Here is a 103948-nt window from a genome sequence, read left to right as displayed (position 1 = left end):
GTTGATTAAATACTTTCCAATAATCACTACCACCTGCAGCATATCTAATAAAACCTGTTCAATTAATTACATTTAGTTCTCATTGATTAATTTAAGAAGTACAGTATTAGAATAGAGACTGGGGTGTTGTACAGCTGTGAATTACTGATAAGTGATATGGAATAGTCAGTATGAAGATGAGTTTGGAAACCTAAAGTGAATTAATTTTTGAAAGACATGTTTGCTTAAAACTATGCTGATTGAATGTTTAACATTCTGTTTGAAGGACTGACATAATGTATTTACAAATATGGATAATAAGCTGTGTGAAATTTAAAGCATTGCTGATTAATTTACAAAGTAAGTACATCATTAACCTGATACAAGACTAGATCTGAATAAGATAGATTCCTCTAAACTATGAAAGATAATAATATAATTATAATTTCATGATTAAGTATTTTTTGTATAAAGAACAGTAAATTTGAAATTTTAAGGTAATCAGTGATCCATAAAGACATAATTTACTCCTGTTTCCTTTGCCTACTTTGCTTCTTTGTTCAGTGTTACCTTCCTGGATTTTGATATCAGCTTAGGCAGCAAAGACCATCTGGTATGCTTGGCCTGCCTGTCTGGCCGTTTTGCAAGCTTAGGCAACAGGAACCATCTTGACAGCTTGACCTGCCTGGTTTTCTTGGTCAGCTAATGCAGCAAGGATCACATGGACAGCTTGACCTGCACAATTTTCTTGGTCAGTCAAGGCAGCAATGACCATCTGCATAGCTTGACCTGCCTGGTCTACTTGGTCAGCCTAGTCAGCAAGGACCATCTGAATAGCTTGACCTGTCTGGTCATTTTGGTCAGAAAATGCAGCAAGGACAACCTGGTCATTTTGGTCAGCTATTGCAGTATGGACCACCTGGTCATTTTGGCCTGCCTGGTTTTCTTTCTTTGTCAGCCTATGCAATAATGATCATCTGGACAGCTTGCCTGACCTCCTTGGCCAGCCCAGACAGCAAGGACAAAACATTAAGGACCATCTGGTCAGCAGCTTAGTATGCATGGTCTAGTCATAAGGGATTTACTTAGACCTGAAGTTTGTGACTCTGTTGCTGATTTACTCAAAGGCAAAATTTCTGTGCAAAAAGTTTTGCCATTTTTAGACAAAAGTTAGTAGTTTTGTGCAGAAATGTTGAAAGGTTGTAGCCTGACAAAGTATTTCAACGAGAACATGTCTGGTTTATACTTAAATCTACTTGTATTGCTGAGGAAGAACATTTTTGCCCTCTTGTTTAACGTGGGAACAGGTTCCATGCAAGTTATGTGCTTGTAGTTCAGCAAGATAGGAACATTTTAGCCTGTTTATTTCATTTGGAAAACATTTAAGATTTCCTTAGTGAATATCAATACTTTTCTTTTGTGAAAGTTAGATAAAAATTTGTAAGCCATCTTTATTTCAAGCCATCTTGTTTCTTTGTAAACAGGTTATTCTGAATGTTACTGTGTATAGGTCGGCAATTTATGAACACTTAAGCCCAATTTTGTTTCATTGTGAACAATAACTAAGATCCTTCACATTAGGTTAGCAAGTTATTATTTTATTAGGTTGCTTAATTCAGGTTTATTTGAATCTTCATATGTGTTTATATAACATGATTAGTCTTAATTGTTTTGCCTTGAGACATTACATGTTACTTTTTAAGTTGTTTGTGTAAGGGTTAGCTGAATATGAAAACATTTAAGCTCTCTTGATTTGCCTTTTTAACTGGTGCATTTGGACTCTTCTGTTGTTTAGATTAACAACATGGACAAATTTAAAATTTACTTGTTTACATTAAGTTTTACTTGTTTTGCCTTCAGAAAAGGTACTTTGAAAGGTAGTGATATAGAGGTTAGCAGTATAATTGTCCTTGAGAGAATATACTTTTTAAGACTATAAACATGAAGATTAGTGTTATTGCAACATCTTGAGCACCTTTGTTTTGCCTTGAAAATAGGTACATGACTTGTGCTTTTGAAATAACTGGTTATTAAGGTTTGGAGGAATGAGACATTTTCAGGCCACTAAATCAAATGTTTTTCCTAAAACACATACATTACAAGCTGTGGTTGATGTTAAAATGATAGGAATATATAAAATTGAGGTTAACACAATATATGGAGTATATGGTATTGAGGTTAGCACAATATGAATATGTTGTGTTGAGGTTAACATGATAATGGTATTGAGGTATTGAGGTAAGCACAATAGGAAAATATAGTGTTGAGTTTATCATAAAAATGATATTGAGGTAAGCACAATAGGAATATATAGTGTTGAGGTTAGCATAAAAATGGTATTGAGGTAAGCACAATAGGAATATATTCTGTTGAGGTTAGCATAATAAATGTGTTGGAGTAAGCACAAAAGGAATACATGTATATAGTGTTGAGTTTAGCAGTGTGGGAGAATTTAAGCTATCTTGTTAAACCTTGAAAACAGGCACTTTGGAAGCAACTGGTGGTGTGATTACCATTATTGGAACATCTTAAGATTTTTTATTTTGCCTTAAAGAACAGGTATATTAGAAGCTACTTGTGTGATTATCATGATGATGCTGGGTACACCTGTGATTCTCATTACAGCATCAGTAAGGCATAAAATAACATGAGAACCTATAAAAAAACATATAATAATACTTCCAGTCATAATAAATCGGCACTAATTCACATTTTCCCACAGTTTCATGGAAAAAACACATTCCATGAAAAAAAAAATTCAAGCGTCTTTAATCTGTTTGGCTTAATTGATTTTCTGGATAAGTTCAGCTTCATTTTATCTATTTTGCTTATCTGAAATATTAATTTACCCAATTTATTGTTTTGTTTGATAACATAAAACATATGTTACCAAACTAGAACTTGATATATACTTGGAAATAAAGTAGGATAAAGGTTGTCTTTTTACTGGAATGGGAATTAATAGTATAAATTATACCAGAATTTTCTTTTTTCTATGATTTAATTATTTCTGTATAATCACAATATAATATAATATTATCAGAATATAAACATTAGTGAAATTATTTTTGTCCAATAGGATCGCAGTATTTCAAATCAAGCGTAACATATTTACTTTGGTAAATCGACAAGCTGTTAATCAGTCTAGTAAATCGACTATAATTTTAAATACTAAGCTGGTTAAAATTTATTTGTACGTATTTACAAAATTAAGTTGGTAGCTTGGCTGTGCTGCACCTGACCAATTTAATTTTGTACATAGGTTCTAATAAACTTTAACCTATACTCAATGTATAAATACTATATGTGGTTGACTTCACATAATATATCATTTTGAATTACATGTATATGAATTTTTATTAAACACACACATGCACACATACAATGTGTTTGCACACACAAAGATATTTTATAATAATTGGTTAGAATGGTTTTCAGTAAATGTTATTCGGATAGAAAGTACATATTTTTGATAAGACAGTAAGTTTTATAATTATGCTTTTTTATTGTTTGGATTTCTTTTTATTTTTCATTTCAGAAAATAAATTTAATTTCATGAAATTTTAAATCCAAAAAATAAAAGAAGAAGAAAAAATAATAACCAAGAATGTGAATTAAAGCGTTTACATTTATCTTACAATATATGCTTCTAAATTTTCATGTTTACTTATGTTCTAGAATAATATAATTATCCTTTTTATAAATCTGATAAAACTTTGTAGTTTAAATATCTATGAAACACTTGAAGTGGAATTTCTTCCAATTTCTCTACCATATTATTTTGCTTATCAAACTTGATCAGATTTTGATGTCAAAGAAATCTATTCCGAACTCTTAAATATAAGATGATATTCATTAGTGCTGAAAGTTTTCTCACGGAAAACAGAAAATAAGATTAATTCCTCTGGCAGGAGGGAAAAATGGGTTGAAGCTGGCTTGTTTTTCTTAGGCAGGGAAACTGCCAATATCTCTTACTGCACACGGGAATCTTCCTATTGGAAAATTGACGACACAGAAAAACTGTAACAAGGTTAGGATGACTCACATACAGAGGTGAGTCACCAGATCCCGGGACAAACATTTCTCTCCAAGTCAGCAGAAATATTGTTATCCTCTCCTGAGCTACGTTTTCTGAGCATAAGTCATTCTTGCCTTCCTTTCTATATTGCTCTGTGTGGAAAAATAATTGCTTAGTAGGCAAGTGTGAAGGCTTGAATCTGCAATATTGGAAAAAATGAAGAAAAAAAGAATAAATCCAAAGACACTAATGGAGTATTTCTCTGTTATAACTGTTTGCTAACGTTATCTGCCGGAGAGCTTGATTTAGTTTGTGCCGGGAAAAATATAGGTGAAAATTAGCGGGCAAATGACTCATGCAGTGTGGGAAATCTCGTGCAAAATACTTTTCGCCTTTGTTTGCCTCATGGATTTTTATGAACAGTAGATGTTTTTAATGGTTGAACAATGTGAGAACACCTGAGTGTATGAAGAAAGCAGAGTTTTGTAGAACAGGGCTTTAGTAGATATCAGTGCTGGAATACAGGTTCATGTTAGGGGTTTTAAGGGGTCACATTGGGTTGATTAGTAAACATTATTTGGATTCATTTTATATTTGTGTTGATAATACGGTTTATAAACAGGTAAGATATAGCAAAATAAATCCTGGCCATGTTTTACATGCTAATTAACTAATAATATTCTATATATTTATGTAATTATAGGAATTATTATCTTCAGACTCAATATGTTATGGATAAAAGTTCAGTGTATGAATTTACTGTAATAATGAATTCTGAATAAACTGAACATGGAACTTTGTGAAAATATGTATTAAAGCATTCATAAAAATGGATTGATTTAAAACCCAATGCACATCTGAGTGATTACAGGTCTATTTATATGTGTAATTAATGTATGTAAAGAGATATTTTTTTAAGTTGAAAACAATAGGTAAATCATTAAATTCTGTTAAGAATGCACTGATCCTAAAGTACTAATGCACTGATCTTAAAGTACTAATGCACTGATCTTAGAGGTATAATAGAGGCATTAATCAGGTTTCAAAAGTTATCACCAATTGAAAAAATTTTCATGACATGTTTCTTTTCAAATTCACATTTTAAACTTAAAATGCAAATTAAATGAAGAAGGTAAATTATTAATACAGGGATATTAATGAGTTATATTTCATTCTTTAGCCTGTTGGTAACACAAGGCAATCTACCAATGCAACCAGTGAAGACCAATGTCGGCAAACACATGCCATCTTATCATGGTCTGCACTGTTGGCTATTCACTCAGTACTTATTTTGAAATTTTCACCAACAAAATAAAGAATGGTTTTGTCCAGATGAACCCACAGACAAGTCCATTTAGGATATTTAGGATGAAAAGGGTTAATAATTTATCTCATCTATAGATTACAAAAATATACAAATTCTAGAAATTATATTAGATAAAAAACATGGTGGCATTATGTTATGGTATCTGCTTTAAATTCTTCAGGATTAAAAATGAGAATTAAAATTCATAACAATTTAAGTTAGTTAGCAGCAATGCTAATTTAAAAGGCTTAATTTTCTGTCAGTTTTGAAAACTTCCTGATAAAAACAGCAAAAAAGACAGAAAACTTGAAAAAAATGGGTATAATTATAAGAGATATATAAAATATAAATTAACAAGTATTTTGATACTGATTATATAAGATTATCAACATAGATATATTACTTATATTAATTTGATAATTGAATATTTTCAAAGTTTATACATGTACATAATTGCTTTTAGTGCTTTTTTTTAAATTTAAACTTCGGTCATCTTGAAATGCAGACTAGTTAATTTTAATAGCAGTACTTACGTAATAGGAAACAGCATTTCTTTAAATGAATGCGGATTACATGTGCAATATTACCCCAACATTACTTAAACTATCACCGGAAGAAATCTACAAACATTATTTCTTCCTCCCATTCTTGTATTCTCGGAAAAACAATATGTTTTCACAAATGATCATATTGCCTGCACCATTTGAGAGGAAAAACGACAAAAAATTAAAGAGTTTTACATGGCCCTCTATGATTTACATGTCAAAAATGATATCTCAACGGCAGATGCTAGGGAGTAATAAACCCTTGTTAGATTTTCCGAGAAAATTTTAGTTCCGTTTTAATGGTCATAAATACAAATTTCATATTTCTCTAACTGCCTGATAATTTTATGCTTTCGTAAAGAATATTCAGCAGTTTTATGATTGCTTTAGATTTTATTTTTGTTTTGCGAGAAATAAAAGAATTTGAATGAAATATTATTACAGATCTTATAATGAGCTTGTTAATGAGTACATGTTTAGTAATAGAAAGAGCACCGAAACACGAGGTTATCTGATTTGTACGAGGGGGCGTAGCCCCCCGAGTATTAATCAGATTACCGAGTGTTTTGGTGTTCTTTCTCTTTTGTATCATATTCAAACATAAAAAAACGTTCCCTGTTGTTACAATATGAAACCCCGGCAAAAATGAACCAATGAACGAGCATCTAAATATGACATTTCTGTCGATTTCACTTTCACTGCCGTCACAATATGTAAACCCCAGCAAAAATGAGCCAATCAATGGGCATGCTCTGGAGTGCGGGTAACTAATACCCGCACTCCAGTTAACGCACTGTGCATGTATATGTATACTGATTAACCCTGACACATTTTCAACAGAAAGGTCTCCAAACTATGATACAAAGAAAAGATAGAAAATCAAAGAGAAGTTATAGAGAAAGAAAAATCAATGAGAAGTAGAGGAGAAAAAAAACCAACATTGAGTATTTGCTCAATATTTTCTTTTAGGTTTAACACAAAAGTGAATTTCTAAAGCTATTCATAAAGTTCATTTCTACAATCCTTACCTATGCTCAATCTCAAATGCACTTGTCCGTCTTCCAATCTGGTCAAAATCATTAATCATAATTAGGTAACAATTCAAAATGATTGTACTTCCTGAAAAGTGAACAGTGCAGACCATAATCAGATAGCACTGATGTGCAGGTTGATTTTAGTCTGCAGTGGTCACATGGGCAGTAACAGTCAGTTGGCTAATGGTCAAAATAAGAAAAAATAAAGAAAATATAAAAGAATCTGGGGCAATTGGTTTCTTTCATTATGATTTAATAATTGTTAAACAGCTAATATTCTTATATTTTTCATTTAGGTTGATATCTTTATGCTAAAAAATTTAAATTAAATGATAAAACATTTAAATTTCAAACCCTCCAGCTTATCAGATGTAAGAAATGCATATTGATACATACAAGCACCTTGCAAACATTTAGATAGATAATTTTTTAAATATCAAACTTTAATGGCCAGTGAGTGGTAAATTGGTAGCATTCATAACCTTGTTGGAAATTCAAAGTAAAGTTACAAAGAATCAAGTTTTACTTATTGAACCTTTGAGGGTTTTTAAGGTATTATTATTTTTGTCATCAGTTTACATGAGAGATTTAATTATCTACAAGGTATGTATTTGGAATTTGATATCAAAATAAGGTAAAAGCATTTCTTAAGTTGAAACATTATGTTCTTCTTTGTCTTAATTTTGTATTGTGTCTTAATCCATATTAATTTATTTATAAAAAAAAAATGCCAACTATTTTAAACTATTTTAATATAAGAAAGTCAGGGGTATTCCAAATATGTTACAAAATATTCCAAATTTCTGAAAAATATTCTATTTAATTCAATACAATATTTCATTTCTTTAAAAAAGTTATTTCACAGCCTCCTTTTCCGATCCTGTTAATGTGATATAATTATTTTAATACTCTTATTTTTTTAAGATCTGCGTACCGGAAATGCAGCCTCTGATACTTGACTTTTTTAAAGCGAAGATTTTTGTCCATCATGACCTTGAAGCAAATTGTAGACTCTTTATCTTTTTATCATTATGATTTATTTTTGGTTCACTCTACTTTTCAGACCACTTGGATAATTGTATCCCAGGAATCCAACTTAAAAAAAATCACTTCTTTTTGACAGATTGGTTACTTAATAATGAAACAAAATTGGTAATAAACTCCGGAAGAATTCAATTTTCTACTTTTTCTCCCATATCATTTCCAAAGATTTTCTCTTTTTTTCTCTCTCCTTAAGGTTGGATTTACTTAAAACACTTGGAAGTACTTGTAAGTCAGTCTGTGAATCATTTTGTTTTTTTTACAAGCAGATAAAATGTATTCTATAAAATGACTTTAAATGTTTGGTATGTGACAAACTTTTACTTTAGTGACAAAGCTTTGGCTTGTTTTGATTTTAATTCAAAACTTTCCATTGGTAATGTGAAGAATTTTTTTTTTATCAAATTTATTTTGCAATCAAACTGATTGAATCTGGAGGTCGTTGCTTGACCTTGGACAAGAGTTGATAACCTCAAGACCAGTGGAACCTTTAATTGTAATTGCCTGGCGTTGACTTGATACTATTGGCATAAGGATTAGTCTGCCATTATATAATCCACTAGCATTCTAAACTGCTAAAACCATTTTATAACCTCATTGAAATCAGATCATATTGTTAGCTAGATTGAGAGATCAAGTATAGAAGGCTGCCTTTCATCACATAAAGAACTTTGCTGGAAGTACAATACAAGTACTTAGTAAATCACCATATATAAAAGGAAAACTTGAGCAATAAAACCAGCATGTTTAATTTGGCTGTTAAGAGCTTAGCCCAGTTTTTTTGTTCTTTTATTAGTTGCTGTATGTTGTTTTTTTTTTCAAGTAAATTTTCTGAGTATTAATCTTGTACACACACACATTGATGTTGTGATATAAAAGTAAAGACCTCAGACAACAAGGATATTTGTTGATGATCTTTGTGGAACAACATAGACAGTTTACAGAGGGCAATGTTAAGGTTTTGAAGTTCTAACTAACAGATAAGTTAATGTTATGTAGATATAATGTAACACTGTGAGCAAATCACCACATATAGACAACTATTAGCCTTTTATTATCATGTAGAGGATTTAAATATATCCCCATTGAAGGCAAGTTCAAAGGGAAATTTTGGAAATGTTTTCAGACATACCCATAAAATTTCTAAATGGTGTTGGAGGAACAAAGGCTGATTGTAGACTTAAAGAGCATACCAAATTTCAGACAAATTAATTTTTTATATTGCTAATCACTATATACAGTAAACAGGCTTTGATCTCAAAGCACAATGATGTATCAAATTTTGCTTTGTACTTAAAAAAAGTTATTGTTATCCCCATAAATAGCTTGGGATTTATCAGTTTGTTTATAGTTTAATAGATTGTATATTCTCAGTGGTAAAGTTTTATGTGGCTGGAAAATTTGACTAATTTTCTATTTTATTTAATGTTTGCTGCAGAGCAATACAGTACGTAAGCTATTTAATGACAGCGTGTCACAGAAGTATGATTGTGAAATGGAAGATTTAAGCTTATTATAATAGTTAATGTCAATAGGTTTAAATCATGAAACATGCATGATATATCAAATAAACTGTAAATAATGTTTGAGATTTAAGCCAAGTATGTAAATAATACAATCACCAATGTGGGTAAAACAACTTTTTTTCAAGAACTATTTAAGCAATATAGTCTGCTTTAAAGTTCTTGGATTTTTTTCCCCATTCAGATTTTAACTGCTGCTGTATCATAACAAAAGCATACAAAGTTGCTGTAATTTATGAAGATAGATGAGACATTTTTACCACTTTTCAGCGATTGAAATCATAGGTGCATCTGAGATACTTACACAAGATAAAGACAACATGAATGAATATATTCAGTTGTTAAGCCTTTCATCTTGTATTTTCAGACAAAAGATGAGCAATGTGCATCCCTCCAGATCAAACCAGAAACCTTCCATTATGCCATGCAGGATAGTCCAAACCAGGAGAAAACTACATCGTCACCTGACAAGAATACCCATGTGACCACATTGACCAATAGCCTGAATTCCCTGAACAATATGCAACTTCCTGTTTGTTTGACTGGTTCTAGTTCTACACATTCAGCAAGTCCTTCTGGCGGCATAGATAATGAGAATCAACCTGACATAACAGATTGCTGTTCAAATGCTGATCATACTTTGGTGAGTCATCAGACTACAAGTTTTGCGCAGTTGGAATCTGACTCATTGTTGGTGAGTCAACAAGAAGTAGGTCAACACAAAAGTAATGTCTTGGCAAACAAAACACAAGATGAATTCCTGCAAAAGCAGATTGAACTGTTCAATGAAAAGAAACGTCAACTTGCTAAGCTTCAGATGCAGATCCAAGAACAACTGTATAAAGCTTCTGATGTTGAACCAGTGTCCTCGCATCATGACGCGTTTAGTGTTGGACTTGTACAAAGTACGGCAGAGGAGCAATCTGCGAACAGAAATGAGAACAGACAAAAAGACTGTAATACTTTAACTGAGCAAGTTGATAATCAACATTTTAGCAGAAATTTAAATGTACTTAACCAGGATTTTACATATAAAAGCGATACTTTAACTCAGGGAATCAATGTTTCCAGGCAAGTGAATTTAGATTTGAATTCAAATGTTACTGTTTCAGATGACACTTTTGAAAATTTGCACAATGTAAATGTTAAAGAGAACCTGTCAGCCCCATCCTTGCACCCGCCAGATCATTTCTCAGGAACACAAAATGAAATAGAAGTTTTCTGCACGCCAACACAGCAGAGAGTTAGGTTAGAGGAAGAAGAAAACATTACACCATACATTCTTAAACCAAAATCTAATCTTAAAGAAGTAACAGAAACAGGTGAAGGCTGGAACCAACTGGATGTTGGGTCTCAACTTCTTAATTTATCTGATGAAAATGAGAAAATTGGTGTCCCATTATGGACACCACTTGCTATGAAAACTGTTGCTAAGCAACAAGCAGTTGGAGATAATTTTGACATTTTTAGTATTGAAAACACAAAAAGAGATATAAAGTCAGAGACTGATATTATTGCCAAAAGTGAAATTGACATAAGTGTAATAAACAGTGAACATAGTGGAGATAGAGTAAATGGGCTGGTCCCAAATACGTCTATTATTGAAAGCAGTACAAAGTCTGGAGTGTGTGGTGAACAATGTCCAAAAACCCCACCAAACAAGAGATCAGCATTTCGCAGCCTAAGTAGCTCAGGTTTAACTCCTGTTGTTGGCTCATTATCTCTAAGAGGTAATACTGATGTAAAGTTTGAGACGTGTAGAATGCATCAGTCGGATAGTCTACATAATTGTGTTCTACGGGCTGCAAATGAGCGTTATCTAGAAGCATTACTGGATGATGAGGTATCATTGTTTATGTGTCGGCTTTCTCCCGGCAATGGATTAAAGAAAGGAAGAGATTTTTGCCATGATCCTGTTGCTAGGATACTTCTTGGTGGGGATGATATGGTATGTTTTTTTCTTACCTTTTTTTCAAATACATTTTAAAGATGGTTAAATTTCCAGCTTGACAAGTAGAAGTTACTTTATGCATTATTTTCAGCACAAATATTTAGAATGGTCAATTTTTTAATGCTTGATAAATAGCTCCATTAATTAAAAAAAATTCACTAGCAGGATACAAATTCATCAGTTTTTCAGTTTAATACAAAATGTGGTAGATACAAATACAACAAAGTTTGAGGGTTTCTTAATTTGATGCCATCCACTACTTATGGTGGAATATGAATTTGCCTATGTCCATCAGCTGTTCTAAAGTAGACGAATATTGGGACATCCATTTATAATTTGTTTGAATTGGAAAGCAACACTCAATCATTCCATCAGCCAGTATTTTAATATTCGAGAGTCCAAGCAGGGTGCGGCCTTTACAAAGGAATTTAATATATCCTGAAGTCAAGTTATTGTTTATGCCCACACAATGTATAGTCTGATCAACCTCTACTGTCAACTGCAATAGCAAGGCAAATTTGTGTTAATTATAACATTAAGATATAAAAACCTTTTATGATTATTATTATTATTTCAGTTGTACAGCTTTGATGTAATAAACCAAAGCTTAATGAACATGTAAAACATATAGATTGTCATAACAAAAGAAACAGTTATATATTGATATTCCATTATGCAGCATCATGCCGCATGTCTCTTATGTTGTCCATACATAGATCAGTTATTATTGCACTTAACATCAAAAATAAAATTGCTATGTCATGGAACTTTCTTAGAATAATTGTCAGCTGTGAACTTACACACCTGGGTATTTCAATTCAAATTTATTGAAGATCAGCAAAGTTACACCCATTGATTAAGCAAGAAATAGCTTTTCAAGACTTGTGTTATGTGTAATACAACTGCTTCAGGCATTGAACTTCCTTAGAATATTGTCATCCTTTGATCTTATGCTCCTTGGTAATTTGTAACAAAGTCATTAGAGATATGGCCCCTGATTTATCAAAAATTAGCATATTTGGATGTGTTATTTGTATAATTCTTCTGTTTTTATAATTATATGCTGTTTTTATAATTATATCCTCTGGACACTTCTTGTTTTGTTCCATTTCTGTTTGATGCCTAACTGATTGCCTTTTACTGTGGTTCTATATGACTGAACGTGACTCCATTTATGTTGCTTTACTTCCTCAATATTTGTACATTTATTTCATATTTTACAGAGCTGTATTTTTATATGAATTAAATAATTTCATTTACTATTTTAGCATTTCATACCAATTGAAATGGATTCCAGTGATTTGAACAGTGTACATATTGACGGGTCAGCTTTCACCAAATTTGCTACAAGGGCAACATAGATGCCTGACATTGAGACTAGAAGCTGTATGTGACTATGTCATGCTACTTTAAGGTCAAGGGCAGCAAAAAGGTCAAGGACGTCAACCAAAGATCATATTTGCCAATCTGGAGGAGGGATATTTTAGTAGAGAATGATTTCTCTAAGGTTCATTATTTGTGTATGGTAGGAGAGAAATAGTTTTAGCCATATAAATAAATAACCATGTTCATCAAAGTCTTTAAAATATGATCATAAATGTTGATTCATAACTTATTCTTGTCTAAAAGATCTATAATTATATATATATACATAAAGTCATATCATTTATGTTAAAATATGTTTAAATTTATTCTCTGATTCCATTGTAGAGTGAAATACTTCTCTGTAAGTTGTAAGGAAAATTCAGTATTTGTTCTTAGTTTTTCACCAGAGTTTTTTTTTTTGTGTTAACTTTTTTGTGTCTTCTTTTCTATTATATGTGTATAAGTGCAGTTTTTGTCACCTTCTGTAATGTGCAAAGGATTAATATACCTGGAGCTGACTTGAGGTTTGAAGTTTGAAACCAAATTTTAGTTCAGTGACTTTCACATCTTCATTTTATATTAAGTAGTTTTATTGTATTTTATTAAAACCACCTTATGATTTGGTTGTATCAGTTCTATTTTGAGTTAAGTATTAGTTTATAACAATGATTATATTTATTGTTACTGTATATTTTGATGAAAATATACTGGAGAAATTACATCAAGTTTGAAGTAAATTTAATGTTTTTGATATTTTATGCCTCAAAGAGCATAAGTGCCATAACATCAGTTAATTTCTGCGATATATGTGTATGTCCATACTTTGGTATTTTAGAAAGCAAACAAATTATTTTGTCATAGTAAAAAAAAGTTGAACACAGTATATAAAAATATAGAGTGGTTATTTAAAATCTCATTTGTAAAAAATTAATCTGTAAACACAAACAGCAAAAAGGACTTTCTATTGTCATCAATATTTAGCCAAATCTTAACATTATGTTATTTTCCTAAAATATTGCGAGTTTTAAACTTGAGGCTAAGTAAATTAATGGGGGGGGGGGGGTAGTAGACGACAAATCATGTTTTTATGACAAAATTTTATACAACTGCTCAAAAAATAATCTGCTAAAATTAAAAATTAATCTCAGTTAAAATTTGAAAAATATCTTACAGTAAAATATTGTTCAGTCACCTCAAACGATTTTAGTATTTTAAAACATATTACAGTCAAGTATTGGCTTCTCACTTTTAATGATTTTAAAACATATTGCAGTATAATATTTGGTCAGTCACCTTTAATGATTTAAGTATTGATTTACTTACAAAATCTCTAAAATTAACAAAGGACATTACTGAGTTCATAGCCAAGCAAGTTCATTAATCAAACATGGGGGAAAAAGGTTTACATCCTGGGGGAAGGTTTTGTCTGTCTGATATTGCAGAAATTTGGTGGGATATTGTTTATAAATCTCATCTAGGTGCATTAAATATTAAAGTCGGTGTTAAATAGAATTTATTGCATGCTGCAATGTCATGTATTCTCAGATTTTCATTTCAATAATTTATCAAGGATAAAACTTCTTTAAAAAGTTTACATCAACAAATTTTAGCACTTCAAAATTTGGAGCATTTTTGTTTTGTTCTACAAGGCTATTAGATAAAAACATGATTTCTTTTTAGTCATTATTTAGAATAATTTTGAATTTAAAATGTTAAAAATCATTAAGTATTTTTTAAAATAAAAGTTTCTGACTCTTAATTAATATTGTGTTAACATATACGAGAAAATGAAACTTTTTTTATAAAGCTATAATGAAAAAAAATATTAAAACAGTATAAAATTATGTTATTTTCATAATCTTATGGTTGATTTGCGAAAAAGTTGAATTACATCTGTTAATTAACATACATGAATAATTGTATGTAAACAAAATATTATGCTTTTATTTTAAGTCTAATTTTAACTGTTTAGCAATGATAATGTGTATATTAAAGGAATTTTACAAGCATACTTATTAATTCATAAAGGTATTTTAGAAGTATTCTTTTTCAAAATTCAATTAATGATTACAGCAAATAAATAGCTTTATATTATGATAGTAATATATTCATTGAAAATTATGCATGTAGAGAAACATGATCATACCAAAAATATATTATTTTTTTTCTAAAAAAATACATTTTGAAATATTTGAAAATAAGTTTTGTTAATTTACTCTATAAATGATTGGTAACCATCACAAGCTGTACAGTTCTTCTGATTTAGATACAACCAAGAGGAAGCATTCTGTAAAGTTAAAAAAAAATCATAAAATATATTTAAAATATGAAAACTTTTAAAGTTAATTTATATATCAATTTTACAAGAAATTTAGTCACTGCAAAGTGTACAGTTGCAGACCAGATGAGAGAGAAATAAAAAGGCCATGTAAAAATCTTGATTACTGTCTTGACTTTGTGATAGATTTGTCTGACACACTTTGTCTGTAGTGTGCCGATAAACTGTTCAAACAAACAACAAACAATCACTGCAATACATTCATCAAAATTATCTTTTCACCATAAAATTGCTACCATATTGTACAGGAAAACTTTCATTTGTAACATAAACCTTGTGTTTATCATTGTCACAAACTTCTCTTGACATGCAATTTCCCTTGAAAGACAAGTCTACAATTTCAAAGGAAAATCTGTTAAAGACCCACCTTGACTTATTTCTCTCTTTGTGATGTTTGTAGCAAATATGAATAGATTTAATTGGAAATCAAAAGAATAAGCTAACTTTATATTAAAAAAGATCTTTATTGTATACATTTTTATTCCTAAAAAAATACAGAATTATCAAATATTTATTTGCACTGTTTTCAATGTGATTAAATTTGGTTGAAGATGTATGGAAAATTCTATTGAAAAGATTATATAACAATTATTAAGTGACTTGTAATCAGTTACTGTCCAGTTTGATTTAATATTTTCATAAGTACTGCATGAAATTATTATAAACATTTTTAGCTATGAACAATGGGCACTATGTATGCTTGATGTGTAATTTCATATTGTTAGAAATTTTATTTTTCCAAAAACAACAACAACATACAATTGCAATTTTCATGCAATAATGGCCAATATAAAAATTCATTCATGAATGGTAATTAAGTGTATATAAAAATTATGACTATATTTAGTAAGGTAGCTTTAATAAGTAATTAAGGCAAAGTAATTTGTTGGCAATTAAATGATCATTCTTTCAAATAAATGAACAAAGTTTTGGTGAACTGTCTACACACTTTGAAAACCTTCAGTCATGAAAAACCATATGTACACTGACATAAGTAATAAAAGTAATAAATAAAAAGAAAGTGACTGTACAGTTGAAACATATTTCATTGCTTTAATTAAATATTAAAAAAAAACTAATGTAAAAGAGTACAACTTAACAACAGAAGAACATGGTTTAGGCAACTAAGGATATGAATATTAGATTATTTGCCGTTCCTGATAAGCATACATTAATCAGACTTGTGTCTCTAGGCTGGTCTTTAACCAAATATAAAATAATGTTAACATTTTCATGCAGTCTGTGAATTAGGAAAAGGAATTTCAGACTAGAAAAATCTCTAGTTAGTAATTATTTTGGATTACCTAATGGCAGAAAAACAGCACATTAGCAGTAGGTTAATTGGAACATGGGCTTTGAAGAAGTAAAATCAATTGTTGGTATGGATTTTATCAGAGAGAGAGAAAAAAAAGATTTCCTCCGACTTTAAAATAGAATTAATTACAATGCAAATCTGTCCATTTATTTCTGAAAGGCCTGAATTATATGGAAATAATGCAACAAAGGAAATAAGCTATGTCATTAGGAATTTAGGTCTTAGTTTTATATCATTAAGATTGTCTTTATTCTTGTACATTACTTGTATTATCAAGGGACTTTTAATGCTGTTATCTACAGACAGGTGCTTTATATTAATCCTTTGAATACAAGTGGCATAGTCTGACCAGACTCTATACAGCTATCTAACAAGATAGTATATTGTAGTGTGACCAAAATCTATACAGTAGTCTGACCAGACTCTACAGCTGTCTCACAAGACCGTATATTGTAGTCTGACCAAAATCTATACAGTAGTCTGACCAAATCCTATACAGTAGTCTGCCCAGACTCTACTGTAGTCTGGCCAAAATCTATGTAGTATTCTGACCATACTCTATACTGTTGTTTCTGTAATTTAGCTTATTTATAAGGACACTCCTTCAAATAACAATCAGCTGTTTTAAATTTAAAGCTAGTCAAGTCCAACTGTCCATTATACAAATTATGAGTAAGAGAATTTTCTGAAATATTTATTTTAGATTATTGAATTAGTTAAATGAATAAAGCTTTTCTTAAATCATTCTTGTTGTTTTACAAATGTACAGTTACATCTGATAATGTAGTACATTTAACTCCACTTATAATGATAAACAACTTGCTGCGGTCCCCATTCTTGTTTTCAAATTGATTGAATCTCAGATATAATGATATTAGGATATAATTATATAAATTTTGGTGTCTCCTAAATACCGTTTCAAGCAAAGTTTGCAGTACAATGTATTTTGAAAATTACTTGTAATACATGTAATTTACAAAAGAAAAATTCTCAAAGAATTTCTTGATTAATAATTCCTATAATAAGAGTATGACAAAAATAGCTGAAGATAACTATACTGAATGAAGAATGACGCTAGATATAATAGTTATATTACACTAGTTTCTCAAGGGTGTCTTGCTTCTTTTTGTTGTTGTGTTATGTTGATATGAAGCTGCTATTTAGGTTGTTTTTTCTGGCTTATTTTTCATGTGAGTGTAAATTTGTCAATTTTAGTGTCAAAAACATGTATAAAAAATTCACTTTTTTTTGTTTGCTACATTTTGTTGGATTTTTTTTTCTTCAAAAGAAGTGTTAACTTGTTGATATTGAGATTGTTCTCTTGTACAAACTGTGTACATGTAGTTTATTATTTCTATGAAAAGTACCAATATGTTGAAATTATTTTGATGGAAGTTTTGACCAAAAGTTCAAAGGTTTCAAGTTCAAAACTGTAAATATTATATTATATAAAATGTAAGTTGATTGAATACATGTACTAGATTTTTATACAATTTGTAAAACTGCTGCAAAAGTTTGATGTCTTAACAGTAGAATACTGTCTTAAGATTTAAAGTGAAACTCACGAAAAAATGCAATTTTATAAACATATATTTTACATTAATACTGAAAAAAAATGTGTAAAAAGTTAAAAAGTTTGAAATGTTAAAAAAAATCACCAACAAGCATATTGTAAAAGTTAAATATTTTGCAGCATTACAGAATAAGATAATTATATAAAAACAAGAAAATATTTAAAGTTATTCTTATTGGGATGGTATTCTACTGAAGACGTCAGCATTCAGACAGTGTCTCTTTTTGCCAAAGAATGTCTGATGGATGAGAACTGTGATCATTTTCGACATGGGCCTTGTCACAGCAAAACCTTGCTTAAAGTAATGCTAATACTCCTTTTGTGTTTACAGAAATAGAATATGTTTTTCCCCAAAATTTAGCAGTTGCAGGCAGAGTAATTGAAAAAAAGATTATTTTTTGATTTTGGAATATTGGATTAATTTGATTCATTATCACAGGACGACTTTGTTTTAATAAATTTTATTATTTTAAAATTAAAATAATCATTATTAATTTCTTTGGTTGGGCCATGTTAAAGTCACATTAATGTTGTGCTTGTGATGATAGATCATAAGGGGTGAGCAGCTTTAATATGAGGGGAAAACCCTCAATTTATACAGCTGTAAAAAGCAGGATGTTGGGGGGGGGGGGGGGTGGGGGGAAAGAGGCATTAAGCATTGAGAAGTTTTTGTTGTGTCACAGCTCATATCTTCATTTACCTCATTTTTACCTCATAAATGTTGTTGTAAATGATGGGTATAGATATTGTAATATAGTGAGACAAACTGCTGTAACATGTTATACAGATATGTACTTTTTAGCTGTTGAATATGATGTGATATGTACTGGCTATAGCCTCGGTCAATATTATTTTTTCAGTACATATCACATCATATTCAACAGCTAAAAAGTACATATCTGTTTTATTACATAATTTATAAATAGCTTTTATATGGTTTATCAAATCTGCCATTTTTCATCTTGTCTACTTTTTCCATAGTTTGGCCCTTTCTTTTTTAAATAAGCGCATTGACACGCTTATTTGTATTGTTGTTGGTCACTAAAATAGACTTATTAGACTCTTATATACGAGTCACTAAATGTTTATTCTGTTATAACAACAAACTTAACATGACGTCACGTCATAGTCTCGCGTCTTAAGTGGGATTTCCAGAAAATCTATTTTTAGAAGAAAAAACGGTGAATATACTCTGAAAATCTAATTTTAGGAAAAAAACAGTGAATATACTCTGATATTGACCTGTTATTTTTTACAAAAAGTTGCTTGTCAGAAAATCTGGGAAAGGCATTTCACAGCTATTTATAGATTATATAATAAACATTTTTATTCCCCCCTTTTCTTGGTGTTGTGATCTTATTTTTCTAAATGCATGTTATAAATGTAAATATAGTTTGTTCATTGTTTTTTTTTCTATGTAGTTGAAAAAAATCTGACTGAAATAATTGATGATTTGTCATAATAATTTCTTTTTTTGGGGATTTAAATATTAACTGGCATCAAAATACTGTTAGTTTTTTTAGGGTTTTTTTTAATATTTTTTTTTATTTTTCAATGTAAGGATTGCTTATAATGTAGAATGATTTTAAAACTATAAAATGTAAGGACATAAAACTGGGAATACTTGTTTATCATGACAAGCACAGTTATAAGACAAGGGAAATTATCCTAAAAGGAATATTTTTAGGAGTTATTGCCCTTTTTAACTTAAATTGTTTATAAATATTACATTTGGTTATTGATAGGCAATGACCTTAACAGACAAGTATTAATTCTCACATTTATTAGGTATTTTAGAAAGGTATATAGTATATTTGACAGATATTATAAAAGCCTTCATAGATATTTTAATTCATGGACATGAAATATTCATCAAATTAATTATAAAAAGAAACGTTTTTGTGTGAAAGATATATCTGTTTTGGAAGTAAATTGTCAAAGAATAACTCGGCATTTATTAATTTTTATCCTCTGTAAAGAATTTACATGTAATTCTTTATACAAAGTATAATGGTAAAAAGTATATACATGTACATGTAGTTGTATGTTGTAAATCAAGATTGGACATCAATTACATGTACAACTTCTTTGCACTTAGCTGTTTAAAAGTAGATGTTGATGATAATGTTGTTGATGATGATGACCAGAAATAAACTGTATAAAGCCAGTTAAGCCAGAAAAACTTGATATATTTCACTATTTTGACAATGAAATCCCTCAGATTTATAATGGACTGTTGCTAGATTTAAAGCAGAGCAAGATCATTATATGTGCCGTGCCATGACAAAACCAACATAATGGGTTTGCGACAAGCATGGATCCAGACCAGCCTGCCCATCTGCACAGTCTGATCAGGATCCATGCTGTTCGCTTACAAACCCTATTACAAGTAGAGAAACTGATAGCGAACAGCATGGATCCTGATCAGACTGCGCGGATGCGCAGGCTGGTCTGGATCCATGCTGGTCGCAAACCCATTATATTGGTTTTGTCGTGACGCGGCTCATATAATTTGATGAGGTTCAGGGTTAAAATGTGAAGTACTTGTGTAATAAAGTGTGTACAAATAGATATATGAAATATGTATCATATAAAAAATGTAATGTTTTTATTATTATCATATAGTTCAATATTGTGACAGTGACCTTTCAAAGGTAAAACTTGTTAGCTTAGCTCAGGGTATGTTGTCTCTTTCAAAAAAAGAATGTATATACATGTATAGTGTATATAAAAATCATGTATAATTGGTAAAAAATATATATGTGTACAACTGCATGTTTTAAATGTAAACATTTATATACAATTACTGTACAAGGTATACCAGTCTCTATAAGTGAAAATGCTGAGGGTTAAATGCAATACTGTTTTAACCTCACAATATATATTGATATTTGAAGTAGGACAGTCTTGCATCAATTCTTGATATGCTTGTAAAATAAAATGGATCTGTTAATTAAAAAGTTTGCTGTCAAATATTGATGATGATTATATTATAATATTTTCACAGAATTTTCTGAAACATACGTTTTTTCAAGAAGTTATTGGGTGGATTTTTTATATTAATGTTTAGGTTTGTATAGCAGCTCTAAGTGTTTTAGTGCTACTGGTAATAATAATGGCATATGCCAAGTTTTTTTACGTGGCTAATTTATACCATGATGAAGAACCGTCAGACTGCTGATTCATGAAATTTGACTTGCTTTCAGATTATTTAAGATGAAGTGCTTTTGTCTTAACTACGGACATAATGGAAAGTTTTAAATATTCAAGTTATGGCAAGCCTTTCACACAAAATTATCAGAATGGGTGGATGGTGCACAATACTCAATAATAGCTGAAATATTATGTCCTGTGTTTGTGTAACTAAAGTAAACATCATCAAAATTTGATATAAACTAACTTGATCATTATCACAGAATTTTCACTTTTTAACATGGTCATTTACTTTATTAATATAGTAGTGTGCTTGTACCATGTTCCATCATAAAAATTATAACTCCAATACACTAAGTGTAGAGTTTGTTAAGCTAAAATGGAAAACATCTTGATTTGTGATGAAAAGGTGCTGTTATTACAGCATTTCATGTATTATCAGGGGAGGTCATTCTGTTTTCCATATGGTAAAGGGAGACCACCTTGTATCAAAGGGACGCTCATTCTGTTCTCATTATTGTAAAGGGAAGTCACTCCATTCTCTGTAATATTACAAGATGTTTTCTATATTGTAAAGGGAGACCACTTTTGTTTCTGTATCATCAGGGGAGATTACCCTGTTCTAGACTATAAACTAATAATGTTTCTTCCAAACTAGAACAGAGTATAGAATAAAATTCTGTATTCTTGTTTGAAATGGACTATAGAATGTAAACATGTTTCTTTTTTTTTTTATAAAGTTGACACAGTTTATGGTGATGTAATCGTGTCGTCTGTATGATTGGGCACTTGCGCAGAAGGCAAGTTGTAATTCAGTTTTCTAAGATCTCATCATGAATAATATTCCAGTACACAGTACCCTACATAGAACATAATTAACTCTACACATATGTCATTTCAAAGTTTCATAAAAAGAAAAACTATAACTTGACTTGTTAGTCCATTGAGTTCTGTTCACAAAAGATTGTGGAATATAGATTTTCAGGAATTGAGGTTATAAAATGAAAGGAAAATTAAGAAACCTACAAAAGAATGAAATTTGTAAAACAACTTCAAAGAAGCTTCTTAGTCTCCTGTATGTAGAAAAAAGCAATATGGCATAATAAACATTAAGATAAATATCCGAATTGCTAAGCACAAATCTGTACTGAGGATTTATTAAACATCCAGGAAAAAAACAAGTCCTGACTGCTGGAAGTTTTTTACTCGAGTTCAAAGAACTGATGAGGTTTATTAAACACCCAGATTTGTGCATATCCTGTATTAAATCTGTGCTGAGGGAGTGAAATAAAAATCCAACACACAATTGGTACTGAGGGAGTTTATAACACACCCAACACAGAATTAGTACTGAGGGAGTTTATTAAATATCCAACAAAAAATTAGTACTGAGGGAGATTATTAAATACCGAACACAAAATAAATAGTAAGAGAGTTTGTTAAAAATCAAATACAAAATTAGAATAGTACTGAGGGAGTTTTTTAAACACACAACACAAAGTTAGTACTGAGGGAGTTTGTTAACGATCCAGTATTAAATCTGTGTTGATGGAGTATACAAACATACAGCATTGAATCTGTGCTGGATGGGTGAGGGATTAATTAACCAACTGTGAACAAGCAGTTATGAAAAGTTTTGTTATATCAATGGTAGAGCATTATGTATCTGTGTAGGGTAATGTGTATGATGTAGAAAGTTGTCATGTAGTAGCAACATCATAGTTTGTCATTGTTTACACGTTGTGACCCTTACCATCATAAAAGTGTAGTCAATCCCATATTTACTGACAATTTTACTGTGTTTTTACAGCCCTCTAATTGTTGTTCTGATAAAATGTTTTTCAAAAAAAGTTGTAGATCATTAAAGTCTGTTTCATTCTCATCCTGTATGTTACATAAGGTAGATATTTTATAGTCTGTTTTAAAATTGTTCAGTGACAATTTAGTTATTCTGTTCAAATTGAACCATAATCACCATTTTTAAATGTTTTAGATAAAAAAAATTATAATCAGTTTCAAAATATAATTGAACCACAAGCACTATTTTTAAATGTTTTCAAATAAAAACATTGCTTTTATTGCCTTTCCGAATCTTGTTCCATTTTAGAAAAAGGATTTTCAGTTTTAAAAACTTTCAAAGATAATTTGAAGCCCTTAAATAGTTGCATAAATCAATTTGTTATCATAAGATTTCTAAAATAATAAATAAAACAACATTTAATTCATTGCATTTTGATTCCATGTTGAAAATGTATGATTATCGGTTTATATTCTGGTAATCTCTAAATTGATCAATAATATTTTGTATATTATAGATGATTATATCATATTTATTTCTAAATTATGACATTATACATGATTTTATTTCACAAGTCATTTGATAATCCTTAGGTCAAAGACTTTTAATTCCCCTAAAGGGGGAGAAGGGAGTGTCAAATCCCCCTGAGGGGGGAAGGGTTTTACCATTGACTGATGTACGAATATAGCCATTTCAAATTAAATGCATATTGTAAGTAAGAAGCTGAAAGCTTTATGTAATTTCATTAAACCAATCTTTTCTGACATACCTTCATAACAGCAACCATCTAGTACCATCTTGACTTTTATATAAGTGCATATTGTGTTTTTGGATGATGAAGGGGAAAAATGAAATTTTTATTCCTAAAAACCATCTTTGTTAAGAAATCAAAATGTATATGTTACATTTAAACATCATTATGCATCATGTATAATCTATCTGTTGTTAGGTTGTAACAGAATCCCATTTCATTATTTTATAACAACGTTAAGAGATTTCATAAAATTGATTGTTATATTATTACAATTGATCATTGAGAGCTACACAGTATATATGTGTACATGATCTAAGACCATAAGAAAAATGAGCTGCGTCACAACAAAACCAACATAGTGCGTTTGCGACCAGCATGGATCCAGACCAGCCTACGCATCCGCGCAGTATGATCAGGATCCATGCTGGTCACTATCAGTTTATGTACTTGTTAAAGGGTTGGTAAACGAACAGCATGGACCCTGATCAGACTGCGCAGATGCGCAGGCTGGTCTGGATCCATGCTGGTCGCATACGCACTATGTTGGTTTTGTCGTGACACGGCTCATTAATATGTATGTTTACATATATGTGGCATAATATCATAGTTTATAAAAATATCATCTTTTATCATCGTCATAAATTGAGAGTTCTGTCACAACATTGTTGTTGGTCAAGTCTTAAAAAGAAAAATGAGTAACAACTTTTGTTGTGATTAACTTTTGGGAGTTTATCAAACAATTTGGTGATATACAATTATTATTGTGATTATTCATGGAGTAACCAATTACAACACTGGTGTATTATGGGTGCTTTGATGTTTTAAAAATACAAAATAAAACATTTAGATCATCATCACTATAATAATTCTGGACTGTTTGCAATTCTTACACCATCGGTGATCATTATTATAAATATCACTGATGTAAGGTTTTTATATTGGACGGAAGCAGGTTTTTTTTAACTGCTTGAACAGTTGGATGTTTTATCACAAATATTAAATATGTATTATCATTAGATTTCATTATTTAAAATGAGTGACCATTGGCCATTCAAACGAGTCATGTCAAATTTTATTCATGTGATTTTTTTTTCCTTATAGGAGTTAAATTTTTGTTTCCAGCGTAATTTCCAATTGTTATAGTTTAAGAAATTAGAGGGAATTTGTGTCAGAGAAAATTTATAAATTGTTAAACATGGATTTTTATTTTCTTCTTGCAACCAACAGTTTCATTTTTAAACAGAAAAAACAAACCCACCTGTATCTCAAGAAATGTTTTATTTTCAGACAATTTAAGTTTCTTCTTTTCTTTAATTGATGTAAAAGCGCAATAGACATTTTGGGGACTAGGAAATAAATTTTTTAATCTGAAGTAAATTTGTAGTCAAGTATTTTACCAAAATTTCATAATATTTCAAATTTAATTTTCCTCAGTGTTTCATCCTTTTAAATAAATTCAAATTAAACTTGATCTTTATTTGAAAATAATGCAAATATGATAGGTTTTAAAGATATCTCAATCAAATGTATTGATAAGAATTTTTTGTGTTCAAGTTAATGAAAATATATTCAAAAGCTGGCAAATATACTTTCTTTTTCTTCAGAAAAAGAACTTTAATAGTATATGAAAGTGTTTTTGACATCAAAATATTTTTTGTAGTCACAAAACTATGTTATTTATAGAATTTGAAATGATGATTTTATGTTTGTTTTAACATAATTGAAATAATTCCTATATTTAGCATCTAATAAATACCATTTGCATTTATATTTTGTTGTTGTTGATTTTCATGTTGAACAAACAAGTTTCAATATGTATTTAAACAAATTTACCAGCTTCTATATTCACACATACATGACCAGACTCTACAATGTTTGATTCGTAATTTCAGTATTTTGATTTTCGTTAAGCTATTAACATTCATGAAAGGGCTTGGTTCAAACCCAAATCCTGCTGGTGGCAACGGATTCCAGCCATGTGACCAGCAAGATCAGTCACTATATTTGTGCTGTCTCATCGTCATCTGCACTGTTCAGGCAGTACAGATTTTGCAATTCTCCCTAAAAAAGATGAATGGTTTTGCCAAGAATGAGGACCAACAAATCTTGCATATATTTAGAGTGTTGCATATATGAAGAGTGGAAAGTGTTAATTATATGAAGTCATAATGTGCAAGTCTAAAGCCAGTCGAAAAAACCTTTTAAAGTGCATCTTTGTATGTTATAATGTCCTTATATGTACCGCCGGTGCTAATATTTCAATTCTATGACAGTTCATGTTGCAAAACTAAATTTAGAAAATTAATTTCCTTCTAAGAAGACTAATATTGATAAGTCACATGCTGTGTTTCAGACAAAACCTGCAGTGAATTCATATGGCATAAACCACAAAATCATTAGTTTACAAAGACAGACAAAGAATTCATTTTTGGTTTTTCAATTGACATTGAGCTTCGTATTGGATTGTCGGCTTCGTATCGAATAGCCAAAGTATCACCCAAAACAAATTTAAGGAAAAAAACCCCAACAAATTATATCCTGCATATGAAATGGTACAGATTTAATTTGACAATCAGATCAAAGGGATTACTCATTCTCTAGGAGAGTTTACGATGACTCACAATGATCGTAACTCCGATCTATCAATTTCCTCACGATGTAAATATTTGCAATATTCTAAAAACAGAAGCATTGTTGATAATTCTGTCCGCTCAAACTCGAAAAAAGGTCAAGAAATTTGTTTTTTTGCGCAGACGTTGCGCAGATAAAAATATCAACACAGAGCTCTGACCTTTCCAAGAATATTCCATGTTCATAGGTCTATGATGAGTCTCTCTGTTATATGTAAAAATTGCCTCTACAATTATTTCTTCAGCTGACTGCTTTATTCTGTAAAATGTTACATTATTTTTATACCCCCAAAAACGAAGTTTGGGGGGGTATATAGGAGTCACCCGGTGGTCGGTTGGTCGGTCGGTCGGTCGGTCCAGACGTCCGTTCCATTTTCCTTGTCCGGACCATAACTTGAAGACTAATGGTTGGAATTCAATATAACTACATACAATGGTCAAACACATTGAGAGGAAGTGCAGTGCACAAGAACCATAACTCTATCTTGACTAATTACAGAGTTATTGCCCTTTGTTACTTTTCCTTGTCCGGGGCATAACTTGAAAACTACTGGTTGGAATTCAAAACAACTTCATACAATTGTCAAACACAATTAGGGGAAGTGCAGTGCACAAGAACCATAACTCTATCTAAAGTAATTACAGAGTTATTGCCCTTTGTTACTTTTCCATTGCTTTCTTTTGTCCGGACCATAACTTGAAGACTAATGGTTGGAATTCAATATAACTACATACAATGGTCAAGCACATTGAGAGGAAGTGCAGTGCACAAGAACCATAACTCTATCTTGACTAATTACAGAGTTATTGCCCTTTGTTACTTTTCCTTGTCCGGGGCATAACTTGAACACTACTGGTTGGAATTAAAAACAACTTTATACAATTGTCAAACACAGTAAGGGGAATTGCAGTGCACAAGAACCATAACTCTATCTAAAGTAATTACAGAGTTATTGCCCTTTGTTACTTTTCCATTGCTTTCTTTTGTCCGGACCATAACTTGAAGACTAATGGTTGGAATTCAATATAACTACATACAATGGTCAAGCACATTGAGAGGAAGTGCAGTGCACAAGAACCATAACTCTGTCTTGACTAATTACAGTGTTATTGCCCTTTGTTACTTTTCCTTGTCCAGGGCATAACTTGAAAATTACTGGTTGGAATTCAAATCAACTTCATACAATTGTCAAACACAGTAAGGGGAAGTGCAGTGCATAAGAACCATAACTCTATCTAAAGTGATTACAGAGTTATTGCCCTTTGTTACTTTTCCATTGCTTTCTTTTGTCCGGAGTATAACTTGAAGACTAATTGTTGGAATTCATTATAACTTCATACAAATGGTCAAGCACATTGAGAGGAAGTGCAGTGCACAAGAACCATAACTCCATCTTGACTAATTACAGAGTTACTGCCCTTTGTTACTTTTCCATTGCTTTTTTTTGTCCGGAGCATAACTTGAAGACTAATGGTTGGAATTCAATATAACTTCATACAATGGTCAAGCACATTGAGAGGAAGTGCAGTGCACAAGAACCATAACTCCATCTTGAAAAATTACAGAGTTATTGCCCTTTGTTACTTTTCCTTGTCCAGAGCATAACTTGAAAACTACTGTTTGGAATTCAATACAACTTCATACAGTTGTCAAGGACATTAAAAGGAAGTGCAGTGCATAAGAGCCATAACTCCATTTTGACAAAATACAGAGTTACTGCCCTTTGATACTTTTCCTTGTCTGGAGCATAACTTAAAACATACTGGTTGAAATTCAAAACAACTTAATACAATGGTCAAGCACAAAAAGAGGGAGGAAGTGCAGTGCACAAGAACTATAACTCCATCTTCAGTATTTATAGAGTTATTGCCCTTTGTTCCTTTTCTTTGTATTTCTGGACTTATTAATTCAATAAAACTTCTTCAATGGTCAACCACATTGAAAGGAAATGCAATATACAAGAACCACAACTATCTTTAATTGCCCACAACCATAACTCTATATTTCAATTCTTTTACAAGGTATTCTGTTACTAGTAACATCCTCATTTCCAAAGCAGTCTTGTGGGGGTATTAATCACATTTAGTGATAGTTCTAGTTTTTTTCATTTCGTGAGTGACACATCTAATCTTGTATTCTAGCTTATGATCCATTGTTGGTTCTCACTTTTAATTATTTAAGTCTTTAATTGTCAGTGCTATTTATGGAATGATCAATCCCTTCATTCTTAGAGACTTATGATCCATTGTCAGTGATCAACTACTGTGCCTTGTGATCTAGTCATTCCTGACATGATCTATTGTCAGTTCTGATCCATCATCAGTTCTGACTGGATCCATTGTCAGTAATGACATGATCACTTGTCAGTTCAGATTTTTGTTCCATTGTCAGTTCTGTCTTTTGATTCATTGTCAGTTTTGTCTTGTGATCCATTGTCAGTTTTGACTTGTGATCCATTTATCAGTTTTGACTTGTTATTCATTGTCAGTACTGACTTGTGATCCATTGTCAGTACTGACTTGTGATCCATTGTCAGTACTGACTTGTGATCCATTGTCAGTACTGACTTGTGATCCATTGTCAGTACTGACTTGTGATCCATTGTCAGTACTTACTTGCAATCACTTCACTTATGGACAACAATGTCAGTGATCAAGAAATTGGTCTTAACAATTAGTTTTTAAGGGCAATGGTGTTGTCAAGCATGTGATACACTGCCTGTTGATAAACTGTCTGCAACTTTATACCAATAATTATCAGTGAGTAATCAAGCATTTATCAGGAAACATTCAGCGAAAATACAAAAAAATCAAACATAAACAATTGTATGTCGCATATTGAATGCAGTGTCTACAGTAACTTTTTCCATAAGAAAGGACTAAAGCCATGGTCAAATCATTAAACAAATGAACCAGACGTCAACAAGATCCAAAAATGACAATATCTTAAATTATCTTTACATGCAATGTTACACAGGGGAGATCACTTCAAAAAGGAGTACAACAGAACTTCGTAATTCACTCTACCAATATTTTTTTTTTTGGAAGCAATATTTTGTATTTCACATGCCTAGCAAATGAAGAATGTTGTCAGGTGGCCTTTGAACAATAGTAAATTTTCTATGAGGAAATAAAATGTGAATTTTTTAGAGATGGGATTTCAAACAACTCCATATTTAAAGACGGTTTGTATCTCACAAGCAAACAAATAGTTTGGTATATTCTATTTTACAGAAAAAGCCTATATAAATCTTCAATATGTATACATGCAGGAATGATGCTGGATTCTCAGCTTAAACTTGTCTCTATTGATATTTTAATATGGACTTGCCAATAGCTTTTAGTTTGGGAAAGTCATTCAATAGTTTAATAGATTTCAGTATTAAGGTAGACCATGGGTAATGGGCACCATAAGGAACTGTAAAATTGACAACATAGGACAATTATATGTCTTCATGGTCACCTGTATGCAAAATTTAAATAAAATTTACCGTGTGGTTTATGAGTTATGGATATATTTCTGAACTAAGACTTTGCCATTAGAAGGGCTTATTTTCAGAAATGAGGAAACTGTAAATAATCTGTAATATCATCATTATAAAAAATGTTTTTCTATTGCTCATTGTTAAGAAACAAATAATAACATTCAGGTAACACATTACACAAGCAAAATGTTTGTTTCTAAACAAAATGTTCTTAATATGTATAAAAATGTTACCCTACCCCACCCACTTTTAACACTAATTTTACCATTTCCCTATCTAAAATGCCTTATTCAAAATATCACTAAAATTTATCGAAATGATGGTCTATTTTCAAAGTTTGCCTAAAATTTTTCAAAGGTATATTAGTTGATCATGCGAAATTTAAAATACTTTTACCGTGTAGTTTTCATTTTATCGAACTTTGAAAATATCTGGTATCATATTTAGCTATAAATTGTGGCATTATTTAGCAAAAAAAACCACCTAAAATAATTATATAATTTAAATCTAACTTTTTTTCTTCCATAAGGGATCAGAGAGATACATAAATAATGTTAAAAAGAAAAAAGGAAAGAAAAAAAGTTGCCCCTTCTGGGGTTTGAACCCACGCCCCTCAATTTCAATGTAGTTTACAAGCGATTCTAGCCTATTTAAATACTCTTCAAAGTGAAGGTAATGCATTACCCATGGTCTACCTTAAAATACAAGGACAAATATAAGAGTTTGGTTCTATAATTGTGTATTTGGTTGGGTTTTTTTTAACACCAACTTTATTATGGTCATGTTGACATTAAATTTTCTGCTTTCTTTTTGTGGATTTCAGGATACATCAGGCACTTAAATAGAACCACCAACCTTTCATAAGCTTGCTGGAGTGAGGTATATTATAAATAAGTTCTCAAGGTTATATTTTTGTTGTTATTTTTACAATGAAGGATTTATAATTATTTCTTGGAAAAATACATATGTGCATAACAGTATATAACAAGAAAAGCATTGATGCAAAGCATCAAAGGGCGTCCAAGCAAGAAATGCAGCAAGTGAAGATGAACTAGTACACATATGATGACAAGATATTCTTATAAACTACCAGAAATGTATATCACTTATGAATGAGCGGACGAAAGACATTGTTCATTATGAGCTAGAGATTAGAATATTACTTGTTATTTCTTTATGATCGTGGTTATTAATAGCAACGGATATACATGTATGCAATCATTTATAATCCATATGTGTAACGCATGATCAACACGTACGTACCACACCTTTGTAGTTGTCCCTTATTATGTTATCGCTATTAGCGAAGACCCCCTCTTAAGGTATCTGTTCACACTTTAATTAGTAAAAATGTGACACTGGTTATATTACCATGTTGATCATGTTGAGCATAATTGTTTATTATACAATAATTGTAATATCTATTAATTTTAATATAAAAAAATACAAATTTTATGAATATTGTTTTCTTTTCTTTTTTGTGTTTTATGTGCTATTTTAATACTGAGTTTTTACTACTCTTTTTTATTAAAATTGTAAAATAAATTTTAAGAATTCAATTGTCATATTGACCGACTATAAAATATAAGTCAAAGCTTAACTGGAAAACGTCAGTAAATTATGGTTTATCTTTCAATATATAATATTGTTTATTCTTAAACCATGTACATGTACATTTGTATTTTTCTTTATCATTTTTTAAATTATCAATCAATTGAATAATTCATAAAATCTAATTTGTAACTTTGAATAATTCCTCGGCATCTTTACTAAACACGGATAACAAATTAAATAAAATGTTTCAAAGTTGATAATGTCATTTTAATACCATAAAAATGTACCTTTTTCTCAATTATTGTACATATCACGGATTTATATTACATATCTGTGTATATATTTATTGTTTTTATCTCATATAGATAAAATGAAACATGCTATTGTTGTTGTTTTTTTCTAATTGTAACGATATCAAACATCTACTGAGACCGGACAATAAACGTGTGGTACTATTCGCCGGTCACTAGTAAATCCCGGTCAAGATAGACCGGGAGAGACCGATAGGAGTGATAAATAGATATATCTATAAATAGATTTTTGGAATATTTAGGTAATCAACTGATCATTCTATGATACATGTACAACAATAACATACCATGATAACCCACTGTGTACTACAAAATGATAAATAAAAAACACCGAAGAGCGCGATTTATTAACGGAAAAGGTTATTTCATTTGAAAATGTTTGCATTGCGAAATTCTCCAGTTCGCTATTCATTGTAACATATCGCGACATTTCATTCTTAATTAATAATCAAGCACCCTCATACCGATCGGAATGATCGGCTTTTATTATGACCGACTAAAAGGCTCGAGAAGCGCGACATTTCATTCTTAATTAATAATCAAGCACCCTCATACCGATCGGAATGATCGGCTTTTATTATGACCGACTAAAAGGCTCGAGAAGTTGCTGTCGCCCTTTCACAAAATCTGATTTCATTCCATAAGGGCGCTGCGCTTCGGCGCGGACGCCAATAATATAATTATAATAGATGAAGAAAACAAAAACATAAACTAAATGATTTATTCTATAGACATATTTTCATACAAATAAATACACTACAAGCATCTAATCATGTACACAATAGTTTTTCTTCTACTGCAGTATCTACAGTCATGTTTTACAAACCTTAACAGATAAAACATTACAATTATAATGTATAATTTGTTAAAATCTATACAGAAAAAGGAATTCATATAATACATATACTTATTTTTTCTGACCTTTTGATTCAATAAAGCAATGTGATCATATACACCTGTATATACAACATTTCTATTTGAAAACTATCATGTGGCTTTCATACATGTATGATCAGTTTTTGTTTAAACATATTTATATAAGTTAAACTGAGACTAAAGCTAACAGGTTATCTGGACCATACTCAAGACTGGTTACAAGAACTAACAAGTACATTTGAAGAAACATGGCTGTCACCCTCATAGGACTCAATTCTACAACCACTTAGTAACCTTACTATGAACAATTTGTACTTAAAAACAAATAAAACACCCCTACTATAATGCTAATCACCACACAAATTAAAAAAATAAAAATAATTTTACAAATCTGTTATAAATTTGTACTATAACTTCCTTGAACTATATAACTAGTATATTCTCATACAATTTACTGATTTGTCATCTTCGTTGTCAGAATAAAAACAAAAGTGACTGTAAAATTAAAAATCATTATCTTCTAATACTGCACAATTGTAACATAAATTATCATTGTATAATCGTGACTTTTATATAATCTATGTATCACATAAAACAGCTTTTTTACATGTTATATAACCATTATGTATTTCTTTGTATGACACAGGCATAAAAAGCTCAAAACAAATTTATTTTCATTCATTACAATGTGTTAAGTTATGTGATGATAGAGTCTAACACAAGTCATATTATATGATATAACATAAAATGTTATTAAATTTGTCCAAGAAAATATCAAACAAGCTTGCCAGAGACCTGCTTAAAATAATTTCTTGAGCTTGGGTTAATAAAATCTTATACATACATGTATGCTGTGAATTTATGGAGTAACTTTCATTAAAATAAAAAAAATTGTGCCATATATTTTTTTTGGGGGCCATGTGATATGATCATGTATAAACGGTTGTATGAAATGTAACCCTTGTCTAGCAGCTCGTATAATCTCACAAATCATTCTTACTGGCTCAAATAACTTGTCAAAATTATTTATAATTAATACAACAACAATGGGTATAATTTCATACCATGCACTTATTCACTACCAGCTATGATTCTACATCAATAACAAATTTCTTTGTAAGGAAATGAAAAAAAAAAGTTCTTACATATAAATGCACTGTTTAAAAAGGTCAGGACGTTAGCCATTTTTTTTGTTGGTAATTTTCATTGTTTCTCTATTGACTGTATATGATCAATGCTCAACTATAAATAATCAAAGAGGTTTCATACTTCATACAGAGGTTTAAACTTCTTTCACAAGACTATAAAACATGTGTAGTCTTGTTTATTTATATAACATTTGTATGTACATAAATTTTCACTGTTTTACAGTACACTTTCCCACGTGTCTATTCACAGAATCTATGCAAAGTAAATGTTCCTATACAACTTCAGTATATTACAACAGTTACTACAGTCACGTAGCTGCCCAAGTCTGCATGACATTTTCCTTGTCATCAACACTAACTTTGGGAACGGACGTTTTCTTCGCAATCAGGAGTCGACTCTGCTCAGCTTTCACTGTAACAAAAAACATATATACATGTTAGTACAGTGTATATAAAAACACCAAAGTTAAATATTGCACAGATAAGCTCATCACTACCTCTTAACAACATTTCCATCATTACTCATCACCTATGAGATTGCCCATGGATTCTATATAAGTTAAATGGCCATGGATTCTATATAAGTTAAATGGCCATGGATTCTATATAAGTTAAATGGCCATGGATTCTATATAGGTTAAATGGCCATGGATTCTATATAAGTTAAATGGCCATGGATTCTATATAAGTTAAATGGCCATGGATTCTATATAAGTTAAATGACCATGGATTCTATATAAGTTAAATGGCCATGGATTCTATATAAGTTAAATGGCCATGGATTCTATATAGGTTAAATGGCCATGGATTCTATATAAGTTAAATGGCCATGGATTCTATATAGGTTAAATGGCCATGGATTCTATATAAGTTAAATGGCCATGGATTCTATATAAGTTAAATGGCCATGGATTCTATATAAGTTAAATGGCCATAGATTCTATATAAGTTAAATGCCCATGGATTCTATATAAGTTAAATGCCCATGGATTCTATACTAGTTAAATGGCCTTGGATTCTATATAAGTTAAATGGCCATGGATTCTATATAAGTTAAATGCCCATGGATTCTATATAAGTTTAATGCCCATGGATTCTATGTAAGTTTAATGCCCATGGATTCTATACTAGTTAAATGGCCTTGGATTCTATACAAGTTAAATGTCCATAGATTGTATATCAATTAAATGTGCATGAATTCTATATAAGTTAAATGCTCATCAATTCTATATAAGTTAAATGCCCATGGATTCTATATAAGTTTAATGTCCATGGATTCTATGCAAGTTAGATTCTATGGTGTGTTTTTTCTGGTAGTTACTACTTACTTCTCAAAATAAATACGTTGTTCAATTAGCAACGACAGAATTTTCTTCATCTAATAGGGGCTTGAATCCCCATGATCACAAAGGCTTAGAAGATTAAGAGTCTGGATCATAATTAAAAATATCTGAATATGTATGTCTATATGTTTATTATACAATAGGCAGCTCAACTTGATAACAAAATGAACAGAATGTTCAGAATTCATAGCACAGCAAATCCATATCAAAACTTCAGCAGGTCATGGGTTAATTTGATATTTTTTTTTTTAATTTGTATAATCATTCCAAAACTTTGCATAACAATTGTATCAAACAAAATCTGTTTGATATTTGCCATGTAAAAATTATGTGAAAGTCACAGGAGTCACAGCATTTAAATCCACCACATGTAAGGGCCAATGACTCACATAAGAGTATGTTACATAAATATTTCATTTCAAATTTTAGTAAAATAAGATGTATATGTGAAACAGCACTGCCATGGGAAAATACAGCCTATGTTTTATGAAAATTACACAATAATTATATATACCTTTAGACATTGCTGTCCCTGTATCTTGAAACATGTCATCACCTTGTCTTAATTTCCTTCAAAACAAGCATAACAAAACATCAGTATTTAGTTCTTGCAACATGAAAATTTCAAGAAAAAGTCTATTCTAAAAAATTAAAACACTAAAATCTAATAGAAATAAGAAAGTAACAATGCAGGTTAGGGTCTTATAGAAAAAGTGCAAAATAGTCCTTGAAAATAGAAAACATAATTTGTTCTGTATAAAACCTAGCTCAATCCTGAGTGACAGTTGTGACCCTTTCTTTTCAGGGATATTAAGTTTAAACATTGAAAATACAGAGTTAATAAATATAATTTTCAATTACAACTGTACATTTCAATACATAATAGACCACTTACACATTTAGAGGTTTTGTGACGTAACTGACTGGGTTCTTGTTACGTCTGCTACGTTTCTCTGGTGACTCACATCCGTCATTATGTCCATCTAACTCAGCTTGTGACCTCTTTCTGACCTCAGTGTTTGAATCTTCTTTGACAAGGTGCTTGTTCCCAACCATAGTCAGACGTTTTTTTAACAGTGCTATTGCGCTGGGCTATCAGTCGAAAAATACAATGTAGATGTTGAGCAACAAAATATTTGCTTTACATTTGAAAATTCAATATATTTAACTATAATTGTATTATAAAATGTACAGATACTGGAATTAAACTGCATTATGAATGAAATGCAAAGTGACAAGGCTCTTTCCATTTAACAGAAAGTTCAACACAAAACGTGTATTAAACACTATCTTTCCAGCAATGCAGCATTCATGAAACATTTAAATTAATACAAAATGTTTAGAAATGATATTTTGAACTCACTTAGCTCTAAAGACAGTATGCCTACATATTTCTTTCATAAATGTTTGTTATTTATTTTTTTTAACAATGGACAGAAGATATTTAGCTTTATACACTTTATTCTTTACAAATAATTTGAATACTGAAATACAGTAATATAATAAAACATTAATTTTAACTGTCAGTAACAAATGATGTTTATGTATAAATGTGAAATATACTGGGAGAGGGTTTGAAGAAAAGAAGAAAAGAAAAAAAATGAAAATAACGGTTTAAGGGATTTGGGCTGTTGTTTAAAGAAAATGGGAAATTTACAACTATTTCCTATTGATTACTTTTCATTCATTGAATGCCATTTGAGGAATTCAACATGAACAGCACCAATCATTTTCATTATATACACATTTATAAGAGTAGAACAACAGTTTATACCTGGCTTTTTGATTTGTCTTCTTTAAGAACAGGTGTTTGTTCTGGTAAACGTTCAACTTTAGCTTTCTTTGTACTCCTCCCCGACGTTTTGGAACTCTTTTTCACTGTTTCTGGTAATGCTGCTGGTGTTACACTGAAAACGGAATGATTACATAAATACAAATTATATCACAGATGAAAAGATGCCAGATGGATGTTCATTTTGTTATGGTTGGGTTTTCAATTATTAATTATTGACTTTTTCAACTTTTTTTTTGCCTTGCACTTTTTTGGGAAGATTACACATATATTGTGTACTATAAATTTAAATGAGGTCTATAAAGGTTTGATTATATATAATATTTTGCTTTGCATACTTACTAGAAATTAGTATCAAGTCAATTTTAATCTAAGTCTTTTAAAGTTGTGATTGTTAAATCAGCTCATCAAAACTTCCTATAATTTTCACAATAAAACTGCATTTGAGTAATGTAAACTTGCTATATGAACAAAAACCTATCATATCTATATAAGATTTAACATATCAATTTAATTACCTTGACTTCTCAATTTCTTCATTGTCTAACTTATCTGCCTGAAAATAATAAAAATAGTACAGATTTTATAATACTGCATGTTTGTAACGTCATTTTTCATTGGATAATTGTGCCGTTTATATAGTTTTATATACACGGCTGCTGTCGATTCATGAAGAAATCTTACTTTTTATCCTTAAAAATGATGCTTGCTGTATTATAAATTCATTATAAAGATAGTTGACAGGTTACATGGCCGTATATAAATGGCTGTTTGCAATATATATTGTTATATTTACAAATAGCCGTTTAGGGCCATATAACCTGTCAACGATCTTTATAAATAATAATACACACAAGTGTATACACTCTAACACATGAGCACACACCTACCTTGATTGCTGGTAAGTATAACATCTGACAACTGAGTCAGGGAAATTATTCTTTGTCTTGGTGGTCTAGAACATAATAAAATCTAAAAGCAGAATTTCGAATCCATACACTTTGTATTTCATCTTATATGCAAGCAACTTTTTGCTATATATATACATGTTTGAAAGAAAATCTTAATCTGTAAAGAAAACTTCATATGTCACATAATGTGAAGAAAAAAATGTGTAAAACTGTATTCTTAAAAATCTGATATATCATTCAAATCAACAGCTTTGTAAGTTGCAGAGATGTAATCATGTTAAATACCAATACTTACTATGTTCATCCTTGATTTTCCAGTCTTTTCTGGCTCGGCAGCTTTCCTTTTCTTTGTAGACTTCTTTGTAGATTTTGTTGATTTTTTTTCTTCAGGTTTTTTAATTACAAGAGGAGATTCAGGAATGATTTCAACATCATTTAAACAGTTTGAGATCGACTTTTCTATTTTATCCCCAGTGCCAACTTCCTTATTTTCACAATCCTCATCATCTGTGATTTTTAAAGCCTTGCCTCTTCTCTTGTTGATGAAATCAAGATGTCTTCCAATTTTCTCCTCTATATTATCTTCTTTAATTCTCTTATTCTCTGATTTTTTATTTTTAGATTTACTTTCACTGTTTTTCTTAGGGCTATTGTCATCATCATCATCATCATTATCATGACATATAGACTTGACATGTCTGCGAGACCTACGATGTTCAATTTTTTCTACTTTCTCAGAGTCTGATTCAGTTTCCACAATCTTAGCCTCTAGTTCATCACATGAAGCTTTCCTAAAATGTTCACTATTTTCTTTATTACTACTTTCATCACTTTTATCTGAATCTAAAACAACAATAATACTAGCATCTTCACTTTTTTCCAAGCCAGCCAGTTTTTCACCTTTTCCTTCCAGTTCATTGTCCAATTCATCATTTTTTATTTCAAATGTTTTTCTACTTCTCATAGATCTTGACCGGGATTTTCTCTGTAGGACAGGACTTTCATCAACATCAGAATCATCATCATTAATTGGTTTCCTAATCTGTGACTTGGACCTTCCAGATCTACGAGGACCAGCACTGGAATTACATAATTCTAAATCTGTATGTTCAGCATTTTCACTTTTAGATCTATTAGCATCTAACCCACTATCCTCAATTTTATGTCTGGCTCTTGAACGTGATCTGCCCCTTCTAACTTCTTTAAGATGCAATTCTTCTCCATTTTCAGACTCAGGCTGTTTTGATTTAGATCTACCACTTCTGTTTTCTATCTTTTCTCTACTCTTGGTTACAATTTCTGCTTGTTCATTTTCGATTTCAACAATTTCTTCTTTATCATGATTTTCCCCTTTTGTTTCATCCTTCAAAACTCTTCCTCTGGATCTAGACCGACAACGCTTACTTAATGACTGTTTTTCTTCTTCCTCAAAATCCTCATTGCTATCTTCTGGTTTTGAAGTTGACTTTGACCTGTTTGTCTTTTCGGTTATTTCCTCTTTTTCATTTTTACGGCTTCTTGATTTTGATCTACCTCTGGATTTCACTTCTTCGATTTCATCATTTTCAGCCTTGTCTGCAGCTCTTTTACGAGATTGTGAACGACCACGCCTCACAGTTGTTTGCTCATCATCAGTCTTCCTACTGCGAGATTTTGACCGTCCACGAGATTTCCCTCCTGGTACCCAATCATCATCATCATCCTCATTTTTACGGGATTTTGAACGGGATCTGGATTGAGACTTAGCTCGTTTAGATGATGGATTCTCATCCGGACTACAGCCTTTGAGAGGAGCATAATAAACCTGTCCATCTGATAAAGGTTCTGGCACATTCTTCTTATCTTTGAAACTGTTAAAGCTCACCGGAGCAGCTGCAACACTTTCATTCATTGACAGATCATAAACATTTTTTGTTTTAGCAGCGAGTTTATCTAGAGGCATGGTAGGGGTTCTGTCTCCAAAGTTAAACATATCTCTATCAGATCCAGTCTTCCTCTCCTCCTTTTCTGGTGTTACTGCTTTCTTTTTCTTAGACCTGGCTTTGCTGATCTTTTCTGGGACAGGTTTCCTAGATCCATCTGCTTCTTTGCGACCAACACTAAATGTAAACACTCCTGGTTTCTTTGTTCTTACTTCAACTGCTGCAGTTTCAACTGACTCATGCTGTGACTTTGTGTCTTTTTCAGTTGCTGAACTTGTAGCACTTTTACTATTCGCTGAATCAGTGTGGTCATCTGAGTCTGTTATAGACTCCATTGGATTTATTGGGCTATTTTTCTCTGACCCTCTTAAAGTTTGAAGCAGCTTAGTGCTGTCAATTACAGAGGTGAATTCCATCTCTGAATTGAAATAAGTTGTAGGTTCATCAGAAAATATAGGTTCCGGGAGAGGCGAACTTTCTGCTGGTCTTTTTTCAAGGCTTTCTCTAAATCTTGCCAGAAAAGCTAAACTGTCAACCTTCTTTTCAGGGCTAGCACTTTCTACATTGATGTGAACAGGACTTCGAAGGAGAGTTTTTGTTGGCTTGAAAGGGTTTTCTACAGTGTCATAACCCATTCCCTCTTCATTCAAAGGCTTCTGTGGACTTCTCTGGATATTTGCACTCTTTGGAACAAATGGATTTTCTGTAGCATAGGTTTCTCTACGTTTCATCTTTGATGAGGTTGTATCAAATTTTGGTTTTACACTCTTATTGTCTTTCATACTATTTTTAACAGAATTAGTTTTAACTACATTTTTCTTTCCCTTTGTACCTGTTTCAGGAAAAGCTTGAGGCTTTACAAATGTTTCTTTCCTCTTGTTTTCCTTTTCTTTTGTTTTAACTTTTGGATCAGAAGACTGTTTCTGTAAAACAAACGTTTCTCTCCTTTTCTCAGCAGTAATTGGTGACCCAGATACCAAATCTGCCGCAAAGTTTCCACCAAATCCAAATGCACTTATATCACCATCAATGTTATTGTCTTTTCCATCAAGTGTTTTATCATTTTCCATTCTTTTTACTTTACCATCAGTTACAAGTGATGCTTCAGATTCATTCCCTTTCTCTTTCATTTTTGAACCCTTTTTGTCTTTTATTTTACCACTCTCTTTCTCTTTTATTGACTTTTCATCATTTTGCCTATTACTTTTTGATCTGGATTTTTCCTTCTCTTTATCAGAATAATCCTTTTCTTTCACTGGTGCCTCTTTACCTTTTAGTTCCTTCTGAATTGTTTCAGATTTGGAGGTGTCTGAACTGATTTCCTGAGCAGGAGTAGTATTTATAGAGACTGGTTTAGGCTCTGAATACATGAGAACTCTCTGGGGAAGTTTAGACAAAGGCTGAGCAGGGGCTGCTTCAATGGGACTAATCTCTGCAATTGTTTCATCCACTGAAATTAACAGAAAAAAGCATGGATGAATTATATTTTTTATCAATATTCATTTTAAATACTTTCTAGAGTATCAATTAATTGCTATTTAATAACAGGAATTCTAAAACAATATATATACAATATTTCTCCTTTAAACATGTAGTTAAGTAACCAATTTATATTAAGCAGGTATAATTCATTCCCCAAGTACATTTATACAGTAATTTCTTTAATTAAGTGCATTTGGTAACAGGTTATGGCATGTGAGACGCAGTATCTCTTGTTTTTACCCTTTAAATAAATTACATAACAAATAGTTATTTGTAAGAAAAAAAATCTAAATATATTTCTACAGTGATTTACACAAAGTACTTGTAAACTTATGTACTTTTTTTCCTCGTACAAATTTCATCAAAGTTTTGATATCTGATTACTATAGGGTATTGTTTGTTATTACTTAAACTAAGTTTCTCTTTGACCTACTCTCATATAAGTTGAACCCTAAAAATATATGAAAAGCTTACATAAAAGAGAGAATCACTTTGACCTGAATCTCCTTACAGGTCAATGTATTTTCATATGTTTAAATCATTAAAATGACATCCACATTCAGTAGTATGTATTTGTTCATACAAAGGCTCTATTTTATATTATAAAGATGTAATTGTTTGTATGCTGATATCTGGGATCACTGACATATGATGAACCAATGCAGTGGCATAATTTGATAAGAAATCTGTACATGGCTTTTTTACCCTAAATTATGAAAAGGGCTGGGTCTTTTTAATTTGTAACAAGAGCTGTCGGTAGGACAGCAACGCTCGACTATTGTAAGTGCTTGATAGTAAAAAAAAATGCTTGATACAATTACCTCCTCCTGTTAACAGGTTGGGGTAATGATGGTGAACAAGTGTGCAAAGTTTCAAAGCCATATGTCAATGGACTTTGAAAATATTTGAACTATTACAAAAACTTTAACATAAATTCTAAGTCGAAAAAGGGGCATAATTCTGTCAAAATGCTTGATACAGTTACCTCCTCCTGTTTACAGGTCGGGGTCATGATGGTGAACAAGTGTGCAAAGTTTCAAAGCCATATGTCAATGGACTTTGAAAATATTTGAAGTATTACAAAAACTATAACGTAAATTCTAAGTTGAAAAAGGGGCATAATTCTGTCAAAATTCTTGATACAGTTACCTCCTCCTGTCTACAGGTTGGGGTCATGATGGTGAACAAGTGTGCAAAGTTTCAAAGCCATATGTCAATGGACTTTGAAAATTTTTGAACTATTACAAAAACTTTAACGTAAATTCTAAGTTGAAAAAGGGGCATAATTCTGTCAAAATTCTTGATACAGTTACCTCCTCCTGTCTACAGGTTGGGGTCATGATGGTGAACAAGTGTGCAAACGTTCAAAGCCATATGTCAATGGACTTTGAAAATATTTGAACTATTACAAAAACTTTAACGTAAATTCTAAGTCGAAAAAGGGGCATAATTCTGTCAAAATGCTTGATACAGTTACCTCCTCCTGTCTACAGGTAGGGGTCATGATGGTGAACAAGTGTGCCAAGTTTCAAAGCCATATGTCAATGGACTTTGAAAATATTTGAACTATTACAAAAACTTTAACATAAGTGGTTACGCCGACGCGGACACCAACGCCGACGCTCGGGTGACAACAATAGCTCTACTTATTCTTATCGAATAGTCGAGCTAAAAAGTAAAGCGCAACATTTCTTTAAAAATTGAGAAATTTCCGAATAATTATCCATATGATTGTAAAAGTAGAAATGGGATATTGACATAATTTGTGAAAGTCAATTGAGTTTATCAATATTCATAATCCAACAGTTAATGCCACATGCATAATGCAACATAAAATCGATTTTTCTGTTTGAGAAATCTTAAAACAAATAATTTAAAACTTAGAAATACCTGACACAAGAGGATGAGCATTGTAGAATTCCTCATCTATCATAGATTGCTCTGCTATTAAACTCATATCAGACTCATGGCTATAACTGTTGAATACCCTACCACCAGGTGGCGCTGTAAATTCATCAGCCTTGGATAAGTATTTCGCCATTAAGTCATCTTTATTTCCAATCTCCTTTAATGAAGTCCTAGAATTAGTAGAAAATCTATCTCATTGAAGTATTATGCAAACAAAATACTTTTTAAGTTTTTAGGCATCTTTACTCTGCTTTTTTGCAGAACACAGTATTTGCAATTGCTTACCTAAATAATTGACTTTTTTGCACAAAAAACTGTAACCAAATATAGGCATTTTCCCCAGGTCACGGAACAGTTAAAATTCCCAATTTTAACCCTTACCCTGTTGGGTCTTTCCCACCAGTATAGAACCAGACTAGCCGGCACATCTATGCAGTCTAACCAGGCTCTTTAATGATGACTGACACTTAATTCTTTTTATCTTGATATTCCAAAAATTGATAATGAACAGTTATAAAAACAAGAGGGCCATGATGGCCCTGGGGTCGCTCACCTGAACATAGGCCCCCAGGGCCGGGCCAGTTTAAACCAAAGGGCTTTTATTTGAACAAACTTGGAAGACACCCATTAAAAGATATTTCATGATGTTAAGTTTTTACTATACACAAATAATGAATAACAATGACTTTTGCCCCCTCCCCCCTCTCCCTGGCAGGGCCAATTTTGACCCAAGGGCTTTTATATGAACAAACTTGGTAAACATCCATTAGAACATGTTTCATGCTAAATATCTTAGCTCTAGCTCTTTTGGTTCTTTAATAGAAGATTTTTAACTTTTTACTCTATGTATATAGGGAAAATCAATAACCCCTGGGACAGGGCCAATTTTGACCCCAGGGCTTTTATTTGAACAAATTTGGTAGACACCCATTAGAATATGTTTCATGCTAAATATCTTAGCTCTAGCTCTTTGGGTTCTTTAAGAGAAGATTTTTTTGAGTTTTTACTATATGCACATAGGGAAAATCAATGACCCCCTGGGGCTGGGCCAATTTTGACCCCAGGGCTTTTATTTGAACAAACTTGGTAGACATCCATTAGAACATGTTTTACGCCAAATATCTAAGCTCTAGCTCTTTGGGTTTTTTAGAAGAAGACTTTTTTAAGTTTTTACTATATGCATTTAGGGAAAATCAATGACCCCTGGGCGGGGCCAATTTTGACCCAGGGTTTTTTATTTGAACAATCTTGGTAGACACTCATTAGAAGATGTTTCATGCTTAATATCTTAGGTCTAGCTCTTTGGGTTCTTTAAAGAAGATTTTTTTAAGTTTTTACTATATGCAATATAGGGAAAATCAATGACCCCCTGGGGCGGGGCCAATTTTGACCCCAGGGCTTTTATTTGAACAATCTTGGTAGACACCGATTAGAAGATGTTTCATGCTAAATATCTTAGTTCTAGCTCTTTGGGTTCTTTAAAAGAAATTTTTTTTTAAGTTTTTAGTATATGCATATAGGGAAAAATCAATGACCCCCTGGGGCGGGGCCAATTTTGACCCCAGGGCTTTTATTTGAACAAAACTTGGTAGACATCCATTAGAACATGTTTCATGCCAAATATCTAAGCTCTAGCTCTTTCGGTTCTTTAGAAGAAGATTTTTTAAGTTTTAACTATATGCATATAGGGAAAATCAATGACCCCCTGGGACGGGGCCAATTTTGACCCCAGGGCTTTTATTTGAATAATCTTGGTAGACACTCATTAGAAGATGTTTCATGCTTAATATCTTAGCTCTAGCTCTTTGGGTTCTTTAAAAGAAGATTTTTTTAAGTTTTTACTATATGCATATAGGGAAAATCAATGACCCCCTGGGGCGGGGCCAATTTTGACCCCAGGGATTTTATTTGAACAATCTTGGTAGACACTCACTAGAAGATGTTTCATGCCAAATATCTAAGCTCTAGCTCTTTGGGTTTTCTAGAAGAAGATGTTTAAAGTTTTTTCTTTTGGTTGCCATGGCAACCAGAGTTCTGCATGGAATGGAATTCTTTGAACAACTTTGTTAAGGCTTCACACAAGAAACATCCCTGTGAAGTTTCATTATGATCTGCCTGATGGTTTCAGAGGAGATGTCGTTTGAAAAGTGTGAACGGACAACGTACGACGGACGACGTACGACGGACGAAGAGTGATCCTAATAGCTCACCCTGAGCATATGCTCAGGTGAGCTAAAAAATTGGAAGTTAAGAAATTCATCAGATGGAGAATATTCAGGCTGTCCAGCACCTTCTGACAAAAAATTAGGGCAAATTTTAGGGCAATTTTTAAAAAAAATTAGGGCTAAAATTAGGAATTTTATGGTAAATAAAAGAAATTTTAGGGCTAAAATTTGGAATTTCATAACTAAATTATGACCTCAAAACACCATGATATGGGCTCAACTTTGCATATTTGACTCAAAAGTAACTCACAAATAATGCTCTAGTTCAGTTATAGCAAAGGTCTTACCAGTGTTCCATAGTCACCAGTGAATAAATGGATTCACTGGTCAACTGCCTTTAAAAAGAGCTGAAAAACTACATTAAAACATAACTAGAATGAAAACATTTTCAAAGTTATAAGTATCCCTGAACAACCAATATTCAATTACCTAAGCTATGATTAGCTAATAATAAATGGAAGGGGAAATTATGCTTTAAATTTATTTTAGCTATAAATGCATTTATTATCAACATTTATCATTTGAAGGTTGGTACATTTTAATCAAGTCTTGATCTTTCTTAAAAAAATAATAAAAACATTATGACCCACTCAAATCATTCCCAGGAATATTAAAACTTAAATTCAAACAGCAGGGTATACACCTATGAAGAATTTGTTCAAGATAAATCAGGCTACTAAAAATTGTAGAAATTTCACAACAGTGTCAGTTTTTTCAATGATTTTCAACAGTTTTTTTCCAGATTTTAAAAAACTTACATTATATGTTATAACATATGTTCAGTACATGTTAATGTATACGAAGGTGTCACTTCTTAGTACCCTAATTGGGTAGCAAAATGGTTAAAGCATCCAATCATTACTGCCAGTTTACCTTACCCACTTTATAATTAGCAAAGGAAACTTGTCTAGATCTGCCAGCTAGTATCACTTACAAAAGATCTGTTCTACAGTCATCACTTGAAAATAACTTGATTACAAATTAACATTTTATTAATAAGGACCCCTTCATAAAGTTTAATGAAATTTAGTGGTTCATCATGTAAATAGTTTCTTTAAATACACTTAAGACTGAGGTAAATGGTAAAAAATCTATAGCCAATAAAAATGTAACTTCCTTGGAAATTTTTTTATCACAATTTTAAACAGGTGATTATTTTGATATAGTCAAAGTCGGACAATTTTCATTTTTCCATTTAAAACAAACAGTTTCTTATTATTTTTCTGATAATATCTGGAAATTAATCAAGTATGGCATTTCTGCAGGAGTTGAAGTAAATACAACATGTGACTTTATGCAATTTAGTCAGACATGACATCAGCTCCACTGACTGTGTTCGAATATTGATTGAAACATGGTTGTTTCGCGATATGTTTATCACAAAAGATAAAAAAATAGGAATTTAAGTGAAAAAATAGGGCTTTTTTAGGAATTCCCTTTGAATTTTTCATTTTTTTAGGAATTTTAGCCAAACTGAAAAAAATTAGGATTTTTTAGGAATTTTAGGGACGCTAGACAGCCTGAATATTATAAAGTTGTCTATGCAAAATCTTAAAATTGTGAAGACCAGCTCCATGTCTTACTGACTGTTTACATGTGAATTATGAAAATGCCATGTATATATACATTTTTTTAATTATCATCATCTGAAAAAAGCTAAATTATTCCAATATTTATATGCTTACCATGATAAAATCTTCAAACTTAAATGACGAGGTTATGACAAACATTGTTACCATCCTACGGGCAGGTTACCTTAGGATGGATATTACAATGCAACATGACAGATCTCATGGATAAATGAACCGCAGAAACTCCTCAGACTTGATACCGCTGTTAACAGTTATCCCCCTGAGGCAGATATTTTATTTTGAACTGGCAGTCAGTGTATAAATCTTTGTTGTTAATTGTTAAAGTTGTTAATTTTCAAACATATCACAAAACCAGTATATTTATTAAGGTAGAACATTTTTTTGGTTGGGTTTAACATTGCACAAACATTGTAAAGGTCTTATGGAGACTAGATTAAATGGTGGCGAAAGACCTCAGATGCCCCTCGTGCAGTCTTTAAGACACAGGTAGATACCCGAGTACAACCACTGACATTCCATCACCTAGCTACACAGCTTCCACACATGAAAGAATCCAAAATCTCTGGCAGAATTTTTCTCTTAAATTTGAATATTTTTACCTTGAAGTTGACTTATTCATTGAAGAATTGTTGCCAAGAGAAGATGATCTAAAACTGTGGTCTTTTTTCCCCTAGAACCCAAAAAACTGGAAAATTTATCATCCCTTTCTTGGTTATATATTTTCCCTTGAATTAAATCATGGACTTTGGGTTTAAACCCTCATTTTGGGAAGATTACGCATGTTTTTCATTTTCTCTGTAAAATAAAAAATTTTGGGTTAAAAACAAGAATGAACAATTTTCCCGAAAAAAAAAAAAAAACCCCTTTCAGCTTATTTTATAAGTAATAACAAACAAAAGTTTGGGGCGTAGAATTTGCCCTGGCCCTTTTTCTTTAAAAATAGAAAACAAGGGTAGTGCTTATTAAAGTTAAAAAACAAAGAATAATTCGGGGGGTTTAGAGCTCCCCAGTCCTCGACAATAAATCTTAACCCTTTTGGCCCAACCACTTGTGAAATTTCTAAATCCACAGAATGATAGAACTTACATATTAAAATCCAATATTTAATGTCAATGAAATTGGTAACTAAAGAGACTTCAGCGAACAGGTTTTATAGTACTACTAGACTTGTAGCCTTAGCAAATAGGGTTGACCCATAACTTTACTGTCACACACGTCAAAATAAAAGCGACATATAAAGTTATGGAAGCCAGAACAATGAAATTGGTAGGATCTCAATTTCACCAAGTGATCATGCAAAAATGAAGTTTGAATCAAATCCATGAATCGCTTATTTAATGATTCCTGGATAGTGCATAAAACACAACAGATTAGGATACAGATGCCTTTACATTCCACTATTGTATCAATCTACATAAGGACACAGGAGGGACAAACAGACAAAAATCACAATTGTTCCCCACAAGAAGCTAGGATATAAAACAGGGATTTTTTTGCTATTTCATAGCCCGATTATTCCGGACTCCATCACTTCCCAAAAATGGTAAAATAGTTATAATTTTTTCCCCAACCCACGGGAAAAAAACCCCAAAGAAATTTTACGAAATAAAAATATTAAATAAAAAATTCTAAAATTTTTAAAAAAAAGAAAACCTACAATGTTTTTTAGGGGTTTTAAATTATTAAAAGTTTGCCACCCTATAAAAACGGGTGATTTTTTGGCATTCTTTTAAAATAAATCATCCCTTTTTTTAAACAAAAAAAAAACCAAAAAATTCCCTTTTTCCAGGGGTATGGGTCTTTTTCCCCAAAATTTCCCCCTTGAAAAAAAACCCTTTTAAAAATCAACACTGACAAGAAAAATTTTGGTTGTTTTACCCTTCCCAAAACATTTAAGCATTTTTCAAAAATTTTAGATAAACCCGGGAGCCCTTTAAAATCTCCCCAGATTAAAGTTTTTAAAAATTTTTAATTTAAGGGGCCAAGCTTCAGCTGGGCAAAAATTTTTGGAGAAAATCATTTCTTAAAAATTAAATGAGTGTGACATGATGTTAACTTTGGAAGGAGATTAATATTTTTGATTTGTAACTGATCTGGGGGCCCCAAAATAAATTTGGGGGAAATTAATTTTAAACCCTTTTAAATTTCCCAAATAAATCCCTAAAATGCAAAAAAAACCATTGTTGGGACTGTAAAAAAAATGGAAATTCGACCCTTATTTTTTTTAAAAAAAATTTGCACACCCCAATTTATATGGTAAGTTTTACCTGTATTCGTTGCTGAACTTCAACTTGTATCTGTTCATCTTTGATCCCTACAAGACGCTTAAGTCTATTTAACTCTACAATATATTCCTGATTGCTAGAACGAAGGGTTTGTGCTTCCGTGTTAAGACGCCTGATCTCTTGTCGAGCTTTGGCTAAATTTTGGGCAAGGGCACGGTTGTTTGCTCGCAATGTTTGTTTCTGCACCGACATGTTAAGAACTGTAAACAATAAACAAATAATAATACGTATAACTCACTAATGTATAATTAAAGTTATGTCAAATATATAAATTATGAACATATGTTTATAAAAGGTAAATAATATAAACAATAAGATTTAGAATTTATAATATCACTGCAGCAAAAAATGTTATATAGCATTCAAATTATAACATTATTATAAATATCTAGAACTGTCATTGATTCAGTGCAAAGCATATCGGCAATATATTGATACTTGATGACAAATTATGCCAATATACTGAGTCACTGATATAGTGATAATTACCTAAAATTACTTGTCTATAATTCACTTTCATACCTGTTTAAATGGTTTTATTAAAAAACCTGTTCAGTTTTCATACAATTATGGCGTGACTTGTTCATAAATGCCCCGGACTAGTTTTTGTCAACACTGCTATAAAATATTTCCACACACCTGCTTCTGTATATGTTTACAGTAAATTTTCATATTTTTACTTTCTTCTTATCTAATTAGTCAGTTATCAACTTTTTTTTCAAATGTGAAACAGAAAAATATGGAAGACACATCAATATTATCTCTAAAAGTATTATTAACAGCTCTATAAATACCAATATGTAAGTCATACATGTAGCAAACAAGCGTTTTATGGGTTTTTTCCAGAATATTTAGCCCCTGTCTTCCTACAGCAGTGTTTTTTTTTAATTTTGGGCCATCCTTAAAATAATATTCGTTTGCAGTAACGCGACCGACTCACAAAATTTGCCCCTACTCAAATTTTTTTTTTCATGGTCTGGACAATTTTTTTTTTTTTAATCAGAAAATTATGCCTTGTTCTTTTTTTTCGTTCTTTTAAAGGTTAATAGAAGAAATAAAATGTAGGTCTTATTAAATTAGAATTCAGTTTTCTATTTATTAATTGTTACCAGATTATCAAAGCATATATTGTCCAGCATATTGAAATTCCATGTTTATTTGGGAGTACAGTTAAATAAAAAGAAAAGAAAAAAAAGAAATCGACCTACCTACCCACCTTGAAAAAACTTGGTTGGGTTACTGCAAACAAACATTTTTTTAAGGATGGCCTTGGCCTAATCCTTTTACTAGAATGCATACCCTAAACACTATAATATGTGGTCACACAACTTACAGGGGTTTTTTTTAGGAAAAGGGGAGACGATGGACGTTGCTAGGGAGCAGAAAAAACATACGAAAAAGGTCAATTTGGTGGAAATTATGACGTTAACAGAAAATTCATGTTACTCATACAAGATACTAAACTATATAGTAGCTAGAGTCAGTAACAACTATATCTTTTTCCCCTTAAAAACTTTATCATCATGCAAAATATTATTATTTGCAGTACAACATCTTAATATGTATGGTGGTGAATTATTTTTACACTTCATTTTTTGCATGAAATAAATACATATATAGGTATAAATTACTATAATAGTGTATCTATGACATACTTTTGCTCCATACAAGTCATTTTCATAATTAGAAATACAAAAGATCTTACTTTACTAAAAAAAATAACCATAAAAACGATGATATTTTGATAGTATTTGATTTCCAGAAATAGTACTGTTTAATATGGTAAAAAAAAACATCATTTAAGCCATATAAATATCTAATCTGATCTAGTTTATAGAAGGGAAAATAGAATTTTTTGGGGAAAAAACTTGGCTATTTACTGAGGGGAACATGCTGACTAGTACCGGTGTCAATTTGTTAGTAAACATAAACCTCTGCCTTACAAGATCAGATTTCTCAAAAACCTAAATGTCTGGCAAAATAATATTTACTCCTGATTTCTCTCATAGGTTCTCTCTCTGTTTTGGGGGATGTTCCAGGGAACAGTACCTGTACTTGCAGGAGGGTGCCTGATTTCATTAATTGAAGACCCTGTCTCAATTAAGACATTTTACAAATTGTACCAAAACTGACGTAAAACACAGTCACTGCAAACTAACTGACAAATAAAATAAGCAGCTTAATTTGGGTACAATTAAAATGAAACAACATACAACTAAAGTTTTTTGGTGTTGTAACTGATTTTAGTTTGCCCTTCGAGATATTCATGTCTGGCTTCTTCTTGACTCTTTTAATGCCTAGTTTCTTTCCTTTCCCTACCCCAGTCACCTCCACATCTGTTGCAGCCTCAACATGTTTACCTACAGGAGTTGTCATGCCAACACTAGGTAAGCTGTCTCCACCACCACTTGTATCCTGCAATAAAATCATAATTATATTAATCAGATAAACAAAATTATGTTATAATAGCCATATACAAACTTAAATTTAAATTATTAACATTTTTTTAAATGAATAATGTTAGGTTTATATAAGATATAAAATAACATTTTTTGTTGTGAATCATTATTTTGATTTGAGGGCATGAAGAATTTGACTAGTTACAGAAAGATAGAATATAGGACAATTCTTCTAGAATGTTCCCTATGGGAAATGTTAATTTCATGAGCATGCAGTATTAACAGAAGGCTTGTATTGCTGGGCAAAAGTTCAAGCCAGCATATGTGAGTCACGTACAACTAGCCTAGATACACAGTTTTACAGCATTAATTTTATAAAATAAATAGCAATAATGAATATCATAGACTTAAATTGACTTGACATTACTTTAATGACATATGTAGGTCAATTACCAGCGGTAGTTAGATTATAACATAATATTTTTAATAATATTGTAATTAACACAAAATTTACATCAGCTAACGAAAACTACAGTTACTTTCTTGATTAAACAGGCTATCAATTGGGCTTAGACATAAAATATCATATTTCTAGAAAAATAATATTTATGTTTCTTTGTCACTCATTTTGTTTATTCAGCGTTGATATATGATAAAAATCAAAATCATAATATTTTGGTTATCTTTTATTTTCTTAGAATTATTTCCCTTTTTTCCATTTTCTAGAAACAAAATATTTGAAGTTCATAAAAATTATATTGTAATGTAAAATTCTAAATAGAAATGTGTCCAACAACTTCATTTTGCTCTTGATTATTGCGCCAATACCTTTATGATTAAATATTCTGTTTCTGGCATTTATATTTTGACAATTCTTTGACACCGAACATTATACTTTGAATGAAGTGTATGCGGACAGGTGTTGGCGCAATGAGTATAAAAGAAGTTATTTAACATATTTTGTTTTACAGTTTGCCTATGTGTCACAGGGTGAGAAAAATGTGCAGCCTGACCGGGACTCGAACCCGGGACCCCGGAATACCGTTCCGCGGCTCTACCGACTGAGCTATCGGCCGCTTACACATCTTTCCCCTTAATAGTGAACAGTTCTGAACTGTGACATACTCCCCTGCTTTATTGAAATTTGTCCCTCGAATTTCACAGAGTTACAGAGCAATGTAAATTAAAACTCTGAGCATATTCAGTCACGGCCCCACGTTGGGCGCCAAATGTCACAGGGTGAGAAAAGTGTGCAGCCTTGACCGGGACTCGAATCCGGGACCCTCGGATTACCGTTCCGCGGCTCTACCGACTGAGCTATCCGGCCGCTTACACATCTTCTCCCCTAATTAATGAACAGTTCTGAACCGTGGCATACTTCACCACAATATTGAAATTCGTCCTCGAATTTCACAGAGCTACAGAGCAATGCTAATTGAACTCTGAGCTAGAGGCAGTCACGGCCCCACGTTGGGCGCCAAATGTCACAGGGTGAGAAAAATGTGAAACCTGACCGGGACTCGAACCCGGAATACCGTTCCGCGGCTCTACCGACTGAGCTATCCGGCCGCTTACACATCTTCTCCCCTTAATAGTGAACAGTTCTGAACCGTGACATACTCCCCTGCTTTATTGAAATTCGTCCTCGAATTTCACAGAGTTACAGAGCAATGTAAATTAAACTCTGAGCATATTCAGTCACGGCCCCACGTTGGGCGCCAATTGTCGCAGTCCAAAAGATAAGGGGGTTTCTGATGGACGCTGTGGGTTAAAGTACTTGGGACCTGGACAGAGGGTCTGTAAATACACAAATTATGCGCTTTCAAATAATTTTATTAGCATTAGAAAATCGCGGCTCTCGCCATCAAAATCTTACAAAATAGTGCAAAATACAAAATATCAATGAAAATGATGAATGACAAAATGGAAAGAATGAATCAGAGCATCAAAACAATCTACCAGTTTACCTGTAAATACACAAATTATGCGCTTACAAATAATTTTATTAGCATTCGAAAATCGCGGCTCTTGCCATCAAAATCTTACAAAATAGTGCGCATGCGTAGTGTAGTGAATCAATGAAGTAGAAAGTTAGAAAGAGAGGCCCGTAATGGTGGTTAGTATATGATCAATATGGGGATGAATGAAAAGTATGATGAAAATTAAAGCTATAGGACATTTAATAGGACAAACAATAACACATATAAACATGTACCGTACTAAGTATATGAACCTGTAAAATACATTTTAAGGATTTCAAAAATTATGTGTTATAAAAACATGAAAAAAGGGAAATAAATCTCACAAAAGTGACTGTAGCCAAATATTTTCTTTCTGTTTATGTCAAATATTATTCTCAATAAAGAAACAAAGTTTAAAAGAAATATCTTTATTTCTTTTCTAGTAATATGATTTTTTTATGAGTCCATCAAGAATTTTCACCAGCCTGTTAAAGGTTCAGGGCTCTCAGTAGGGTCAGAATTTCACGAGTCAAAGACTCTTTGGCCAAAATTTTCATGAGTCAAATAATTGTTTTCTAGTGTCATTTGACTACATGAATCATTTTTATGTTACAATAATTACTGTATTGGAGGTCATTTTGTGTAGATTCTAAAGTCTAAATTGATAATATTTAACATGGAAAAAATGCCTTGTTATAATGTATATATACCCCCCCCCCCCCCAAAAAAAAAAGAAGAAAAAAAAGACAACAAAAAACAAACAAATAAAAAAAATGAATAGCATCTTTACTGTGAAAGAATAAATTAAGCAGCAGCTTTTCTGATTAAAAGTTTAAAATATAAAGAAATATCTTTACTGGTATGCTATTTTAAATACCAAATACCAAAATGCACTGGAAAATAACAAATGTACAGGCACTCCAAGTAAATCAAAGACGTATTATAAACCTTTAAAAGCAATCAATAATTGACACCTCAAGTATGTAATTCTTATCAGTTGTGTAGAGCTATTTTTAGCGCTGTCAAATTGCATCCAATGATGTCGCGCTTCAGTGCACAGGCTATAAACAATGCTGTGTATTACACACGGTGACATTTTTTTAGTGTGATTTGAACATGTGTAGGATTTGATAGGTAATTAGGTGTGGATTTAAGGTAATTATTATTGCATAGCTGAAAATCCCACGTGGCAAATTGACTCTTGAGCAGATTTTATCACGTGTCAAATTTGTGCATTTCCTGATTTTCACGAGTCAAAACCCGGATCCCCGTGTCAATCGAGAGCCCTGAGGTTAATTAATTTCTGAAAGACATACAGCTTTTGACCGACATACATATTTAGGGGGAAATGATGCCAAAATTCATGAAATTAAAAGGCAATTCCAAAATGCAAACCAGTGTGTGTTCACCTTTAGGTGCCCATGGAGGAATGAAGACGGAAAACTCATAATGTGTTGAAATTATATTATCAAGCAAGGCCAAAACACCATTTTTGGGGAAGGGGCTTCAGCCTTTTTCTTGGGGAAAATTATGCGATATTTTGGCATTATAAAAGTATATGCACAGCGCGTTTTCTGTTTCGATTATTATTGAGTACGAAACTTCATGATGATATATTTCTAACAGTGTATCCAGTGATGTCACTAAATTCATTATGAAGAAATTGTACTTTTTCATATTTTTTTAAATCCTCACATTTGAAACAATTTACAGATGGATAATTTTACCTTTTGTTTCATTGTTTTGCTGACAATTCAAATTAACTTGACAGCATTATTGGAGAGGTCATCAGACCTCTCCATAGTGTTCAGACTGATTGCTGGCGGCATCCATTTTTGCGTATCTGATTGTAGTGAATGAATCTCATTTTAAGCGTAAAATCATTAGGAGCAGTCTACAAAAATTGTTTTGCGCATGCCCCGTTTCAAAATACGGCTTAACTTAAACGAAAAATTAACATCGAAGTGAAAAAAATCGGTACATAGAAAAATCGGAAAATATCATTTACGTTACTTAGCACTACGTGAATGTTTCATTCCGTTTAATCTTTTAAACTTTATAAATCGATTACCGTATTGTTTTCTGAATAACGTTTTACTATTTTATGCTCCGATAAATAGTAACAGTGAACATGATAGCTACAATATCAACAAGCATTATATATACCGCCTCCGTGGTCGAGGGGTTAGAGTCGATGACTTCTAATCCAGTTACCTCTCTGGCGTGGGTTCGATCCCCAGGAGATGCTTTGGTAATTTAGCGCGGAGAAAGGTTGTCTAGTACTGGTGTAACTCTCCAGGAACGATGATGAGGAAACTACCCGCCTATATGACTGAAATACTGTTGGGAAAAGGCGTGAAATGAAACAAACAAACACTATTATATGACCGAATGAACCGTGTATTGAACCGGTATGTCTGAATAACGCAAAGGGAATTTTTTTGGCGCAAATGGCACAAATTTTACCTCAAGTTTTATTTTCTTCTAATATTAATAATAATTGTGCATGGAGGCATGCAGCTTTATATACTGTTTATTCCAACAGTACATAACACTGTATACTGTTTATTTCAATAAAATGATATTAACATTTTTTATGTAAACCCTGGACTTGAAATTGTTTGATTAACATACATTATACCCGTTTTGGAAAATGTAGAGGAAATATTTCATTATATTTAACAAAACAGTGACCGAAAATTTGCTTATTGAACTTTACTAGAAACTTTTATTTTGATACTACTTTTAACATGTATATATACTTTTTCTACAAAGGGAACTGAATTTAAAATAGAAATGTAAATGATATGTATCATTTAATTTACATTAAGTAGTTTTACATTTTTTTTGTAGAAAAAGTTTCCCTTATGCGCCAAGAAAAAAAATCCATTTCTCCGGCATATAATTTTTTTAAAACATTAAAAAAGATGAAGTGTAAAACAAACTTTCATTGCAATATATATAATAAATTCTATTTTGTTTAATAATTGTAATTTATAACCATCCATTGTGTCTTTTATGCCATATAATATCCCCAAATATTTTCGAATTAAACAAATCTACCACAGCAGCAAAAATACCTCTCGCATGCTTCTTTTTAAAGAAGCAAACTTGTCGTATTTACCGCTCGTTTGAAAGCTTCTCACCGATTGGTTATTGCTCTGCATTGTTAATCACGAAATGAGTACCTTTTCGCGAAATGGCATTATTTATCATTTGGGGGCCTGAAATTAATTTTCAAATACCCTTTAGGTTCAGAAAACCTTACATCAACACAAACTATATTCTTTTTTCTTCATATGACTCATAAAAAATATTCATTGACTTATTGATTTAAACTATGTACATAATTTTTGTTTCATCGCGATTATGCTCTATATGAAGAGAGAGGCGATTACTGAAAACCGTACATCAACACAAACAATATTCTTTTTTCTTCATATGACTCATAAATAAAATATTCATTTACTTAAACTATGTACAAAGTTTTTGTTTCATCGCGATTATGCTCTATATGAAGAGTGAGGCGATTACTGAAGATGGTGATGAATATGAAGTTATTATGCTTTGTTGAGTAAATACTGAATTCTTTTTGGTAGAGCATAAAGCTGTCAGGCCTATATTGTAATATAGGGTGTGGTCAGCGAGAGCTTATTAAAAGTATAAACTGTCATCTATTGTTATTATATCTATCAAGATATAACATTACCAGTTATGAGTGATGAAAAGTGGCATACATAAATAACTAAAAAAGAGATATGTGAATTCACATTTAATAAATTTGAAGCATAGAGCAATATATATATGGCCACTGCAAATTTGACGCCATAAGGCGAAAAACAAAACTGTGTCGGACAATTGTTTTTATTTAATATAGCCGGATTAAGAACCATTTTTAAAATTTAATCTCCATCATGATATGATAACATGTATGAATAAGACGGGACACGTTTCTTTCAAAATTGGAAAACGTATTTGTAGTAATGAACATTGATTCAAAACAAAAGAAGAAAATATTTATTAATTATAAGTTTTCATTTATAAAAGACAAAAGCAAAGTTCAGGTTAAAGAATGTATTTAGGTATACGTGTACCATGGATCACTTGAAATACATATCAAATTCACAAAGCACATATAAACAAATTATCAATGTGTGACTTTCATAAGTCATCAAATCAAACTGCTCTGTTATTCAACTTGCAAATACACTTATAATCATTCAAATATAATATTCTCCATAAAGACCTACTAAGAGATTGTCATAACATCTCCTTAGTAGTATAATCTTCAAGACTGGCCGTTACCAGCTTGCAAGATTTAGCCTTTCCTGAGATTCAATGAGTCCACATTGATAGAAATTTAAAATGTAGAAAAACAAAATAATTCTAACAAAAGTTGAATATGAAATTATTAGATAAGAAAAAAATATTTAAAAGGTATTTGTTTTACATATTATTTCCGCAACAAAAGAAACTGGGCAAATAAATGTCTGTGTGGAAATGAGAGAAGCTAACAAAGCAATGGTTCGTGAAAGACACGCCATATCGAAAAAAGAAGAAGAACTCGCAAAACAAAATAATTCAAAATTAAAAAAATCAGTAGAACTAGACTTTTTGTCAATTTACGAAATGCCAACCTGTTGACATTCAGTCGCATTTGTTTAAAATTGTACATCAGTTGGCATATTTAAATAAAAAATGATTGTCAGACATATTTCCAATCATAGTTGTACCGAAACAGACTTATTTTTCTTTTGGATGTCAATTATATGAACATTCGTTTTACATCTCTCTCTCTTTATGTTTACATCTGAAACCATATGTGGTAGAACTACTTATTTTGTTCGATATCGTAACAAAAAAAAATAAGATGTTTTCCCAAAAAATGAATGTTTGTCACTTTGGTTACAATAATTTTTTAACACAGATCATCTATTAAATTTATTTATTACTATTATACATAAATATACAATTCTGAAAAATTACAATAGTATGTTTCATTTTATTTATGTTAGATAAAAACAATAAATATATATAATCAGGCATATCCCGGAACAACCATTTTTCAATCACAACCTAAATTCAAACACATTCTAAAATCTGCAGCGTTGATGTCATGTTATAGAAAATTACATAAAGTCACCCGTTGTATTAACTTCAACTCCTACAGAAATGCTTGAATAAATGTCAGATGTTATCAGAAAAACATTAAGAAACTGTTTGTTTTAAGTTAAAAAATGTAAATTATCCAACTTTTAAAATATCAAAATAGTCAATTGATTAAAATAGTGATAAAAAGTTTTAGAAGAAAGCTAAACTTTTTATAAAAAAATGGCTACTTAGTTTTACCATTTACCTCAAGCCTTACGTGTATTTAAAATAATTATTTATATGATCTACCACTAAATATTCATCAGACTTTACATAGGGTCCTTACTTATAAATCATAATTTGTAATTAAGTCTTTTAAGTGATGACTTTTAGAACAGATTTTTGTAAGTGATACCAGCTGGCAGATCTGGACATGTTTCCATATTTGGTAATATCATAAAATGGTGGATAAAATGGCTGTGATGGTTGGATGCATTTATCATTTTGCACCCCAAAAAGATAACTAAGAAGTGATACCTTTAAATGCCCCTTTTGTGCACAGGTTTATTGATTGGTTCATTTTGCCTGGAGTTTACATATTGTGACGACAGAGAAAGGGATAGCGATGGAAATATCATATTCAGATGCTCGTTTATTGGTTACTTTTTTCTGGGGTTTTGTATTATGACATCAGGGAACGTGATTATATTTTTGACTACGATACAAAAGAGAAAGAACATCAAAACACTCGGCAATCTGATTTCTATTACATATGCTATAATATCTATTGTAAGTTTTTTTAAAATCTTGAAAAAAAAATTGTTAAAAATTGTTGAATAGACGGTTGTGAAATTTTCTACATTTTTTTTTAAAGATAAAGTTCTCTATTTCTCTCGTCATGGATATGTGGGGGTTGAGGGCATCCCCTCCATACCTTGCAAAGATGTTATTTATCATATTATATATACATGTATCAAATATTTGTTGATTAAGTAACAATTATTGTCATTGAGTATTTATCACAACTTCACATTTCCACATTAATATATACACATGTACATACACAACATAATATACAAACAAAATCACAAGGGAAATAAAAGAAGAGAAAAAAGGAAAGGTAGCTCATACATTAGACAGAGAAAACATTACGTAGTTGTTTCTTATACTCAAACTTTTAACAAAAAGCAATGGCTGAATATTAATTAATTATAAATTTACTTTACTTTAAAATGAATTAAATGATTTTTTGAACAATTGTCCAATTCATTATGTTATCTTTTGTATTTGTTGCACATGCATCAATAATTGAAGAGGCTAATTTAAAACTTCTAACTATTCCATCTATATTTGGTAAAATATTTTTTCTCCTACATAAATAAACATATTTCTTTATCTCTATACATAGGATATTGTATTTTGACTGGCTCTTTTTTGTATTATTGTATTTTCTACATTTTTAGTAGCACTGACATATCTTTAGGTTAAAATACTCCTTGGTCATACTGTTTTTGTTTTGTTTTCTAAGCAAGATTAAGTCTTTTTGAAAATGTACTAACCATAAAATTAATAAATGTTGATAGATGCATTAATATTTAGCTAAAATTAATTTAAAGCATCATTTCACCTTTCATTTATTATTGGCTAAAACAGCATAACTGGTTGAATATTGGTTGTTTAGGGATACAATACTGTAATTGAATAAAAAAAGTACATTTTTATTTTATTCACATGGTATTAATATGACACACTCAACTATTAGCTTTTTTTCTTTCTGTAATTATTTGTAAACCGACTTAAAGCTTCTTGTATCTTGTATTCACCGTTCCGTGTTTTAAGTACAAATTCCAGATAATAATTTATTCGCGCTTTAAATATACCGATTAAATTTTCTATTTTTAGAAATGGAGATTTCCCTTTAATACGTCACAAGGGAAACGTAAACACCATGGTTGACAGTGAAAGCAGGTAGCATGAATGGGTAAAACATGTCTTTGCCACGTTTCTTCAGGAGGCATCGCCTAACTTGGAAATTATTGTCATTTATAGCTTTAGTTTTAATTGTTTTATACTTTTTCTTTGGCAACAAATCCGTGAACGATTTTACTCGCGGATCTAATAATGAAGTGGGAGAGGAGGTTCTAAAATTTAGACGAGAACGTTTTGAAAAGTACCAAGCTTCAGAGGCCGGTAGAACAGGACCTGGAGAAAAAGGGCTAGGATTACACCTCAGCGGCAAGGAAAAAGAAAAGGCTGACTCGCTTATGGATAAAGAGGCGTTTAATATCATTGCAAGTGATAAAATATCATTAGAAAGATCTGTCAGAGATGTAAGGGATAGCAGGTATATTGAATATATTCATTATTTAATTTACATTTTTTCATGAGATTGCTGGCTTTGAATCACATGTCCATTTATGCATAGCATTCAGTTCTTACCTGGGGCATATTTGATACCTACACGCTGGCTTCTGTATATGTCAAACCACTCGCGTGGTATAATTGCGGGGTATGACTAATTACCGAATATGAATTCATATTCGCGAAGATGAAGAGAATACCGAATATGAATATTATTTTCATGAAATTTTGGCGTAGAGTCAAAAATTGACACTTAGGATAATAACAATGTACCATGGTGAATATTTGCTATGTGAAAAGTGAAAAAAATAAAGTATTATTTGATTATGATTAAGGTGGGCTGGCGCGATAGCTCGATATCTATCAGTTGGTTGGACCTAAAACAGTCACTCCTGAGATCCAGGGTTCGATATTTGGTAACACCCTTGGGATTTTTCAGAGACACTTTCAGTGTTTCCCACCTACCTAGAGGAGTACTGGTAAGAAATCATCTACGCATGTATCAGTGCTATACACTGGGCATGTAAAAGAACCAAGGGATCTATATATAATACTCTAAGAGCTAGGGACTGGTTCCCGGATTCCCTTGTATCTCATAGTTGTCTCTCAATTCAATGTATGCAATGTATACCTGCTTAGTGTAATTGTAAACAATTTTGAAGCAGTATAATGTAGATGTAGATTAGTGTTGTTTGTAAATTACTGTGACAAAATGAAAGCGATAAACGGAAATCCTTACGCATCTTTATTTAGGAATTATGTGTACAATTTCTATCAATCATAAATAAGAAATTCATTCAAGTTAAGTGTCAGATGAGGACATAATGTTATGTATACAATGGATTAAATACTGCTGCAAATATATATGCGGCCCTGAATATGGAAGAGGATGCCGAATATGTATGTCATTATAATAAATGTATGGCCTATATATAAATTCCAAAGCACTACTATATATTATTTTGATATAGATCTAGCATGATTTATATTCGTTTAACTAATTTTCATTAAGCAAATATAAACCATGACATTTATGACTGTAAGTAAATGTGTCTATTTTTCACTTTTATGAGATATTTTATACATAAATAATAATGTTCATATTTGTTATGCTTTTTAGCTCGACTATTCGATAAGAATAAGTAGAGCTATTGCAGTCACCAGAGCGTCGGCGTCGGCGTAACCACTTATGTTAAAGTTTTTGTAATAGTTCAAATATTTTCAAAGTCCATTGACATATGGCTTTGAAACTTTGCACACTTGTTCACCATCATGACCCCAACCTGTAGACAGGAGGAGGTAACTCTATCAAGCATTTTGACAGAATTATGCCCCTTTTTCGACTTAGAATTTACGTTAAAGTTTTTTTAATAGTTCAAATATTTTCAAAGTCCATAGACATATGGCTTTGAAACTTTGCACACTTGTTCAACATCATGACCCCAACCTGTAAACAGGAGGAGGTAACTCTATCAAGCATTTTGACAGAATTATGCCCCTTTTTCAACTTAGAATTTACGTTAAAGTTTTTGTAATAGTTCAAATATTTTCAAAGTCCATTGACATATGGCTTTGAAACTTTGCACACTTGTTCAACATCATGACTCCAACCTGTAAACAGGAGGAGGTAACTCTATCAAGCATTTTGACAGAATTATGCCCCTTTTTCGTCTTAGAATTTATGTTAAAGATTTTGTAATAGTTCAAATATTTTCAAAGTCCATTGACATATGGCTTTGAAACTTTGCACACTTGTTCACCATCATGACCCCAACCTGTAAACAGGAGGAGGTAACTGTATCAAGCATTTTTTTACTATCAAGCACTAAGAATAGTCGAGCGTTGCTGTCCTACTGACAGCTCTTGTTCATATACGGGTATCTTTCTGTTCACAATTATTTACAAATTACAACCATAATTCAGAAATTCAATTTTTCTTAATCAAAGACATATGATACAAGTAAATGATACATAAAATGGTCTCTGTTGACGAAAAAAAATCCCAAAAGAGAAAAAATATTCATATTCGTGACTCCAGTTCATATTCAGGATTATGAGTTCATATTTGGTATAATATGACAAACAGATAATTGCGTTTATAGGTAAATTGATTGTGTCTAGTGCCTGTGGTTTAGATATATAATTCTGTAGCATACTGGGCACCTGTTGACACTGTGGTAATCCAAATACATGTAAATTTGCATCCATGGCAACACCTGTTCTCAAGAAAAAGGAGAACTGATTATAGTTTTTGGGTAAAATTATATTACAGTGAGATAGTACATGATCTAAGGATCGCTAAATGTGTGGGTTGAAACCCCATTTGTGGCAATGCTGTTTTTTCCCTTGAGCAAGAAACTTTACTCGTTGCTCAGTACTGGTTGGTTCCAGGAATGGATATGAGACTGCGTCTATTATCTATAAGGTCATAGCTTCCTGCATAATCAGACTAAAATAAATATTGTCTAAAAAACTAGATATACCGTATATTTCAAAAAACTGCATTGTAGATTGAAAAAATTAACCATACTGGTTGGAGAGATAAACTTGAAACTAAATCACACTGATATAATTATGGATTCTGCCACTTCTATATTCAGTATGTTCATACATATTTACAAACTGTTTTCCAACCAGTCAGTGTCATTTTTAAATTTATTGAAAAGATAATAAATTGAACTGTGGGAATTCCAGGTCTTTTATGATTTGGCAAGATTTTACTTCTGCTAAAAGTTATTTATAACAGCTTTTCAGGATATATATATAGTATAATTACTATTCACTTATATTTTGAATATTTAAACATTTCTTGAACAATCAATACAATACTTTTTCTTAATACTGTATTTTAAGGTGGATATTTCCGGTTGTTGAAAAATGGGTGATTTTAAAATTCCAGATATTTTGCGTGAGGATTTTATCAATTTACAAAATTTGCCAATATTTTCGCATCGCTAACTTAACCACTTATACAGTATTCTGAAACTTTCTTGTATCAATAATCTGGAGGTGTCCACTATTACTTAAGAAGACCTTGCGGTGTTACAGGAAGTAATAAGTTAGGCTATAATTTCTGTCGGCAATTAATAGATAAATGGTGGTGAATTATGAAATTTGCTAGTGAGTTTATCGTACAACTGCAAATTTTTGCAAGTCATTTTTGTAAAAGGAAAAACATGAAAAACTAATATGCAGCACACATTGGCAGGATGTTGTTACTTTTTGATGTGTTTTTTGACATGTGTTTTCAGTTTTTGCAATTAAAATCTCAAAGACTTCTTCAACTCTGAAATTTAATTTTGCAAATTTTTGTTTATATTTTACAGGTGTTTTAGTCTTCAATACCCAAAAGTTCTTCCAAAAGCCAGTGTAGTGATAATTTTCCACAACGAAGCTTGGTCCCCACTTTTACGTACAGCCCACAGTGTTGTTAACAGATCTCCTCCCGAATACCTGCATGAGGTCATATTGTTGGATGACTTTAGTGATAGAGGTATGTTACCACGGTTATCACACTCCTCGTACTTACATTTATCCCCCATTTATCATGTTACACCAGCATGTTTTCGTTGTAATTGATTTAATAATAATTTAATAAAACAAGTGATTTTATGACACATGTGTGGGTGAATTATCAAAACTAACTACTATTACCTGTTAGACTGATATGCTTTTTTATTTGAAGTGACAGTTGTAGGTGAAATGATGGCAGATTACAGTTTTATTACACACATACCTTTCAACTTCATGAGTAAAATTCAAACAAGTAGGAAAGTTTAAGAAATTTATTTCCTGTTTTTTTTTGGATAGGCAGTCATCATTCCATCTTTATAAAAATGTTATTTGAATTATTTAACATCATTAAGTGGGTGGAGTAGCAGTTTGTACATGTGCTTAGATGTGTAGAAATTTAGCAAGTCAGTTTGAACAGAGTTGCAGTTATAATGTTGAAGTTCAGTTTAATTAATTATACATGTACAATTTAATGATCACGTTTTTTCTGTCCATGTTTCTAATTTCTATAGAACAGTAAGGATGAACACTAATATAGACATAGTTATTTGGTAAGCATTAAAATTGTGGTTTTATTGAGATAAAACAGCTGACACAATTTTGTCAGTATACACTCAGTTTGCTTGTCAAATACATGTATTCATAATTATTTAATTATCTGTGACTGTCCTTTATAATATCATGGTTAATAAAACTACACATTCTCCAGTCACAAAATTTCAGAGTATATATTTTCTCCTATTTTAAAAAAGACCCCCTCCCCCCAAAGAAAGGAAAAAAAAGGCATAAATAAATTCAACCTGTCCTGTCTACACCTGCGAAAAGCAAGAGACTTTATTGTTAGCTTTTTGCAAAGTAAAATATGTAATAATGGTGGCCTATTTTTGCCATTTGTGTTTTCGCCGTGCGACCCTGCCAAGCAAAAAGTCAAGAATTAACAAAATGAAATTGCCGGGCATGGAACGAAACACGCTTATTAGCGGGACGCAGGGCAAAGATTAGTAAATATTTATTAAACACGCTTTAAATAACTGGGGTTGTGGGGCCAAGTATTATAAATATTTATTTAACTTGGCCCTGCGCTCTGCTAATATGCTGTTTTCGCTGGAAGTCAAAATACATCTTAAAGCAGTCACTGGTTTGATCCTGAGGCAAACCAAATTGAAGAGTAACCAGTGGAAAATCTTGAATATGATTTTTCACATAGGTATAGTTTTGTCTACATATTATGAGGATATTTTTTTCCTTCCAGATGATGAAAATATTATTATATGGAATTTTATCCTATTTCCTGAAAATATATTCCATATTTCATGAAAAATAGAAAAAAATCCTCTTAATATTTCATTAGTCAATTAGACTAAACAGTATTTTATTCACAAAATGGGTATATTAAATAATGCTGAATAAATGGATATCATGTTGACATTATAAATCAGAATTTTCAAGGCAACAAACTAATATTATTTTTATTACTTTTAGATGGACTGGGAGAAAAATTAAGTAAGTATGTAGCAAGAACTTGGCCGGATGGAATTGTCCGTATTGTACGAACCAAGGAGAGAAGTGGGTTGATCCGAGCACGACTGGCGGGAGCAAAGGCTGCCACTGGGGATGTCCTCATCTTCCTTGATTCTCATTGTGAAGCAGGGCCAGGCTGGTGAGTTATCCCCCCTTCCTTCTATCATGAATGACTTAGCACATATAGGACTTAACTGGTTCAATGCAAGTTGATTTGATGGTTTTTAAACTTTTAATTATAGATTTTCAATAATGTCTAAAAAAAAAAACTAACAAAAAACAAATACCATGCCAGTTTGTAAAGAGAATTTTATCTAAAGTTGAAATAAATTTGAAATTTTGCGATAAAGTTTATTATTTAAGTGCCATTGTTTATTATGTGTATAGTATTAATTTTTACAAGATGAAATTAATTTTATATGATTAATTTATGTGTCAACTCTACCTCAAAATGATTATTTCTATTGATTTTAGTCTTATCTTTTATCAAATGAGTAGATACCCCAAACACTCAGACAGGACATTATGATAAAGGCCTAATATTTGATTTTATTGGTTTCCAAATGTTTAAATATCTTATCTTTCACAATGTCAACATATGCCACAAAATTTCCACGATATGGCATAATGAGAGTTAAGATATGACATTCTACAAATAAAAGGTCTTTAAAATCAAACAGGTCATGAGTATTTCAGTGCATAAAACATTGGCATGATAGACGTAAATTTAATCAAACCAAACACTAAGCCCACAATCCCACCCTATCCTGATCAAACATGTTTTAAGGTTCTAAATATAAGTTGCATCATTATGTCTAGTAATCTGCGCTGGACATAGTCTCAAATACCAGAATTTTTATTTTTTTTAGATTTGGTCATCATTATACAGTCATAAAGATAATTGAAGAACTACAATTTCTAGTCTGTGTGCCAAATGAGCTTTAGATGGCATTTGTAGCTATTATCTTTAAGCCTCATTGCTGTAGGTTTGGTCCTGTCATAAACTTTGGATTCTTTAATGTAAGGAAGATATCCAGCTCAGGCTAGATGTCAAAGATTGGTGGTTCTTCTTTGGTGACATTGTGTTCATTAAATGATTCATAAAGTAGCACCTGAGGTCGTCCTTCACCATAGTATAGGTGTGACTTAAAAACAAACTAAGAAACAGTGATAACTTTAAAGGGCAGCACAATGGCTCAATGATTAAGCTGACACTTTTTGTCCTTTATACATACATGTAAGTTTATTTCTGCCTTGATCACAAATCAGATTATCCTGCTAAGAACATGGACTTCTTTCATTATAAAAAATCTCCATGTACAAGTTAAGCCTTTAAATCACTGTACGAACAAACAATGTCAAAAGAATGGGAAGATAATAATACTTGCATTGTAGAGTGCATGGGGTATTACTCTGTAATAAATTTACAGCTATTTTTTTTAACAAGGGAGTATTGTACTGAAATGTTTTACAGAATATAATTAATACCTAGTCTTTATTACTTTAGTAAAAAAAAACAAAAACAAACAAAACAATAGAACATTACATGGCTTTAAAACATAAACATAAATTATCATATAATATTTTCTAAATTGCTACATATTCTCTTATAATATGCCCCTACCCTTTTTTAACATTGAAAAAGAATACTTTGTTTCTAAGAAGATAATAGTTTATTTCAAAACAAGGAAATAAGCACACATGTTAACACATAATCCGTTGGAACATTACACAAAAACAGTAAACAACTTTTTACTTTGGCGATTTTTGATTTTTAATTTTGCCTCTCCCCACTTTGGAAAATGTTGGACCCCCAGGCCCCTCCCCCTGGGGGCATTTATCAGAGAATATATGGTATGTAAAATAAATTTCAGTTTAAAATAGAAACTGAGATATAAAGACTGTAGCTCTCAGGGTCCTGTGGTGTAACATACAGGCTTAATGTTTGCTTGTACATGTATAATATTTCTGTGTAATTTTAAGTAAAAAATCTCACTTTGAGAGTATTTACATGTTATATGTTTACCAATTTCTCTCATTTTCATTTTGATTATTGTAACTTGAAAATTTAAGCTTTTATTTAGTTCACATCAAATAGCAGAATCGAATAAAGTTTGTTGTTAAATGAACAGTTAGATTAGATTGCTCTTGAAAAATTATTGATTTTCCCTTAAGGTGTAAAATGTTTTGTTTGTTTTCTTTATTTAACAAACAAATATAGCAACCATACATAACAGTTAATATATTTTTATTATTTATGTATAAAAGTTTTATACTTTCCATGTAAATATGCAAAGTCAATTTTAATAGTCCAAGCTTATATTGCATTTACATGGGTACAAGTTTTTAGGCATTTCAGCTTTTTTGTACTCCTGAAAGCAGCCTTTTTCTATATGAAACCAATTGAAATAATTTAAAATGCAGGGTTTTCGGGTAATCTTACATTTTGAACTGGCACACATGCATTTACAATGGAACAATTCCATGATAGCACTTCATTTCAATCAATAATGAGGCTTACAGTCACTTAGTTACTTAAGGAATTAACCATATTGTTATCTTGCTGGAAGAATGTATTAATTAAATTTCCTGTTAAGCCAAAAGCCAGAACAATCTCTTAAGTAAAATCAGAGCACCATCTGTTTAAGGTTTTTTTCATGTTTTTTCTTCTTCACATAATTGATTTCAAACTGTAAAATGATTAAATAGCTTGAATATATCCAAAGTTTTATTCATATTTTATATTGTATTTTGATATTTCAATATTGTTAAAAATTCTCTGCTGTTTGATTGACGTTTTAGTTGCAAATTTATTTATTTTCTGATTTGTTTTTGTTAGTCATATTTATATATTTTCATTGTGGGTTACTAAGTAAACAGGTTTCTTTCTGTATAAGTTGAGATATTATTGTTGTATGGACAGGCTTGAACCTCTTCTAGCTAGGATCCAGGAAGACCGCACAGCAATACTGTGCCCAGAGATAGATAATATAGATAAATATACACTTGATTATGGTGGCACAGGATCATTCTCAGTTGGTGGGTTTTGGTGGAGTTTACATTTTGCCTGGCGCCCTATCCCACAACATGAGCAGCAGAGGCGTAAATCCTCCACCGATCCAATTAGGTACTTGTTACCATGGTAACTGTGCGAAGACCTCATAGCTAGCTGTTTTATTCTACCTATTTGTTTATTTTGTACTATATTTATCATATAATAGCCCTCTTATATAATATCCCTATTTCTTTTTTGTAGATGAAATTTATAGTATATGACTTGTATGTTATACTTTTTACTGTTAATTTAAAATATCAGAATTTAAACTCTACATCCATAAATGACACTTGATGTATAAATGTTACACACTATTATACTGTGACAGTACTTGATTCAAGATAATATTCAGATTTGTTTGCACTAAAATGATTTATCTCCCCTGTCCATATAAAAATGTAATAGTGCAATAATGATGGTTAAAGTAACAAATTAATGTGAAATGTTGACACTTTCAAAAGATAAATTCATAATGACACGAAACAAAAGTTGCTGTTTTTTCATTTTAAAATGTTCTTTAAGGATTATTACCATCTTGGTGGTTTTATGTCTGTTAATATACCATGCTATATTGTCTTGTTAAGCTGTAATATTACTCTATGTTTTAATACTATGTTACATTACACTGTGTTATCATACTGATATAAAACCTCCTATTACACTTACTCATTATGCAATATACTGTTACACTTTGTTATTGTACTATATTGTATTATTTTATTGTGTTATTGTACTGATATTACATCCTCCTATCACATGAGTTATTATATTATAATGTTACACTTTTTTTATTGTACTATGTTTTTCACTGTGTTATTATACTGTGTTATTATTCTTTGTTATCACACTCTTTTATATTGTACATTACTGATAAATCCTTGTATATTACACTTTCTATTACACCATGCTGTTACATTTTGTTATTATACTATGTTATAATACATTATGTACCGAAACTGTGTTATTATACTTTGTTATGTTGTATTGTGTTATTATACTGATATTACCTCAACATAGGAATTCGGTGACTTTAGAGGTAGGAGCATGATTTATGCTTGTTTTACAATGTTATCAAGACAGAAGTATGGATTGGGTATAAGTTAGTTAAAAGTATGGAAAAGGACAAACAAAATTTATTAGTATGTCAACAACTTGTTATATATAAATGCCAAAGGCTTGATTGATCATAAACACAAAAAGATCAGAAAAAAAGATGGCTTTAAATAAACTTAAAAGTAGATTTCAATGTGAAAATAAAGATTAACTGTAAACTTTAAATGAAAAATTTAAAAGGCCCATCAAACCCTAAAAAAAGATGCTTCCTTCATAATTTTTTATATTTCATATTCAGCGCTTCTTACTTCAGGTTATAATTTTATTACATTCCAAATTCATTATCTAAATAGTTATAAATATATTTTTGCCATTACTAAAAAAAGAAAGGATTATTCTCAATTCTGAGAGTTAACCATAATGTACCTTTAAAAGCAAAGAACATGTAATTTAAAATTTACTGTTGAGTTATATAACTGATGACAATCATGCATTAATGTACTATGTTACTAGGGGGTGCGTCTTTGGCCGAATGGTTAAGGTTCTAATCACTTGCCTGTCATCTTTGTGGGCAAGAATCCTGCATGGGACTTTGGAATCTTTCATGCTTACGGAACTTCACTGGTTATACTCACTGATCGATCAACCAACATTAGCTTATACTATTTTATTGTTTTTAAAATTTAATGATATGGTTGTATTTGAATGCATTTGATAAAATTTTTGTCATTAAACAAGTCAAAGGCTTAGAGCTTAATTGGTGTAGTCTAGATTTTGTTTAAAGATTTGTCAAAAAAAACAAACCGAGAAGCCTATTAGGTTAGTGTTAAATTAAATAAAACAACCTTACGTTTCTACAAGGTGTTAAGCTTTTAGTGGTAAAAAGAAAGAGGCTATGTTATGAAAGGTGGAGGAGTAGATCTGATGAACCTGTTTTGATTTTAAGAACGTTTTTGTGAGTTTTCATATAGACATATAGGCAAAATTAAAACTGTTCAATAGAATTTCTTAAAAATTGGCATGTTGTTAGAAAATGATAACAGAAACATTTTAAGCCAAAAGAAAATTTGGGTCTGTGACCCTTCTTATTTACGAGTTATCTGCCCTTGAATTGGACTTTTTCGTTAAATTCAAGGGCAGATAATTTGCAATGAAAAAAAAACAATACATTTTTTTTTTCTTATTTTCATGAAGCTTAACTTTGTTTTAGTCGATATGCAAAATTTCAAGACGGAATTTAGAGTGGATAATTTTTCTTCCTTTTCTTCTTTAAACCTGTGCATATTTTTCTTAAAAATGGCCTCTTTTAAAGTATCTCTATTTTCATTGAAAAAAATATATTAACAGAATTGATATAAGGAATTGTATGTTATAATGTATCGTATCGTACTCAACAGTAAAAAGGAAAATATAATTCAGAAGTAAAAACAAGAATTCATTTAAGTATGTATAAGTTATTTGCCCTTGAATTGACCTCAAATAAGTAGAAAATTCTGATTCAGGGGCAGATTACTCAAAAACGAGAATGGAGACCCCCAATTTTTTTTCGCTCAAAATGTTTCTGTTATCATATTCTAACAACATGCCAAGTTTAAAGAAATTCTAATGAACAGTTTTAATTTTGCCTATATGTCTATATGAAAACTCGCGAAAACATCCATTAAATACTCTTTTATTTAAAGGAAGTGGGTATCTCATTGGGTATACTGTAGCATACTAGTAGTTGGATATTGGTCTGTTTTGATACACCATAGAACTCTGAGTACTTTCTCAGCATGAATCAGTATGCCTGTAATGTATACTATTGCAATCTTTACTAACAGTTAGATTTCAATTCTGTAACATGTTACATTTAAAGATTTATGTCCTGTTGCATGTTACATTAAAGGATCGAGCCGATTTTAGCTAGAATACAGGATGATCGAACACGTGTTGTGTGCCCGATAGTTGACTTAATCTCAGACACCACGTTAGAATATTCAAGTAACGGTGGCTACCAACCAGGGGGGTTTTCATGGAGTTTACACTTTACCTGGGAGGATATCCCTCACTCGGCACTGGAGTCACGCAGCTATACTGACCCATTAAGGTATAAATGAGCCGTGCCATGACAAAAACAACATAATGGGTTTGCGACCAGCATGAACCCATTCCAGCCTGCGCATCAGCGCAGTCTGATCAGGATCCATGCTGTTCGCTGTCAGTTTCACTACTTGTTATAGGGTTTGTAAGCAAACAGCATGGATCCTGATCAGACTGCGCGGATGTGCAGGCTGGTCTGGATCCATGCTGGTCGCAAATGCATTATGTTGGTTTTGTCATGGCGCGGCTCAAATGTTGGAGCTTATGCCCGAGTATAATACACCTCTTAACTCTTGGAAATTGGTTTTTGTTTTGCTATAGTAGAGAAATAATAGATCATTAGAAGCTTGTTTCAGTTTTTTACAGATGGTCCTGGTTGCCTAATTACACTCAATATCTTGGCTTAAAATATTTTGTTTGCTGCTTTACTAAATTATATACAAGTATAGAAACCCTGAATATAGACACTTTTGGGAATATAGCTGTACACATTCTATAACACTAGAATGTTATATATTTTATGAAGGTGTAAAAAAATGCTGTCCATTTAATGGTTTGAGCTTTATCCCAAGCACTGCTAATTTGATAGAGCTTTACTTTTCATTGCTTCATTGCACCCGTAAGTAAATGGTTACCTGAGAGGGTACTGTTATTTAGCCTGACCATGATTTACTGACATGGTCAAAGAAAATGATTGATGCATTTAAAATGCATTTACTTTTTCAGAATTTAAAAAATTAGCTTTTAAATAAAAATACTAATACTCTCATATTTGGACATTGGATTACTGTTATTATGTTTGGAATTATAGACGTTTCAGTTATCAATTGATGTTTCACAATCATAGACTGATTGTTTCTGCTTGATTTTTTTGTTTGCTGCTTAATCAAAGGAAACATAGATATACCATAGTCACTTGTCATTACTGAATGTTTTTGTCAGGATTGAGTTTTACCATATTTATATTAAATAACAAGGAAATTACCACAAAAGGAAAAGAATATAAACACCAGAAGATATCAAAACCTAACTTAGGTCTATTGTTATCATTGCATCCTTCTCCCTCACCCTCCCTAGGATTAATGAAAGGGGTATGGATTAGCGATAGAAATGAGCTTAGACTTTTATCTTCTAATTCCCTACTGCTTTGCCAATGTAATGGTAATGTTATAGTGCAAAAATTTCTGGGGAATATTATTATTCAACCAACAGAAAAGGGGCTTTTGGCAATGATTTTATGATGACTGTCCCAGTGCATTATGTCAGTGATTTGTAAACCCAAAAGTGAAAGTCCATGTTTTTTTCGTGAGGGTGGGAGGCTGTGGTCAATTGACACCTAGGTGCATTTACACCTAGAAAAAAAAATGTTCCAGGATGAGCAAAAATAGCTTTTGAACTATACTTATTTATAGAACTAACTCATATACTCATATCACCTGTTAATAAATTAATATTAGTATAATAACTAACTGCCACATTTCTGAAAACAGTGTTGAAAATTAGTTACTTTTACTTTTTTTTCCTGAACTAATATAGTGTAGAGCTTGGCTGAGTAAGAGCAGAGTATACTCTTAAAATATGAGGAATATTTATTATTTTGATAAATGATTTCATAGTAAAAATTGCAATACCTGTAGGATATAGAAGGGCTCAGTCTTTTTGAAACCGGGTCTCTTCTTTTGACAAATCATGTTGGTCTCATCACTATCACATTTATTTATAAATTATATGCACATATCCAGCTTTTGCCAATAATAAATGGTTAAAATTATTTCAAATTCTGTGTTACATTTAATTTATCTAATCACCAAAAATGGGATCACACAGGAATGCCAAAAAACAGCAAATTTGATCATGTTGCAGGCCCGATAATGATCGAGCCTGTGATTAGTGTAAGCTACGCCCCATGTGGCCTTGCACTGGCTAGTTAATAATAACGTATAGTTTGAGATATTCATCAGTGTGAAGTTTGTTAGCTTGTTCTTTTAAAGCATTATCATTTATAATGTGTTTATTTTAAAAAAATGTAAGGCCATTCAATTGGTCCGACATTTTTTGCTTCAATGCCTTAAGGTTTGTGTGCTCTGGAAAACAATATCATCAATTAATGTGCAAAAATAAAATTTGATTAACACAACACCATTGTAGTGGTCTTATAATTTATATTGCAATATTATAATAATTGATAAAGCTTGTCTTGACTCTGCGTCAGTAAAATCTGTAGGCAGTTCAGTTCCCTACCAACACATGTACCACAAAATTGATTCAACATCAAGATAACGTGATATAATCTGTGGTTCGTATTACATTTCTAAACAGTTGCCTATTGTTTGATAAGAAATTTGATATTTTTCTGATACTTTAAACGACAGCTGTTGTGGGACTGTTCAATAATGATATCAAATTTATTATGTACTTAGTGGTGTTATATGACATAGATGTCAATAAAGCTCACTCTAATAGATCATATACCAGGGTAACATATTGAGGAACCCATACATTATAAACATTACTGTATATAATAGATTATCACGATAATGGTACTTTGATAATTATATTGCAATAGAGCATTTCACATTATAAATTGTCTTTTAAGCAACTGGAATACTTGATTTGTTAACAGAGTGTTTGCATGGTCTTTGAGTCCTAGTATAACCAGTATTTACAAAGTTGTCAGGCGTGGAACTAGAGACTTTTCAATGAAAACAGCCGTTAACTTCACAAAATGCTCAAAAGGCTAAAAAAATTAAAATAAAAAAAATGTAGATAACACACAGGTCAATGATACTAGATTGTACTACTGTTTCATTCTTACTTTAAAAGAATGTTACAATGTAACAGTTTGTATTTTGAACTACTGTACTAATTATGTACAGCAAATCTAAGATAATTATTACTTATCTTTTTGGACCAAATTTTTAGTGATCACTTATTAAAATGATGGTAATTGACAATCAGAGGGGAATCACCGATGTGAAACATTATATATTGATCCTAAATGACAATAAATCCTTTCTATACATCAAAGTCAATATCTTTATAGGTTTAACAACTCTACAACTTCTTAGCTCATAATGTTGTATAGCTTGTATAGTTCATTTAACTACAATTACAGTTGAATATAGTAATGTTCTCCTGACTATAGCTTTTAGCTTCTGTGGCTTCAACTTTATATTGTTGTTCAGTTACAATTCTTTAAATCCTATGGCTTTGACACTGTAGCTCCTTCAACTACAACTTTACCTTCAGAGGTCTGAACATTAAAATATCTTGTTAGAGGGGCAACTACAACTTTCTAAACTACTGTGCTTTCAATCTTTACACATGCATATAGTTTAATTAGTTTCATACGCCTTTTACTTATTTTATAAACATGTATTATTTCTTAACTCCTGTTTAATTATTTCAGTTACATCAGTTGTCAAGTTTCATAGACAAGTACCAGACATATTCCAACTTTTTTCTATAGATATTTCGGCTTCAACTATAGTTTTTAAACTACAACTCTAACTCCTGTGTTTAACAACTTTTAGCTCATTTGGCTAGAGATCTTGAACTCTCTTAATTGGCTTCAACTCTAAAGCACCTTATAGTGCAACTGTAGCTCCTTAGGAAACAATTCCATATCTGCTTGACTACAACTCTTTTAGCTCCTGTTTAAACTCTACAGCTTTTTGACTACAACTTGTATGTTTTTATCTATTTTAATAAAGCAATTAATATCCGCATCTTACCATTTCTACCGTGTTACATCAGTAAATTTTGAAAAATTATGTACGCTTGAGCAAAGGTAAAAATTATTGTTGATAGTAGTGTGTGAAACATTTGGATAATTTAGATTTAAAAATGAGATTTCTGGCCCGTGGGTTTTTTGATTTGTTACATTTATTGTTATTACAAATGTTTACATTATTTATTATATATACAAAACAAATGTAATGTCTAGTAGGTTATTTTTTTAATTTAAATCTCATTGTTATGAAATCATTAACAAAACAGAATCAGGATAAACTTCAAGGTTTAACACTTAACCAGCTAAATTTGTTATAGATAATGGACTTTCTGTTACAGTTCATTCAAAGTTTAAAGGATTTATAATGAATTTCAATATGAAATACAAATATCGGTCTGCAGGCTGGCCTGTGGATCTATACTGATCGATGCAAAGGTTAACAACTTCCGGTTCAGTTATATTGGGTTTAAGAAAAAGCATTTAGTATATTTGAAGTACGAAAAACAAACCAATACTAGCAATCCACGTTACACTTTGCATGTTTTATGGAAGAATTAATACACTGAACTCATTTTATTTATTACAATCATTCCACTGTGTTATAAAAGGGCTATTCTTGTGCTATTTTGATAGAATGTGTCTTTGGCTAGCTTTTAAAATCATCTTTTTGTATACTTCATTTTAACGACTTTGTAAATTTTAATAAAAATTGGCATGCATCTGGAATCATGCAGCTTTAATGTTGTCTATTGGCTATTAATGATATTATTAGAAATGCTACAATGTATTATAGCTATGAGGTCTTCGTACATTTTTATACAAGTATAATGATCTTATTTTAGTAAATAAATTCTATTTTATGGTGTGATATAACTTGTTTCATATTTTGATTTTATTGATGATTAGTTCAATAAGATTTAATTGAAGTTTGATAAACATTTAAAAAGTAATGCTTTGGTTAGAATGTATCATAAAGCTCTATTAATTTGACCATACAATGTAGTTATTAATTTCAGACACTGATCTTTTGAATTTGCTAATGGAAAGGATTTAAATGTATATTTAATCTAATGTTTTAAACAAATGTATATATGAGTATTAATTACAATATTTTTTTGTGTCAGATCTCCAACAATGGCTGGTGGATTGTTTGCAGCAGACCGTAAATATTTTTTTGAAATTGGTGCTTATGATGACGGTATGGATGTGTGGGGCGGTGAAAATCTCGAAATCTCATTCAGGGTAAGTACATATATGAGGCCGAGATAATGTGGCATCTCAGTGAAAAATGAGGTTAAAAAGCATGAATATCCAGTTTCCATGATGGTCCCTCCAGGTATTTCCCTGTGCCTGAAAAAATACTCAGAGAGGTAGTAACTGTAGTGGTTTGTGTCCACTGTTATAACTGAAGTTGTCCACCAATTTAACTTTAAAGTTGCCATATACGTAACAATGTTTGGCACAACTTTAAAATTCAATAACGAAAATTATTATACTTGTTTATTATATATGAGGGTTTATCCAAAAATTTGTAGACTTTTTAAATATCTCTTGAACTTACACGTGTATTGTAATGAAATTTTATCAGCATACCTTGTAGAATATTATCAACACATTTTGAAAGAAACAGTTAACTGTGTCAATAAATAATGATTTTATAAATAAGCACATACACGGCACCTGACGCACGGTAGAAAAACGCAGTTAGTCATTGTATATTTTTTTAGCTCGACTTTTTTTTTTTTGAAAAAAAAAGTAGAGGTATTGTTATAGTCAGGTCGGCGTTGCCGTTGCCGTTGCCGTCTCCGTTGCCGTTGCCGTTGCCGTCCGAAAACTTGTACCTGGATCATAACTTTTTTATTTCTTGGTGTATTGTCTTCATACTTGGCCACAACAACCCTTGGGACAAGACCTTTCAGTAGACCACACTAACCTTGACCTTCATCCATAAATGACCTTGACCTTCAAGGTTAAAAGTCCAATTTTTGCTTGTTCATGCTGTTATTGGCTGTTACTTTGTTATTTTTTTGAATGGATTGTCTTCAAACTTGAACATAATAATCTTCAAGGATATCCCTTAAAAATAACCAGTCAGACCTTGACATTCACTCATCAATGACCTTGACTTTGAAGGTCAAATTATTGAAATTTTCATTTTTTTGGCTATTATTGGCTGTAACTTTGTTATTTTTGGATGGATTGTCTTCAAACTTGAACATAATAATCTTCAAAGATAACTGTTAAAAAATATACCGAAAGACCTTGACCTTCACTCATTAATGACATTGCCTTTGGAGGTCAAATTATTGAAATTTTCATTGTTTTGGCAGTAACTGACTGTAACTTTGCTATTTTTGAAGGGATAAACTTCATATTATAACAGAACATTCTTAAGGACCAGACCTTGTTGTTTATCAAACCCAAATTTGCTTGGGCTCTTTAATGACCTTGACCTTGAAGGTTATTTTACTGAATTTTCTCAGAGTGTGCATTTATTGGTGTGTGTGTATGTATAGTATATGTATTATATATATATGTATATAAATGTGTGTGTGTATATATATACATATATGCAGGTATATATATATATAAATATATATATATATATATATATATATGCATATATATATACATATATATATATATATATATCAAATATATATATATATATCAAATATATATATATATATATATATATATACATATATATACATGTATATAATTGCGTCATGTTTTTCTATTTTTAGCTCGACTTTTTTTTTTTTGAAAAAAAGTAGAGGTATTGTTATAGTCAGGTCGGCGTTGCCGTTGCCGTCTCCGTTGCCGTTGCCGTTGCCGTCCGAAAACTTGTACCTGGATCATAACTTTTTTATTTCTTGGTGTATTGTCTTCATACTTGGCCACAACAACCCTTGGGACAAGAACTTTCAGTAGACCACACTAACCTTGACCTTCATCCATAAATGACCTTGACCTTCAAGGTTAAAAGTCCAATTTTTGCTTGTTCATGCTGTTATTGTCTGTTACTTTGTTATTTTTGAATGGATTGTCTTCAAACTTGAACATAATAATCTTCAAGGATATCCCTTAAAAATAACCAGTCAGACCTTGACATTCACTCATCAATGACCTTGACTTTGAAGGTCAAATTATTGAAATTTTCATTTTTTTGGCTATTATTGGCTCTAACTTTGTTATTTTTGAATGGATTGTCTTCAAACTTGAACATAATAATCTTCAAAGATAACTGTTAAAAATATACCGAAAGACCTTGACCTTCACTCATTAATGACATTGCCTTTGAAGGTCAAATTATTGAAATTTTCATTGTTTTGGCAGTAACTGACTGTAACTTTGCTATATTTGAAGGGATAAACATCATATTATAACAGAACATTCTTAAGGACCAGACCTTGTTGTTTATCAAACCCAAATTTGCTTGGGCTCTTTAATGACCTTGACCTTGAAGGTTATATTACTGAATTTTCTCAGATTGTGCATTTATCAGTGTGTGTGTATGTATAGTATATGTATTATATATAAATATATATATAAATGTGTGTGTGTATATATATAAATATATGCAGGTATATATATATATATATATATATATATATATATATATATATATATATATATATATATATAAATATATATATATATATGCATGTATATATATATATATACATATATATATCAAATATATATATATATATATATATATATATATATATATATATATATATATATATATATATATCATGTATATAATTGCCTCATGTTTTTCTATTTTTAGAAATTGCGTCATTATTCTATTTTTAGAAATTGCGTCATTGTTGCTATTTTTAGAATTTGCGTCATTTTTTTTTCTGTTTTTAGAAATTGTGTCATTGTTGCTATTTTTAGAAATTGCGTCATTTTTTTCTATTTCTAGAAATTGCGTCATTTTGTTCTATTTTTAGAAATTGCGTCATTGTTTCTATTTTAAGAAATTGCGTCATTGTTGCTATTTTTAGAATTTGCGTCATTTTTTTTTCTGTTTTTAGAAATTGTGTCATTGTTGCTATTTTTAGAAATTGCGTCATTTTTTTCTATTTCTAGAAATTTCGTCATTTTGTTCTATTTTTAGAAATTGCGTCATTGTTTCTATTTTAAGAAATTGCGTCATGTTTTTCTATTTTTAGAAATTGCGTCCTTTTTTTCTATTTTTAGAAATTGCGTCATGTTTTTCTATTTTTAGAAATTGCGTCATTTTTTTCTATTTTTAGAAATTGCGTCATGTTTTTCTATTTTTAGAAATTGCGTCATTTTTTTCTATTTTTAGAAATTGCTTCATTTTTTTTCTATTTTTAGAAATTGCGTCATGTTTTTCTATTTTTAGAAATTGCGTCATTTTTTCTATTTTTAGAAATTGCGTCATGTTTTTCTATTTTTAGAAATTGCGTCATTGTTGCTATTTTTAGAATTTGCGTCATTTTTTCCTACTTTTAGAAATTGCGTCATTTTTTTCTATTTTTTAGAAATTGTGTCATTGTTGCTATTTTTAGAAATTGCGTCATTTTTGTTCTATGTTTAGAAATTGCGTCATTTTTTCTTTTTTTAGAAATTGCGTCATTGTTGCTATTTTTAGTAATTGCGTCATTTTTTTCTATTTTTAGAAATTGCGTCATTGTTTCTATTTTAAGAAATTGCGTCATTTTTTTTTTCTATTTTTAGAAATTGCGTCATTGTTTCTATTTTTAGAAATTGCGTCATTTTTTTCTATTTTTAGAAATTGCGTCATTTTTTCTATTTTTAGAAATTGCGTCATTGTTGCTATTTTTAGAAATTGCGTCATTGTTGCTATTTTTAGAAATTGCGTACTGTTGCTATTTTTAGAAATATGCTTAATGTTTCTATTCATATATATACAAAATATATAAACAAAACTAATGTGACAAGACAGACCAACTAAATTTATAAAAAGGAAACATCAATATATGTTCAAACCTTTCTATGTTTGCGATTAGAAAAAGTAAAAAGTCGAGCGTTGCCCCCGCCCGGCGGTGGCTCTTGTTGCTTAAAAAACTGATAATTAACATAGAAAACCCGCTAAACATTGCAATAACAATTTAGTAGTGGACATAACTTTGAGAAGCAGTAACGACCATTGACTGCGTAACGTTGAAGCACATGTTAAACGATATTATGAAGTTGACGACAATAACTCTTTGTTGCCGACATGTGTTTTATATGAAAATTTAAATATTGTTGTAATACTCAGAAGAAGCTACCAACATGAATTTTTCTGTGTTTATTTGTTATTTATTCTTCTTAGCAGTTTAAGAATTTCAAATCAATCTCAAATGTATTTTACGCAACAAAGAAAGTCCACGAATTTTTGGATAACACTTCATAAATTTGCATGTATATATATAAGAATGTATATCATTATTGGGTCACCATCAGACTGACATATTTGCTGAAAATATATAATATTCTATAAGTATCTATGGCATTTTATAATATTTCAGGTATGGATGTGTGGTGGGAAGCTAGAGTTTATACCATGCTCTAGAGTGGGTCATATATTCCGCTCCAGTCATCCTTATACATTCCCAGGTAACTTTATAGACTTCTGTAATACTGCATGTTTTTGATGTCGCTTTTCATTTGATAATCATGATGTTTATATAATTTATAGACTCAACTGCTGTTAGTTTATAAAGATATTTGTTTTTTCCTGATATACATGTATTGTGATTTGAAATAAAGATATCTGTTATTAGTTATCCTGATAGTCCAGTTGTGAAATGACTAGAATGTGACTGTGAACCTCTGTGACTTAATTCACAATAATACAAGGAAAGTTGAAGAACAATAGTTTTTTCATTGTAGCAACCTTTGACTGAAAAAATGTTATCATAATAAATTGAGCACTATTTTAGGTTCAGTATCAATAAACAATTGTAAAGTCTTAACTGTTTCTAAAAATTATTGTTTCATTTTTTTTCCAGGTAATAAAGACACACATGGTATAAACTCGATGCGTTTAGCTGAAGTTTGGATGGATGAATATAAGAGATTGTTTTATACACACAGGAGAGACTTATTAGTAAGAGATGATAACTATATTTTCCTGTCCTGTCCCTCCGCCCTTTTCTGTGCGATACTGTTTAAACCTCTTTCATCCTTTTATATTACATGCCCGTTTAACTCACAACGAGTGAAAAATGTCCATCGGTTAAAAATGTTGTGAGCAACTTCTGTTCCTCGTTGTGAGCACCTATCTTTGACGTGTGACACGATAAACAAGGTGAGTTTTTCATAATTTTTGAAGATTACAGACATTTATGTAAAAATATCGAAATTCAGTTAGCTAGCGATGTGTTTTCCGAGTATGCATATGTAAAGATATTGCCTGTTGGTGGACAATTTGATGGAAATACCGTGCGACGCAGTTAGATCAGAGCAAGGAATAAAGCGTAAACTGAATGTGCAGACTTATGAAATTAAATACCAGGCAATACTAGAAGTAGAAAAGGGAATAAAGAAAAAAGATGTCACAAGTAAATTTGATATTCAACCTAATACACTTTCAACTTGGTTAAAAAAAAGAGATGAAATTAAAAAGAAGTTTCCAGAAGCAGACATTAGTCCACAACGCAAACGTGACAAAAAGGCAAAATTTCCAGAGTTAGAAAGTGCCCTCTTGCAATAGTTTTCTAATGCAAGATCAAAAAACATACGGCTATCTGGTGAAATTGTCAGACAAAAAGCAAAGCAATTTGCAGACCAGCTCAATGTTTCTGATTTCGAGTGCTCAACAGGCTGGCTTGACAGATTTAAAGAAAGACATGAACTGTCCTTCAAAAAAGTTTGTGGTGAAGCAAAATCTGTCGACTCTAATTTCACAGCAATGACCGAGTGGAAATCTAAACTTCAGACCTATCTGATTGAATATGAGCCACAAGACATTTACAATGCCGATGAAACTGGCTTGTTCTTAAGAATGTTGCCTGACAAGACCTTAGAATTTAAAGATGTTCAGTGCCACGGTGGTAAAATGAGCAAGGATCGATTAACAGTTATGGTCTGCGCAAACATGACAGGGTCTGAGAAAGTACCGCTTTTTGTGATAGGAAAATCAAAAAATCCTCGCTGTTTCAAAAATCTAAAAACAATGCCAATTGAATATGATGCAAACAAAAAAGCATGGGTCACATCAGAAATTTTCACTAACTGGGTGAAAAAGTTTGACTGCCGTATTTCGGCACAGGCGCGAAGGGTTCTGTTGATTGTCGACAACTGCCTGTATTTATATCTAAATTCTGGTACCAGTCTGCCTGCAGAGCTCAAAGGGGAGAGCATCTGATTTGTTATCCAGAGTTAGCTGGTTTGATTCTGGGATGTAGGGTAATTATCTTAAGACAATTGATCATAGACACAGTCTTATTGTCATTTGTCTCTCAACACTGATTGTGCAATTCAGAAATCATGTGGGGTAAGTGGTGAATGGTTACATGGGCGGACTGCTTAGATATGAACAAATGTATTAAAATCAGCGTAGAAAAAACCATAGAAACAAACAATTTTTGGGGTCATATATGATAATGTAAAGAAGAGAAGATTAAAATAATGAACGTATCTCTTTCTTGGAGCCTGTTTTATTTTATTCAATAAAGATAGCTTTAATTCTTCATATTTCGGATTGGCAGTATTTGGTGTAATGTACAGTGCATGCTTTTTAAGTCTATTAATATTTTACTTGAAAATAATATACCCAGAGCAACCTTTGAAAGTAATTCATTTACAGAAAAACTATCAATTACAGCGAAGGAATGAAAAAAACATATAATCAGTAACTACCTGTAAAATTTTGACTGAAATATGATTTCTTACTAACAGTAAACAAATTAAATTGTTGTTTTTTACCTCCTGTTTGTTTCAGGATAAAGATCCAGGAGATCTTACTGAGAGGAAGGCATTGAGGGAGAGACTAAAATGTCATAGTTTTAAATGGTATCTAGATAATGTATACCCAGAGAAGTTTATACCAGATGAAAATATTCATGCCTGGGGAATGGTATGTAGCAAAGAATTGTATAAGTTATGATAAGTTAATATATTGGTAGAAAGGAATGTTTCAGTAAGTTTTTAACCTTCTTCTAAAAAGAAAATTCAATATCCTTTCCTTATTAGCCCTTGCTTTAGAAAGAAGAAATGATGACCTCAGTAAGTTCACCCATTTTGTCCACTGGATCTCATTTTATCTAACATTTAGCTCTTGACTATAGGAAGAATATTTGCCCTATTTTATTCACTGTGTATCTGCCTCTTAATTTTGTTAAAGTTTCAGGTGCAACGTATTGTACAACTTGATGTCAAATCAACCACTAATTATTATTTGATTGTGACTTCACACATGTCTATGAGATCATAATTGGAGGTCACATTCCAAGGTCAAAACTCTTGTATGGATTTTGACTGTATTAAAGCCCTTTGTGAATTTAAAAAAGTTCTTGGTTAAAGTTTTGCATACAACATCAGTCTTCAAAATGACTCTTGGTATCTACTTGAACGTTCAAACATATCTTTGGGATCCCAATTGGAGGTCACTCTCTAAAGGTCACGCTTATCGTATGATTTTGATTTATTAATGACCCTTTATGAACTTAGAAAGTTGAAGTAAGTAATATTTTAATGTCATTTTATCTCAAACGACATCCTTTACTGTAAAAACTATTTTCTTTACATCAGTTTTGTGTGCTTTGTGTTATATAATTAGTCATTATCCTGAGGTAAATAGCACTGAGGAGCTTTATTCAAGTGATTTGTTTAATTTTGTGAGAGATATCAATTCAATGAGTTAGCTTTTTGTTATGGTAACTGAGGTAGAAGTATTCTTATACATAACAATATTTTTACCAGGTCCATTTCTTTTAAACAGGTTCGGAATCCAGGAAGTAACCTGTGTTTGGACACACTGGGTAAAGATGAAAAGACAGTATTTGATATTGGTGTGTTTTCTTGTCAAGGTGGTGCTAGTGCTAGTGAGGTAAGTTGTCACCATCATCATGCACATCTACCAGTCACTTAGGTCAAAGGTCAATGTCACACTTAGAGGTCAGAAGAAAATGCTTGTATGGAATAAAACTTCTACATGAATTGGGGGATTTAAATATAATTCTTGCACAAATGTTCATTTTGTGACCGAGCATTATATGTATGATCAAGGTCACAAGAGATGATGGAATGTGGAGTTTTTGTTAAAAAACATACATTCTAAACGCATAAAGGGATATTATGTAGCATCATCAGGTGTATGGGTCAAAGGTCAGTCATACTTAGAGGTCAGGGAAAATACTTGTCCACAACAGAACTTCTTGCATTGAGGAATTTTGATTTTACTTTATTGTTCACCATTATGAGGAGGAGTGCTAGATTCAATTACCTTTAGCCAAGGTGAAGGTCATTATAGAGGTCAGAAGGTCAGGTGACAATATGAAAATGTCTGAGCAAACTATTTAGTCATCATGGATTGATGGGTTTTACATCATCATAAGACTGAGTGCTGCAGCATATTCCAGGTCCATATGTGCAAAACCAAGGTAGCTTGAGATGCAATGTCCATATTTTATCCAGAGCATATCAGCTACATATATGAAGGAATTTCAGTATTACTTGAGACAAATGTTCACCATGTTCACTATTTTGGGAGAGAACCGTCTGCATATTTGCAAATAAGCAGACAGTTCCTCCCCATTATTATTTTTATTTATACATTATTTTTGAAGTATTTTGATGTTAAATAAATGGGTAAATTTACTATTAATTGATATAAATTAGAAAAAAAAAATATTGAAGTATTTAGATGTTAAATTTATATAAATGTGTAAGTTTATGATCATTTGATAAAATAGAAAAAAAATATTTTTAGCATATAAGTACATGTATATTATTCTGATTTATATTATTTCATTAGATTTAATGTATATTTTTTAATGTGTTTAGTCATTGAAAATAATTAATGAATAATTTACTTGATAAGGACAATCATTAGATATTAATTATTGTGTGTTCTTTTTTTTTTTAATAAATAAGAATAAAATTTATAAGAAAAAATTATGAATGAATTTTAATTGCTAAATTCCATACTTTTGTAAAATGAAGAAAGGAGTTCAATACATATACATATGTGCGTTATGTTTGCTGTCAGATTTAATTAAGGTGTCTCCAGAATTAATTAAGGTGTTGATTATATTAAAATAGCTGTAAAAAGGTGTTAATGAATAAGTATTTTTATAAGTTATTTGATATTATATATTGTTTCATGTTTATTGTTAATGACTACACATACTTTAATCAATTTTGTATAAAAGTTAAAATTTGAAACGTAATTGCATACCAGTTCTTGCTTATTTATTTTCTAGAAAATATTTGTTATCACCTTATTTGTTATTTTAAAGATGAATGAATATCAATAAACCTTTACAAAATTACAGGTGTATATCAGTCCAATAATCTTAATCTCTCACAATGAAGGTGTTGATAGGATTAAAATCCCTGAAAAAAGGTGTTAAATTTACAAAACACTTTTCAGATAAACAAAAAACATAAATGCACTTAATTAAACACATTCTTTTAATTATCTTCATTAAGAAATATTATTAGATTTTAAGTCAAAACTAAAATGATAACTTATAAAAAAATTGGGAGAGAACTGTCTGCATATGTCAAATTTGGGAGAGAATCGTCAGGGGAGGAAACGGTTTGGGAGAGAACCGTCAGGGGGAGGAACTGGAAAGGGAGAGAATAGACTGTCATTCATAGTGTGGTGCACTTGAAATAGGTTTAAGAATGGCATAAAATATTAATTTTCAATGTAGTTTTGGGTGTATAGCTTTACAATAGTTATCATGTTTTTCTGTTTTATAAGTACACCAGTTGATCTATGTAAGATTTTCACGTTCTGTGTTAGGTTCTTGGACCTCTGTGAAGCTGCTTTAAACACACAGGGTCCCGACAGACATCAGCTTTATTGTAATTATTTTTTCAGGTGTTCTCATTAAGTTTAAAGGATGAGTTAAGAAGAGAGGATGGGTGTATGTCTACAGGGGGTAGCAATGGAGATAAAATCTCACTTACTAAATGCATTGAAGGAGATAAAAACCAACAGTTTAAACATGATAAGGTGAGGATAAAATAGCTGTTAGTGTTGATTTATTTTAATTAGATGCTATTTTTGTTGCTGGTTTGTATATTACATGTACTCAGGAATTCATGTATTTTCCTGATTTTAACCAATAATTCTTTATGTTTGTTTTTGTAAAATAAAAATATTCAATGAAAGAAAATGAGTGGCCTAACATCAACCAGAATTTTTAAAGATGTACAGTAAGCTATTGGTCAATGCCAAAGTGTTTTTTTCTGCAAGTCACTTCCAAAAATCATTTTATTCAATTGTGATGAACAACCTCAACTTTGTACATAGATTTCTATTAAATTTTCATGGAATATTATATGTCATGTAAAAGGTTTAACTTTTTAAATTTGGTCTTCTGATATTATAACACCATTTCATATTGCTGAAATATTCATTGATCTGTCATCATAGTCATGGCAACTGAAATTTGATTTTTTTAATATTCCTGGACAATTTGTAGAAAGTCAAAAATTTGTATTTAGAATATGACTTTGAATTATGAAAATCTCCAATTTCATAAAATACTGAAAAAAAATTCTTCCACATTCTGCTAAAAATATGACACCAGTGTATTATTATAATATTGTTGTCTTATATATTTTCTTTCAGCAAAAGAGTACAATAGTTCATGTAGGAAGTGGACGATGTCTAGATGTAGCAGATGAAAAATCATCCGGTTATGTTCGTGTCAGAGACTGCAATAACTCAGATTCTCAGAAATGGAATTTTGAACACTATTTGTAGCACGAAAATGGGCTTACTTAGAGAATTATTTTGTTATATACACTTCATCATGCAGAACGTGTTCTTTATTTATGCAACATAATTGAATGTGTTTGAAGGCACATATTCACAGTGTTGTTTCTGCACATATTGATATAACATCACCTCAGTGCAGTAAAGGGTTAAGTCCTTCTAAATTAATAGAAGTTAACCAGTTATTGCACTAAGGTGATAATAAGTATTGCTCAAAAGTTCTTGCCCTTCATTGTATTTTAGGTAGTGGAGCTGGAAATATTATAATGTAAAATGGCCAGAATTACTGTACAAGAGGCTATTGTCCTAGAACATTTTTTCTGTATTGTTAATGGAAAGCAAAAGAACTATAAAATTGTTTGCATGAAGAGTTGTTTGCCCCTGACTGTTGACAGTATTGTTGAAAGTATAATGGAGTAATGTGTTGTTTTTTTCTTTATAAAGTGATGGAGAATAGGGAAGAATTGTTTATATGACAATGGTTAATGGTATTGTTTTAACTATAATAAAAGTACGGTAATGCAATTTTCTTTTAATAGCAAAGAATTGTTCCCATGACAACGTTTTACTATAAGTATCATTACTTTCTTATATAGAAATGAAATGCGTTAGTATTTGATCAGTTAACTGTACTGGTCGGAGAGATAACTCTGACGCATAGATAACCCCGACACTTTGTTTTTCAGCAAATAAGCACATGATCACCTAACAGTATAGGAACAGGACAGAATGTGATGATTTGTTATAATTTGGTAGATTTTTTAATGTTTTTCAAATAACCTAAACTTTTTGTAGGCAAAAACTGCTTCAAAACGTTCTTTTTACTAAATTACAGTAAGGTAGTTAGAAATGTGTTGACCACAGGCCACTGACTTGAGAAAGATTTTTGAAAAATTGTTTAAATATTTACAAAAAATAGATAAACCATATAAGATGTAAAAATAAATTATTGATGCTGATTTTCCAGTCATTTTTTACTTAAAAATTTAAGTGTCAACTTTATCTACTGTTGTGGGGTAAAAAGACCATGTTTTGTATACCTCATTCAAGACCTTAAAGAAGTACCAGAGTCCATTTTCATACATAGTTTTTGTGGTGTAATGTTAAGTCTTTGAACTGAACTTTGTTTAGGTGCTTCAATATTTAAAATATACTGGTAGATAATTAAAATATTGCAAAAAATATGTGATTTAGTGTCGGAGTTATCTCTCCAACCAGTATCTGTTTTGATAAAAGTTAGGTAAAAGTTATCAAAATTTTAAATTGGGGCTATTATTTAATTCATAAGTGTTTTAACAACTTGTCAGACTTTATATTTAATTGAAACATGGATGAAAATAAAGTAGTTTCTGTTATTTAGCATAAAAAGTACATTTTTTTGAAATTCATGTCTCATATAATCTAAGAACCAAACCGGAGGACTGTAAAACATTTTTCAGAGCTCCACCTCAAATTTCAGGATTTGTCATTGGTCAGTGTACATTTAAATACCAGTCTCTGACCAGTCATATACTTGAGATCTGAGTTCGAGCATTGAAAATTTCTTTATAACTGTAGACCTAAGTTTCACCAAAGAATACAATAGACCAAAACTTAAAATTATTTTGTGACGTAGATAGTATATATAAATATGTGGATCTAAGTACTAAAGGTTTTACTGAGCCTTTACTTTTATTGTTTCCATGCTTATCCTTAATCTACTGAATTACTGTAATGAATTTGCCCAGCGTTAAAATTTGGAACAGTCCATTTTAAGTTTAAGGATTTCAGTATTATAATATCATGGGTATCGGGCGAGCCTGGATCTATACTGACGGCAAAGGTAGATAACTTCTGGTTCCGACAAATATATGGCTCAAGACATATACTGCAATGACTGCAATACTAGGAAAATGTATGTTTTCAATTAGGTTAATGCATTTGATTAAATGTTACAACAACTTTATAAGAAATTACTACTGTAACTGTACTTTGTTGTTGTTTTTTTCCATAGGTAAAGTCATTGTTGAGCTAGTATAATGTTAATTATTTTTTATATGAATGTTATTTTTTTGAATTTCAGGAAATGAAACAGCAATTATAACTTTTAAATTACAGCATTTTAAACCTAACCAAACCTCATTGTTTTTGTAAAAGAAGAAGTATGATAAAGGATAAAATGTGGTTAAATATTTTGTACCATTATTCAACAAACGTGTATTAATAAACTATGTTTTAAAACAAGTGCTGAGTCTAGCAAGTTAGGCTCTCCAGTTGTTTTGTTCATTGTTTGGGATTATTTATAAAAATAATGCAAATGTACTAGTTGATTGATAGATATTTTCTCAATAGATATTTAAACAAAAAAATGTTTATCACAATAGAAAGTAAAATATTCGCATGAACAGCGTTATTGTTGGGCTGAACAACGTTATTTTTTTGGTTGAACAGTGTTATTGTTGGGATGGTGGGGGAAAGAGAAAGGCAAAGCTTAAACAATGTACATCAAGTATTATTCATTTTCTTTTCATCAATTTCTTATTTCTTTTCATAGTCATATTTATAATTTGCATTTTAGAAAAGTTTTTAATAACAGCGCATTTTGTTTATTTTGATGTACTTGTATATATTATATATAAATGACAGCTATGACAGCGTTCTTCTTCGCAGAATAAATCTATGGAAAAACTGTAAAAAACAGCAGCAATAATTATAAGTATTTAAAAATGCTTAATGTTGTTTGGTATATTTGGTTTTATCATCTGAGGATCGTAATGCATTTTGCATAATCATTTGTTCATACATATATATGATAGTTGTTTATATTTTATTTCCTATTTTTATCAAAATCTATGCATAGGTAGCATAAAAAGCAACAATACAAAAGAAATGGGAGTACATGTATTTAGCAGTTAATTTTAAGTACTGTGAATTTTGAATAATACAGTCTTTGATGTAGCATTGCAATGCTCATTGATACTTACCATATTAAGTTTGTGTAGGTTTATTCTAAGAGTACTTTAGCTGACCAGAGGTCATACAAATAAACTTACTAAATTGTAGGTGATGTAAATAAATAACATTGAAGCAAGAGTGTATATTTGAATTTTCAAAGGTTTCGGAATCTCCCTATATAATGTGTGTTCATTATGCAGAGAAGTACTATAAATGACTTATGTTTCCCATTGCTTAAAGTTTTATAGCAGTTTATTGTAATGCTGAAATACCATTTTAAGGATTCAGACGATAATTGAGTATCTTTTTAGCTCACCTGAGCTTGCTCAGGGTGAGCTTTTAGGATCGATGAATGTCCGTCGTCCGTCGTCCGTCCGGCCGTCCACAATTGCTTGTGAACACTCTAGCGGTAGCATTTTTGCCTTAATCATCATCAAACTTGGTCAGGATGCTTATCTAGTTGAAAGCTCGGATGAGTTCGAACATGGGTCATCTCAGATGAAAAACTAGGTCACAAGAGCTAAAAATAGAAAAACCTTGTGAACACTCTAGAGGTCACATTTTTGACCCAATCTTCATCAAACTTGGTCAGGATGTTTGTCTAGGTGATAGCTCGGATGAGTTCGAACATGGGTCATCTCGGATGAAAAAGTAGGTCACAGGAGCTATAAATAGAAAAACCTTGTGAACACTCTAGTGGTCACATTTTTGAACCAATCATCATCAAACTTGGTCAGAATGCTTGTCTAGTCAATTGCTTGGATGAGTTCGAACATGGGTCATCTCTGATGAAAAACTAGGTCACAGGAGCTAAAAATAGAAAAACCTTGTGACCACTCTAGTGGTCACATTTTTGACCCAATCATCATCAAACTTTGTCAGGATGCTTGTTTAGATAATAGCTCGGATGAGTTCGAATATGGGTCATCTCGGATGAAAAACTAGGTCACCGGAGATATAAATAGAAAAACCTTGTTAACACTCTAGCGGTCACATTTTTTGCATCAATCATCATCAAACTTGGTCAGGATGCTTATCTAGTTGATAGCTTGGATGAGTTCGAACATGGGTCATCTCGGATGAAAAAGTAGGTCACCGGAGCTAAAAATAGAAAAACCTTGTTAACACTTTAGCGGTCTCATTTTTGCATCAATCATCATCAAACTTGATCAAGATGCTTGTCTAGGTAATAACTCGGATGAGTTCGAACATGGGTCATCTCGGATGAAAATCTAGGTCACAGGAGCTAAAAATAGAAAAACCTTGTTAACACTCTAGTGGTCACAATTTTGACTCAATTGTCATCAAACTTGGTCAGGAAACTTGTCTAGGTCATTGCTGGGAATAAATCGAACATGGGACATCTCGGATGAAAAACTAGGTCACAGGAGCTAAAAATAGAAAAATCTTGTTAACACTCTAGTGGCTACTGTTGTGATCCAAATATTCTGTTAATTGGTCTGAAAGTTGTTTTGATGATTTCTAAGTCAAGATCGAACATGGGTCATCTTGGATGAAAAACTAGGTCACACCGCCCAAATATGGAAAAACCTTGTTAACATTCTAGTGGTCACATTTTCGACTCCATTATCATCAAACTTGGTCAGAATGCTTGTCTAGGTAATTGCTTGGATGAGTTCGAAATCGCATGTGAAACTAGGTCACCGGAGCTAAAAATAGAAAAATCTTGTTAACACTCTAGTTGCTACTGTTTTGATCCAAGTATCCTGGAAATTGGTCTGAAAGTTTGTTTTGATGATTTCTAGGTCAAGTTTGAATATGCGTCACCTGGGTAAAAAACTAGGTCGCACTGCTCAAATATGGATAATCCTTGTTAACACTGTAGTGGTCACATTTTTGACTCACCTGTCATGAGACTTGGTCAGAATGCTTGTCTAGGTAATTGTTTGGATGAGTTTGATAATTCAGGTGAGCGATCTAGGGCCATCATGGCCCTCTTGTTTAACAAACTTTTGAGACAAAGTTAGTATGTTGATTTTAAAGTTATTTACATGGCGTCATTTTTGACCTAGACACCAAAATATCTCATTGTGATACATTATATTATGCAAATATTCTGTTAAATATTGTATATATGTTATTGAATGTTGTTGTACAGAATGAGGGGTCATTACATTAGTGCTGTAACTAGTCTCTTTTCCTTAAACCTATTAACATTCATTGTCTTCCTTTGATTTAGAAACTATCATTTTGTATTATTAGAGGTGGTTCTACTCTGATACCCAAAATAATGCACAGAGGGGCACTTGGGGTCTTCCTCCACCAATAAAAGCTGGAAAGTCGCCCTATAACTTCTACTGTGTCGGTGTGACATAAAATACAACAAGGAAATATATTGTGGGAGGTTGTTGAAGCCAATAGTATAAAATATGCTTGTTGGCAGGCTGGTGTGGCTCTATACTTGTAGAAATTGTAAGTAATTGTTACATTTGAACGGTTCGAAAACACCTGTCATAACCTTAATAATTTGACTTCACAGCTATATTGCAAGTCCATTTTGATTTAAGAACATGTATATTTAATTATGACACTGTTGCAATTAACCCTTTTGACTTAGAACTGTCTTTGATTGAAAATGTATAAATTTGAATGTTCATTATTATTTCTTTCCAGAAAAAAGCCCACCATTTAGACTGGCAGGAAGTCACTTTTCTCTTTGCAAAGTGCTTTAATTTTGATTTCAGTCTTAGATTTATTCATTGAGAGACTGGTCAGTGTGAGAGAATGAGAATTTACACATTTATTTAGATCATATTCTAATGTCCTCACTGATTAAAACTTTATTTTGATAAAATGATATAAAACTGTAAATTATCATATAAAACTGTGTATTATCAAGCTATGTTGGATCTAACTAACACTAAAGCACCTTAGTTGTTGAAAATATATTTTATATTTTGTCTGATTAGTCTTCAGTTTTTGAAATTCTGAATTTATTTAATTATCACCAACTTGATTAATATTATCTTGTTAAATAAATTTATCATACTCTAGCAGTGTACAGATTCAAAACATGATTTCAACACCTAAGTAGATTAGTGTTTGATAAGTCTGCATTTATAACATTCAATCTGTGACATGACTGTATCACACTGGACATATTTTATCAATGTTGGCTAACACCCATTAACTTATACATATTTGCTTAAAAATATTGAAATGATTTATAAAATTATTGTACATTATGAAATGTCTTGTTAAGTTTAGCACACAACTTTTATTGTTATGGTAATTAATTTGACCTTTATCCTTTAGTGTTATATAAATAAATATGACAAAGGTCATTGTGTGACCTCGAAATCTGTGACAGAATTTCAGTTGTATATCTGGAGAAGGTATTATCATACAGATGTGAGTCTTATAGGAATCTTTTTGTTGATTATTAAATGTCAAGGTCATGTTGACGTTGTCACAGACAACTATTTTCTACCAGCCACAGTCAACCTTTTTCTGACAGGCTTCCATAAGGGATATTAGTTTTTTGTAAAAACTAACATCATTTTTTTCAAATATTCATTTTTATGCCTTTTTGGTGTTCAGCCACTAGTATATAGATTTTTTATAGACTTAACTACCATATATTTTTATGGCATTACATTTGATGGGAGATGTATGACTATTTACATTCAGTGTCAAAGATTCCAGTGTTTGTTTTAAAGAAAAATCAGTAAGATTGACAGAAACATTTTAAAATGTTGAGAGTGTCCTTGGCCAAGTGGTAAAGGTTGTTTACTTCAAACCACTTCCCCTTCACATTGTGGGTATGAATCCCATCAAGAACTTACATGTAAGGAAGCTACCCTGAAAGTCGGTGGTTCTTCTCAGGTGCCCCTTTGTGCCTAAATTGCACAACAGGGAACTTGTGGTATTCCTTCACCAATAATGTCTAAAAGTTGCCATATGACCTTAACACTGTTTGTGCTGTGTGAAACCCAATAAAACAAAATGAAGACAAAAAACTGCTGCAGAAGTTTGTGTTAAATTAACACTTGAGTCATTGACTGAAGCTTAGTATAAGGTTTTATGATCGATACATACACTGACATCTTTATTCTGTACTTGTGATATTTTATGTGGGTTTCTACAGAACTATTTGTAGAGTTTATGTATAGTTGTTTATAGAGAATTATATGTAACTTTGATTAATTTATGTTGGCAAGGAAAGGAGGTAAAGAAATAAAAAACAAAACAAATAAAATAGCCTTGTATTTTGTTATAAAGAGGGACAACTCATGTTTTACAATTATCATATATCTTTTAAGATTGGTCTCCCTTATATTAAAAAAAAATGTGAAAGGGGTAACTTAAAAAACCCACATAATATGTTATCATAATAATAGGTTATTGTGATGGCCCTTGTATAAAAAATCGGAGAAAGTGCACTACTATTCCAGTTTACATAATGAAATGTTACACGATCTTTTAATTACGGTAAATCTGTAGTATGCAGTAATTACTTCCCTTATACCACAAAACACTATTTGAGGATGGAAAGATATTACCTTTCATTTTGACAGTTTTTTATAAAACATTATTTAAATTTTTCTTCGGAATCAATTAGTCTAATTAAATTTGTGCATGCAAATAGTATCATCTGAATGTTTGAGTCTTGTCAGCACCAAGGTGCGTGCCTACTCGTTGCGGTAATATTGGATAAATATGCATCTTGTGCTTTTTTCTACAATCAACGGTCAACAATCAAAGAATCAAATGACAATTACAATGGGAGTACGACTTAAATCTTGCAAACATTTAATAAATATATATCGCTCTACATCACTGAGTAATTGTACCGATTTCTTGACGCAAAAGCCACACGAAAATGGAATAAAAATTAAATTACTAAATCTATCTTAAAAGCAGTTGAGGCAAGTGTGATACCCCAACTAGGTATTATCCGATGAAACCTAAATGCATTTGATGCGGAGTATCGCTTACGTTAAAATCTTTGAGAAATTACCCAAAATAGGTTATGGCCCGAGATTGCAAAAATGTAAATACAAACGTATGAGCACCGCCTCCGTGGTCGAGGGGTTAGAGTCGATGACTTCTAATCCAGTTACCTCTCTGGCGTGGGTTCGATCCCCGGGAGATGCTTTGGTAGTTTAGCGCGGAGGAAGGTAGTCTAGTACTGGTGTAACTCTCCAGGAACGATGGTTAGGAAACTACCCGCCTATATGACTGAAATACTGTTGAAAAAGGCGTAAAATGAAACAAACAAACGTATGATCACCAATCGTTTCTATAAATAGAAAAAAAATGTTATCTAGTGATAGAATACATGTTTCATTCTTGATCTATCATGTCCCATGAGATAAACGAATACTTGTATATTACTAAATATTAAACTACTCGATTGACCTGTAACAAATACGGGAAATAAAGAAAAAAAAAATCCACGCATTCATTAAACTTTAAAAAATATCAGCAAGATAATCTTGCTGTCTATAGATATGTATTAGGTATGGAAAGGAACGAAGTTTTCCTAATATATTTTGTGATGATGAGAAATATGAGTGTTTACAGTCTGCTGTGTTAGAATGACATTATCACATACAAAATTATTCCAGGACAACGAATGATTCAATCGAGCTGAAGTCCTGGTATTTATTTTATACAGATGGATGAACGAATGTAAGTCAAGTATAATATTCATACAAATCAAATGTCAATGATGGTAAACAAAGAGAAAATCTGGAATCGTCTTTTTAATGTTTATTTTTTGTCGGTATTAATGTTGATTATTTTATAAATTATTTATTGAAAATATCAGCTAACTGAGATAGTGAAAAATGAAGATATAATTTCATGTCCTCTGACAACAAATTCTACCACTGGGACCAGTGTAGACTAAGAACAGTCGGCCGTTTGATCACGGTTTGCACTGTTCGCTATATAGTCAATACTTACTTGGAAAATTCCCCTAAAATGATGAATGGTTATGGACAAGTACATTTAAGGTATTAAGCGTGGTAAGGGTTAGGCTTTATGTTTTGCAATTTTGTTGATTTCAAAGTTCAGAGGACAAAAAGAATCATATTTAGAATAATGTTTTAAAGCAGTTTTTTTTCATTTCATACATCATACGAAAATACATCGTGGACGTAAAAGTCCTATCCAGCTAGTTTATTGTAGGTCAGTGGTTCTACTGAAATACACGAAGGAGCACCTGAGGTCTTCCTCCACCATTAAAGCCGAAAAGTCGCCACACAACTATTACAGTGTTCGTGTGTGTTAATATCCAAGCAGCCTAGCATAAAATTGAAAAAGTAATCTTTTTCAATACAATTCACCAACTATGTTCTTTGCGATATACTGAAATTAATCAGTTAACATAATGATATTTTCCTATATTTTTATATTTTTCCTATTCACATATCTAATAAAATGATGATTTTTCCCGCGTAGAATTTATCCTATAATAGTTTCATAAAATTGTTATGTAGTAATACGTTTCTCCTAATAATATAAACATATTTAGTAACTCGACAAAAGAATTTTTTAATGAGATGTCGGACTTTTGTTTAAGGTTTATCTTGATTTTTGAATTGTATTCTACTCGTGACTAGACTTCATTTTTACTGTGAATCCCTATCAATAACACCCATGTTAAAGTATGCTCTACGTAACTGATATATCCGCGCTTGGTTCATACTTTCTATTTGTAGCATCATCCCATATTGTCACGGATGTTTGATGCAATAAATGAAATAAACTGGAAAATAAGACCTATGAAATTGCATTTTGTAAATGAAACTGAGACTAACCTCTTATCCTCACAAATTTCTATGTTAAAATCTATAGCGTTGTCAGCGAGTGTATTTCCTTGCAGGAAAACCTCTCAGTAAAAATAACAGACGTATGACTGGCTGGCATTTAACAGTCTGACAATACACTTGACATGATAGTAACCTCAATTTGTAAGGTCATCCACGCTGACAGACCGTCTAATTGCGAATCCATAGATGGAAGACTTTTTGTTCCTGCCTGTTTGTATTTTATATTAGAAGATCAATATATTGTTTTTGTATTTTAGATTTGTTTGAAAAGCAACAACAAAACTTTAAGTCATAGAACCAAAATCAGTCAGCATGTGTTCAATCAATTATCACATAAAATGACATCCCCATGTCATCAAGTGCAAATACACATGTACAAATATTGTTCGAACAGCTCGAATCAATATATAGAAATACCTGTTTACAAAAAACGTCTTTATAGAATAGTTACGAGGCGAGCACGCACTCAATTTCATTTAAATCAGCGGGGAAAATGTCACTTTTAGCTTGCATGCAGCCATGTTTAACAAAGAAGTTAAAATATATGAGAAAGAAGTATAGCGAAAATGAATTGTGATCGGAAGATTTTCTTTCAGCATTTCGAAAACTTGTTTTCAAATAAAGAATTATTCAAGTATAATTTTGTTGAGGGACATTTCGATAATAATGATATAGTTTATAATAATGTTAATGAACTTGACATAGATTTCACGATCGGTGATGTGATAAAGGCTGTATCGTCCCGTAAGACAGAAATGCCTTAAACTTTATATTGATTGAATCTGGTGTAGGATGTAAAGTTGTAACAAATGTTACGTGTGAGAAATATTGTGGTCCAGGTCTCCACGTTGCAAAATCAGAACGTTAGAGTAACTAGAGTGTATTAATGATGACCTACCTACCTATTATTGCAGTCAATGTACTTCATCACAGCCCGTGCAAAACTATCTCTTGCACAATAATACACTAGAAATATGATTTACAATCGGAAAGTCTGGCAGAATAATTATTTGATATGACCGTAACCTCAATTTGTACGGTCATTTTCGCTAACATAGCGTCTAATTACACAGAGATTTATTAAGGTGTTGCAACTCTCGTATTTATTTTAAACTTTTGAAATTGTCAGGGGAAATAGTTTTTTTTGTGTTTAAAACGTATTGGTATTCCTTGTTTACAAATACGCTACACACATGTAATGCTTCTGTGTGATCTTACAAAATGAAAAAAAAAATGAATTAAAGAAACAAACAAACACAAATAAACAAAACAACCCTCCCCAACAACAACAACAAAAATGAAAAAAAAAAACAAAAAAAAACGATAAAAAAAACAACAACAAAAAACAACAAAGACCAAACAGAAAACAACCAAAACTCTAGAAGAAAAGCCAAACATCTCCATTATAGTAAAAGAAAATAACAACAGCAGCAGCAACAACAACAACAACAACAACAAAATAAACAAACTAAAAACCTAAAGAAAAACAACTATAAACCAAACATAAAACAAAACCAACAACAACAACAACAACAACAATAATATTAATGTCAGTAATGTAAATGGCTAAGACATACAATGTATTTTGCTATTTAGACCATTGTCTTCCTGAAATAATAATAGAGCCAACAAAGTCTAGTCTATAAGTAGAACATTCGCGAAATGAGTGATAGTACATTTAGTTCTTGTACCTCGTGATTCTCGAGTCACTAAAATGTAGCATTTTAATACACCAGTGTAAGTATATTAATTTAATTTTGCATAAAAGTCAGTAAATCTTTAAACAAAATAAATGACAAATTAAAATAGTTATTCTAACCATGATCTTATAGTTTTCAGTAATAAAAGTTTCGGTCTGTAGAGGTATCAGAAAGTTTTGTGTAGATTCCGTCAGTTCTGTAGAGATATTAGGATCGTTCATTTACCAAATGGAAACATAATTGAATAGGCGTGTAATATCTTTAGGTTGTAAAATTTGACATTTTACTGTAAAAAAGTTAATCATGAACATTTGTACAAACAAATAGCTTATTTTATCGGATATATAAAATTGTTTCAGTCAATTATTTCAGATGTACTTTTATTTCATTGATTTGATTCTTAATGTATTTGAACATCAACTGGGTAGTTTATTTAGTTTTATTCTATCTAATGAACATTTATGTTAGTTTTATTGTTCTCTTTGATGCGGTCGCTCTAATACTATACTAAAACTTACATAATTAGACGATAATAAATAAGTAATAAATCAGTTCTAGTCTATATTGAAGATTTTACCGCAAGATATATTGTTTGTAAGTACTAGATGTAGACCTTTCAGTGCACAATAATTTGTATTCTGAAATAAAAAAAATACAGTTTGACCGTTTTGAATTGTTGTATCATTATGAAATGCACAATAACCTCAACAATCTGTTCATTTGGTGGTTTATAACTCACTTATTAAAAAATGTTATAAAGGGTCATGCTAAATGTGCATATGTAACGATTAAAGAACGTAAACATCGAATTATTAAATGTTATTTTGAACATTCTTAAATTAGACATTCGTTACGAATGAGTGTATAACCAAAATGGCATACTCACATTCAATTCAAAACATATTTCTTCTAACTTTGTAAAAAATTAAGAAAAAATGGACATTCTTTGCAGATAGCACTAACTACTTTATTACGTCACACTTGCGAAACATTTACATTATCGAGAATAATATCCCTTTCATTTTCACACTATATTCGATTATCAACTTGTTTACTTCTTACAATTGTATAAAACTTCTTAAAATATTGCGGGCGAATTCTGGTCATCAACATGTATAAATGCGGAGATGAAAGCAGGGGTTTTCAAATAGAAATCTATTTTAAGAAAAGTGTTATTGCTTGAGTTAAAGGGGAAGCGTTCTCACACAGCGAAATTCAATAACAGCGCGTCGTTTTGTTGCATCTTTTTTACGCGAGTGTGAATACGAAAATAGGTCTGTGCGGGAACGGCAAGGGAAAAAATAAGTAAAGCAAATGATTACATTAATCTGAAATATACTATAACCATATTGTGGTCCCTACGCTAATACAGTTTTTGTCCAGTTCAAAATAATACCCATTTAAATGGATAGAAAAAGTGTTATAAGCTGAGGTCGATGCGTCACCATTTTCTGTGCTTTTTGGTCTGGTTCCATATTATCTAATAGGGACACTAAAGAGAACATTTTAATATTCTCTTGTTATTTACCACCAGAAAATTCAGCCAGAGGCAGGGACGCACAATCTTTTTACGCACACGTACTTACACAAGTTTATAGATATAATGAAATTAACAATAAATTCATTGGAGTCGATTTTAATTCTAGAATCGGGACATTACCAGACTGTGACGTGCTTCCTTCACGCGTAAATATTGATACCGTTATCAACAAGCATGATCTTGATTTTATAGATTTTCTAAATAATGCAAAATTATGTGTTTTAAACGGACGCTTTATTCATGATAATTATCCTTCCATATCTAGAAAAGGCAAAGCTGTCGTAGATTACGTATGTGATGCATGTCTGTTTTATCAAGTGTAATTTTTTTTAAAGTATTAACGGTTAGCGAGATCAGCGATCAGCATGGATTAAACGGTCTTCTCGGTGAACGGTCACGGCTACCGGACCATTCCGCTCTAGTGACCGAGTTTCAGTGCACTTTTGTTTACTACTCGTGTAGATTTCACTAGACTGAGATTGCAAGATTTCATTTTTACTGTGAATTCCTATTAATAACAACATGTTAAAATGTGCTCTACGTAACTGATAAATCCGCGGTTGGTTCATACTTTCTATTTGTAACAACATCATACCATATTGTTACGGAAGTTTAATGCAAGTTATAAATGAAATAAACTGGAAACAACAAGACCTTTGAAATTGCTATTTTTTAAATGAAATTGAGACTAAGCTCTTATCCTCACAAATTTCTATGTTAAAATCTATAGCGTTGTCAGCGAGTGTATTTCCTTGCAGGAAAACCTCTCAGTAAAAATATCAGACGTATGACTGACTGGCATTTAACAGTCTGACAATACACTTGACATGATAGTAACCTCAATTTGTAAGGTCATCCACGCTGACAGACCGTCTAATTGCGAATCCATAGATGGAAGTATTTTTGTTCCTGCCTGTTTGTATTTTATATTAGAAGATCAATATATTGTTTTTGTATTTTAGATTTGTTTGAAAAGCAACAACAAAACTTTAAGCCATAGAACCAAAATCAAAACCAGTCAGCATTTATAGCACATAAATAGACATCAGTGTGTCATCAAGTGCAAATGAAAATTATTGTTAAAATAGGTCGAATCAAAATATAGAAATACTTGTTTACAAAACAGACGTCTGTATAGAATAGCTTAGAGGCGAGCACTCACTACATTTTTATCTATACCAGTGGAAAAATGTCACGCAGCCACAAAAAATTTGGAAAAGAAATTTTAAAAAAATGAGAAAGAAGTATAGCGAAAATGAATTGTTAAAATAAAGAATTATTCAAGTATACTTTTGATGAGGAACATTTAGTTAATAATGATATAGTTTAATATAATAATGTTGATGAACTTGACATGGATTTCACGATCCAGGATGGGATAAGGCTATATCGTCCCTTAAGACAGAATATTGGAATATGCCTAAGCTTTATATTGATTGAATCTGGTGTATTATGTAAAGTGGTAACAAATGTTACGTGAATGTATAATTGTGAGAAATTATCGTGGTCCGGGTCCCACGTTTCAAATCATAACGGTATAGTAACTAGAGTATATTTAGGGTGACCTACCTACCTATTATTGCAGTCAGACAATGCACTTCATCATTAGCCGATGCAAAACATATCTTGTTCTAGAAAATAGGATTTGCAATTGGAAAGTTCTGGCAGAATAATTATTTGATATGGCCGTAACCTCAATTTGTACGGTCATTTTCGCTGACATAGCGTCTAGTTACACAGAGGTTCATTTAGGTGTTGCAATATTGTCCTTCAATTCTCGGGATTTATTTTAAACTATTATAATTGTCACGGGAAATAAATTTTTGTTTAAAACGCATAAGTAGTCTTCGTTTGAAAATACATGTACGCTATATACATGTAATGCTTCAGTGTGATCTTACAAAATGTAAAAAAAAAAAATAAACAAGCAAACAAACACAAATAAACACAAACAACCCCCCCAACAACACCACCAACAAAAAAAAAAGAAAACGAGAAAGGCCACTTGCTATTCAGACCATTGTTTTCCTGAAATAATTAATAGAGCCAACAAAGTCTAGTTTTCTAAGTATAACATCCGCGATATGAGTGATAGTACAATTTAGTTCTTATAGTACACCCATGCGTAGGTGGAGTGTTATTCGCAAAATTTAGGTCACAGTGGCTAAGGTCAATGTCTCATATAGGGGTCATATGAAGATCAACCTCGTTATTCTCGAGTCACTAAAATGTAGCAATTTAATACACCGATGAAGGTACATGTATGCTAATTAATTTTTGCATAACAGTCAGTAAATTTTTAAACATAATAAAAATATCAGTCAATGACAAATTAAAAAGAGATGGTTATTCTAACCATGATCTTATAGTTTGCAGTAATAAAAGTTTTCGGCCTGTCGAAGCAAAAATATATTTAGAGGTATCAGAAAGTTTTGTGTAGATTCCGTCAATTCTGTCGAGAAAACAATAAGACAGATTATTCACTTAATGGAAACAAAATTGAATTAGCGTGTAATATTTATAGCTTAATATTTTATAGTTGTAAAATTCGATATTTTACTTTAAAAAGGTTAATCAATGAACATTTGTACAGACATATTTGATTAATAGAATAGTCGAGCTTATTTTATCGCATATATAAAAATTGTTCAGTCAATTTTTTCCGGGACTCCCTTTTTTTTCTTAAATTTAATTCTTAATGTATTTAAAACAAAACTGGTAGTTTTTTTTGGGTTTTTTTCTATTAATAAACATTTATGTTAGTTTTATTTTTTATTTTGCAGGGGGGGGTCGTTTTCAAAATACTAAAACTAAATTTAAATATAATTAAAAACGAAAATTTGAATAGTAAAAATCATTTTAAAATTAAATATTGAAGTTTTACCCCCCCAAAATTTTAGGTTTGTAAGTCCCCCCAAAAGTAAACCTTTCAATGACAATAATTTGTTTTTTAAAAATAATAAAGAAAAAAAAAACAAAAAAAAACATTTTGGGACCGTTTTGAATTTGTTGGTAATTAAAAAACAATGCATAAAACCCTCAAAAATTTTTGGTTTGATGCTTTTTCTTTTGGAAATTTTAAACTTCTTATTAAACCCAATTTTATG

At 31.4% G+C, this 103948-nt stretch overlaps 4 protein-coding genes across 5 annotated transcripts; 2 read left to right on the top strand and 2 right to left on the bottom strand.

Moving 5' to 3' along the window:
• Nucleotides 1–9814: 9814 nt before the first annotated feature.
• Nucleotides 9815–14901, top strand: LOC132741043 (uncharacterized; the record flags this gene model as incomplete). The annotated part of the gene is given in 2 exon segments (XM_060729124.1): nt 9815–11394; nt 12666–14901. Coding segments are annotated over 2 exon segments (1673 nt in total), but the record flags the coding sequence as incomplete, so codon positions are not given.
• Nucleotides 14902–32380: 17479 nt separating this feature from the next.
• Nucleotides 32381–47523, bottom strand: LOC132741042 (serine/arginine repetitive matrix protein 2-like). Its single transcript, XM_060729123.1, has 8 exons — nt 47472–47523; nt 43038–43225; nt 38039–41115; nt 37351–37388; nt 36815–36947; nt 35936–36132; nt 35555–35610; nt 32381–34109 (listed from the first exon to the last, which is right to left on the bottom strand). Exons 1-8 carry the CDS (start codon nt 47489–47491, stop codon nt 34006–34008), a joined length of 3813 nt encoding a protein of 1270 aa, XP_060585106.1. The 5' UTR covers nt 47492–47523; the 3' UTR covers nt 32381–34005.
• Nucleotides 47524–49121: 1598 nt separating this feature from the next.
• LOC132741044 (uncharacterized) lies at nt 49122–55294 on the bottom strand. Its single transcript, XM_060729125.1, has 3 exons — nt 55245–55294; nt 51371–51572; nt 49122–49357 (listed from the first exon to the last, which is right to left on the bottom strand). The coding sequence occupies exons 1-3, from the start codon at nt 55254–55256 to the stop codon at nt 49122–49124; spliced, it is 450 nt and encodes a 149-aa protein (XP_060585108.1). The 5' UTR covers nt 55257–55294.
• A 5217-nt stretch (nt 55295–60511) lies between these two features.
• Nucleotides 60512–90012, top strand: LOC132741041 (probable N-acetylgalactosaminyltransferase 9). 2 transcript variants are annotated; one of them, XM_060729122.1, is made up of 11 exons: nt 60512–60952; nt 64296–64462; nt 65965–66142; nt 72000–72200; nt 77051–77168; nt 81440–81527; nt 81923–82020; nt 83857–83991; nt 84856–84963; nt 86965–87099; nt 87721–90012. In XM_060729122.1, exons 1-11 carry the CDS (start codon nt 60597–60599, stop codon nt 87853–87855), a joined length of 1719 nt encoding a protein of 572 aa, XP_060585105.1. In that variant the 5' UTR covers nt 60512–60596; the 3' UTR covers nt 87856–90012. The 2 variants fall into 2 exon arrangements, with proteins under 2 accessions (XP_060585105.1, XP_060585103.1); XM_060729120.1 differs by lacking the exon at nt 72000–72200 and adding an exon at nt 68927–69130.
• Nucleotides 90013–103948: the final 13936 nt, after the last annotated feature.

Source organism: Ruditapes philippinarum, unplaced genomic scaffold, assembly GCF_026571515.1.
Source record: "Ruditapes philippinarum isolate M1 unplaced genomic scaffold, ASM2657151v2 ctg2942_1_1_1_1, whole genome shotgun sequence".
NCBI classification, from domain to species: domain Eukaryota; kingdom Metazoa; phylum Mollusca; class Bivalvia; order Venerida; family Veneridae; genus Ruditapes; species Ruditapes philippinarum.
Note: the sequence above shows the minus strand (reverse complement) of the source record. Positions and strands in the feature narration are given on the sequence as shown.

Excerpts from the sequence above, each read along its gene's own strand:
- LOC132741041 (XM_060729120.1), top strand. The coding sequence starts at position 60,597 with ATGTCTTTGCCACGTTTCTTCAGGAGGCATCGCCTAACTTGGAAATTA. Across the intron at positions 60,953-64,295 it reads AGAGATGTAAGGGATAGCAG|GTGTTTTAGTCTTCAATACC; the intron begins GTATATTGAATA and ends TATATTTTACAG. Across the intron at positions 77,169-81,439 it reads ATCTCGAAATCTCATTCAGG|GTATGGATGTGTGGTGGGAA; the intron begins GTAAGTACATAT and ends ATAATATTTCAG.
- LOC132741044 (XM_060729125.1), bottom strand. Across the intron at positions 49,358-51,370 it reads AACACCAAAAAACTTTAGTT|TTCTTAACATGTCGGTGCAG; the intron begins GTATGTTGTTTC and ends TATTGTTTACAG.
- LOC132741042 (XM_060729123.1), bottom strand. The coding sequence starts at position 47,491 with ATGAATAAGTCAACTTCAAG. Across the intron at positions 37,389-38,038 it reads GAAAATCAAGGATGAACATA|GCAGATAAGTTAGACAATGA; the intron begins GTAAGTATTGGT and ends TATTATTTTCAG. Across the intron at positions 34,110-35,554 it reads AGGGACAGCAATGTCTAAAG|TGAAAGCTGAGCAGAGTCGA; the intron begins GTATATATAATT and ends TTTTTGTTACAG.